Below are 144,179 nucleotides of genomic sequence, written 5' to 3'. Positions count from 1 at the left end.
TGGATCACAACGCGTGTTATACCTTGAAGAAAATGACTGTTCAGAATTATATGACGTTACATAAAAATACTCAGTCATTCATTTGTCAAAAAGTTTACCATATATTCTATTGTCATCTGTCAATTTTTCTACAAAACTCATCTTATAAGTTGTTCTGAAGGTTGACTGGTTGAACTGAAAATAGTTCAATTTAAGTTACTTTAAACAATTATTGTATATTTATTCCATAGTTGGGGCAGAATTGACTAACTACTATTATCCGACCTTTTTTTTCTTCTTTTTAAATGAAAGGTTGCAAAATACAATCAATAAAAGGACGTGTTTTATAACATTCCTCATTACAAAACATTATTATGTTATCTATGAAAAGTAGAACTTATGATTCATTCTAACAAAACTATCCTTGATCCTCATAGGTACAGAGTAAATGCCTTTTACTTTTGTATAATATTATTTTTTCATATTTGATAAAGGAATGAATCTTTTTTTCCTTTCAAGGCACGTACCTATCTAGAAGGTAAATGAAATTATAAAGATGCGTAACCTCTACAGTTATCATGTGCTAAATTTATCACTTAACTTGCAGAAACTAAACACATAAAATAGATCGTAAATATCTTTTTAATCGAAGGATGTCGGGTCTAAACAAAGATAATAATATTTGCAATTATTTCATTGATGGTTATTTCAGCCACAAGAAATTAAATAACCTTGATTTTATGACATAAAATTTAAAAATATAAATTCAAAGAATGGCAGCTCTAATCACCAAATTCTTTGCTAATTTTAGATAAATGCCTCCTTATTTGGGTGGAGTTCTAATCGAATATTTTGGTATAAATAATGTACAAATGCACTTATGATATATATATATTAGTGTTGTATTCTAGTGTTCCTCGAACTCGAAAAAAAACTCAACTTTACCAAAGTCGACAATTTTCTGAAAATGACTCAAACTCGGCCAAAATATTTTTTGGGAGGAATTTTTAACTTTATTTGAACTGAATAATTATAATAACTCGCAACATTTCAGAAATAATGATATAGCAAATTTAATATATCATTCAATAGGACAATAAAAAACTCTACATGAGCATATTTCTTATTAAAAAGAAGAGTAATGTATTAAAAAGGATATCTCTAATTTTTATGAGGAAATTCACAAAAACTCGAACACGACCGAACTTGAAAATAGGGATATTATCCGCATACCAATTGAACTCTAAGTAGATCTAAAAAAATCGAACTTGATCGAACACATAAATCGGTATTTTGGCCGAATACGATTTAAACTCGATACTCAACTAAAAAAATCGAACTTGACCGAACTTAACAATATGTATATTGTCCGAGGCCGAATTGAAATCGATGTAGATCTCAAAAAGTCGAACTCTACCGAACTCAAAAATTGATATAGTATCCTATCACGAATTAAACTCGACACAGAACTCCAAAACTCGAACTTGACCGATTTGAAAATATGTATAGTGTCTGAAAACAAATTGAACTCACTGTAAATCTATAACAGTCCTCTTATCAAGTCCATAATTACAATATATAATCTATAGTTTTTAAGGCTTTTCTTGAGTTCAGTATATACTAACTTTCGAGTCCAAGTCGAGTCGCAAGTATTAGCGTTCGAGTCCAAATTGAGTTGTCTTGAGTCTTTGATTGTGAGGTCAAGTTCAAATCCCAGCCTATGCTAACGAATTGGAAAATTAATACTAGTATGTAGACATCATCGATCTACATATGATAATTAAAGAAAAAGTGATCACCCATTAAATTGCTTTACTTTAATGTTATTTTTTAGCAATGCACAATTTAAATATTATCAATTAAGTAGAATAGTTTAAATGGTGCAAAAACATTAGCGTCTTTTGTACCAAAAGATTTATAATATCTCTTGCTTATAACTTTCCTTGAGGATTTAGGAAAGGTTTTGTATGTATATAGATAGTTATAGTAATACATAATATGTGATGCGCCGAGTTGTCCTTGGGACCATCTCTTCTCCATCATGTTCCCCCCTTCTCTTGCTCCCCAGGACCTTCATAGTAAATATTTATGAAGATTCTATGTAGGTACTACGTTTTGTTTACGAATCAACAAATATGTGCAAGAGGAGCCAAAGAAGGAACGAACATGTTGGTTGTACCAAGAAAGAAGCCCTGATTCAATGCATGGGTTAAAGATAAGAAACGCTTTTTGTTTAATTTTTTTTTTCTTTTTTTTTTAAAGGAGTAATTCTCAATGTCAAGGATTTTTTATGTTAAATCTTCAAAAGGGAACGTACGTACAATGTACATATCTACAATTTACATTCTAAGTTCATATGCACATTAGGGGTGGGGGGGTCTGGTGCCCAACAAATTTCTTGATTGTTGACGGATATCACTGTTTAGAGCCATGATGAACATCTTTGTACAATTTTGGAACAAGTGACAAACAACTATAAAAATTACGGTTTTGGTATTTTAATGTATCTTATATTTTTTCAACTAATTAGGTTTGATTATGTAAGACTAAAAATTTTGAAATAGAGATGAACATGTTTAATAAACACCAATAAAAATAGTGATTTATGAAGTGAAGAAATAGAAAATAATTGTATTATAAAGAAGACACCACTACGAGGTGTCTGATTTCGGCCCAGCCCATGGGATTTCGGCCAAAATATGATAATCTATACAATAAAAATAATCCAATATATATTCATGAGTGCTAAATATATATAAACCATCAGCATTTACTATTAACTCATTTATGAAGCTTATTTTAATGTGTTTATGACTTTTCAATCTTACAAACACGTTTATTTTTCAGTTTCTAATATTGGAGGCTGGATGATTAGATATTTTAGGTTTTTAATGTACGTCGATACGAAATCAACCATAACTAGAATGGGCACTCAGTTGAGCGAAAAACCTCCACTTAAAATAAAATTGAGTTATATATCTAAATTTATTCCAATGTCGTAGTTGATTATGTATTTTTACGTTTTGTGTAACCTTGACCTCTCAAAATTTAATGGTTTCTTACTGAGATCATATATAATCTTCGTACCCAGTTAAATCAAAATTGATTGGTAACTTTTGGCGTAATCTTGATGATTAACTAAAACAAAAAGAGGAGAAACATAACCTCCACTCCACATTGTTATAATGTTTGTGTCATTTTATGTCTTCAGAATGTTTCTAGAGGAGAGCAATGATTTTTATCATTCATATTTATAAGTGTATCACTTACAAATATTAAGTAACGTCATCGTCAGCTTATTTTTCATAAGGGTTCAAATTGAGGTCATTGATTAGTTGTAGAAGAATTATTTTACTACGAAATATATGTGGGGCTGGAAGGTTTGGGTCGTAGGCTTTTCAGGTTTGGTATAATGGGCTTTCGGTATCGGACCGAATCCACCTCTAATATTATATACAGCAAATAAAGAAAATATTGACATTTTTTGAAACTCTCTTTTGTTTTTTAGGTAACAATTTTTAATTTTCCAAGAAAATAATATTAATATTTACAGGACAAAAAAAAGGTTAAGCATGTTAAAACATGTTGGGACACCATCCTCACCCCAATGTACATACAGAAACCAAATGTGTAGCCCATGAAATATATAAATACTTAGAAACATACGGTGCGTGTTGATGATAAATATTAAAAATGCAATGGGTATGAGGTATCTACAAAAACCCATAGTAGGATCACCCACGGAATAGGATTACCACCAACATAAATATGTGAGAATGAATTGCTTAGTGGAATATTCAAGGATTTTATGGAATAATTATAAATATATATATATATATGATGAATTAAAACTAAAACAATCTTGAAGAAAAAAAAAAAAAAATCAGAGGTGGACTGGAGGACTTCAGTTTCATTTAGGACATGAGTACATAGTTTGAAAACTGGCGACTCGTCTTATACTCACAATCAAAGACTCGATACTTAACTTGTACTCAATTATAGCTAATACTCACGACTCGATTTGTACTCGAAAGATATTTTATACTTTACTCAAGAAAAGCCAAATCACGATGGATCTCCATATTATAACAGGGGTGTCCGTAGGATTATATATACATATTAAAAACTTTCGGATAAAAAATTTCTAAATTTACATTTATTTAAAACAAATTAGTTTTTTGGAAAAAAATTCAATAATCCACAGCTGTTAACAAAAAATTAAATTTTTTGAAAAAAAAATTCAAAAGTTTATAGCTATTCACATAAAAATTTAATTTTTTTTGAAAAAAATTCAAATAAATAATAATAATAAAAATCATAGTTATTCACAGAAAATTAATTTTTTAATTTTTTTATGCGACTTAATTTATCCTCAATATAGCCTTTCAAATCAAATCTATAAACTTATATAATTATGTATTTGTGAGGATGCGTTTTTGCTACTTTAAATGCAGCTTGCGACATTTACAAAGGTATCACCAGAATAATTTGTTAATCGAAATTGACGATAATTATTTGTCAAAGAACAATCAAACTTATTCCAGACTCCATTTTAATAAAAATTATTCTAGCTTGCTTCTGCGTAGATATATTGTGGTCATATGTACTCTACGTGTAAAAACTCATAATATTTACACTCCTGATAAGCTGCATGTTTTATCTGCCGTGGTGGCAAAGAGTGATTGATTTATTAATTATTATTTATTTATGTATGTACATAAATTGGCAATAACCTTCAAAGTCGGACCTTGATTCTTTATCAATTCATATAGATTACAGCGAATTCCTGTTTTGTTATTTAAAAATGTATATCAAAATATTCACAGGATCTTTAGTAAAATGAAACATTGTTCCTCCTTCTCAGGAATATCTACTTGCAATGGTTGAAAAAAATGTATGAAAATCCAGTTTAGAATGGGCATGTTAAAAAAAGAAATCGAAAATCGACCTCCAATTCTACTCCGAGTCCGACAAATACTTACAATTATAACTCCGCAACAAATCCTCAGGGTTACACCCCGACTTTTATGAGAACACACGAACCTTCAAACCGGTTTGGAATATAATTGAATAGTGTACAAGTTGCGTCTTATAATGGATTATTTAATTACAACATCAGTCATTTTTATCACCAACTATTAATGAATACTATCGTTTCATTCTGATCTATTAAAATTACTTATTTATTATCTATTTAAGAGTATAAAACTGTGAGCACTTGAATGGTGTAATGTGCCACAAAATACCAGAAGTAACAACTTGGACCCAATACTTGCGACTGAAAGTGGACTTCAGTCCATATTTTGAATACATAACTTGATCACACAAAGACCTGACTTAGACTCAAAACATAAAAAGATTCGATAGTCAATTACGACTTATAAGCCCTTTACATTTTATAAGGACTTGAACTGGACTATATAAAAATGGTAAGAACTTGGAATTCCCTTGTAGTATGTGGACTTTTTTCCATCTCTGTATTTTAATTAGCAGTCATAAATTGATGTTCCCACTTTGTTTTGATCTGTCGAAATTAAGCGTTTATTATGTATTCTTAATTTTATAATTATGGGCCTTTGAACTGTATAATGTCGTTTTCAATAAAAAGTCAAAAATTACAACATTATTACGCATCAAATTTGTATAAAATATTCGATTAAAACATAAGTTCATTACAATTAATATAAATGCTTCATATCCTTTTTTTAGTTGCAACTTGAACACTCCCCTAATATAAGTAGCAACTTGAACACAAGATATACATAATTCAATTTACTGTTGCTTCTTGGTTTTTTCTCATAATTGTGTCAACTTAATTACAGTCACGTCTTGTACCGTTGTTGTTATTTGTTTGTATGTATTTTTTAAGTGTTTACCGGTATTATAACATATATATTATGTAATTACAACAACAACTTAATTGTTATTATAGTCATAATAAAAATAAAGGAAATAATTGTATTTGAATATTTATGAGTACTACGTCCCAAAGATATGGAGTTGTCAACCATTGACTCTTTTTACTCACGTGGTTTTTGCCACATTCCTTACATATTCTTGTAAATATAGAGGTATATAGAGCGTTTTGCAATTGAAAATTAATTGATATTCACAAAAAAAAATTATTTTATTCTTAAGAATTAAATTTTTTGGAAAAAAATTTGTAATTTTACATTTTTTTTGGAAAATAAATTTCAAAAATTTAATTTTTTGCAAAAAAAATCCTTATTAAATTTGTTGCAAATTGCATAATTTGGTCGAAGGATAAAACTTTTTAATAAAAGGCAAAAATTCCTTGCTTTGGGGGAGTGGAATACAGTTCCTCCAGCCGAAGCCCCCTGACATCTCTGAATATTTCTTGAAAATATCCTATTCCATTGTGATACAACCTTATTTCCTTATTGAACCAATAAGTTAACTATTAAAAAGAAAAGAATAAGGTATTTTCTTTAATTAATTATCCTACTTTTCTCGTCCATAATCAATCCAAAAAAAAAAAAATGTATAAATCTAGGGATTTTTAGTACACAGTACTTTGATTTCATACGAATATCACTCTTTATAATTGTATTAAATAGTACTCTATCAAAGTTAGTCACCCTTTTTTTATTCTTCAAGGCCATTTAATGAAGTTTAATCAAAAATGATTTGACATTTTTCCATTTTATATCATCAACGTGCTCAGCATTAGAGTCAACTATAATCTTTTTTTTTACATTCTTTTGGAGTGCCCGGTCATTTTTTTAAGTTTATTAAATGGTGCAAAAAAAAATCAATAATACTTTAGATTGATTCAATAGCTTTTCTCTTGGTATCTTATATTACTTGTGATTTCACGGGGGTTTTAAACCTACGGGAAGTTTCCGGGAAATATTGAATTTAATCATATTTATATAATCCACCAAAAATTAGCTATTTAAGCACTTTTTTTCATAGTTTTTTTATTAAAGATTGTATCAGATTACGGAATTACAAAAAACAGGACCATCGGTCTATAAAAAACAACCTGCACACTATTGATGATAATAAAAAAAAACATGAGAAATGATGAGAGATTGGGGAAAAAGTAATTTTGTATTTTTCCATTTATTTCAAACTAATTTTCACATTCCTCTTTGAAGCCAAATTTGTAATCAAAGCGTGATGGCCACAGACAGTAACAGGTGGTAGTCACTTGATGTCAGGTCTGGACTTTTGGGAGGCTGTATAAGAGCTTCCCATCATCAAAGATAAATGCGGCCTGGCGTTGTCTTGATGAATCAAGATTCCTCTTCTATTCACCAATGCTGACCGCTTCCATTCGATTGCCTGCTTCAAACGGTCTAGTTATTTACAGTAGATGGCAAACTTGAGCATTTGTCCATAGGGGAGTAGCTTATAGCAGATGATTCCCTGCCAATCCAACCAAAAGTACTGCAACACCTTCTTGGCAGTAAATCTTGGATTTTCTATGGTCTGGACCGCTTCTTTGGCTTTCGAATACGATCTCTATCGCTTGACATTTACGTAAGTGTTCCATTTTTCATCTACAGTCACAACCCGCTTCAAAAATGAGATATTTACTACCTGAAAGGTAGTAAATATGTAAAACTTAACGAATTTTTTCCTTTAAGACCTTCACACTCGACACACGATAATTCACCACCGAAATAGTCAAGCGCAATACTGCCCAAAAATAATTTGTAGTATACACGCGCACCTTTACAAAGTTTAATTGTATATCCGATGTGCCCAATAATTAACGGAATATATATTTAGTTTTAAAAAAATTAGAAGAAAAAAGGACAGAAAATACGAAATTAGTTTTTCCCAACCTAATATATGAGTAGGACTAGCTAAAATTGAATGATTTATTCTTAAAATATAAAAAGAAATAGTTAAACTTCACAATACTTACTACTTAATGACAGGGTCCCAATATTTCCTAGGATACCGTAATTTAAAAAAAAAAATGAGAACTCATATGGATACATAGCTTGCCGTACAACTTTTTGTAATTTACCACAAATATAATAATGACAAAAAGAAGGCAGAAAATATCCCAAGTTTTCTTGGTGCAAACAAATATTTAATTATTTCATAATATAAGTTTCTTTATGTAACTCATTCAATGAAAGGTTTTAATATATATTATTGAAGATTCACTTGAGCTACAGTTTCTAAGTTGAATCATATTTAGAATAACATTCTATAATTTACTAGGATCTCCCTAAAGAAAAATTTATTGAGGAATGTAAAACACTAGTAGTATTCTTCCTTATATTTGTGAATTTCAAAATATTAACTCCTTCGCCCCTAGGACAAGTGTCCTTTTTTATGGAAATCAAAATATGGTCACCCTATGTTGTATACATACAATATGTTTTTGTACCCCTTCCTCTCCAAGTCATGAAAGACCTTCAGTAGATTTATATTCATAGCTTCACGTCACACGTAATCTGAGTTATCCTCTTCTGCTTACTCCTCCTTCTAATCGTTGTTAATGACATGTTTACGTTTTTTTCAAATGTACTCGAATTGTGTGTATGTATGTATGTATATAGAACCTTTCTTCAATCAATTTTCATGACTAAAAGCGTTGAACGTTGGATTGACCTTGAGTTAATTTATTTTTTAATCAGATGCATCATGCATTTGGTTCAAAGGCGGCTGTGGGTTTGACCTTAGAAAAGCATTTTCTTTTCATGAGTTAAATTTTTGTTTGACGAGCTTTTTACAACTTCACTAGGAATGTTTCCGTGTAATACTCGTACCCGGACACATAAATCTAGAAAATACTATCATAAACTTAAAGTATTTGTATCTTTCTTTATTGGTGGGTAACCGTTTTTACTCGGGTATCAGTCATATACCTATCAAAACTATTGTGGGTAATTTCGAATTTTAAACTTTTTGTATGAGTACTTGTGTAAAAGAGGGATAGCTGAGCAAACAAAGTACCTCATAGTTTATGTGACGTCATCATCTTTTTTGAAAACTCATCAAGAAATGCTTAGGATTATGAAGGATTATCATATCAATATCCTACAACTGTTCATTAATAACTTAGTTGTATTGGAACATTTTTTTGTACTTCAATACTTTATAGTTACTAATTACTTTTGAGTATTAAAATATCTGATTCTACTCAAGTTCAAAGTTCAATTACCCATGTCTACCCGGTTCCGAACCAAATAGCACTCAAAACTCGTCCTTAAATAGCACATATTATCTAGATTAATATTTATAGGTATCCATTAAGAGACTGCATGCTTAATGACAAGAAGGAAGGGATTAATCAATACTATAGTATAACGTCATCAATAAATAATGCCTAACCATAAAAAACCAGTTTTTATTATATTCTTGAGGATTTTAGCATCAATTATAAGGATTCCTAAGAAATAAAATAGAAATAAAACCAATCAATAAGTAACATTTTCCAATGTGGAAAAAGAGTTCAGTACGATCAGGAATCTAATCAATCTAATAGTCCTTTTTTTGCCATCTTATATTAATAAGTAAAAATAATTCAATATTGCTTCATGTATTTTTCTAGAGTGCTTTGTCTCTACTTAAAAAAGACACGTATTTACTATATACGACTATATTCATTTAGGAAGGGTGTGACCATAAATAGGTAATTTAGGAACTAAATCATGCCTATAATTAGAACGGTTGTCTCCATATTTAATTTCCCGATCCACTACAAATGCAATTTTATGACTGTCCTTTATAAATGAAAAGATACAGATGGGTTATGGATAAAAACTATACGTATTCATTACTCGCTACAACCATAGAAGATCTTATCGTATTTCCTTCTTAGATGATTTCATTTATACATCTTTTCATTAGTGCCATTTCTACTTGAGTTATAATGGAACTACACGCATATAACATATACCTATAAATGAATATCTAAAAGGGTTTGATCATAGGTAGGAACACATAATATTGTGTATAGGACGTGAGGAACGTAAGGAAACGTTTTAAGAATGTACAGTATACACCAACACGTCTCACATCCTTTTTAATGAAACCTAATATATTTACTATATCCTATTGTAGATGCTCAGTATCCTGAAAGAGGCTGCTCTATGCAGCCCCAATTCAACATTTGACCTCACCATGTCAGCTGGAAAATTTAATGAAATAAAATGTTTTTTGAAAAAAAAATAATAATAGTCTTACAACGAATTTCAACCTAATTTTTTTAGCGTGTTTAACACCTCCTAAAGGAAACCCTATATACGTCCTTACCCATATGATCTCTTGTTAATTATATGTATGTATCTAACATGTTTACGAACGTCAATGGTTACATAATAAACCTGAAGTGATCCCATATCGGAGGTATAATTAATACACACAATGGACAAATTTAAAAAAAATCATACGGAAATTTCCTCTAACGGCTTTGAAAATGACAAAAACTAAATAGTTGAATGACTTCCATCTAGATGCTAAAGAAAAATAAAGTTAAAAGACATGTACAAAGTATCATTAAACTTAACTCTATTTCGACAAATGTCCCATTTCCCCGATTCCTGATGGACACCTGCATGTAACGAAAGAAGAAGAAGAAGGGTAAATAACAAACTCTAGGTGAGTAAAGTTGACTCCGTTGTCATATATAAAGAGTAACAGCTTCATGAAGGAGGGCATGAAAAGGTGGAGACGCGTCACACACCTCCAACTCATGTTTAAATAGTTCTATTTTTGAAACCCTCGTGTTGAATGCATGCTCTTTCACGTGAAGTAGAGTATACAACATGTACTCACTATAAATGTTCACGATATGTATTCTATTTTTATAAATACAAAACACTCTCAAAGACGAGAAGAGATTTTCCCTTAGTGACTGGAACGATAAATACACCCAGGGTTTGTTTTGATCATCTCTCTCTCTCTCTTTTCTCGTTAGTGATTGATAAAGAGAGACCTCAAGAATTAGCAACAACTTCACTACTCACTCAGGTTCTGAAATCTGAGAGTCTTGTTGTTCTGTTGTGCTCTGACTCTATCAGTTGTACTTATGATCGAATCAATAACAAATAATAGTTATTAAATTGAACTTGTTGTGGAGGGAAGGAACACACCTCTATAGCAACAACAATAAACAAACATGTCCAGGTTCAAGGATTCACACAAGTAATTAAATGAAAACAACGGTGGCACTTATGAAAGGGTTCAATGTTAGTCAGTCTCGTATAAAAAAGAAAGAGACGCGATTTTATTTAAGTTTTTCTTTCTTCAAGGTCCTCAGGCACTCATTTTAAAAGAAGAAGGATTAAGCCCTGGAAAAAATCTCAAGACACAAAAGCAGTAGTCCTGATAAATCTCTGTTTGATATTATTTCTTAATAAAGTATTGTAAATTAGTACAATTTCCATAACAATAGCTCCAATCAATATTTACATTGTTTTATTTAGAAACTATGGAACATATCATATCAAACTTGATGAGTAGGGATGGATTTCGGCCTTTATTTTGGAACTGAGAAAACACGAATAGTTAAACTTCTAACTCGGATAAAGGGGTGTGTTTTAATACTTGCAAGTAATTAGTAGTTATATAGTTACAAAGACTCCCAAAATTGAATGAGAGGCTGTGGTGATGAGTGAGCGCACAGGAAGCAACCCATTAATAATTATATGTGATGTAATCGTAAGCAGTTTCAAGACATATGATATTTCATTTGTTCAATCATCACTTGCCTTGGGTTTAGAATTAGATTGGTTTGTTAAAAATATTTAAAAGCTTGGTCTTGTCTAGTCAGATAAATTGAAAAACTTGGTAAAAGCTTGAGCATTAGACTTGAAAATATCGGCTTGTTTTTGCCATTTATTTTGAATAATTGTATTAGATAGTAGGTTAACAAGAAGTCTCATTTTTAGCAAATGTTTCTGCGGCTGTATGTGGCTACAAAAAATAGCCCAATCTCAGCGAGATAGACGGCCTTATTGATCGCTGATCAGCTCTTTGGTTTAATAATGAAGTCATTCATTGGACAATTTGTTTTAATATTGTTTATTGCCCCAAGCTAGTTCTGCTCTAACTATCTTTGTTCCGATTTGACCCCATGAAGGAAGTAGTAGTATGTTAGGGGTTCTTTAAATAAAAGATCCTATATTAAGGAAGATTTGTGGATTGATTTGTGACGTATCCAATTATCTTGTTAATTTTTTCCTGCTCATCCTCATTAGAATATTATCCTCATTGGGAAGCATTCGAGTCTTTAAACGTGTAACTGATTCCAGTATTTTGAGGAGGAACAGTTTCTCTTTCTGTATACAAATGAGCTCATAATATTCAAATAGATTTATTAGTATTGGATTGAGTCTGTCGAGCTATCAAGCCGAAAGCTTGAACTTCTTTGCGCTTAAAAATAAAGACTTTTGATTGTGTAAGCTACGTAAACCCCAGCTTTTTTACATCACTGCTCGCTAGTTCTACATAATTATGAAGTCATATAAGAAGGGAAATTCGAAATTACCCGCCAACAGTAATAGAAGTATGACTCAATACCTGAACAAAAACGACAGATACTTGCCAATAAATATAGATATGAATACTTTTGGTAAGGTTAGCTACTGACGAGCACTTACACGCAAGGTACCCGTTTTTGCGGAAACTAAATGATTACATTGATGTTCCGGATTCGAGTATTAGCAATCCCTACTGATTAAGTAATGCAGTTTACTTTAATATGTATGTGTCTAGTAAATCTAGGTATGACGTACATACATATGTTATAATCACTCACAAGTCTAAGGGAAAGTGAAAACATAAACAACACAACAGAATAGATTCTATGTCAAGCAAGACAATTCAGGTCTTACATGAATATGTTTATTGTTGTACTACGTATATAATATTGTGAAAGTTGATAAGAGTCTATAAAAACTGAAATTTATAGAACTCGGGACACGGACTCTAGTCGCAATAGATTCTTATCCAACTGTAGCTTGAGAAACAACTCAGGATCGAAATAGAAAAGACTTACAAGTCGATTTTGAACTCATGGCTTGAGAGTTGAGAGATCCACAAACACACTCTGTTTTATCAATTATAGTTATCATTTTTGAAGTACCATTTTATTGATGATTATTACTGGATTAGAGTTGAGGAGTTGGATTCGTACTCACGATATGGGTTCAAACCGCACTTACATGAATCTATTATAACTGCAATTTCATATTCGACAGAGATTTGAAGTGAAAAGACTCGCAACTCAATTGTTCTCCAAATTAAAAGATTTAGACTTGAATAAGAAGTGTCAATGCTTAACCCTATAACACATACTAGGTTAATCTGTCGTCCAAATTTTGTGATTATTTGAAATTAGATTCCTTGACCACTAATAATAAAAAAAAACTTAGCAAATCTGTCAATAACCAAAAAAAAAGTTATTTTTCTTTTCTTTAATCAAGATTTGAATGTCTTAACTAGAAATTGAAAATATTTTAAATATTCCTTGTAACTTTTTTTGAAATTAATGATTTTCTCCATGTAACACCTATAACATTTGATTTGTTATTATTCAAAGAACAAATAGTTTTATATCTTTTTAGATGAGCCAATAAGTTTACAACACTGTTAGGTCATTATTTAGAAATTTGCATTTTCCCCCTTTAATGAACTTTTGATTATAACATATGGGTTATTGCATCTATAATGTTCTTAAGCCAAAAAATTATCAAACGGCTCAAATTGAGGATTAAAAAACCCATGCATCATATATGATATGTATGACGATATAAGATTAAGGCTTTCATTTATATCATGTCTATCAGATTTACCGCCATTTACAATTCAGGGTGCACTAAAGGCTCGTTAAAATTGTCCTTTTACAAGTAAAGCTCGAAGTGAAAAGACTTACTACTCAACACACACTTTATACTTGACCTGTGAACCGTATTTTTAGGAATACAGTTACTTTGGGCATTCCGTGAGTAAAAAAAAATATTATTGTTGTTTCAGAATTTCATCCTTATTTTAGTTCATACATAGTTCATATAAAAACAATATTTTTTGTTCAATAGGGATAAAATTCCCCCACCGGAGAAAAACATCAACATTAAATTTTTTTGGAGCATTGACAATAACAAAATGGAGAAGACTTGTTTATTAAAGTATTTGAAAATGCAGTAAATAATATGTAATTGGTGATTCTCTCCATTCATATACTTTGTTTATTTCGCAACATAAGAGTGGCAAAACACTCATTTCCCTATTACTTGAGTGTCCTTGCTAAAAAGAAGGGGTGGGGTACTGGGTGTTGAAAAAGTACTGAGACCTGCTTCCAAGTAGTCATTAAAATATTCATAATTGGCCAGGATGATGTTGTACATAGAAAATTTTCTATCACTATTCAGGTGCTTTGTAGGTATTCTGCTCAATTTGCCTCCTTATGGAATAATCCAGTGGACTCAGATCTTGGGTCTGAGGGAGCCATATGTTTTTGGATCGGAAGTTTATGTTGCTGCCCATCCCCTCTTTTACAATATTAGCAGTATGGGCCAGAGCCCAGTCCTGCTGAAATACTTACGTGGCCTTGTTGGACTTTTCATGGTCTTGATGATCTATGGGACCACATTTTCCTTCAACACCATCAAGTAAGCGTCTGCCCATAATCGGTATCTAACATGAAACCAAATTGGAGGTATTTTTTCCCCAGTTGATGCCACAACCCCCATAATCATCACAAAGGTCGTATGTTAGGTCTTGGTGACTGTCCAGATGGTGTTGTCAGCCTTACCTAGGCATACCACCCGACCATTTTACCTATTGTAGACGGGGTAAACGGTAAAGGTGTTTTCATTACATTGCCTATGGTGGCTCTTCTTGCCTCCATCGCGACGTATACCGAATATTGGTTACAACATGTACATCAATCAAAGGCTTAGAATCTAAGCTATTCAAAAATAATCGGAACTTTAAGATTTCATCAACAACATCTATTCAAAACTGTATTTTTAGAAGGACTCATTACTTTTTCTACGTCCGGTATACTAGTGGTCTTCGATATACCGATACTACATCGGTACCGGTCTACCATTTAAAACAGTTATATACTCAATTATTTTTTTAATCTGTAGTAGCTCCACAATTTAATTAAAAGAATGATCCACCAATGATTTAACCCCTCAAATTTCTGATCCCTCCTCCACCAAAAACAAAATAGACCGTTATACAAACAAAGCAAAAATGAAAACTCTCTTATATAAAAAAGGCATCAAAATTTATGAGCTGGACTATCTAGGAAGAAATATCGACACAGTCTAAAAATAGGGACCCAATAAAGACTTGACCTTTTTCAAAAAAAAAAAAAATTACATTATAAACATAACAATCGATTAAAAATGAACCTAATAATTAAAGAATAAAAGCCTTTTATTATATCCAGGGAAAAAATCAGTCGGAAAATTTGAAAAAAATATTAAAACCTCCCTCCCACAAAGAAAAATTCTAGCACAGGCCCAGGCTAGCCTCAGCAACAAATAAAAATTTGGCGAACGCTCCGGGATGTGCATTTTTATTGCCATTAACGATTTTAAAAAAAATATTTAAGGTTCGAATGTACCGAAATACTCCAACCTATATTGGTACCGAAACACTAGGGTGTATTGGATAAATAGTCATAAAAATGAACATATGTTTATTATTAGAATAAGGTCTGCACAAACTTTTGTAAGTACATAATATATATGCATATAGGACCTTGACATTCAAATTTAGAGGTGTATAATGTACATAAGCAAACAACCAATTTCCTTGCATACAATTACAAACGCCTTATTGATGTTGTCATTGAGGAACACGTTGGAATGATGGTGAAGTACTATCATATTTGTACAATTCATGAACTTATCAAAAGTATATCTATATCACTATGGAATCTATATTCCATAGCTCTCAACCTTTCCTCCTCCAAAATGAAAGAATAGATCCCCCAAACCAGTTGGTAGTTAGACAATTATATGCACTTATTGTTGTATTATTTTCATTTGATGGTATAAATTTGCTCACGAAAAGTAAAAGCTATTTAAAATTCAGCCAATAAATGCTTCGAGCAATAACAAGAGACAAAATTAGCGGAAAAAATCGATATCTGGCAATAGAAAAAAAAATATATATAAAATTAGTTTCTAAATATTATAGGAAGGGGCTTGGACTCAAGACTTGCGACTTGAATTGATCTCGTAATCAAAGACTCGAGACTTTCCTTTGAATCGATATCCAACACTCTTGACTTGACTTGAACTCGAAAGCTATTTTATACTAAACTCAAGAAAAACATTACCACGATTAATCTTTATATTGTATTCATTCATTTGAAATGAACTTAAAATAAAATTGAGGATTCAAACTGGAGTCTATGAAAATATTTAAGGTCTTGGACTTATGAGCAAAGACTTGAGATTCGACTTGGACTCACAGTATATTTTTTTCCACCGACAATGGAATTATTATTTAAGAAGTGTTGATACTTTTTCACAGCAGCTTCACAAGAACTAATTCTAATTCAAACAATCAACACTCAGAAAAACATTGAGACAATGAAACTAAACAGAAAATCGGAAGTGTAGGTGATGTTTTGTAGCATAGCAACAGCAAACGTGCAAATGATGTGGAAAATCAACAGATGGCAAAAAAAAATTGATAAGAGTCGTTAATATTCTGGATATACCATTGCGTTACGCAAAAACGTCCTTGTCTGATGTACAATGAACATAGGAAAAAAGCGACCTGAAAATAGTGTTTTTCCAGCCCCAAATTATTCGTTCCTGTACAGTCTTAGGAACGCTCTATTATGACTTTCAGTCCTTGAGCCCGGTCATTAACTGTAGGGGCTTGAATTTTTCCTATATATGTCTATGATTTATTCAGCCTAATAAGAGATATCAAATATGTTTTAAGAACATTACTGATATCATGCAAAAATATTCCTGTTTTCATAATGCAATATGACTAGAGTTTATTATATTTGTAATCAACTATATAATTTATTCTATAATATAAAATTTAATTAATAAAAAAGGAAACCCATCCCAAATGACGTCATGACCTCATGACGTCAGGACTGTTAAGTGAAACTTGACTACACCACTGGTCATACTTCTAGATAAGGAACGATACAATACTGCCTGAAAGTATGTCCATACTAGCGTTGAGACTGTGTCTGAGACCGATTTTTTTTCGACTCAACTTTAAGTGATTTTTTCTCGACTGATTTGGAGTCCCAACTTGGACCAAAAAGAATTTTCGTCTCACTCTATGCACGTATTTTCTCCCTATCATAGTTATATTTGTTGTACACAATATATGAAACACTTTTAACGCCTTGTGATGTCATAGTCCCTGATGATTACCATTTGGAAATACACATGATGTCATCAACAATTAATCTGTAAAATTAATCTAGACTAAAATTTTCTATGTGATTGGTTCAGACTGAACTTGTTAAATAGACTAAATTGAAACGATATCGGTATCAGACCGTTCATGAATTTCCAGGAATAACCCTAACGTATTTTAATATGGCCAAATGTCTTTGAAAGGAAAGATGAATACAATTTCTTTTTTTATGTATATCGTATAGTTGGGTGGATATGTACCCTTATCAGAGATGATATTCAAATTGCCAATCCGCTAAAAATATAAATTCTTTTATATATACAAATAAAAGATGACCTTGTCTCTCAAAAAGGATTTTCATTACAGATAAATATTTCCTCTAATCAAGGATCAAAATAAAAGTAAAATATTGTACAAATGACTCAAGATTTTGACAAAGAAAATTTGTGTTTTTAGTTTTTTTAGTTTCTAGGGAGTTATGGTATTGGCAATAGATAAAAGTACTTTGAATATTCTACTTTGTGCATTTATTCAAGTGCCCATTAACGGAATGATTACTAATATACATATGTACATAGTCATTAGGTACGTATTAGAGGTTGGATTCGAGTTATAACAATCGAGTTCGAGTAATTGAAAATTGAGTTGAGTCGAGTTTGAGTTTTGAATCCAGTCAGTTCGAATAAATCCATAGAGGCAAAAAAATATTAATTGAATTGATAAAATATAAAACCCCGTCCACATGTTCTTTTATTGATAATGTAATTATTTTACTTGGGTTAAAAAAGTTTTGCATCTACACCAAAGAAATATATATAAAACTAGAAGAACAATGCGGATAGTTCAGATGAATCATCATCATTTTTTTATTGTGCGTTAAATAGCTGAAATACAGGTCAACATCTAATTATAAAGTATTAAAAAATATCTATTTTTATGTAAATAATTTATTCTTTTTTCTGTTGTTCGTTCCTTTCAATCAGCTGATCTTTCTATATTTTATTTGGTCCACACGCGGAAAAAATCTGCTTAAACCTAGCTGTTTAATAATGTTGATGTATTTAATGGGAATTTTATTATTAGAGAAGAAAAAGTGAGCACATTCGGCTTGTAAAAATTTCCTCCTTCTCTTAATTGGCTTATACACGTTACAACAGATTGTACCTTTTCAAAAATATTTAAATGAAGTTCAACTGAACGCCGGCCTCCTCTATATGCAAACCCAAAACGGATATATCTATATATTTTTTCAAATGTTTCCATGTGAACGGACCCTAAGTCAGTTTGACTACCTCAGTAAAATATAACAGTGAAATGTATAAGGAACTATTCAATAAACTTAATGTAAAAACAGCTAGATATGAGATTTATCAATACTCGAATATTTTGATTGTTGATCATTCAAGTCTGGGTTCAATTAAGTTTGTCAAATAATATTTCGAGCAAGTTGAAGTAATTTTCAGAAAATTGTTGACTTTAGTTGTAAAGTCAAGTTTTTTCGATTTCGATTAGTACTCGAATCCAACACTAGTACCTATATTACAATCTAGACAAATTGTTTTATGCACAATACGCATATGATTATATTTTTACTATCTTTTTGCACGTTTTTGCTCAAATTCTATTCGTAGGTCTAATAATGTTTTTACCCGCAAATAAGTAGATGTACATAATTTCATCAATTTGTATGTAGATTCAATTGGTTTGATGAGTTGTACATACGTTCATCTTAAAATATTTCTCATTACAATTGATTTATTGTGTACAATGGTTCTAAAACTGTGTAATTTATGAGCCTCCCTCTATTGGAGGAACGTCTTAAATAGGTTAAACATAACCTATTATATATGAAGGACTCTTGATTCTAGTTTGCTGGTTTTAGTTGTTGTATCTGATATTATCTTTTATTTATACTGTGTACCTTTTAAAAAATAATATAGTAAGAGTTTCAACTTAATTCATCCGTGCAAGTTCTTCATATGCTCAGTTTTGTCATACCTAATGGTTGTACTCGGAGATCTTGATATATTTATTAGCTATTAAAAAAATGTTTGAGAACCACTGATCTATTAGAGAAGTACTTAATAAAAAGTATTCTTAACCAGATTACAATATTTGCAGACACGGTGTACCGTTATTGAATGTATGTGGGAAGGCCAATAGCTTTAAATAAATATAAGTGTAAACTCTCAATAAGTGGGCTGATCATGACCTGGTGATTCCTAATTTAGAAGCCCATCATGTATAAATGAATAATTTTAAAGCTATTCTCAAATGGATGGGTAATTCTTTCGTTGAATAAACATAGTTTTAAGGCTTAAGGGATTATAGAAAAACATGGCGTGTATGGGGAGGTATAGGAAGATGGATCTTGGAAAAATTTGGCTTCCCTATTATGAGTCCTTTAGATTTCTGAAAATAGCTGCTTCAAAATTGTGTAAATATATATTAGGCAAAAGATAATTTAACATACATATGTAATACGTCAATATAAAAACAATCTTGAACAAAAATTATGAAAAGATGAAAATCCCAGTTTATTTTTCACTTATATATACGTAAAACCCAATATTTCATAGACACATTTGAGTCGATTATAAGCTTTGTACTCAAATTTCTTGGAATTAATTAATATATCTAAGAATTTTGATATAGTTTAGAGCCTTTATTTGATTTAGGAGGCTTATATTGGCTTGATATTGTCCTTTATGGTGAACATCAATTGTGCAATTTGCGGCGCCTCAAAAAGGGTTGTAAAAATAATTTGTTGATCGAAATGAACGATAAATTGGAGAAGAATGCAAATACAATCCAGACTCAATTTTGAGGAAAATCATTTTTGCTGGTTTTTGTGTTGACGGGCCACATATTTCAAAATAGGTTCTATCTTAATAATATTTACAAGACTAAAAATTTAGAAAGGCAAATTGTATTGCTGTAGTGGTATTTATACAAAGTCATATGTTAAAAAAAAAGGGTGTATATCTTCAATATTGAAAAATATAATCACAATCGACCTTAACGATGCAAATTCCAAAATAAATTGAAAAGTATTATATTAAGGTTATATCATTATATTAATTTATTTCAACCATACCATTTCATGATAAATTTTTGCTCATTATTTTTTCCATTTTATTAACGTAATGGTTAATTTTTTAACTTTTTTTAGTGTAAGGTTCTCAACAAAAAATACTATGGATAATTCTAAATACATTTCAGAAAATACATATTTTACAATTTGTAGAATTTTGAAACCAAGAAATATTTTATTTCAGTTATATTAATACTCAAATATAGTCCCTGAAGCTATGGAACTAGGTTGAGCAAATGCTCACTCACCTTTAAAGATATGTTTACGAAATATGTTATGAAGAATATTAATTGGGCTCCTTTTATATTTGCCCTCCCCCCTCCTTATACTTGTGCCCCTGGATCCAAATAGTGATATTTTTATACAGCTGAGTTCATTTAAAGTTTTTCGGCGTTGGGATGATTATTTTACTTATTTTGTATCATAGCTAACTTTTCACAATTGATCTTAGATTAGATTGGAGATACAATTTCAATCATGCCTAGATACAATATTGAGTTAAAAATATAATCACGATTACATTCAAAAAATCCAAATAAATTTTAACTTGAAAATGACATAATAGAGTCCACACTACATATTAACCAGATGCCCCAACAAAAAATTTAATTAAATTTTTGACAATTCAGGCCCCCAAATGTGTTTTGGTTTTTTTTTTTCATTTATATTTTATTGTAAAAAGAAAGGGATTGTCCGTATGACCTTAAATATGACATTTTTATTGTTCAAATGTGTGAAAATGCCCTTTTACTGCCAGTCCAATTTTAGGGTGAAGTCTTTACTCACAAGACCAAGTTCTTAAATATTTTCATCGAGTCCACTTTGCGTCCACAGAAAAGAAAAGATATTTTCATGACTACTTTTTATATACAGTAAAAAAATTCAAAAAAAAAAGTCCAATTCGAATCGCAAGTTTTAAAAATATATACATCTTTATTCTTAAGCTTAATCTTATACGTTATTCACGACTTAAATATTGAAATTGATTATTTTGCTATTTATAAATAATATGCATAAGATATCCTATGTTTATTATAATTATAATTATAGCCACTAGATTTTTACGTGGACATAACTTTCTGATTTTTTGAAATTAAATTCCATGTCTATTTCTGAGAACAAAAATGAAGAGTTTTTTATTTTTTTGAAAATCGGTCAAAATAGTAGATTTTTGAATTTTCCGTTGGAAATTGAGAATTTTTTTATTCAAAGTAACTTACTATTTTGATGATTCCTATAAAAAATGAATGATCTTCTCCATATAATACCTATCAAATTAGATTTGTAATTTTTCGGAAGAAGTAAACGTGGTTGTAGCACTTTTTCGATTATAACTTACGTGTATGCAAATACATCTTTCCAGATGTGGACAAGTTATTAGTAAGAAATTTGAATTTTTTTTTCTGTTAAGTGCTAAGTGCATGCAAAAGTTTTTGATCCAAATACTGTTAACTATTTTTTAAAGACTTGATATGATTTTTGAATTGAACAACTTTTAATTTAGTTGAATGATATGTAATGTTGAATTAATGTAAATAAGAGAAAAACATATTTTTCCCCGAAAATGGACGTCCTTTCAACAAAAAAGGCGCTGAGTTCATTTGATCAATCTTGGCAGATCTTAATACATTTGTAACATATTTCCAACAATTTCTCAATCTTCAACCCTGTGAACAAAAAATGTACTTATCAAAAAACCACAATAAAAGAGTATTCCAATTGAATTACAGATAATTCAGTTAACATTTTTAGCTCAAAGATTTTCTAATGGCTCAAATCGATGATTGAAAAACTGATATATCAAATATAATGCGTAAGACATTATAGGTAGAGTTAAACTACTCAAATAACATTCGAATTTACTTCTAAATAAGCTACATTATTTAACAAATAAAACAGATAATTTTTTCAAAGAAAACAATCGAAATAATTAACATATAAATATTTCATTCCTTAAAGTCTGTAAATACTTATACATATATATTTAAACATTTGAACATAACAAAAACATGATTGTATGTTATTTTTTCTTCAAGTTAAAAGTGTTATGTAGAAAAAGAAAAAAAAATTATCTACTTATGTAAATAAATTTGTAAACGATTTTTTTTTCTTTTGAGTATATAAAGAAACAACTTTCAAATGATCAATACGATACAATTTAAAGCCTTCGTCACATCAACATCCTAAAAAGAGCTAGTCAAAAACTCAAAAAATACAACATCATGTATGCTGAGGGAATGTACATCAATGTAAGTACATAATTAATTTGCATGCTTTGACAAAATAATTAATTTATTATTATCATAATCATCTGGTACAAAATAGTATAACAAAGCAAACTCCGTCTGTGGATCTCGACTCAAATACAGACATGAGTACTCCTCATCCCTATCTCTAGCCTCGACCTCATCTTCTTCATCCTCCAAGGAGATCAGCTCCAGAAACGATCAACGGAGAGCTAGCTATGGAAGTACGACAAAGAAATCGATGTGATAATGAAAATCACTAATCGATTATTCTCTCTCCACTGAGTGTATTCTCTCCTAAAAAGTACAAAAATAAGACATTAATATGTCTTGCTATTTTATGAAGTTATAATATGTTTTTAATGTTTGTTATATTAATGATCAATAAAGTAAAAATACTCAATCTAAGTTTTTTCTTATTTGCAAGGTGGATAATGGTCATTGAGCAAAATAATGAGAGGCCAAATAGACTATATATAGTGGTTACTTTACTCAAATTTACACTGTCGATTGGCTGTCGATTTTTATACTTCTTTTCCCTCCCATATCAGTTTTATTCTGAACTTTGATTTTTATTGTATTCGAACTCTCTCTATTTAAGCTTCTATAAATAATTCACAACAATTATTTAATGATAATTCAGTAGTGTGGAAGAATTGGCTATCTACTACCAAATGATTTTGGACCTTTTATCTGTTTCTTTTATAAAAAGGAAAGGTTGCAATATTTAACCAATATAAGGACGCGCCTACAACTCACATAGTATACCAAAAATACTGGAGTAAACTTGTATTTGTTGTACAATGAGAAGTAAAAATGATCAAGACAAATACCATGAAAAGGACTTGAAATCAATGAGGTAGGATTTTTAGAATTTGTGAATTATATAAATCCCACAGTTTTAAATCAAGATTTCATTTTGGTGTTACATAAGTCAAGGATCGGATACATTTGTTATGTTATTTCTTCAAGTTGAAAATGGGAATCTATGGTGTATATTTCTTCATTGATTACATGATATTAGAATAAAAGCACTCTGGACATCAGGGAGTAGAGGAGACGATGTTAAAACTTCCTTTCTGGAATATTGGTTTTGATGATACACTTTGTCAGTAATGGGGAAACTGCATTCGTTGTTTTGAAAAGAACATAAATGGTACATACAGAAAGATTTTGGATATTGTGAAGTAAGTATTTTTTTAAATTTATGGCCAGTTCCCAATAAAACTCTATGTATTAAAAAAATTAATCTAACTTTCTGACGTAACCACTTAAAACATTTGAGATTGAGTCGATGTAGATATTATTGGATGCCCAAATAAGAAGTATATAAAAAAGTCGAGATACTCGGACAAGCCAGAGACAGTACAAAACCACTAATTTGCGATTATCAAGTATTTACCACACAGTTACGATTAACTGATGTTGAGCTACAAGTCGAAAATCAAATGAAGATTTTGGTAAATTAAGTTTCTACGAGGTTATCAAATGTAGAAATCGAATCCACTCATCTGCTTACTTACAATAGTGAAAGAAATACATAGAGGCAAAAAGATTTGCAAATGATTGAGAAAAGATTTCAGCTCACAAAAGGGGTATATGGAGTCACATTTGTGTGTTATTCTTACATTGACAGGTTAGAAACTTCATTAATATAATAATTTGCAATTCAAAATAGGAATGGATGTTCAACTATGACTGACTTTGATGATTGATTGAAATGTTAACCTTTCAGCTTCTTTCCTTTAGCTGATGTTGAAACATTTATACTTTTTATATAGCTGTTGTTCATTGTAAGAGAATGAAGATTTTTATCTATTTCAGCCTTATGGAAATCTCATTATGGGTTCCAAAGTTAAAAAAAAACAAATTGAGGAAACTCACCTATTAGCTAAAGCAGATTCTTTATCCTATTTGTATCATTTGTCCCACTCACTTTATCATTTTCTGTCATTCTCCTGCATGAAATATGCCATTTTTTATTTTTTATTTCAAAGAATTCACCATGTTAATTAAGTTGAAGGAGTGAATTCATGGATAAAGTTATAATTATTATTAAAGTGTACTCTACGCCCCTATGGAACAAAAATATATTTGGAAAAAAATGTCATCAAATGGCTCTTTTTTTGCTACTTGGTCTATAACTTTGGTTGTCTCTATTTTATAAACATTACGTCATACGCTACTTCCTTTAAAATTTCATAATTTTATAACTTATTAATTTTCCCTTATACACATTTATACGAAAATGTCGAACATTAACTCTTGCGGGTTTTTATGGCAATGGTCAAAAACTGTTCGATATCAATTTATTAATAGCCTTTGAATTGTGAGGAATCTACATGGATAATAAAAAACAAGATTGCATCATTTAGACAATAATATAATATTGGATCCATTAGAAATATTGCAAATATGTAAGTAATGTTTTATTATTTTACTGTTACTCAGGTATTTATATCACTGGACAGATAATATTGAATTATTATTATATATTTTGGAATAGCTAATTACTAACTATCATTTAAATAATGTAGAACCGTCGATTGTTTAATTTATAGTCTCCATTGAAGGATATATCCATTTACCTAGAATATTGACGGATAAACAAAATAAACATACAATCCAAAGCAAAGAATATTTTACAAATGGCCACATAAAAAATCTTCCACAAAGGTATTGGGGGAAACCTCTAAATTTTATATTAAGTAACCACTATTGACATTCTTTCTAACCGTTGGAAGATTCTCTATTTGATATTATGCACTTAGAGACATTCAGAACTTAGCAAGAAATTATTTAATTTCATCAAATTAAAGTTCATAATACTAATACGAAACAGGAATATACAAATTGATGAATAATGGAGTTGTTGATCACGATGTTACCTCATGCATGAATTTTTGTTCAGTTGTCGTTGTTTTTGCGTTTTAATCCTTACCAGTGTTCTGAAATTTGATTGGTCGAATCATTTTAAGGTGTTGTGAATAATTTACAACAACTATTGTATAATAGTTCTATAGTTAGTATGAATTGGCTAAATACTACCAATTTATTTTGGGACGGGAGGAATGGTTGAGAGTTTGATTAAAAGCACTGACGTGTCTCTATTTTATATTGTGTACCTCCTTAGAGATCTTCATAGATTTCCAAAAAGTAATTTAAGTTAAGCAAATTAAGGTGCATAACGGGCAAAGAGAGCAAAAATAGACGAATGGACAGCTGGGGAAAAAAAATAATTCAATGGAGTTGGTGACATATTTCAATTTTTGCCGAAATAAACATAGCCATAGAACATGAAAATGAGCATTAAAATCTTTTAACTCAATAGGTTTGGCTTTTAAAGCCTTTTTTTAAATAACATTTTTTTAGTCTAGTTACATGTCAGAGCTTTATTCGACGTCAAAAAACTATATAGATGAAAAATAAAGATAGTAACAATTCATAAAAAACGTTTCAATAACTTAATAAGTAAACAATAAAAAGGATACGTGAAAAGTTATACAATGAAATGTAAATAAATTGACTAAATTACTTAATGTGTATTAAATACTACTAAAATACATTGAATGTGAAAAATATTCGAATTAGAGTTAATCAATGGCTGATTACAATTAGTCAAATAATCTACTTAATTGTATTAAAGTTTACGACCCCTTCTCATACAGCATCACATTGCGTATCTATTATATATTTAATAAAAAGATTAATAATTAAACTGAAATACCCAACCAAAATCGAACTTTTTGTGACAGCAAATATATTCCATTTGTAATTTAAGGTTATTTTTAATTATAATATAATATAAAGAAATTGAAAAAAAAACTATGCAAAAAATATTAACTTCCAATAAAATCCTTTATTTCACTTCAGTTTTGTTTGATTAGATAAATTTTGCATGAAATACATTCAAGATAAGAAAGTGAATAATTTATCTTCCGAATGCTGTTTTTTATAAATACCTTTAATTTTCATCTACATTTATAGTTATTTCACTTCGAAATAGGGCTCTAAATTAAAAAGTATTTAAAGAGCAAATCTGTTGGAATTGAAAACTTGAATGATCATTTTTGTGTTTTATGACTTAAATAACAATAATAAGTGTGGGTTTTAGTGGGTGGGCAAAAGTTATGTTGTATCGAGATGATCATAAGTAGTTCAGTACAAATTTTGTACTATGATTATTTTTTATTAAATGTATCCTAGTACTGACCTTTTACCTTTTTTGATGACTTTTTTATAAAAAGACCATTTTTTTTTACATATTAATACCTCTAATCTATCTTGCAACCTTTCCTTCTTCAATAAGAAACAGATAAAAGACCATAATCATTCGTAGTAGTTAGCCAATTCTTTCTAACTATATAATTACTAGTTGTTGGGAAATGTTCAGTGTAGCTCAAGAAGAAAAAATTCAATTCAACCAAGTAGGTTCAGAACAACACTGATAAGAAGAAAATGAGTAGAAAAATTTACGGCTGACAATAAATTTTTATGTTTGTGAGGTAACGCCGTGATAGGAGATTGATTGTAGCATCGCAACAGATAATTTGTGTGCAACCAATCAACATTCAGACCACTAATAAGAAGTGAAAGAAGTCAACTATCTTCCCCTATCGCCACAGATAGGGTTGTTGATGTTTTGATGATGATCATGTGACCGGCATTCTCATTGTCTCTGCAAAAAAAAGAAAAGAAAAGAAAAAAGATGATATCTAATATTCCTAAATGAATGCCCTTTCATTCAACGACCTTCTCCTTTCCGAGTCCAAATATGTAATGGATATAATTAAGATAATTAATTTTGCCTGCATTATTTTACAATACTTTGAGTACTATAGTTCTTTTCATAAATAATACATATATATATGTATTTTGAAACAGATTTTGAGTCCTTACACATATTAATTAGGCTGTCCCGTGTTCGTGATAATGTTCCTCACTTTTCTTTAACCACTATCTCTTGATATAGAGCAAAATGATTCTTTATAGCTTCTCTTTATATTTAAAAAAACAAGGAAACCGCAAATCATTAAGCACATGATACTGATTAATCAGTAATCAAAAAAATTCTGCAAATTATTTTTTTTTATTATTCAGCTACTACTGGCTTAAGACATTTGCAGCATATGCCGTGACATGTATCCTCCTCTTCTAACAGCTGGAAAGTAACTAAGTGAGAAACTGTGCAAAGCTATGTTATAAATATTTATGCTATATACTGGCCTTATTTTTATTGTATTTTATTTTTTACTATAAAATTAATTAATAATTGGCCGATTAATATGTAATCGGGCAAATTGTTGATTGATGTATCCCTATAATACTAGTAGACCCATTAAATGATTAAAAACAATGTACCAAATATTTTTTACACATAAACCAAATCTATTAAAAAATAGAAGGAGTACAGTTTTTGACTCATAGCATCACATTTGAAGGAGTACAAGTGGCTTAAAACGTGCAAATATATATCCAAAAATTACTTTTTTTAAAGTTAAAATGGTCTGTTTCACCCCAAAAATTACTTTTTTTAAAGTTAAAATGGTCTGTTTCACCCCAAAAATTACTTGTAAGGCCTACAATTTTTTAGAAAAAAAATTGAAATTTTTGGAATTTTTTTTTTAAATTATAAAATCTAAAAAAAATATTTATATATAATTCTACGGGCGCCCCTGTTTCAGTACTATTATTCCTAGTAGTATGGAGTAAAATGGGGCCAAATTAGATGTATTGAAGTATGGGCTAGATTGTCTATGTTTGATAATGCTTATGTATGTTTTCCGTATATAGTATTTTAGATAAATGCAAAGAATCATAAATCAATGCATCAAAGTAAGAGCTCAATTGGGAAGAAGAAGAAAAAATGAGTTTGCAAATTATATTTATTTTAATAGTTACAAAATGTGCTTAGTATGTCTGCCTTTATTTATACCTTGTCATGCCTTTGACATGTTAATATCAATTATGAGATAATGTGTGTGTGCGTAGGGGGTAAGAGTCCCCCTTTTTTATAATTATACTTCTTGCTCCTTAGTTCAACGCCCTTTCGACCCTTAAAATGACTTTTTTTTTTCTTCATTTAAGCTCATACTATAATTTATTTTCTAAATGTAAAGAAGAAGAATATTTATATATAAATAAAAGAGTTATTTTATGTATATACCGTGCGTCCAAGGTAAACGTCAAAAAGCAAGGACATTTATGTGCACAGATAATATAAATTAGAAAATGAATGTCACTCGGATTCAAATTAATATAAACAACACACCATCATGATGAAAGATAGGAGTTTGTTTTGTATCATTCTCCCAACCTTCAATATGGAAAATACAAAAATGTCCAAAATCAGTTGGTATTTCATATTGTAAGGCTTATACCAGAATAGTGTTTCCTGTTTTTGGAAAATTATGTTATTGTTTTTTTGTTTTTTTTTTATTTTAATAATGAGATGATGGAAATTGAGACATCTTTGAATTCAATATAATTGATGATCTTTATAAAGAAATGAATTATTCTCTTTATAAAACACCTCTGGCACTTTTCGATGAGGCAATATGTTTGTAACACTGGAAGTTCTTAAATAAGAAATTAGCATTTGTTTTTGTTTAATAATCCACCAATCGTATATTTGTAACAGTTCCAAAATATTATTGAGGTAAAAAAATCAGTCAAGTTGCTCAAATTGAGGCTTCAGAAACTCATTTATACAATTAAGGATGTTCAGTATAATGGTACTACAGTGGACTAAAGTATTGAGACATTTAAAATGGCACTATACCAAATTGAAATGGGAAATTGCAGCAATGTTAGTCAGCAACGATTTTCGAAAAACAGAAATATAATTTTTAATTAATAATGAATTAATCAATAAAGCAAATTTAAATTATTACCTTTTTATTTTGTATTACATTTACCCAAATAAATGCCGTCAATGACGTCATTATAAAGTGAAAGAGAGTGCTGTATTTCCCCTATGATTTTATTATGCATAACCATTTCCATTTAAAAAATATTGTTCCGCCGATAACGTAATCCCTCCCCATAACAAGGTTTTTCTATATAATATTATTCATCAAATTTCTGAAATTACCATCCCCCCCACCCCAACAAAAAATCCTGCGAGCACTCTTGCAAGTGCGTGTGAATTGATTTGAACAACATTTTAGTCGAAATAATTAGTCGAAAAGTATCAAAATACCAATTTTGGTAACATAACTAATACGAAAGTATTGGTATCGAGCCAAAACAATATATGAAGTATGATAAATATAGAGTTATTGAGTTAACCATCTCTTCCTATAAAATCGATAGGAAGAAAAGACTATATAGGAATTGTTGATGTTTGAGAGATACCATTGGGATTCCATATTTCATGAGTTATAGGTATCACAATGATGATATCTTACAACGAAGTGATCTTACTGTATCTCTCAATCTTTCCTCTTCCAAGAAAATATATAGAAAAAAAAGATCCGAAATCAGTTGGTACATGGACAGCAATTCTTCATTTAATAGTAAAAATTGTTCAATACTTAACAAGTGCTATTTATGGCTAAACAAATCTAAATTCATAACACTAATAAATGCTTTAAAAAAATGACGTCTCACAAAATAATACAGTTTAAATATTTTTATACTAAGAGTGGAATAACACCACGTCATGTATTATTTTTATTTGTAATAAGGTGCAAATCATATATATTTATACCGAGTGTAAATTAAATTCAGACAACTTTTCTTTAATAATTTTTTAAAAGGTATGATGAACCGAAATTGTAAGTCCTTGTGGAGCTCCGGTATAGTTAAGGATCAACAACGGAGTAATTCTTACAGATGGTTTTTCTATATATCGAGTGGGATTTGTATTTATTATCTTCATCTCCTAGCTACAATCATCTAATCTAATGAAACATCTTGACATTTAAGCTGTTCTTCTCAACAGACCTCTTCAAATTGTCAGGATTACCATGCTGATTTTTGGTTTCCTTTTTTAGCGCACCGCCAGTTCATATTTTCTACAACTCTAGTAAAAATACTGTTAATGTTACAACTACAAAAAGCCCTACAAAAGATTTATGTCATATTTTTTACAACTTTATACACTAATTTTTCGGAACGCCCGATAATCCCTTCGCAATGTTTGAATTACATCATTCTGTTTAGGTATGCATTTCAATGCATTCATTGGATTTAAAAAAAAAATCAAATGGTCAAAACATTTGCTATTATTCCTGTTCATTTCTTTTTCTTTTTTGAAAGCCCTTGACTATTGACTAAGGTTATCACAAGCTTTATTTATTTACTATTATTATTATCAATTAAATAACCTTTAATTCGATATTGAATTTATACAGGGAAAAAAACATGATAAAATATATAAATATAAACATATTCATGTAGAAAATAATGTGTACAGGGTGGCACATATTACTTCATTAAAGTTATGATCTTATGGATATTTATGAAAATTATAAAGAAGCCATTGATATTCTCAATTTTATAACATATCGTTACTCAAATGTTAGACCATATGTTCCTTTTTAAAAAAGAAACCGATAAAAATATTACAAAAATAACATATAGTTTATTAAATTGTATTGTAACGGTTAAATAGGGAGATTGCTGACACGGTCAAAGTAAATATCCGAACAGTCCAGGGGATCGAGAAACGTATGGAAACAGTTACAAAGAGGTTTTTAATCTTTCTAAGTAACTAGTAGACCAGTGACAACAGAACATGGGGACCAAAGGGTAATTGCATCCCCTCCCCCACGATAATAGAATAAAAAATGTTCGTCTGGTCTAAAAAATTATAAATGTCATAATTTTGAGAAAAAGTTATATTTGTCTTTTACAAAAATGTTATTCATTCAAATTTGGAATTTTAAAAAATCAGTCGAAAAAGAAAAGAAAAAAAGAAGACCCTCCCCTAAAAAAAATATAAAAACGCCCCTGATATCTCCACCATTTATAATTACCCTCCCCAACTTACAAATACATTCCGCCGCCGGTGTGGTAGACTTAATTCCGATGTCCAGAGGCAATCAAAGGGGATCCAACGATGCCCAAAATAACAATGTTTTGAGAACAACTATTACTCGACGGTTCTAGATGCATGGATTGAGACAATCAATGTTTACCATCAATCTTATAGAGAAATAGACACCCCAATGCAAGGAGATCGTTAACTGTTTTTCAGGATACGGGTCAATAATTTTTACTATTGATTAAGTTTATATCACTTGTCATGACAGGTACCTGGCATCATCCTCGGACGATATTACTGGTGTGTATCGGACAAAACAATCCCGCTCAACTTATGGTTTTGGGGGTTATTGCTTCCTGACAAAAAATAAATTTATTATCCGTTATCTTTATTGTGTCTGCATTAATATTTGTACTCTAACTGAAACATGTGTTAAATCATTTGAAAGCTGAGTACTTTATATCCCTTAAAAAAAACTAATTTTAGTCCAAGTCGAATCACAATACTTAGTTTTGCGGTAAAGATCAACTATCGAGTATTGCATTGTGTAACTAAGTCGAGTTGCAAGTTTAGAAAATATGGACTCGATTCCAAGTCAAGTCCCATGTCTCGAGTCCAACTTCCCACCTTTGTTAATGATAATAACTGTTTTTCTTAGAAATTTTTTGTAAATAAGTATAACATTTAAACTTTCAATAAGTGACAATAAATTTTTGACACTCTGTACATTAGTGTACGATTAGAAGGATATTTTGTGGATAGAAGAATTAAAACACACTGTGATCCTTTCTTCATGCTATTAAAAATATTCACTTTACAACACGCCCTTTTCATAATTTATGGACATTGAATTATTTTTATAAAAGTTTTTTTTTTCTCAATGATCCTTAACACTAAGTCTCACACGACTTTCAAAGCAATTGCAGCTACTCTAATAGACTTGAGTCCCTGCCAAAATAAAAAAAATGAATTACAATGAATAAAATCATGGGTCATGAGAGGAAAAACAGATTGATGTGATGTGGTGGATGATGGACATAAGTTGAAGAATTTAAGGGACACAGCTTTTATTCTGAGTGGTTTTGTAACCTCCCAAAAGTAAACGTTGTACATATGTGAAGAGGAGTGAAATTCCCAATATTAGAGTATTTGGTTTAATTTAACCGAAAATATATATTATTTCATTCGTGATCCTCTTTTAATCTCCAACTATTTCTTTGTTCTTTGGATTCGCCTATTTCTCTGCTCACAACACATTAGAAAAGAACATATTTCCCCTTTTTTTATATGTTGCTCCAATCAAAGTCATAAAAAATTGCCATAAAAAAAACTTTTAGATATTGTCACTTTATTTTAGTAATATCCCCAACTTTTTCCAAAATGCACCTTGTTAATTTAGTTAACAGAGTGAATTCTTGGAGTTTGTATAGTAAGTTAGCTATAAAGTAGAATTAAAGTTTACACGTTCCCCTAGCGGACAAAAAAGTTATCGCATATTTGGCCCAATATTGATCCTCAGTTATAAGTTTGAGGTCTTTCAATTTCCATTTCAGGTATTCTTTCACTTCAAACACTAATATAAGTACTAAATACTTTACCGATCAACAGTATTTAACTATTAAATTGATAATAAATAAATTATATTTTACTGAATATAAATGGCTTAAGAATTTAAGATAATATTTAAATTTTGGAAGGGAGTCTGCCTATAAACATTTACACTCCTGTCGGAGAAACTGGCCACTTTTCTTGTATTCCAGTTTAGAGTTTTGAATGGTAATAATAATTAATGAAAAAAGTATAGCCTGTCCTTCCTTTCTAAGGGTGTATCTTTTTTTTATTAGAACTTATATATAAAATTTCAAAACCTCTGCTTACTACCCTTATTGATGAGGTGCCGTTAAAGGTGGTCCGGATTTACCTGAACGACCTGTACTAATAGAGGGATATTCTATAAAAGTGCTGCAACACCACTCCTAGAAACTGACTACACAATAGAAGTGTGTCAACTTACACAAGTTTCAACTCTCTCTCTCTCCCTACCTACCTACCTATAATAAGGATCACTGACACCCTCAAAAATCATGTAAATAACATAATAACCATTAATAGGTTAATGACTTAGGATTGTGACTAAAATATATAATGTAGGTATTTTATATGCCCATTATTCCAAATATTTAAAAGTGCTTCTTCTTCTCTACTTATGTATTGGTGTGGATTTTATGAATATAAAAATAATCTTAACATTATCTATTTATTAGACTGTCCCGTTTTTGGGTTAATAGTTTTTTTTTTTTTGCCTCTGCACATACACTTTTTCTGTTTGCAACAATCCAAAACTTACATTGGCAAGGTTGTAGACCTCTTAGGCCATTTTGGGCGTGTAACAGGATATTTTAGTCCGAAAAATAGTACATGAGAGGTCAAAGTTGGGACTTTGTAGGGCTGTTGTACCTTAAAATATGAAACTATGAGTAATAAGTTGTAATTTGTAATATTTTTAGCATTCAGCTCATCAGTTTAACATATTGTACACCTTGTTTTTAATCATTTCAGGGCTCTAAGATGTGCTTCATTATTTGCAATTTTCCACGTTTTATCAAACATAACATAATGTTTCACCTTTCTTTTCATCAACTATCATCTTAAGTATGATTAAATTTTGATATGTTTGGCGTGATAAAATAGGGAAACCGCACATGAAACACAACGTAGTCCCTCTAAGTTATGAAAAACGATAAAATATAATAAGTAAAAATTTTTCCAACCTAAAATAGCCAGCACAGCGCCAAAAACGCCATGAAATGTATCGCACTATAACAAAGTCAATTTTTTTATTGTCATCAGCAGAAAAAGTATTTGTGTAGTGAAGAAAAACAATAACCCAAAAACGGAGCATTCTACTACTTATGTACTTAGGTAAGTAAAGGGATAGGAACGTCGTTTAACCTTGTTCTCAGAGTGTTTTCTGTTTTTAAGTAGGTGTATGTATTGTATATGTGTATTTGCAGGAGATAATCAAATACCTCATCTTCTTTGTGCCTATTTCCATATTCTAGTTACAGTTTAAACATAAAAAACTATTTTCACTGCACAGTGGTCTTGAATTCGTGTATTACTCGAACTCCAGAAAAAAAATCAACTTTACTACTAAAGCTGACAATTTCTGAAAATTAAACAAACTTGCCCGAAATATTATTTGTAAAATTCGACTCTACTTGAATAGTCCCACCATTGTATGTATATCCTATAATTGAAGTGGGCATATTTACATATAAATTTTTTAGTGATAGATTCGATGATTATTCGAACTCGGAAAAAACTCGACTTTTCAACTAAAGTCAACAATTTACTGAAAATTACGTCAACTTGCCGGAAATAGATATTAATTGAAATACACAACTAAACTCGAACAATTTAAATATATAATTTGATCGCATCTCAAGTTGTTTCTATGTAAAGTTTATTGCGTATTCCTGCTTCGTTAATTTGAAAACAAAAACATTGCTCTCATTTTTAGCTTTTATAATATGCTGTTGTATATATTAGGGTCTCCAAACTACGACACTTTGGCCATAGGTGTTCAATTTGACCAACAAAAGCTTATAAAATTAACCTTACGATGGAAAAATCTATCAGTTTTGGAACTTGGAACATACTGGAGTCATAAGAATAGATTTTTTTAATTCAATGGGTATGGGCAAAATTTTGCCATAACTTCAACTCGAATATACTCAATATTCAATTACTCAAAATTGCCTAAGCTGGATCGTTATAGACTGAATCCAAAACTAATACATACTAGGAGTTCTTTAACGGGATCTCATTTCCTCTGGGTTTTACAACTACGGAGATTTTCAGGATTTCCCGATTATAATTATTACATTATATATATAAGCATAATTTAATTATATATAGTTATTTCATTATACTTATATCTTAATACGAAATTAAATACAAATTGAATGAAGAATCACTCTATCACTCTGTTAAAAGTTTTTTATGACTTATGCCAATCAAAGTTATGCGATATATCCATACATGATTGGTTGTTCATTCGTCACCATTTAAGTTGTTTTTTTTGTTGCAAGTTGGATCGATTATAGAATTTAATTAAATAACACCTGAAGGCTCTAAAAAACAACCCACAACTTTAACGATAAAAATTAGAATAAAGATGATATGGTAAGACTAGCTTAAAATGTATTTTTCCTTCTTTAAGTATTAAAGTAACAACTAAAGTTTCACAGTATTTATTGTTTACTAAGAATCTTAGTATTTCTCGGATAGATCCTTAGAATGAAAATTTAACTGTCAAGCTTAACATAATTACAAAACTTAATCAAAAGGACATTATTCCGTTCATAAATACCTATTTATGTAATATATAGACGTATTAAAAACATGTAGTTCTACAGATATATTATGGAGTTTTGCTAATGAATGAGGATGTGAAAGTGATAAAAATAGCATTTACAATATACTTATGTAGTTACATGTGGTAGGGGTGTGCTTAATTTGCATAATCATTTATGTAGGTAGAATTGAGTTTCAAGAGTTAACAAAGAAACAATTTGCCGCAAAAATCAAAAAAATGAGAAATGCCAAATAATGTCTTTTTTACAACATATATTCTTCATATTTCAGTCAATTATAGGCTTTGAATTCAAACTTCTGTGATGAGTTGAGAATACTGTAATATACCATACATTTAAAAACTTTTTTTTTTTTTTTAATACTTAATTTGGCCCAAAAAAACACTATCAAATAAATTTAATAATTTCTAGATTTTTTTTTGTGACGATGAATTTTGTTAGTTGAAGTGCAATATGCAACTCCTCCAAGGGATTAAATCAGATTAATTTGTAGATATAAACTGATTATAATTTATTAAAAAGTACAAATGTAATTCAGGCACTAAATTACACTAAGATTAGGATAAATTTATAGGCATATTTACATAAATTGATATATTTGTTTTTTGTCTGTGCCAAATTTAGTCCCATAAATTTAATGAAGGCTATAAACTATAATTGGCATTCTTGAGTAGATCACCATATCACAGAGATTTGGATTCAAAACCTATAATTGATCAATATAAGTTCAGATATGAAGTATATATGTAGTGATGTAAATTGTGTGTATTTTTTAGCTGGTCCACTTTTTTTGGAATTGGTAATTTGGAAAAGGAATTTTATTTTCATCAGCTGTTGTCATTATTATTTAACTCCTGAGTATCCAGCTTTTCTAATGCATTCAATTATATTCAAAACCTGCTTGAACATTCGTGTGGCTTTATAAAAGACGGATAGAAACCTTGAGGATTTATTGTGAAGCTATTATTGTAAGTCCTTGTTGGACTCTGAATAGAATTGAGGATCGACATCGGAGTAGTTCTTCTCTCTTGTCACAGCTGATTGTAGCTGATCTAATTAATTGCCAAAACAGTTTTCAAATTTTCAGGGTTACCATGTTAATTTTCGGTTTCTTTTTTTGTAACATGTCCACAATACACAAGGTTCTCATCACTCTATATATAATATAAAAATAAATTGGTCATATTTTCACCTTTTCTTGATTTTTGTTCAAGACTGTTTTTGCGTTAACTCACCTCTTATTATGTAGTTGCTAACTTATGTACATATTATGTAAATGCTCCTTCTAAATAGTATGTAATGTAATTTTGTATAGGTATATACTATAATTCATTGTCTTCCCGTCTTCTGCCACATATTACTCGTACATACACACAGAGGTAAGATAATACCCCGTTTTGTTATTTTTAATTAAATTTCTTTCGAAATACTTTTGTATGTTTGTAAGGTCAAGGCAGGATTTGATGATGATATATATATTGTTACGAGTAGGTATAACCTTAATTTCATCCCCCTCAACTCAAACAAATACTCATTTTGATGATAACTATTGCAGAGGTTAACATTCACCGTAATATGTTCTAATTTATAACAACAAATTATCTAATATAATGAATACAGTTGTAAGTTCTAAGCACTTTCTGTAGATTTATAAAATAAATTAATCCAAAAAACAACATGGTAACCCTGACAATTTGAAGAATCTTTGAGACAGCTTAGCTGTCGTGACATTTAATCACATAAAAGTTATAAACAAAGTTGCGAAACGAAAACCCCGTGATCTATATTTTACAGACATATAAAAACACACAACAAATAAGCGCTTCTGCAAAAAAAAAAAAAAAAAAAAAAAAAAAAAAAAGGACACCTCTTTAATAGAAAGTGCCATAATAGCACAACATGCTAAAGAAGTTGTTTATTTGGTGAATGTGTTTATGTTTAGAATATTATATATATAATATTAATTTTTATTAGATCTTTTTTTGTTGCTGTAGTCATCCTGATATACCTTCATTTTATCACGTTCATTCAAATTGCTCACCTTTTCAGTTTAGATCTTAATATCAAAAAACATCTGAGCCCTCCTATTACAGAGGAGCTGCATGACGGTCATTAACCACCTCCAAAGTTAAACATACCTATACATAGCCCACTAAGTATAATACTCACAAAAGTTCAATCCCTTGAGTTGTGAGAATAATGAAGGTTCTTGATGCTCAATGAAGTGGTGGCGGTGACTAATGAACCACTTTTTCAACCAGCCGTTCACTTGAACAACCCATGGGCTGGAATGTATTATAGGATATCAAAAGGGTTCTTTGATGCTCAGCGAAGCGGTGGTGGTACTTAATGATCCGCCTTTTGAACCAGTAGTTTACTTGCACAACCTGTGGATGTGGGTGTATCATAGGATATCAAAAGAGGTCCTGGATACTCTATATAGCGGCAGTGATAGGTTTTGATACACCTTGTGGACAAGCAGTTCACTTGTGTAACACGTGGGTGGGGTCTATTATAGGATATCAAAAGGGGTCATTGATACTCTATATAGCGGCAGTGATAGGTTTTGATACACCTTGTGAACAAGTAGTTCACTTGCGTAACCCGTGGATAGGGTGTATTATAGGATATCAAAAGGGGTCATTCATACTCAGGGAAGTGGTGGCGGTGGATATGAACCACCTTTTGGACCAGTGGTTCACTTGCACAACCTGTGGGTCAGGGTGTATCATAGGATGTCAGTAGGGGCCCTTGATACTTGGGATAATGGAGACGATAAGTTTTGATCCCCGTAAGGGACCAGCTGTTGTCCTGCACAATCTGTAGCCCAAGGTATATTTTGCAAAATAGAATTGGGTCTCTCTTGACAATTTTTTTTTCATAAAAGATGTTGTCTAGAGAAAAACTTCTTTTGAATGTGTCGAAAAACATGTGGCCACCCAGTTCCCCGATCTTAATCCTTTGGATTTAAGCAAAGATCGAGGGAACTGTTTGTGACAAGCATAACGGGTCTGTAAGATCCTTGGAGTTATCCAACAAGGCCGCATTTGATTATTGGTCAAAAGAATACATCAGTAAGGTTTATGAAGCTTTCAAAAAAGAGTGGAGGCTGTCATTGAGGCTGAGGGGAGCCATATCGAATTATTAAAGTCGATTTCAATTATAATTTACTGTAAATAAAAGTGTAGATTTTGTTAATACAATATAAATTCAATGAAAATATACTACAGTATCATTTTGTTTGCAATATAATCAAATCTTTAATAAAAATTTACTTAGTATTTGATAATTTCATTAGTCACAATAATTTCACCCTAATATATAAATGAAATTAAAATGACCATTGATCAATCCATTGGGAATTTTATGGATTTCCTGGGCATTTTGCACAATTTCCTGCTCTAACAGGCATTTTCCACATTGCCCAGACATTTTGCAAAATGCCCGATTTTCCACATTGCCCTATACCATATACACAATTGAATTTATTTATGAGTGACAACTGAATCGATGCTCAAGGGAACCTTTAAAACTTTTGTTGAAATCTTTAGTATGACTATTTTATTTAATTTTTTACTAAAAATATTTAAAATATGAAATGTTTTTCGAAAAAAAAATTCAAAAATCCTCAACTATTTACAAAAAATAAAAATTGAAAAATTATATTTCAAGTATAATTTTTTTTATTATTTTTTTTTCAGAAATAGCCCCTCCAACCCACCTATTGCGAACGCCCCTGGTCAGAGAAAGTATATCAAAGCTAGTCTTGGTTATTGGTCAGATAAATACTACACCTGTCTGAGAGTATTATGACTTTTGAAGGGCCAAACCAATTTGGTATCGATTCAGTCTTGATCAACTCCATAGATGAATAGTTGATGACGTCATATGAAGTAAGATTAGTTCTAAAAATCATACTTATACAAAACATTATATATGGGGGAGAAAATTGAGCTATATATTGAGACCATAAATCGGTTTACAATTTGAATACGATTAAATTTGGATTTATTGTCTCAGATCGAGGTCTGGGCCGAAATATCGGCACAAATCTGTCCAGAAAAAATCACTTAACCTTTTTACGCCATTAATTAAGTTTTAAATGACATTTTAAAAATTATTACTTTAAACATGAATATAAGAATGTGGATAGAATATATTTTTGTTTAAAAAAAAATTGAAAAATCCATTCTTATTCACAAGAAATTCAAATATAAAACTTTTTGGAAAAAAAAATCCAAAATCTATAGCTATTCAAAAAAAAAATGAATTTTCGAAAAAAAAATTTAAAAAATCAAAATATTTTAAATTATAAAATTTTTCGGTAAAATTTAAATAACTCAGCTATTCACAATTAAAAAAAAAATTCCATCACACACCTTGCAGACGCCGCTCCTGATTGTTAATAGGAAACGAACCATCACAGAACATAAATACATCATTATTTGTTCAATTAGAGACTCAAGGAGAGCAACTCAATAACAACATCAAAGACTTTTGTATGTATGAGGTACTTCTAATGCATATTACATAATAATATCGGGTGTTACATAACATTTATCACATTTAAAAAAAATCTGAGACTGATGTTCGAGGCAACAACAGACTTTGTTTTTATTCAAGGGTAGATGTATTGGAGAGAGACAATCCAGTTAAACTTGAAGAACTCCTCAACATGTCCACAACATTAAGAAGATCGCAGAAAATGAGAAATCATATTGAGAGAAGGTCTATGAGCAGAAGCGTGTGTAGGAAGAGAGCTGGAGGGGCTGTAGCCTCCTCCCCCCCCCCAAAAAAAAAAAAATAAGGAATTGAATTTTTGATTATTCCTAGAAAATTCAATATTAAAAATTTGATTAAATTTTTCAATTTTTTTTTTCAAAAAGTTTGTTCTCCGGAAAATTGATTAATTTAAATTTTCTTTCCAAAAAATTAATTTTTTTTAAATAGCTCTAGATTTTTGATATTTTTATCTAAAAAATTTCTTTTTTGGAGAATGGCTTTGGATTTTTGAAATTTTTCTCCAAACAATTTAAGATTTTTTTTTTTTTTTCAAAAAATGTCTTTTTTGTCAACAATTCTGGTTTTTATTCACAAAAAATTTCATTTTTTGGGAGAAACAATTTCAGATTTGAAATTTAATTTTATAATTTTTGTCTAAAAACTTTCATTTCTTGTTAACAGCTCTAGATTTTTTGAATATTTGAAATATTTCTAAAAAACTCGTCACTTGTACACAACATTTATATAAAATAAACATATTTATAAAAGTAATTAATAATCATATAACAATGTTGATAGCTTTTATGGGTGTAATTTTTGACTAAACACCCCCCAGAGTTATATACTCCCCCCTTTCCATCGAAAAACACATGAAAGCTTAAAAGCTACTAGTGATTAATCTTGGGATTGTTGCCTGCAATGGCCAGAAGATGCCTGCAAATCTGGGTTAAGCAAAGATATCGACTCATTGCAGCTGGTTATATTGACAGAACAAGTCAAATTTGTTATCACGGCTCTAGAACGTCTTCCTTTACAATAAAGTTGTCCTCAGCAGGATGGTTTGCCAGCCCACACACACCTCCAATATAAACCAACACTCTCTTCAAAACCACATTTTCTTGGGTTAAAAATGTAATCTCCATTAGTGATGTGACAGTTAATTGGAATCGGAGGATCGGGTGTTTCTTCTGGATTCGGAATTGGGATTGGGAAAATAATGTTTAATTTGAGATTTAGAAAATTTAATTTATTTTTTGAAGTTTTTTTACAAAAAGATTAATTTCTTGTGAATAATTATTAATTCTTTTGAGAACAGCTGGAGATTTTAGAAAATTTGCACTAAAAATTAAATACTTCAATTTTTTTTAATTTTTGTAAACAGTTGTTGATTTTGGAAATTTTTCAAAGCATTCCAAAAACCAAGCCCTCGAGATCCCAATTATTATTTATTTTAATAGTTAATACATAATATATATTATACATGTTTATATAATAAACTTTGAGAGTTAGGGGGTCTGCAACACTAGACCTTTCTGCAAACTCCGCTTAAGATTCAATGGGCGCACATACATCGTCTTACAAGACACGTATTCCTAACATAAAAGCTCTGAAGGTTTTGTTAATGTGGCAAATTATGGGTGTACATTCATTACTAGGGCATGAACTACATTCATTCAGCCTCAGGATGGAGACAGACCCATCGCTAAGATTTTTCTTTTGGGAGTTTTTTTTACGGTTTCCCCTACTCAAATAATCCATGCAAATATTTTTCTTCCTCATGACATTGAGAAATGTTTCCTGATAAAATTTAAGCGTTGTGATCGAACAAAAGTTATATGACACCCGATATATGTCTAATTATAAATTAACATTTGATCATAATAATTATATATACATATATATAATTGTACAATGTATATATCATATAATATGTTGTTATTATGAGAGAGACAATCACCAAGGCAAACGAGTAAAAATTCCTTCAACTCTATGATTTAAATTGAATAATAACATAAATATTAAAGTTCGTCCTGTTTCATCATTTTCTTAACATTAAACGCTCTTATATTTTTAGAAACTGTTATTTTCATACATACATATCTAGTTATATAATGATTAAGATCATCAGCAGAACCTTTCTTCATTAACCTTCACGCCGTTTCACAAGTATGTAAAGTATATAGGGATATCATTCTCAAAACACACATAATAATTGTACACAATATGTAGTTACAATTATCGTAAAACTTTTTATCTGAGAGAGAGAAAAATAAAAGACATGACACTTTTAATGACATATGTACATTAGACTGTCCCGTTTTCGGGTTTATATATTTTTATCCCCTGTATAAATACTCTTTCTGCTTGGAACCATTTAAAAACTGACTTTGGCAAAATATGAGGTTTTCAGAATATATTAATTTGAAAAAAAGGGATTTTTTTTGTCAAAGATGACTTCTTGAACCGCTTCAAAAGTGAGTTAAAAATGGTACTTATATATTTTTTAGTATTTGTTTTATAAGTGAATGCGCACAATCTTTTTAATCATTTTGGGGCTCTAAGATCAAACAAAAAACATAGTAAAATTTAACCCTAGTTAAAGTGACAATTATTAAACAATAAACAGGGAAATCAAAAATCTTTTAGAACATCTTAAACCCCTTAAATATTATAAAACACAAAATGCAACATATTTTACTTATAAACAAAATATTAAAAAGTACAATTTTGTCTAATAGTATAATTATATTTGAGAAGGTACTAAAAATAGTTAATTGTGGCAAAAAAATCCCTGTATCATATCAAAAATGATCTGAGAAACCCACACTTTTCCAAATTTAATTGTTTTATTGTCCCCAGCAGAAAATGTCTTTGTGCAGGTGTAACGAAGATTAACCCTAAAACAGCACAGTCTAATGTACATTAATAGAGGCAATTAATTTAATCAATTATGTACATATTAGGTCAGTAGGTTTAACATAATTCTTACAAAACCATGCATGATAATAATTACAGCTTTCATATTATGGTAATGAAATACATACTCAGATTTGTGACCTCCATTTTGTATAGTTTTTGAAATACATAATTAAACTTGTCATTAGGGGGATTATTACTTACTTGTATGTACGTTTTTCAATATATGTAATAATATGAGCTCCACATGATGGTATCTCTTCATTTCTGTATCAAAGGTAGGGACTCGAACTGGAGTGTACTTATAAATATTTTGTGAATGTATTCATATTGCCTTTACTTGTAAATCCATCATTAAAATTCAGTATCTATTAAAAACCTTCACTCAAACTACATATTTGTTATTTAATGATATAAAGCCCAAATATTTCTTGCATTTTTACAATTAAATTGCTAATTAACAACATTCAGTTTCATTTAAAGATTTTTCTGTAACCATATGTCAATAAATATAAGAAATATGAATGATTCAAGAATGCTGAAATATCATATCTATTAGATTGGGGAAAAAATAATTTGGTATTTTTCGCTTTTTTTTTTTTTTTTTTTTTTCAATGCTTTTTAAGAAGTGTTACAATCATAAGATTTAAGCCAAGTATCCCCCGTTCTGTTTGATAACTTGTTGCCAACAAGAATTCAACTTCATAATGCCCTTCTTGTATAAGCCATGTCCCTATATAGATAAAATAACTAAGAAAACCAATTATCACAGGCCTCTTTTGAGGCCAAATTTGTAATTGTATTTGTAATTTGCGCGTTAGGTCATAGAGAGGGACAGGTAGTAGTCACTTGGTGCCATATCCAGACTGTAGCTTGGATGCATAAGAACTTCCGAACCGAGCTCCCGGAGCTTCTGGGGTGTTATCAAAGATGTTGTCCTGATAAAACACGGTTCATCTCCTATTTGTGTTTCATTTTGTATACAGCCTTCTGATAATGGTTCAAAATGGGTTTATGATCAATTTTCAACTCCTGAGCGATGCTCCGACTGCTAACATGACAGTTTATATATATTTTCATAATTTTATCGTATATAATACATGTGCATTGTACATATATCAAATGTTATCCTTGCAAAAGTTGCAATTAAATCATAGTATAATAGCACTTTTAAGTGATCTGTATTTAAACTATGCACTTTAGTCGAACTAAACGTCAGACTCGACTTGTATTGGATGTAAATTGAGCCTCACAACTTAATTGAACTTGAAGTTAAAGGATTTGCGACTTTATTCGAATTCGTAATAAATGACTTTGAAACAGCTTACTATTATTTGACCTTTAGAGTATTATTTTTATGTATGTATTGTATATAGTTATGGCTGAATATGCATATCATTAATAGATGCATGACTTGTATGCATATTATACATGTACAATGGCATCTTGTAAACCTTTGAATTAGTTGTTGCCAGAAATAGAAGTATACAGAAATCAACATTTCATAGATGTTGAGAGCTTTTTGGGATCCTATACAAGTTGTAACTTGCATAAACAGATTCTACCAGCTATGATTTCTACATCTCAGTCACTTAAATTAATAACTATACATTGATGTTATCAAAAAAATTTGTGTTTATTTAAAGAAATATTACTCTACAAATATGAACATTATAATGTGCCAATTAATATGTTCATATCAATGAGTAAATATTAATAAAAAATTACATAATCAGTACATTGGTTATCCATGGAATACTTTAAAAACTTTTCATTTAGCGTTATAACGCCCAGTAGGTTCATGTGTGGTCCGAATTTTAGGATTTTTTTTTTAAATTGAATTATTTTTCCACGCTGACGTTTTTTTTTATTTGTCAAAATTGAAGATAGTTGATATCTTTTAAATCAAGACATGGAGTTTTTGGTTAGAAAATTTGAATTTTTTTATCTAAAGCAACTAATTGACTGTTCATATTGATGTTTATATACTCAAAAATAAATGATTTGCTCAATATAACACCTCTAATATTAAATTAGTAATGTTTCAAAAAACAAGTTGTTTTATCACTTTTCCGGAGGAGGCAAAACTATGTGTAACATTGGAAGGTCATAAGTAAGAAATTAGCATTTTTTCTGATTAACGATTTATTGATTCCATTACATCCATAAATTTTTTGAGACAAAGATTTCATAACTCATGTATAATATATGATAGCAAGAATGATGTCCTCGAACAGCTCTATACCAATATTTTCGCACCGGTTCTAGTACCAAAATATGTATCGGTATTTCGGTAATTTTTGATGCTTTTCTATACCTTTTTTACTTAAAAGAAAGGTCAATTTACGTCACTTACAGGAGTGTCTGTACGTTTGTTTGTTTTTTGGGTAGTGAAAGGGTGGTTACCTCAAAAATTAAGAGTATTTTTTAATTGAAATAAAATAGATAACTTTCCTTATTGTAATTTCTTAAAAAGAACATTATAATTTAGTATTTGATATTTCAGAAATTTGGGAGATACGTCATCGCTGACCCATATTTTTAAGTATCACAATAATGTCCTTGTCTAGCAAAACAATGCATCCGACTTCAATCAAAATTCAACAGGAGAACCAAAAATGTAGGTATAAAAATTATAACATATCTTTTATTTGAGTGGGTTAAAGGTCAAATTGTATTTGTTGTTATATCGAAGGGGTGTGGGGGTGGCTCAGGTAATGTTCCATAAAATAGGGGTTACAATTTTAGGGGTGATTTAAAAACTAATGGTGAGATTAATATTTAGTTGCATTGTTTACCTAAACAAATAAATCATTATCCAATTATTTTTTTGGTAAATATTTTTCAAAAATGATATTTCTCCCCCAGTACAGGGTGTCCATGATAAATTGGAACTATCTTAAAATGCAACCTGATTGATAAAAATGGAATTTAGAGTGTATTTGTTAATATGAAAAAGTTAGACATGATATTAAACAATAAATTTATTCAACATGTCCTGCCTCAGCAGCCACCATCTTCTCCATCCTGCCCCAAAAGGATTTGCATGCCCTGATGACTTCCGCGGAATCGACAGCATTCCACTCCCTCGTAATGGAGCCGAGAACTTTGTGGTGTAGACTGCAGGGACCTCTTCCCTCTCCTTGGCAAGCCACCTGTCATTCTGGGCGTTGTAGCTTCTGTCGACAGTCCAGTTCTTCTCGTCGGAGAAGAGGATGATTCTTCCTCCATGGCTCTTCAGGTCATTGAGGAGACGCTTACCGTTGGTGAGCCTGGTGTCCTTCAAAGGATGGCGTGAGGATGTCTTGTTTGGGCATTCGGCATGAACTGTACCCGAGGTCCTCATTCACAGCCTTGGAGACCAGCTGCTTGCTCACTCCACGGTTCTTGGCCAACCTGGACAAGGAAGTCCCTGGCGAAGCCTTGATGGACTTCCGGAGGCCTCCAAGGAAGCGGGAAGTGTGGATTCGGCCACTTCTCATGTTGTGGGCATTGCGGCAGACCTTCTTCTCAACCTCCCAGGCATTGAAGACCCGGTACACCGTGGTCTTGGGTAATTAAGAAGCTTGTAGATAGCAGAGGGCTTGTGTCCCGCGCGAGCCAATTCGAGGATGGTGTCTTTCCTCGCTTGTTCCATAATGACTATTGTTTGTTGTCAAAACAATTGTGGTGGAAGTTATAGTGTATTGTTCACGCAACCTTTTATATTAGTATGATTTAACCCCAAATATCCACATTATGGATCTGGATGAAGTTTATCGTAGTTCCAATTTATCGTGGATACCCTGTATAGGTTATTAATGCCAAAAATATATATTGTCTTGAAAGACATGGGAAGTATATTATCGATATACGGAACAACACAATTAAGTACATAGTATATCAATTAAGCAATTGGATCTGGAGGGTAATGCCTTACCCACAATTATGCATCATTCGAAGCCTATGTATTTTGACCCATTATTATTAGGTTGATGGTAAAGTGTGGGATTGGTTGAGAATTAAATAATAATAAAATGGGGGAGGGAAAGTCATGATAGTGGTAGATAGTAATAATATATATAATAAAGGAAGAATAAACTTCTCTCACCTTCAGGTATCTTAAATAAATCACCTGTGTATGTACATACTTTGGAAAGTTTTTTTTTCTTAAAAAAATAATTAAATGTGTATGTATATGATGTTAAATTCAATATTTGATTTCGTAATTCACGTAACTTTTTTATGTACATATTATAATGATGTTTGATTGTAATTTATAAAATTAAAAATGTATTATGTCGTGTAGAAATTGTGATTTTGTACAAGTTGTGCTTTTTATATATTAAGAAATTGTACAAGTTGCAACACCGAAATAATAATCAATCGTTAGTCATGCGCCAATTTTTTTGTAATACATTACCTCAATATTTCAAGTAAACAAACCCCCAAGAAGGAATACGAAGTATTATTTGTAAGGAAACTATGGACAAAGAACCAATTAAACAATTAAACTATCCAATCTCCCTTCCTTGCTACACTGACTAATAGGGCGGTATTTATTTGATTTTTTAAGTAACGATATGGCGGTTTAAAAGTGTTTTTTATGATGAACAAATATGATTGGTAAAGTGAGAACTATTTTAAAAATATTTAGAGATAGCTCAATTACCCTGAAGTTTTAAAATGTTAAAAATCGTAATTTGGTTTTAATATAATCTTTATCCTATACATTACATCTTTTTATAATTACTCAGTATTTACTTGCTTAAAAAACAATAATACTCTGTTAGCAAAATGTAGCCTTCTGCTTATGGGTCTACTCTTTTTAGTGTATCACAGCCAAACGATTTGACTGATATATTCAAAATGTGCAAGTTCGTTTACTTTTTACTTAAACAAACAAAAAGTGGGATTTTGATTATTTAATCTTCGTGACCTTTTTTTGAGAAAAATTACCTATATAGCATAATTTTATTAAGTATTTTAAAATTTTATGAAAAATAAAAATTAATGAAAATTTAGTAGGACCTAATTTTATATTAAAGTCAAACTTGAGTGCTAAGACAATTTAAATACAAATAGATATTACTAACTATTAATAAGTAATATCATTACGTAGCTTGCGACGTTTTTCTTACCATCTTATAATAAAAATAAAGTATTCATTTTTATTCAAGATCTTTGAATAAGAAATTTAAATTAACTCCAAAGAAATAACAAGGATGTATGTGTGTTCGTAGTAAGAAAAAATAAATGAAGAAAAAAGAAATTTATTATTTTATCTATAGATGGCCTCAGTAATGTGTATCTCTCGTATATGTGTGATCAGTTTAGGCTCGATGGTGTTAAAAGATAAAATTTCGTACTAAAAAAAAATTAGTGACAGTTTTGTGATTGCTTAAATCAGTATTGTTTGAGCTTGCGTCAAAGATAGACACTAACAAAGAGTCTGTAAAAGACATGTTTTTACAGACATGTTTTTACAGACATGTAACATGTTTTACGGTTTTTCTTTGATAAAAGCAAAAAACGCAAGTCCGGCGGCTAAAAATATAAATAGTTTATATAGTAATTATACTGTAAGAGTGAATCAAGCATAATTTTGGTTTCGTCGATTCTGTTTCACTAACTCAGATGTCAAAGATGCTAGGCCAATTGAAGAAAATGTGGATAAAAGAATGAAAATCAAGGAGTCCAATTGCAAAGAAGATAAAGATTAATGAAAAATAGTAGAGTATTTTTACTGCATCTATAAAATAAAATTTTGCCCCAGACGCTACTCCTTACAATGACTTTTATTTAATGAAGTCACTAAAAAACACCCAAAAAATAAAATAGTCGAACTTCAAAATTAGCATCATACAAGTTTTTTAGATATTCATGATACTTATATTACAGACTGTTTGGAATTACATCTTTGATAGTAGATCATAAATATAAAATATCATTATAATATTATACTCAATTTTGCCTTCCAAAAAAATAAATAAAAAGAAAAATTCAGGAAGAAAAAGAAACATAATCTATTGCCAGAACTTGGACTTTGGCTGTCAACGGAACACCACATAGTATGATATACAATGTATGTACAAAAAATCAAAAGACTGAGAAAATTATTATCATTTGTGAGAATCACTGTCATTGCAATATGACTATGATACAATTAACTTTTGAAAAGTATTACTTTTTTGTTTTGTTTTCAAATTACACAACATCATTTCCTTATAGGTTTATACGTAAATTCTATATATTACGTAGACATATGTAATAATATGTAGAAACGAAGAGATACGGAAATGAAACAGGGTCGAGTTGTGACGTTTAATGCATAGATATCATGGACATTACAAAATAGAATATCTATAGATAAATAGAACAATGGTGTTTATGTCTCTCAAAGCAAGATTTCATTCGTATTCTTCGACGAATTATAGAAATTTTGATAAACAGATTTTCCTGAGTGATCCTTTTGTACTCTGTCAATAGTGATTATAATATAATTTATTCTATCGTAATATATTATTTAGAACAAATATGTACATATGTAGCCTGTCAACACGAAAACAATATTAAATATTGCTTTTGAAATTGTGTATGTATTACATTTGTATTCTTAGGCAAATAATTAGCCTCTATTTCTATTAACAAATTAATCTAATAAATCCTTGGGAAGTACTTAAAATTGTACTTTAAGTAGCAAAAATTCCTTGTGACAATGAAATATATAGGGGCCAAATTAAGTCTGGTAAATCAAATGAATGCTTATTATAGCAATATATTAAATCATCCCAGAAATTGGAATACAAAGCCTATAATTATTACAAATATGTCGTACGAAATATAGAAGTGCATATATATATAAGCTGTACAAAAATTAATTGAGCATCCAATGTAGTCCATTCTTAATGTCCCAAGTTAACATATAAGCAAGGCAGAATGGTTTTTCACAAGATGAAGTCTAGTTTAGTTTTTGCATTTATGACCAATTATAATCATTTTCCTGCAACCAATTATTCTGATTAATCCTTTGGAGACACCATAAATTGAAAAAAAAAAAAAAAAAAAAATGTAGGAAAATTCATCGTCACAATTGAAAAAATTTAAAATTGATAGATTGTATGTATTTGAATTGGCCATATCAAGACCTAATTAAATATCATAAATAGAGTTGTAATAATATGGCCTAAAACAAGTGTAATTTTTTCTGTATTTGGTAATTTGACGGAAGAGTGTATTTATATTTTCTTAAGATGTTATCCTTATTTTTTCATTCTTGAAATAAAAATTTTTTAAGTATGAAGTAAAGACGGAATGGCATTGAGTACCAATGAGGATTTGTATTTAGTTATAAGTGGAAAATCTTGTTAGACTCAGAGAATCGACAACAAAATTATTCCTTTACCTAGGGGTGTCCTCAGGAGTTGGCTGTAGTCTACCCCAAATTAAGGAATTTGTTGTTTTTTACTAACAAAATTTTTGTCATTCGAGCAAATTATGCAGAATAGCCAAAAATTTAATATTTAAATTTTTTTGTGAGTGAGTTTTTTATATACCGCCAGCTCATAAAATTTACAACTCGAACCATAAATCAAATTATATAGCTCACACTTTTGTGTATTTCAACTCATCCCATAAATTTTTAATATAATATTTTTGAATTATTGAGCTGTATTTTGGTATAGGGGAAAAAATTAGAAATTTCTCATTTTCATGATTTTTGTGCAAGACTGTTTTTGTGTTAACTCATCATACGTGTCAAATTTGAAGTGAGTTTACTATTATACTTTTGGTGGTTATTGCTTCATATACTTACGAGTACATCACCTTCTTTGTCAAACAATATATGAAAATGAATCAAATAATTACTCACCTGTCAAAAGATAGAGAAGAGCCTTGACTTCCATTTTAATTACAATGATATCTCAAAAGTCATTGAATCATTGCCCCCGAAATGTAATATTGTTACCTGTTTGAATTGAGTATGAATATGATTTGAATATATTAACCTCTATTTTCAATCTTTAAAGGTTGAATTACCATTGCTAATTATGTACGACCATATTTTATTTTTAAAGAATGTAATATTTGCATACGGGATCTTTTTATCTCCAATACTTGTCGTTATTGATATATGTGTTAGTTTAGCACAAAAACAATCTTGAACAAAAAATAAATTTATACAATATATATAATTCATGGACTTATTTGAGCCAATTATATATTTTGCATTTGAATTTATGGAGTGAATTAAGAGGCTCACGAATGTTAACTTTAGTTCAAAACCTGCGTTTGATTTATGGGACTTCATTAGCACCTGATATGTCCCTTCTAAATATTATGACTTTTTGCTCATTTAAGTTCAATTGGCGGACCCTCCAAAAAGTTAATTAGAAGAATTTGTTGATAGAAATTGACGATAATACAATTGTGGTCGTTCAACACAAGAGTATGTTGATATGATTTTTATCAAAAGTGTGTCTGGATTAGTTTTGCATTCTTAATCTAATTATCTTACATTACTATTCATAAATGTTTTTGATAAAGCATTCAGAGGTGGCGTAATTTGTACACAAAGACCGTACAAATTCTCTATCAGTTATAGATTAAAGATAAAATAAATTATATTGAAAGGCCATATTGGAACTAAGCAAATTTTTATATACACAATGAAGACTCCAGAGTATAGATAGAGTTTCAAGGTATCTCAATCTATTCCAGAAATTAGAATAAAAATTCCATAATTGAGCAAAATAAGTCAATGAAGTAGTAATGGGGCAAATCTAATAGTACCGTTAATATTCCCAAATATAGGGTCACTCAGTCATAACCTAGGAGAAACATCTTTCTATTATGGGGCTCGTTTGTAAGAGAGTAAGTTTAAAAATAATTTGAATTTACTTTCGTAGTTTAACAACCAATTGTTTTCCACCGACCATATAAAGAAAAAATGCAATAGGTATCATATTTGACAATTGAGTTTTCGATTCCTTGATTTGAACAGTTTGACAATTTCCTGACTCATACACTATAAGGACGCGATTGCATTTATATATTAAAATCAATCGATCATTAAACAGAATAAAATGGATTTGATAAGTGAACATTAGTAAATTTATCCTATCAGTTATATAGAATTTAAAAAATACACAATTTCTAACCAACTCGAAATAAATAAATAAATCCATTTTATGCCATTTTCAAAAATACAACAAAAATAATTCCCTTTTTTTAAACGGACAATTCTGATCACATTTGAACTTAGTGGGCTATATATTGAGTAGTTCTTTTTTGGTAAAGTTGTCCCTCTAATGGCAGTTCCAAGTATGACAGTATTTTAAGATTCCTAAGCGATGGGATTCTTAATTTTAAAAGTGCAGCAATATTTTTTACCTACATATTATGTACATGTCATTATTATTAAATCAAAATTTTACGTCGGTTTGTTGACGCCCAATAACTCCGAGCAATGCCAGGTACTCCCGCAAATATCCTATAAATAAAAATCAACTAATGTTTAAACTATTCAACTCTTTGTCTCTCTAAAGTCTCTGACTCTATATGGCTCTATATAGAGGACATCGATGTAGAAGGCAAAGGCGCTTAGATTTTTAAAAAAACTATTAGGGGAAGGTGATGTAAGTTGATACACGTTTTGGTTTTTACGTCCTCAAAAAGTTCGGAACCATCTTTTTTGGCTAATATTTTGCAACAAGGTACCCTAAAGGGTTACTACCTAACAAAATGTAAGTATGCATATTTATGATATTTTTTCTTATTTTTTCAATAATATAAAAACTGGCAAATGTATCAACTTACCTCAGGGTAGGGGTAAGTGATACATGTCATGGGGCAAGTTGATACATGTAATTGAATGATTGATTAAGATAGGAAACAATTAAGAAAAATCAATATATTGATAGCATGAAAATTATCAAGTCTATTGAAATTTATTCCATAATTAGGTATACATCACACCCTGGTCAATAAATTCACTGTCATAGTTTTATGAAGACAATAATAATTTTATTCATATTACTTCCCAAATACACAAATATTTCACTTAGCTATAATTTAAATAATCCTTTTTATTCACATTTTGGTGGTGCTTTTGTGAGAATATAACATGATATCTCGCAACGTCTATTTTTGGATGGTCTTTGTTGGGCCATAGGTAGTGGGCATAATACTTTAGGAGATACTTCACTTATTCTTGATGATTTACCATTTTGTATTGAGCTACTAGAATTTTCTTAAAAGATCGACGGAAAAGGGTCCTTTGTTGGCATTTCACATTCATTAATTTCAGAAGCTACCTAATCCGATTCTTCGAAAATATAATAGTTTAAGGGGAATATACCCGTGTTTATAAAGCCTGATACAATGTTTTTTTAATTTTCCCATCGACCAACTTGCATATATTCAAATGCTATGTTACCTCACCTTCCCCTACTGTTCGTGCATGCAGTAGAAGAGCATGTTAAATGTTGATACATGTATCAACTTGCCCCTTAAAAGTTATCTCAACTTGCTCCAACCCTATTTCCTTCAGTTCCAAAGTCATCAAGAAGTAAACGAAAAAAATATGCTCGAATTTATTATTCAAATCATTCATTAATGTCTAATGAACAATTATAACATGTGAAAATTAATAACATAACCATTTAAGACATAGATATGAACCAAAAACTTTAATAACATCAAATATATAAATTTTGATCCTTAAATCTTGTCCATTTTACTGAATCTCCTTCTAAAATTTAATGGGAAGTTAAAATAGTATCCCGGTCAATATCTTAAAAGTAAACAACTCTGAATATTATTAAGTTCTCTCATATTTAGTATTGTATCAACTTACCCGGGGGTAGTGACTTGCCCCACCTTCCCCTAATATTTATGGTAAACTCGAACAAGTAGAAGAATTGGTTATATTGAAAAATGGATCAACCTTCTTTTTTTTTCTTTTTTTTGGCAAAATATTATTTTTTTAAATATGTTCTTTTTTTATAAGAAACGTAATTTGATAAATATTCTACTAAAAAAGGCCGGTTAAAAAAAATATATCAAGAAAATGTTTTGAAAAGAATACTAATCCAAAGAAGTTATACTGCCTTATGCATGGAGGTACATCTTCCCCGCTATTTATGTCACTTGTAGGCATTGTATATAGAAAAATAACAACATGAATCCAAATTGTCCTTTATAAAGAAAAATAAATCAAAACTGTTACTTAGGAACCGACTTGCTGCCAAAAAAAAACAAGAGGTATTTGAAAATAATCAAGCAATTACATTGTGAAGATAATGTAAATTTATAATACTAAATTTTTTTGAGTCTTTATGTATGTATATTGTCTATTGGTCTTACTATGACGAAGCAATAATTATTTACCATTTTCCTTAAATCAAAAAGGAGACATGATGTTTATTAGGGTTGCATCGGTCCTTAATATGGGACTAAAGAAATAGATCCCGTCTTACATCTCTTCTTATCTTGTCTCGTTTCTTATTGTTCCTTGAAAAACATTCCATATTTTAAAACGCCCTTTGCACGGCATCATTACAACAAATAATGTTTAAGTCAGTTTACAAAAGGAATTTGTTCAGTAAAGCCTCTAGTATTTTTAATAGTTTAATATTTTTTCACTTTCTTAATTAAATGATTTATCATTCTTATGAGCATTGGATGTTTGATTACTCCAAGATTAAACAGAGGTAGATTGAGTATGACGTGACTAGCTCCTATCTATGATGAATTCATTTAGCAAAGGCTATTCCATGGAAATTGGCGTCCGAATAGGATGCAAAAAAATATTTAAGGCCGGAAATCTAAATTTTAGGAACTGATATATGCCTACTTTTTATCCTTAATTTTTCTTTCTTTTTTCCTCCTCTCAGATGGCCGACTTTCATAAAGATCACGTTATATAAAAAGGTTATGAAGGTTTCTGAGTAAGTTGCTGATCTTATTATTTCCGTTGTAAGGACATGAAAAAACAAGGAATTCAAATATTACGTAGAAAGATATAGTGATTAGTTGGACTTCATATCTTTTATCCACATATAACGACGAACTGGCATTGAAAATAGAGAGAAAAGTGTCTTTGACTAACTGACTTGATATATGCATGAAAAAAATGAAAATGTAATCAAAAATATTAAAAATAAATTTCCGTGAAATCTTGATAAAACTCCACCATTGGCTTTAAGAATAAAAAAGATGTTACACCTCTTTTTAATACAACTTGATGGCAAGGATAAAAAATTAAAAATGAATTAAATCAACGTAGATGGTACTCAAAATCCCTATGAAATGGATAGGTTTTTACAAATAATCTTGTTTTTGTGAAAAATATAACAATTTTACAAAAATATATGAATCCAAGTAAAAGTAAGGAGTATTTAAACACTTCGGGGGAGAACATCATGGGGACCAAGGGACAAAAATTTGAAAAAAATATAAGAAAAATCAACTTCTTTTCTTTTTTAATGGGCGAACAAAATATTTCTAAAAAAAAAAAATTTTATCGATTTAGAACAAGAAAAGTATGACAGTTGGAGAAAAATATCTTATTCTTTCTATTGCAATAGTTAATTCGTATCTACAATATTGAAATAAGATTGTAAAAAGATGTAATAAAAAAATTTTATAAAATAAAAAAACGGTGTATTATTTTTATAGAACATGGCCCACATCAACAATGCTGACGTCACATGATTTTTTTTTTCCCCCGACCTTATTGTTTTTAACTCATTCATCATAAATGACGTCTGAAAATAATTACCTAATGGTTTAGGAGGAGTCTGACTCAATTTTGTTGTTTTTTTAAGATTATTTTATTATTAAGGGGAAATGAAGAAGGTTAACAAATCCTAAGGACTAATATGTTTTTAAAAAAATACAGTTATAATACATACCTTTGTTAAGAACTTCTTCTGAAACCGTATTACAATGTAAAATGAACAACAAATGACCATCAGGAAGACGACACCGTTTGTATTCTTGAACCATTGCCATCATCGCTTCTCTTTTTAGTCTTGCCATCCTTATTGACTTTATAAAAGATGGAATATTTATATACAGAGTGCGGCGAGTAATTTTTTATTTGATTCTAGTATAATCTAAAGGATAAAACAAAAACAAAATACAATCAGCTGACAAAATATCTTTTTTTACTACTTTATTTAGATTTTTTGGAATCAGATGAAAAATAAGTGCAGAGAAAGTGTTCCTTATCTTGTGGGCACTGAAACTTTCTCGAGCATGGACTAACCTATAGCTGTGGACCAGATCATAAACCACTGAAAAGACAGTTTGTTTGTTAGATCATCCAAAAAGGTCCAGGAAACTTTCAGAACAAACCATTCAGCTTATCAGGTCATGAGTTTTTCCATGGTACTGTCTGATGACTAGAAATTTCATCCATAAATATTCAAGCACAGGATAAAAGTTGATGCCATCCTCATCTGATCTCAATCCGCTGGACTGTTGGGTATTGAGCGTTTTGGAGAACAAGGTTGTTAAGACTTCTCATTGTAATTTTTACAAGTTTAATGACGGCGAAATGGAGCACGTAATATGCAAGGAATATATTCAGAATACCAGCGCCGGGTTCGTTTTCGTGTTAAGAATGTGATTGTTTCCAAGGGTGGTTACATTGAGTGATGATGCTCTTCATTTTTTGTCAAAAGTGTTTTTGAATAAAAAGTACTACTAATTACTAAGTGTACACTGTTTCTATAATTATTAAAATTGCACAATTTTGCTCCCGCACAGTGTATTTAATATTTAAACTGGTTATGGTAATAATGATAAAATTGTACTTTTAGTTGAAGGACTTTTTATTTAGTTGTATTTCGTCGTGGAAGGAACATCAATAACGAGTTATGCAGATTATAATATGTATTAATACGACCAAAAACATCTTAGGACTTCTGACATTCTTCTATTATATCTTCTTCTTCTTTTTTTTCTCTATAGACTCAAGCCATGTATATATGTACCTCCATGACCTTTACAAAGCATTAAATTATACTCTTACTCCTCCAATGTACATAAGTATTTAGCAACAAAAGCATAAAGTCTTTTAATAATAACAATAAAAAAAAATGAAGGGGAGACGAGAACAGTTGCATCAAGGCCTACAAAACAAGTAGAGTTGAATAAAATATGATTTACTGCAGGGGCGTCCACTGGGGGAGGGCTGGAGCATTTTTTTTTTATTTTTCAATATTTTTTCCAAGAAATTTAATTGTCTGCGAATAGCTTTGGATTTTTGAAATTTTTCTACGAAAAATCTAATATTTAATTTTGAAAAAAAAAAATTATATTTTAATTTGATTTTAGAAAAAAAAATTTCCTTTTTTGTGAACATCTCTGAATTTTTGAAATTGTTTCCCAAAAAAATTAATTTTTTGTTAATAGTTGTGGATTTTTGAATTTTTTTTCCAAACATGACAATTTTAAAACCAAGCCCCCTGAGGACAGGGGTATCTGCAGGAGGTTGGTATATAAAAATAAAAGCAACCGAAATATGTAATCGTAAAAAAAATTGAAAAATATTTGGGAGAAGAGCAGCTAAGCTGTCATGACGTTTTATTAGATTGGCTAGAAACAGTTATAAGGAAAGGAAATACACACAGATCCCACTCTCTATCTACATAGTAAGGGCATATGCAGGAATGTCTCTGAGCACACGCAACAGTGATTATTTTATACTTGAATATCCTCTCTTTAAGAATTAAGGGCATAATGATAGCAGCTTTTAAAAATAAAAACCCTTTTGAGATTGCCAATAATAAAAAAGTTTTGACACGCGTTGAGGTAATATTTTATACAAATTTAATAACAAGGTCTCAACAATGGAAAATTAAAAAGTATATTTAAAAACGTCACTAAGGCATGAAGTTGGGAATATATTTTTAATGAACTCGTGCTAAATATGATAAATAATGCATGAAGCCAAATATTATTTTGTTGATATAAATACATTTAAGACAATTTGTATCCTAATAATACTAAAAATTAAAAATATATTCCCAGCTTCATACACCGGTGACGTCATTATATAGTAATAGGTCTAGAAATTGCAGTTCTCTTTTCTACCGTGCAGAACTTATTGTATATAGACTATAGACCTTCATTGCAACAGGCCTTTTTTCTCATATATCAAAAAAGCTATAGCCACAAAATAAACATCTTAACTGTATGATATAATGCATATTAGTGTAGCTAAAATCAATATTTTTGTCAAATTTGCTTCGAAATATTGAATGAACGCTCTATTTGATGGATAAAAGTAGTTTTTTTAAGGATAATTATTTTGTAATAATTCAAGTCAGTTTTTGTTGTAAGGGATATCATTTGAATTATAGTAATACCTTGAGATACGAGTGGCCCAGCATATGAGTTTTTTGAGATACGAGCTGGATTTTGAGATAAATTGCTAATAACATTTCTTAAATACGAGAGTTGGTGACGAGTCACAAGGGCTGCTTCATGCGCATCTTTTTAAAGTTTTTTCTATTAGAATAAATTGCTTTGAATTACGAGCTCCGTCCAGAAACGAATTAAATTTGTATGTCTGGGTATGTCAATCGACATTTTTTATTTTTTGATCAGTTGATATAATTTTGTTGAGACTCAATCATTGTCAGTGTGGAAAAAATTGATATAAGCGTAATCAACTTTGAATATTTGAGCTAAAAGCTAAAAGTGTTGCAACTATTCACGGTCTCCCCCTATATTTATATGTATATAAAGGATCGTGTCCTCTCTTGTTTCTTCTCCTTTCTTTATCTCTTATTACTATTAGTTGAATGTTCAATGTCAAAATAAGTTATAAATATAAGCAGCACGCATCCAATTTTTTTCTTTTTTTTTTAAATTAATGACTTAAGAATGACTTTTGTTACAATATTGTACATATTTAAATTAATTCGTTACCTATGATGGCATTCGCGGAAACTTTGTAGTATGGCATTACTAATTACTGTTCGGCACGGGTTTTAATTTATGCCCGCATAACAACACCAATCACCTCCAAGATGATTCGGTAGTTATTTTTCATGGGCCTCCCTATGAATGTATGACGTACTTACCTCCCTTTTATTCATTCTATTTAAAGAAGGCCACGTTTTGATTGCCAAAAAAGAGGACTCTCGGCCTGATCGATATCACTTTTAGGTGAAAAGGGATTATTATTTTGAAATTCATCAATTTTTGGATCTTATTTTGTATTAACCAAGTGAATTTTTTTCTTTGGTGTCGTGTACAAACTATATACGCAAATTTTTTGCATTTTTTTTACCTATCTTTGTGTTTAATTTTAATTTTATTTATCCTTTTAACGCCCACTAGGTCAATGTGTTGTACGATCTTTTTAATTTTTTCAAGTTAGAATCTTTGTGCTTTTCTCAGAACAAAAATGTTTATGATCGTTTTTGTTTATAGATCAAAATCGAAGATATTGGGTTTGGTTTGAAATTGAGTAATTGAATGACTCTTCATGCTGATGTATGGTCTTATGTATGATCTTATAAGGTTAAAGTCGATTTTCATCATACGCTTTTTGTGACTAAAAAAGCTCCTGACAGAATGTCAAAAAATACATGTTTTTCAATCTTACTTTACTTGAAGTGTTTCGAACTAATATTTGATTTCTTTCGCAAATACATACATAGTGGATTTTATTATTTAAAGGGTCATAAAATGAAATATCGAACCATAATAAATCCTAGATTAATTGAATTTGGACTAAGCAGGATATTGTTGTACTTATATTTGTTTGATAGATATTTCAAGGACAACATGACATATATATATGGCTAGCAAATTTAATTATATTTTACGTACTACATACAACCCAGTCACTTCATTTCCACAGCTAACTTCACCATCATATCGAAGGTCTTGATATAAGTTAAAGATGTGTAATAGTATTATTTTGCGATATTGGTGATTGAAGTATTCTAAATAAACGTATTCATAACTATGTACATTACATTTATGTTCTATGGTTTTGATAAGAAGTATTGAATATTTAATTACATCATTTGTCAAATATAGATAATTATTTACTATTATGTTCCAAATTATAGGCAAAAAGGAAAGTGATTTTTAAATATTTTTGAGTGTTAAAGGTCTTGTAAATATTTTGAAGCAAAAAAAATGGATTTAGACGGTGTTATGTTGTGCTGAAGGTTAAAGATCATTCCAAAGGACCCCAACCTTGAGGGACTTCTTTAAGGGGTCCTTGTGCTCCCACAAGCATAAAGTTGGTATATAGTGTTTTTTTAACGGACCCTTTCAGCACTAAAAAACACCCAACTAAAAATGATCATAATAAGATATGATGATTCAATAAATTTCTAAAAAGTGTGTACACTTCATAGTTATTCAGTGTGAGCTAGAAATATCATTATTAACAAAGATTGACTTGTTATACTTTTTCCCCTGGGTCCAAAATATGTACCTACAATGTACATAATATGTAAATGATCCAGTCATTTATTTAGTGTCCTAAGTATACATTGTTCGAAATGCATGCAGAGCACAGTAATTTTTAACGTTCACAGCAATTATGCACTTCAGTACACTCGATTTCATTGTGACATAGTTATCAAATAACAAAAACATAATTTGTACTTAGTATTGTACATTCATACATTGTACAAACGTAAAAAACATAAATAGTTATTAATCACGTGATTAATGTGTTGTTAAAGTCAACGAATGGATAACATAAAGAAACAAGGAAAAGGGACCTAACTGATAGTTAACCGACACCGTGATTATTTTCCCCTGTTGGACTTTATTAATTAAAAATAGTAGGGATATTTGCACTGTTTTTAACAAGAGCTAATTCAAACTTAACCAGTTCAGAAATCAGAACACCAATCAAAATGAAATTTCATCTCTTAATCTTTCCTCCCAAAATGATAAAGAAAACAAAAATGAAAAATCATTTGGTATTAAGGCAAATTCTTATCAACCTTGAAATAATTATTCCTTAAATAGTTTAATAGGAATTGTTCACAGCTTAGCAAAAACCAAAGCTATAAACCAAGCGGAAAAAACGATCAATCAATTTTTTCAAATTAAGATACTATGGGAGTATGTTTTTGTTTAATAGTTGCAATGAGAGTGCCATGAATATTATTCTATGGCTAACAACACAGTTTCCATGAACTCACCTTTTTAATTGAATGGAACATGAGCGTTGTTTACTTATAATATTCGTTTGTAAACAAAACAACATAGACTGGTGCCATTTTGAAGCAAAATAATGAAACTCTCTGGAACATAATATTATTTAATAAAAAATGACATATACGTATGATTTTTGCATAGAGGGCGCTGTCAAAAAATTTCTGACCAATCGTAATTTTTAAACAACAAGCTCCACACTGTCACACAACATCGGGGATAATATATATTTTTTCTTTTGCTCATGTTTTATTAAGAAGTGGAATTTTACAAGGGGGAAAAATGGCATAGGCGTTACGTAGGGAAATGATAGAGTAACTTCATCTATTGTATCTCAAATAAAGAGACACCTAACGTTGAAAAAAAAATTCAACGTGGACAAAAAAATCTTTTCAAGACCATAGGAGCGTTATAGCTTTCACAAGAACTAATTCGAGATCAACCAATCAACATCAATAACACGAATCAGAGTACTAGAAAAATTGAGAGTTGACTTAATATATATATATATAGGAGATTTTGATGCCTTATTGTGCAAACTGAAGCAAAAAAAAATATTCTTTTTCATAAATGATACAAAATTTGGTATTATTTTTTAAAGCAATAGCGTCCTATTGCATGAGCAATGCGTCAGTAATATAGTTAAGTGTCTGTAATGACTCCCATTTTACAGTAATATCTTTACTTTTACAATCATTGTAATATTGAAGATGACATAGGGGGAAGAAAGGGAAAATCATTGAAGGGAGGTGAATAAATCACAAAAAAAGGTTTTATACCACTACATACAAAGATATGCTATTGTATTATTACATTTTTGTGGTGATGGTATTATCTAGAGGTCATTAAGCGGATCTTGACCCATGTGTGTACAATGTATCTGTTAAGCTTTATATATCTACATTAGACTGTTTCAAAACTACATTCCCAATGAGATTTTAAATGAAGAACGGAATTTTCTCATTATTTGGGTCAAACCTAGGTAATGTTTGTAGATAAATACTATTTATTTAATTTTGATATCAAACAGAGCGGATTGGATTTAAAGATTTTAACATTGTGAGATATGAAGAAGACATTGAGATGTTCTTGAGTCAATCATATTTATTTTATTTGCTGACCGATTATTATTAAAATGGAAAATCTTGTAAAAGATTTAACTAAAAATGTATTATTCATATTTTATAGATATCTGAATAGAATTTCACATAGAATTCAGTGGTCGGTAAACGTCCAACGTTATTGCACGAGCTGTCCCTTGTTTTATTTATTTGTTAACTGATAAAGAAAATTTTAAATTGAATAAAAGCTCTAGTTGAAACTGGATAGTTGTAATTTTATAACATATATAGGATATATACAGGCTTGTAAGTATTCTTCTATTTTAGTGTCCCGTTTAATTTTATTTCTTCATTCAGTGTTGATCGTTATGATATTTTTTCTGTTCCGTTCCGTTCCAGATTCTCATCATAAGGTAGTAGTACCATATACACTGTATGACAAAAATCGCAACTTTCATTTGGATAGTGTCAGTGAGGCTGTATTTGAGAACTAATTTTCAAGATTTTATGACACAATAATTCGATGAATATTAGCCTTGAAATGGGCCACAAATGACAAAAATTTGTTAATTCATTGTCGGGATGAAAGCCAAAAGACAAGGTATAGCCAATTGGATTTGCGTCCAACACAGCAAAAAGACAGGAAAAACTGGACCGTGTACAAGTCGAGAACCCCCTGGAATGGCCACTACTTCGCCATGGGGTCAATGAAGTTCTGACAGTTAACGAAACTAAGTTCCGAGTCTCTGCTACTATGCTGGAAATCGTGAACCAATAAAGAGGTATCCTCTTCCCGTCTGATGCCCCCGTATTGGTTCCTGAAAGGCCTGAAAATTGGGTTCAAGTAATACCAAGACATCGTCAAGGAGGTGGTTTTCCCCTGGGCGAAGTCCAACTATCCAGAAGGAAACTATGTATTCCAGTAGAACAATAATGCGACAGAGCAGAATTTATCATTTTTAGTTGCCCATTTACTTACACTAACGGCCAAATTAGGAGCCTCAGCCCAATGATGGAGAATTATTGAATTGGTCAAGTTCATATGTTCTAGTTTAAGGTTCAGCACCACTAGAAACCTTCATATTCGATAAGCTCCTTCAAAAAGTGCCCTCTCAGCCCCCCCCCCTGAGCCACTGTCACTAAATAGGTCTTCCAAGCGTTCGTCTTTGCCTTATCAGTTTTTTAAATACGATCTTAATAATGTTAAAAAAAATATAAACTTTGATTTCTCGAATTTTTTCTAAGTACTATTGGAACAGAACGCTTAAATCTCATTTTCAGAGTTCAACGTTAAAAAAAAAATCCGTTCCGTTCATAAGCCGGGATATATGAATGGTTCAAAAACACTAGTGTTGTACTTATTTAGAACTGAAGACTGCAGTCCCACTCAGTTTATCCTCGGTCCGGTGCAGTTTAGGCCTGTACATAAGTCCTAAAACTGATCAAGTCCGGTCCTTGATGATGTCACTCGACTTTATTTCTTCTATTTGAATCCGTTTTAGACAGAAAGTCTGATGGACTGAAACTGGCTCCAAGGACTGATAGTATTTGGATGGTACCAAATAAATAAGAATAACACTAAAGAACACATATGTAAATATTGGTTTCATATCTCCCAATTCAAAATCTTGAATCGAATGCACTCTGTCCATATCAACTTCTTATAAATATTACTTATCTACCTTAGCTTAAATTTACCCAAATAATGAGTAAATGTTGTCCTTCATCTTAAATTTGATTGTCATTGCAATTCTGAAACAGGCTAATGTATACATAGAGATAAATATATTATGTAGATATATGAATTGAATGGTTCATGGGTTACATTGTATGTTTCCTTTTGGCTTAATCCCTAATAATGAGTAAGTATATTCATTATACTGATAATTACCTCGTATTAAATTTCACATTTTAAAAAAAAAAAAAAATTATAAAATGTACTGGCAAAAAAATAATAGTAATTTATAATAATATCAAATGCTTTAACCTTCTATTGTTTATGACGTGGATTTTGAAAGTGTACAATACTAGGAGTTTGTTTTTAGACACGATTATATATATTCACATAATAATAACAATATGAACAATGTTTATTTTCTCGATGATTGTTGAAGCGTCCTTGGCATTCGTGTACAAAAAATCTATGTTGCACACGAATTAGCATCGACTATGAATATATGTAGGCTACAAATCCCCTTATCTACATAATTGAAATAGGGATTGTCATATTAGACAATTTTTTTTTTTGATCTCGGGATCGTGGGAGAATTTCGGTAAATCATGTCTACTTTAATGAAAGGTTGTTTTTTCGTATCAATAAATATAATAATAGATTAATAAACGATGTTAATAGCTTGTCACATAAGCATTCAGTCTTACATAAGTAGATAATATAGACAAATAAAATATTATATATATATCATACTAATTTTGAATAAAATATAATTTTTGCTTAAACATAAATATGTTAATTCTACTATATATTGTTGAAAAACAATCTTATAGACAGTATTAAGTATACCATATCCTATTTACACATGAAATAGGCCCATAAAAGCTTAAACAATCAACATTTGTATCTCTTAAATTAGTTCTAAGTATCAAGACAAATAAACCAAAAAAAAAATTATGACCCCAGAGATCAATAATTAATCAACGGCTTGTTGTTTTTCTATTTCGTGAATTTGCAAGTTACACTTCAGTTTTTTTTTTATTAAAAACAAAAAAGATTAATGCATCAATCATGTCAGAGCACAATCAAATAGGGTAGAAACACTTATAAAACATAGTTGTTATAAAAAATATGACGGATGTTGTATATATATGTATTAAACTATCCCCTTTCTGGGTTAATATTTTTTTAAACTTACATCTATTCTGCTAAAAACAATCAAATAACTGACTGACAAATTTTAGTGTATCTCAGGTCATTTTTGGATTGGTCTTATTAGATCTCTTGTACCTTCTCAAATATCATGCTATAAGTCAAAAATGGTATATAGCTTGTTTTTAATATTTTAAGAGCTCTTAGATGTGCTTCATGATTTGCAATCTCCCTGTGTCATCAAATAGAACATAGCAAAATTTAACCCTAGTTAAAGTGATAGTTTTTAAATAAAAAACGAAGGAATATAATTATTTTGTATACAACATAAAAACTACAAATCTTTGAGCAGATCTTATAAACCTTAAATTATAAAAGAAAGGTGCATATATTTTTGTATGATAAAACAAAAATATAGAGAACAATTTTTGAGCTCACAAAATCATAACTGGGGCATAACAAGAGGTCTAACAATAAGCAATTTTGACCTTGAAATATCATTTCTATAAATATTAAAATGCTTTAAACTACGCCAGAAATAACCTGAGTTACCTTGAAATTTGCCAAAGTAAGTTATTTTATTACATCTCGGGACACCTTTCTTTTTAGTCATAGTTAACTTGAATGATCCAACGTAAGGTACAAATGTAAGCCAAATAATAATATGTAGTTATTTGAAATAAACCAGTTTTTGCTCACATAATATATTAACGATTGAAATATCAAGTTATGTAACACTGACATTTAATATAATAATTATAATCTATCCATCTTTATAATGTCAGAGCTTTTAATAAATTGTGGTAAGCTATAACATAAAAGTAATCTGGGGAGTATATTTGCGAAAGTATAAATGTAACCAGTGAAGAAAATTGATCAACAAAATTTTTACATTACTATTGATTTTCCTTAAATATACAAAAATATTTCAACTTTGTAGCAATACATCTTTAACACAATGGGCTCAAGTTAGATTCACATTCGTTTCTAGAAATGAAAATATACATTATTACAATTCCTAGTTCAAATGGAGTAATTTTAATACTCTAATGTTGACTTATACCAATAATATGAAAGCAACATTCAAACTACTTCATTGGGTGAAGGAGGAAGAATTGAAATGATTCTTTTTATTTATTAATGTTCCTTTTATTCGTCAGATGGAGTTGATATGATTAAGTATAAGTAAATATATAGTATTACAATTACTCCATCTGACCTAGGATTCTTCTTAGAAGTTCATAAACATTTACATTAGGTATGTATGTATTATCCTTCTCTAAGAACGACTGGGGTGCAAACCTACGCACAATAAGTTCAAAAGAATAAATTCTCCCGAGCAGATTCTCCGTTGAACTATATCGTTCCATAAATGATTTAGTACTTTTTTGTGAAAAGTGTTCGTTAGATAAACTTTAGTAATCAAATTAATTACTTCTAAGACAATCAGAATGGTTTGGATTGATTTTTTCCGCGGAACATACGGATTAATGGATCTGAGTCCATTTATAATTCCATTGAATTAATATATTTTATGACATTGAGATATCCAAGATGCTCAGGGATCTCATCTCTTAAGATAAGGTTCCTGTGCCTTTCTCGAATGATGTCATCTCATTTAATGCAAGTGTAAGTCATTGTGCAGATTTCCTTTAACGTCCAAATCTGTTACTTCATCATCCATTGGTTCGACGCTCTAGATCTTTTATGGAATCATTGTATACTTCATAAGAACTTAAGATTAATCATACTGGAATAAAATGGACATTGAGCAACAAAGAGACTTGCCATCTTTCATACACAGCTCTTCTTTTAAAACCCCTTTCCTAATTCTACTCTATTTCTTGTTTTAATATTCTTACAAAAATCTTTAATTGATTTGAGTCCTTAAGTGTCATTGATGCACATAACAAACAAACAACTCATATCTATGGTACTGAATCCATTTATAAGCCTGTACTGTAATTCTAGTGACCATTATTTGGAATCTTTTCTGTCATTGAAAAAAGTAGAAGACGATCCTGGAACATGAATTTAATGTGATCCTCTTTTGTAGATATCTTTATCAGCAATGCCACAAAATATATTCAACTCTCTTATTACCTAAGAATATAGAATATACATAAATAGTTCATGGGAACTCTTACGTGATAAATATGCTAATTAATTAGCAGTGATCTTATAACTTTAGTAGACTTATATTGGAAAATATGAATTTTGTTTAATATATTTCAAAAGGTAGTGAGTCGGGAATCCTTTTCTGAATTAGAAAATCACTTGTCATGATATTTAAATATAATTCTCGTGAAGATTTAGAATCTCAAGGGCGTCCACATAATCATTATTATATAGAAGAAAAAAATTAGACCCCCAAAATCAATCTAAGGATCTTTTTTTTTCTTTTTTTTTTAAGGTTCATTAAGTAATTTTATCATTTATTTTATTCAAAAAAAAGGTCATTGGTCAAAAATATAATTTTGCGGATTCCCCTGAATCTTAACATCAATATTCAATAAATAAATTACGAATTACATTAAATACTTACGACTGGAAGAAACTGTATATTAGAAAAATTATTTCAGCATTCATTGAAGCTTAATAATATATCCTTGACAATTGTAAAGCATATTTAATGACATTAACAATTAAAATTATTTTTTATTGATCAATTGTAAATAATGGTGTAATGCAAATATGTATTTATTTATGTGCTTCATTGATTGAATTTTATATTTTTATTTAATCTTAATTGTTTAGCATGATAATATATTTGATAATTGATTAATTTACTACAATTTACACTTATTACAATTAAATACTTATAAATATATAAGTATGTAGTAAAGACGTAAGATTTTTGTTGACTACTCTCACTGTCCAAAGATCTATTCATTAGTGTATTTACATTGAAATCCATCGATATGGTCTTTAATTCTTCATTCCAGAATTCTGAAATAGTTATAAAGCATCAAAGTCTTAAAAAACTCAGTTTAGTGCTTACTTTTCTTTGTGTGTACGTTATGTTATTCAATATTTCCATAAATTAAAAATTATTCAAGAAAATCTTGGGAATCTTGTCCAATATGAATAGTCCATCGTGTCTAATGATATTGTAAATAATAACGAATAATTAAGTGATTAGCACTCCTTCCATTGGAACCAACGTCATGTTTGCTAATTTTTCTTTTTTCTTATTATATCTTATATAGGTGATAGATATTATATCAGTTTAAAAGAATCTTGCCATTTTTCCCCGACCTTATAAAAAATATAATATTTGCGTGATGTAATCTAGGACCAAACTTTAATGGGTTTAGGACTGAAATGGAACAGATTGAGACTGAACTGGACAAGACAGCAATATTCAGTCTTAAATAAGGACCGACACAACACTATTCATTATTATTGTATAAATTATAAAAATAAGAAGAAACATTTTTTTCATATTTTCTTCGATAGATTGGTTTTATGTTGTAGTACCGCATATATAAATGAAACGACTCTGAAAGTTTCTCTCTGTATATTTTTTCTTTTCTTATAAAATAAGGCAAAAAAATGTATTTATGGCAAATTAAAATAAGGAAATAACATATATACTCACATATGGGGGTATATATACTCGTAGATAGATATAGACGATTTGTGACATGGAAATGATGAACGATGTTTTCAATTTTTTTTTTTTTTTTTTTTTTTTTTTTTTTTTTTTGTAAAATTACAAAAGGACATTTCTAACTTATATATTGAAATAATATACAAGATTTCAATATTTTTTTTGAATTCACATACAAACACTTTTTTTATACTATGAAAAGAAAAAAAGATTATGGATAATAAAAAAAAAATGAAACAATGCAAATAATTTTTTTGTTTTCTTGCTTGTCAAAGTCATACACACTCACAGAAATATCACAGTATTTTAATATTTTTTTATCATTTTTATTATATATATATTTATAAATATATATAAAAATTTCTTCCTGAATGAAATATTGTTTTGTTTCTCTATTAATCAATTAATTATATGAATATTACTTCTTTTAAGACTTTTTTTACTTAAAAGAGTTAAACGTTAGAGTTCTTTTTATCCTTTTATGAAAACATTTGAGACAGAGCTCGTTTGAGAATGGAATGTAGTCCTTCTGAACTTGGATCTTGACCTAAGCGTGGTGAAACGTGTGTTGATGATAGCCCTCCTGAGTTTGGATTTCGTTTATCTCTAACTCCTCCGTTCACAGGAACAAAACCTCCAAACTCTGCCTCAGGAAACTCAAATTGGGAATCCCTTTCTGTACGAAAGGATCTACCACTACCTTCCCTTCGAAAGCCAATATTGGGTTCATCCGCTAAAAACGTAAAAAATCCTTGATTTGTTGTTTCAGAAGGAAAAGGACCAAAGGAACGGGGTTGTTCCACAGGACTAGGTCTTGTTTGGAATCGGGGATTTGAGGAGAAGCCTCTAGGAGGTTGATCTAAGGGCGGTGAATGTTGAAATTGAGGTCGTTGAATGTTGAAAAATGATGTGGACTGTGAATTTGGATCATGGACAACTGTGCTGCTCACGTCAAAGCCTTGATGCTTTCCTGTGTGTAAGAGTTGGGGTTGTTGAACATTATTGGGTCTGTTTACTGTTACATCTACTGGTAAATGTGGAATTGCTGTAAAAGCTGAAGGAGCAGATTGGAAGGATTGAAAGTTACGCTTTGGAGGGATTTCCCGAGGATGTTCTTCCTCTACTCTTGAAAATTGAGCAAAGTTTCGATGAGGGGCAGAAGGATGGGGTACTTCCTTCTCTGTTTCATCCCCCGAGAATTGAGCAAAATTCTGTGTAGGAGCAGACGACAGAGGAAGTACTTCCTGGTTGTGCTCATCTCTTGAGAATTGAGCAAAGTTTCGTTCAGGAGCATCTGACGGAGGAGGTACTTCCTGGTTGTGCTCTTCTCTTGAGAATTGAGCAAAGTTTCGTTCAGGAGTAGATAACGGAGTATGTATTTCCTGGTTGTGCTCATCTCTTGAAAATTGAGCAAAGTTCTGTTGAGGAGCAAATGGTTGAGGTACTTCCAGAGTTTGCTCATCTCTTGAAAATTGACCAAAGTTCCGTTGAGAAACAGATGACGGTGAAGGTACTTCCTGCTTGTGCTCATCTCTTGAGAAATGAGCAAAGTTCCGTTGAAAAGGAGGTTGGGAAGGTACTTCATCGGTGGGCTCATTTTTTACAAATTGAGCAAAGTTCCTTTGCGGAGCAGATTCAGGAGGTACTTCTTGGATATGCCCATCTCTTGAGAATTGAGCAAAATTCCGATGAGGGGGAGGTGAAACCTCCTTTTTATCCCCTCTCGGGAACTGAGGAAAGTTTCTAAAGGCTGTAAAAGGTGTCATCCTGGAAGATTGAGGAGGAAGTGTGGGCTTAACAAATTTTGGAACTTCTTCACGGACCTCTTCAACTACAGGTCTTGGAGAAGTTGATTCAATGCGTGGTGGTCTCTGCTGTGGTGTTGTTCGACTTGGTTGTCCTACTTCTTCTTGATTTTTTTCTTCTGTCCTATCTGCTCCTCCTCTGAATCGATGACGTGATCGTAGTCTTTTTGGAGAAGTGGTGCTTAAAGTTTGTGATGGTCTTTCATGAACAACCCTTTGCCGTAAGTTTTTCTCTCTTGGGGCTTCTACAGACTCTTGATCTCTTATCCGTTGGCGATGATAAGTCTGTCTATGTCGAAGTTGAGGATTCTCATTTGATGTCTTCTGATGAGAAAACCTTGATCTCGTTGTTTGAAATGAGGGTGCTTTTGTTCTGTGAGAGAAACGAGATCTTGTGGGTGGAGGACTGCTCGATAGTGTAGGAGCAGCACTTGGAGGTATACTAAGAGTTGTGGTTGTAGTTCTAGGGACTCGTGAAGTTATTCTTGTTGTGGTCGTGGTAATGGGAATGGAAGTTGTTACTATTGTTGTAGGTCGTTGAAATGATGCTGGAGTAGTTGTTTCCACACTAGGTTCAAAATTAGGAAAGCGAGTTTTCGATGTAGTTGTTCTTGGTCGAAGAGGAGGTCGAATGGTTTTTGGTGGTAAAGGTATGTTAGGACGAGCTGTTGGCTTGGATGATCTATTTGGAACTGAAATTGTTTGAGGAGCTGTAGTGGTTCTTGTTGTTGTAGCTTCAAAAACAATGGCAGGAGGAGGAATACGACCACGATTTGGAATGTTCTTTGAAGATTCATCATCATCAACATACTCGTACTCATAGTAATAAACATACTCAAATGGACCTTCGTCGTTTTCTGCACCAGGAGGAATTCTTATTTCAGTTTCAATAGGGGACGTCGAGAATTAGAAGGGGAATGAGGTACTGCTGGTTGAGCAATAAATCTAGGTGTCTCAGGAGTATTTTCTGTTGGTCTGGGTTTATGTGTTGGTGATAAAAAGTTTTGAATTGGTGGTCTTTGTGGACGAGTAGAAAAGAACCGACGAGGAGTTGTTGATGTTCTTGTAGTTGTAGTTGTAGTTGTCGTCGTTGTTGTGGTGGTGGTAGTCGTGGTTGCTGTGGTAGTAGTAGTCGTCGTTGTCGTGGTAGTAGCAGTAGTCGTTGTTGTGATAGTGGTTGTTCTTGTAGTGGTGGGTGGAGGCTTAGGAAATCCCCGGGGTCTTCCACGAGATCTTAATCTTTTTTTTCCTTCATTAGTTTTACGATTTGTGAACTGTTTGATGAAGTCGTCAAAGTCACTTTTAAACTCTTCACTCTCTTCTTCAGATAAAAGATCACTCAAATCAGGCTGTTTGCTTCCCCTTCTTCCACTAGAGAAGGATGACGAAGCTTTGGAGGCAAGGAGACTCTTTATCATCTCTTCTCCAAGCTCTTCTAAATGACGATCATTATCATCATCTTGAAATGATCTAGGAAAAGATGAAAAACTAGGATTTGTTGAAGTTTTATGAGACGTGATCTCAGGTATTTCAGTTGTACTTTTAGTAGGTCTAAATTTTGAGCGTCTTGATCCTGGACGCCTATTTCTAAATTTGAAACGACGATTTCCGGATCTATCTGAGGGCCCATTAGCCTTAGTCGTTGCTCTTGTCGTTGTTTGTGGATGAGGTGCCTCCGTAATCTCTTCAATAATAATATTCTCCTGCACATCTCCGTCTTTCTCCAATATTTTAGGATTAATATGCTCAAAAGCAACCGGACTAATGTTTTCCAAATTACCTACAGGGATAACTCGAGGAATAAAACGAGATGTATACTTGTTTCGTCGGTGAGAAGGGATTTCACGGAAATTCGATTGTAATCTTTCTTCTTCTTCTTGAGGTAAATTTTCTTCTTCTTCTTGTGGCGCATTTTCTTCTTCCTCGGGATAAGAGGGTCTAGAGGACTTTCCATTAGGCCTCTTGTTACGTCGACCTTTATTTGGACGAGAAGGCAGACCACCTTCTGTAATAATCCCAAGCGCATCAGCAAATTCTGGTTTCAATATACTTTGCACCTTGGGATTAGTGAGGAGTTCAATGAACTTGGCGAATTGTTGAACGTCGATATCTCCATTATCTTCTCCTCTTCCACCTCTATTTCCACCCCTTCCATTCTGTGAAGATCTTAATGGACTGTTTCTATTTATTTGAGGAGGGGGTTGTGAATTTCTCTTGGGTTTGTAAGTATCCTCACAGCCAGGAACATTTTCAGGCTTATCACATTTAGCTGTTTCACTATTAAAAACGAGACCTGATACACAACCAGCCTCATTGGGTTTAATTCCATTGAGACAAACGTAGTAAAGCCTACAGGATGTAGGATGCGGAAGAGCTGGGTGAATTCCTAATTTTCCTCCAGGGCAACTGAAACCGTTCGAAAGAGACTCTCCTTTCCTACTATCATTAGAATCTGTGGGTTGATGATTTTTCCTTCGTTGCTGATGCTTAGGTTCAGCAGGACTATTCTCAGAGGAACAACCTTTGCGCCCAGACTCTCTTGCCCAGACACAGGTCCCCAAATCAGGATCGAAATGAAGTCCGTTAGCGCAGACTTGAAGGGATCCCACTCCCTTGAGACAAGAATAAAACTTTTCACACTCAGAAGGATTAGGACTCGGGTATACTCCATTCTGCCTTGGACAGTAACCGTCCCCTGGTTTAGGTTTTTGTAATTTAGGCTTTCCTCTACACTTGTGTTTCGTGTTTTGTTTATGATCACAAGGATCCTCGGATGTAACCTTATCTGGATCAAAGACGAGTCCATCCTCGCAGAGTTTCCGAGTTAGGGCCCCATTTCTGCACTTAAAGTACCGATCACATTGTTCAGGATGTTCAAAAATTCCATTAGGCTTAGGACACTCGAAATCTATTTTTTGAGAGAAGGAAATCCCAGAAAAGGATAAAATAATAACCAACAAAATACACTGAAGCACAGTCATTTTTATGAACAAATTTGATTACTAGTTGTTGTTTTTTTTCTTCTTTTTTTCTATTAGAAATAAAAAGATAATTATATGCTCATGGTGCACCACACTAAATTCAACTAAAGAAAACCAATGATTTTTTTCAAGACACTTTTGTGCCCCAAGGCCGTTGGGTGTTGACTGCCTTTAATTCCTTTAAGATGAGAGAGGCAACCATTCCATCATTAAAAAATATTTATAATAAACCAAAGAGCCTTAAAGAAGGAAAAAAACCCGCTAAAGCGCAATTCCCTTTTCCCACACGCCTAACAGACGGAAATATGACCTCGTAAGCACGCCGGTTGAGTCCACGGAGGGAGTGAAAAACCAACTGCACTCACATGCGTCCGTATTATATTTACACTGGCATGATATATATATATAATATTTTTTGAAATACACACGTAAGCCAAAATTAATTTTAAGTTAATTACTAATTAATAACGTCAAATTTACTTTTCAAATATTTGGCAATAAATTTAGAAAGATCTCAAAAGGCTCCTACATTTAATTATCTGGTATATATATGTAAATGATCTTATCGAACGAAATCTCGAAAATACACTCATAGTTTAAAGTAAAACTATATAATCTTCCTTCTAAGGTCTCATGATCTCTTCTTCATTTAAATAAACACTCGGAATTATATTCCCATATTATGTTGTTGTTTTTTTTATGGAAAAAGAACAGAAGTTCCTTTAAAAAACGGTACAACTCTATTCTACGGTTGCTAAGTATAACAAAAAGAGAGTAGAGAAGGTTCAGAGAGTCTTATATACAATGTTCCGATTATATTTTTTTTTTAAATGAAAATTTTTCTTAACCTTATCTTTTTTTATGTTAGGATCCCTAATGACCCATATTTGATTTCAAATTTTAATGGTTTCATAATTATTGACTTAATATTACCATTATAAAAATTATAACAATGGTTAATTGCTTCATTAGTGACCTAACCTGCTATTGACTCCTATATGATGGGAAAATGAAACTAGACAAGTATAATCCAATGACAACTATATATATAGTAATCATTGCATAGTCTTACCTAATCTTTTCAAAGAATGAATAAGAAATAATTTCTTGTTATTTTTTGCAATAGGATTTGCTCCGAGACATAGTACTGCCAATATTATTGGACATAAGAGGGAAATGACAAGGCAATATAGAAATACATGACCCGTTAACGTAATTGGTATTACCAAAAAGTCAACAACAAAAGAAAAGTTAAAGACATTTATGTACACTTTTTATGAAATTTAGGATGAATTAATCAAATATACAAATGAGTTTTTACCCTGTCTTTATTATTATTACTTTTGTCACATATCATAAAGGCACTTGTTGTAATTTCAATAATGAAATTGTGTTTTTTTAAATTAATGAACAGGAATTGAGACTGATATCTCCACTCGTCATTTCTGGCTCAATTTCCAATGGTTTGCTCTCAATAACAATATTCCTCATACATCCTACGTAGTCATGCTGCGTTGAAAGACCTCTTAGTCTTCTCTTCTTGGGATGTCCACCTATATATAAACCGTGGTTAGTGTCCGTAGATGATACTCCAGGAACTCCGATGGCTGCTGGAGAAAATATTCCATCGACAGAGACTGTGACAACGTTTTTCGCTTTTACAGCTAGAAATTTGGTAATGAAATAATTATATTAATTACATAATTAATGCTGAGATTGATATTTGTACCTTGAATACGATGCCACTTTCCATCACAGAGACTGAAAGTTGTTTTGGGTTTAAAGCTACTAAAAATAGGCCCTCTTCCATTATCTGCGGTGAATTGTATTGCTCCGTCAATCATCTGGAGAATGAGATAGTCCTTCCTACCCTGGATAGCTAAGAGTATACCAGAGATATTTCGAGGCTTAATGTCCATGTTAATATCAAAGTCCATTCCAACACGATACCTAGGTTGAACAAGAATATGCCCTCCCTTGGATCCAAAGAAACTTCCTTGCTCAACCATATCAGAGCAAGCAATCACGCCATTACTGTTATTCTTACTCCATTTTCCGATTCGTTTTCGCCTGTGAATAAATTCTCTAAGACATCCCACAAATCCAGTTGTAACCCTCATTAAGTTTCTTTGTACAGGCAACTCTTCTCTGAGTTCTTGTTTGATACCGCCCAGGAAAAGTTCTGGAATTACATCCAAGTTTTGAGTATCTCCCTCTGATATCTTTTCGCCCATCAAAAGACCATTCACATAGAGCTTTCCTCTATTTCCATGACGTTTAAATTCAACATGATGCCATCGACCGTCATTAAACATGTCATTTGTTTGAATGTAAGTTGAACCAGAGCCACAATTAAAACCATACACAATTTTGCCCTTCTTCATAAACAAGGCAATAAAATCAATATTTCGCTCATTGGCAGTATAGAGAATAACTCCATTTTCCTTTGTCGTTCGTAGATCAATTTTAAACTCGGACCGCTTCTTAATCTTAAGTTTACGATTAAACTCCAAGTAGGACTCTTTCTTTGTTCCAAAGCGCATTCCCGATCTAATGGTGAGATTCGTATCTATTGAGGAAGATATAGGCAAAGCACATTCTCCAAAAGTCAGTGGAGGCTCCTCTGGAATAGATTCTTTAAATCCCCAATCCATATCTGAATCCATTCCAGCCTCGTCCTCCTCGTCATCCTCATTTTCATTTAAATCAGCTGTTTAGAAAAATAAAAATTAAACAAGTAACCATGAAAAAGATCTTTACAGTTCCATAATCTATTCTAGCAGTACTTGACACATTGTTCATGAATATGTCATTAGTTTTTTCGAATCAAATATGTTATTCGAGATTTTTTTGATAAGAAAGTTATTTTACACTTTTTATAGGTTTGTGCCAAATTTTTAGTATGAAAAAAATGAGTAATACACATAAAAAAATAAATTATCTTGCAAAATTTAAGGTTGATTTGAAATTATGTCTTTATATTTTATAGGGGATCATCAAATTCCGAGATAATGCCATTTAAAGGTTAAATAGCCACATTACTTAAGAGTTTTGTTTGAAAAGGAACAACTCCGATTTTTCAAATTGTTTTGACACTTAATGAATTTATTTGTAGCGTAAATCATTGTTGTCTCATCTACAAAGAGTATTGGATTTTTTTTTAAATAAAGGTATATTTCAGCAGCAATGTCGATTTAAATAGAGGGTGAAATTTCTTTACGTTCAGTGATGAAATTTTTCAAAACTACTCACTTGATGCATTATCCAATGTTGCTGTTGATTTTTCTTTTATAATCTCGTCCGTCTCAGGTTCAACCTTTTCAGTTTCAACTATTTTACTCGGAGCTAACAGAGAAATAATAAATTCAATCATTCAAAGAATGGATTATCAAAAAAATCATAAAATATAAATCATTACCACTTTCAATAACGCATTCACCAAGTAACATTCCAGTATGGAACTCTAAGTCGTTGAAATGATATAAATTATTATCCATAACGACATCACGGATGCATCCGATAAAGGGAGCATTGTTTGCTATTGATCCCGGCATTGGAGAGGAAGAGTCAGGGATTCCACCGAAGAAAACATTATAGCGTTTGTCAAGTAAAGGAACTTCACTTTCATTTTCAATTGAAATGCTAATAAATGAATAAGAATGTTATTGCGTCTTGTTGGTAGTAGTATGTATATTGTATATATGTGAAAAATAAACATTAACGAAATTATAAACGAATAATTAGAAAAATAGAAATTTAACAGATTTTCTGTCTTTTTTTTTTATTTCATATATTATGTACACTTGTCCTCAAAATTATTCATACCCTGTTAATTTTTGAGATAGAACTAATGCGTTTTTATCAAGTTTTTTTATGAATTATATGTGACCAAGAAGTGATGAATGAAAACTATACACAATTCAAGGAACTTTTGATTTCATGGGCATTTTATTGATGGATAACTAAAAAAATACTATGTTCCTATTTATTCATACCCTATCCCCGTATATGTTTTAATAGTCAATAGACTTTGTTTTTCATTACTGCTTCTAGACGATTTTTGTACGATTCCACAAGCTTCCTGCATGTGTCCAGTGGAATGTTGGCCACTCTTCCATAGCAAAGGCCTTGAGCTGGGTTAGGTTGGTCTGTTTCCTAGACACAACTATTGTTTTCAAGTCTCGATAGGATTCAAGTCTGAACTTTGACTCGACCATACTAAAATGTTGATATTGTTATCTTTGATCCATTTCTTCACCACCTCAGTATTATGTTTTGGATCACTACCCTGCTGGTACGTACTAGTGGTAAAGTTGGAGTTTTTCACTAGACTCCTTCAACTTTTCATCATTGATCTTGATGTAATCCTCCTTCTTCATGATTCCTTGGACTATGACAAGGTTCCCTGTGCCACTGGAAGCAAAGCATTATGCAACCACCACCATGTTTCATAGTGGTGACAGCGTTTTTCGTCGTGTATGCTTCTCCTTTCTTCCTCCAGACATACTGAACATCCACATCTCAAGACGGCAAGAACCCAAAGCTGGGATCTTGCTTCAGATGACCTCTAGCAGAGGCCACGTGAGCGTTTATATGTTTTTTCCTGCACATTGGTGTCTTCCGTGGCATATGTTCATGAAGACCTCATCTGTGCAAGACTCACTCGATGGTACACCGAGACACATTCGTTCCTGCCTAGTCAAATGTTTCGATTAGAGTCTTAACTGTCATCTTGGGGTTCTTTTTAACCTCTCGGCATAATTTTCTGGAAAGTTTGGGGGACACTTTACGCTTCCTTCCATGCCCGCTGATGTATTTAATAGACTTGAACCTCCTGTGCTTGCTAATTAAGCTCTGGACGGTCGCTAAAGGAACATCATACTACTTTGGAATGGCCTTGTAACCTTTGTCTTGACTGTAGGCGTAAACAAGACGCTGAAGCAGGTCCTCACTGAGGTCCTTCATATTGACCATGATGACCAAAAATTGAGTGTGACGATATGAATATCACAATATGTAAACTCTTCTGGAAAGATACGATTTCTTACCTTGTTTAACATTTGGTCATCAGAAGAGGTATTTATTCTATTAAAATATCTTGGAAGATCTTTAAAACAAATATAAACACGTTAGATACATTTTCATTCACATTATTGTCACGGGTATGAATAATTTTGAAGATCACATTTTTTTCCATCAATAAAATATCCATGAAATCAAAAGTTCCTTGAATTGTGTATTGACATCATTCTTTCACTTGTTGGTACATATAATTAATAATTAAACTTGAAAAAAGTGTGATATTTTTCATCACAAAAATGAAAAATAACAAAAATTAAAAGGGGCATGAATAATTTTGAGTAAAAATTTATGTAAATGCTGTATAGAAGTTGTAACTTGTATACAGCATGTATACAAGTTACTGAATTATAATTAATATATTAATAATTTATTATTTGGTTCACCTGCACAACCCATAGGTCGGGCAGGGCCGTTGCCATGGGCGTGTTGGGGACACACACCCCTTGCAGTTTTTTAAGGGTGCTACTCGAAAATATATGATATCAATTGCAACATATGATAAAATTACAACTATATAAATTTTATATATTGATCCAAAATATTCCGAGTAAAATAAACATGACAACTCATTTGCATGTTGTATGTTCTATTACTATTAGGCACTTAACTGCCCAAAAATAAGCAATGAATTAACATCACAACACATCATTCAACTTTTTTTTGCAAGTTCATTTATTTTTCTTATTATTTATTATAAAGTAGAGTCTGGTTTAATATTTTGAAAATTCAGACGGATTAGCGAGTATTTAGAATTATAATATTTTTTTTATATTGATATACAAATGTCATCTATCAAACTTGGCAACATACGAATGTGATTTAGACAATCTTCACATTGCGAATTAATCTAATGGAAACTTTTACAAAATTGTAAATCTTATATCTCGACTTTGTACGACGATGAAACACTTGTTAAAAACAGGCGAGGCAATTTTTCCCCTATATGTCAAGTCAATCCCAGAACGCAATTATAGTAGATGATAGGCATCTTGGTTACTGAGGTACGAAGGATGATTATGAACAAGATTAATGGTGGATGAATTTTCAGAATATCTGCTGACAGAACACTTTATCTATCTCATTATGATCAAATGACTGTTGTTGCAAGATACGTCAAAGATATGACACCCTATGAACGCTTGTTGGCTCTTAAACATGCTAAGAGTAAAACTGGGGAAGATACAGCCAAAGATTTTATTTGAGTAATATCGAACAACCAACTGGATACAAACAAGATAATTTCACGGTCATACAATTTTGCTGCTACAATGTCTGGCCAGTACAACGGAAAACAACAGAAGCTGCAAGAATTGATAAGACGAAATGTGCCATATATTTATGTCATAGCCACCTTAGCAAACAATGTAGTTGAACATGGGTGCAATGTGAGTAAACTAATTACTTTAATGTTTACAATATTAGAGTCTTTATACACATTCTTCGCTGTTAGAACCAAAAGGTAAGCATTAGATTCGTATATGATTATGAAACAATTTTTAAATATTTTCTAATTATATCACCGTATTTATGTATTTGCTGAATAACCTACTTACTTATTTACTATAGTATTGCTCAAAATATTATTGTTATGCTAATTATTGATTATACACATCATGATCAAACAACAATCAATTTACTTTTTTTAGGACGGAAGCGTTTGAAAAAGCAACCAAGGACATCGAAAATTCGTAAAAACTTTATAAATTGTCAAAGAATAGATGGCTTGCTTGTTCTGAATCTATTCGTGATGTATGGATTAGTTTGGAGCCTTTAATTGAAGCATTAAGGTTACTTTCTTGTTCTAATCGTTTCGATACAAAAACGACAAAACTTACAACATCTTTACTTGGTAATTTGCTGAGGGTCGACCTAGTTATTTCACTGATTTTCATGAAAATTATTATGCAGATGATACAACAGATGACTGAAATCTTACGAATGGAGGAACTTAACATCATTGATGCAACTGATGTTATAAAATCAACAGTCAATGGTAAGAGATGATACCAACACTATGAATGAGGAAATTGAAGTAGGTGTAATATTTTTTAAGAAAATCGTTATTGATGATCCTGAATTTAACAAGAAACATCTATGCAAAATACAACCTTCACGATTTAATAGAAACAATTATACCAGATTAAATTTATCAACGACACATTTTTACGGGAAATAATTTACTGAATTTTTGAATGCCCTTATGGTGGAATACTGCGACGGTTTAAAGACAAGTCTTTATGTGTTGAAACCATTTTTCTCAATTCTAAAGCCACCTCTTGTAGTTCCATCAGTTGAAGATATCAACATCCTTCTTAAATTCTTTCCAAAGGAGATTAATATTATCTTTAATAAGAATTTTACAACTTTGTTTCCATGTAGCTTTTCTCTAGAAGGAACATGCAAGTTTGAAAGATGTGGCAACTTTTCTCACGTGAGGAAATCTATATTTCCATTGATTAGACTGTTTCATCATCTTGTCTTGACAATGACAGTAACAATTGCAAAGGAAAAAAGAGTATTTAATAGATTGAAGCTTATAAAAACTCAACTAAGAACTACAATAATTGATAACTGTTTTCAATCCCTAATGCTTTTGTCCTGCGATAAGGATTTGACTGATAAAATAGATTTATTAACGATAGCACTCATGCACCTCTATCAAAACTCATAAAATAAAGTTCCTTTAGGTTTAGTCATCAAATATTGTTTACAAGTTAAGATATGTAAAAAAAAACACAAGTTACAAATTAGACTAAGACATGGTTTGAGATTCGACCCCGGTTTCACTGCCAAAATTGGGAAAATCCAATCAAATTCTTATTATTAATAAATATTTTCTAAACTCTTAACCAAATTTTATGTAGACTCCAAATTTGAAGTAAGAAATACCAAATATGCAATGGTTTTTTTTTTTTTTTTAGATATAATCATTTTTATAAAAGTATGTCTAATCTGACGAAAATAAAAATGTCTCTTCCTACATTTTCATGTTCTACAAATGAATAAATTAGTCAAATACCTGTGGTTTTGAGAGACTGTAGTTGCTCAACTAAGTGGAGCTTGATTGAGTCAATACCCAGTAGCTGCTGGTCATATGATTGCAATATATCACACGTTCGTTAATATGGATATTTTGCTCAAAAATCTAGTTTCTGTTGCTTCGTAAAAAAATTCCAGAAGTATTAAGTAGTTTGACTCAAATTGGGTATCATTTTCATAAAAAAGTAAATGCTGGGGATAATGGATTAAGTTTTCGAGAATATGGCTCATTCCGTATTTTGGTTAAGGCCTCATATAATAAGAAATTTTGCCTAAAATTTTAAATGTGTAAATCGTAAAAGAAATAAAAAAATTGGAAATATTACAGCTGGTAGGAGAAAAATAAAACCATCAGCCTAAAACATACAATTTCAGCTACAAACAATTAAATTTTCAAGTATCTAACACCAAAAGTTTTTATGTAGCATCCATTTTAATGACCAACAGTATATTTTCACATGTCAATAAAATTAGGGAGTAGGTGTAATATTTTTTATTTAATGCTCATGTACAAGAAATAGTTTGAATTTTAGCTTAATTTAAAGCTTATTAAATTTCCAATAAAATGATATGTAAATCAAGTCCTTTCCTATCAGTAGATATGGCTACCTAAAGCCAGGAATTAATCTCAAAGTGTGAATTTTAGATTCCGTTGGTCACTCGAGACATATTTTTTAAACACCCATTGCACAAAAGTTTTGGAAGAAACAACTAACAAACAGTTTTATTTTAAAGTTCTGACCATTATCTATCATTTGAAACTAAATAAAGGTTATTTTAATGTAGATTGTAGATTCTATAGGTATATAAAATTGAGATTTCAAAATTTTTGTCACGCAAAAACGGTAATTTTTGTGGAAATTTTTTCACAAATTCAAATTTCTTGCCTAAACAATACAAAATATTGGATTGAAACTTACAAAATCATAATTTACAGACATTCTTACACTAGAAAATACTTATTAAACAGTTATAAATGTTTATTTTCTATCCTAAATATTTTTTTCACACTTAAAGTAGCGAAACCGGGGTCAAATCTTCAAACCATGTCCTAATCTCATTGGTTATTACTAATTTGCAATATTCGTGCATTTTTGTCCTATTCTTCTATTCTCTTATGTGTATATTGCTAATTAATGTGTTTTTGTTTACCAAAGTTCATACTAGTCGAGGTTTTTTTTTAATTGCACCCCCCCCCCACTACAATATTTTTCGCAATGGCCCTGGGTACCTTGGTCCTTACGGCTTTTGTGGAATTTTTTTTTATCATTAAATAGTTTGCTTGCCCGAATATGATATAGTTGCAATGAAAATGCATTAGATAATGTTGTCTTGCAATGAAATTACTCACAGTGATATTGCTTACAATAATTTTCCTTCCCTATGATATTACCTACAACAATTTTGTCTCACAATGATAAATATACATCCCGATTTAACCAAGCAACGATATTACCCCAACAATTTTTCCCAACCTTTTTAACACAATCATTTTACTGGACACTCTTTTTTGGGGGACAGCCTCGACGCCCCTCCTTTTCTATTTAATACCATCCATAATCGCTATGCTTCAATAAATACATAGCAATTTCAGGAGGGTGGTATTATTCTAAAAGTAGACAGTTTTGGAACAAGCTTGGAGGTAGAAGGGGCGAATTTCCCGAGCCACGAACAGAAGGCCCCAATTTCAATATATTACTAAATATATTTTTTTATTTAAAAAAATCTATAGAATAACACGAGGAGATGGTTTTAAAAACTCACAAGCTTGTTTCATCACTTCAAATTCATATTCAGTGAGGAAGTTCAATTTTGAATAAGTTAAAGTTAGACTTTAGAATATGATAATGCAATTTCAGATGCAATTTTAGACGTTCGTGCTTTTGTAGTACAATCTATTTATCCTAGACTTGATAAATTAATTAAAAAAAGACATTGCATTATTGCTAGATCTGTCCCATAAGTACGTGTATTCAGCAAAACAGGACAAATAATCTCTGAACACAGAAATTGTTTAAGCCCAACTAAAGTCAGCCAGCTTGAATTACTTAATAATAATTTGGATTCAATGCAGTTCTATCCGAATGAATACTGTAATTCTAGTAATCAATAATCAACAATATCTATGTATGTTACAAAATACCGATTTACAGAGAGAAAAAACTTGCAGGATGCGTGCTTTGAAGGTTATGATTATTTTGGGGATCCCCATGAAATGCTGGATTTTCATTACTTAAATGGGGCAAATCAATTTCACGTCAATTGAGTTGAATTTTTAATCTTTTACCCAGTCAAAAAAAAATCTATTAGTTTCTTTTTTTAATCGCACCATTTGCTAGAAAATAAGTCATCTCAAGAATAGCCTTCAAAATCACGGTTAAGGTTTTATGGATGTCAACACATTTATTTATCTAGTATTTTGTAAAGTTTCTAATCAATCCTTTTATTCGAAGTACCTAAATTTCAATCGTGCATTAGTAACTTCAATTTTTATTACTTAGCTATTTGAAAGTAACTTGTCTTAATTTTGAACCTCTCTCTTTTTTTTAGATAATTATCATTTATTGTCTAGAGAGCCTAGGAAGATATTTATATACTCGAATTTCATATACATCCATTTAAATGCAGGTATTTAAAAGTATCAACTTTTGCACAATGTTTTATTCTGTAATTCCTGTAAATTCAATTTTCTTGATGTTTAAGAAAGCTGTGTCGTTTTAATAAAATATCCAATTTTATTAGATCACAGATTTTGATGTAGGTTATAACATAAACAGTACGAAAAAATGGATTGAGATTTTGATAATAAATTCGTCAGAACTTCTTTAATATTGAAGCTAAAGATATGACTTTGTTATCTAAACGCCTTTTTTACCGTTATGTATTAGATAAAAAAGGTTTAAAAGGAAAAACATAGAATTTTAAATTTTTTGTAACACACCTACAATATTTTTTAAATGTATATTTTATATAGGTATAATAAATAAATTTATATCTAATCATTTACAATTTTTTAGTTACAATTTAATCTTTACAAATTTTGCTATATTGATTCAATACAGCTTCCAAAATTTTTGACGTTTAAAGATTATAACATGGAAAGTCCTTAAAAATACATTATCCAAACTTATAGACATATATTTACAAAATCTCGATAATTGTGGTTACGTGTCTTTAGCTGCATATCATAATCTTTAAAACTCAACAACTATACCTTTCAAAATAAAGAAGTTATGTGATTTATTATGTTTTTTGTTAGGGGGAGAGAAAAGATCACGTTAGTAATTTTTGTGCTTCCAAAATTTAATTTATCATATCATGTTTACTCCTACAAACAATATGCTATTTAAATCAAAAAACCTCTTCCATTTTTATAGAAAGAGTTGTTGAAGATTATAGCACAGAGCATATACATGTAACATATGTATATTGTATATGCTCTATGATTATAGTATGCTAAGTTTTTTAGAAATAAGTTGTGCATAGAAGTATACGTGTACCCTTTACATGCATGATATTCATAGATGTGGTAATCTGCCTTAAGTCTATAAACATTTTTGTTTGCATGTATTATTCTTTATTTATTAACTTGTGAGGGCGTTTGAATGACGTCATATAGTAAAATAAAAAACAAACGTCAAACTGATTTCAAAAATTGAAACTGAAAAGCCCTGTTAATGTTTCTAATAAGAGTTGAAGAGCATTAGTTGAAGAGTAAGGGATCGTAGGAAACTCCATTTTGATAAATTATAACGTTTCAGATATTTGTTCCTCACTAATTATGTAGATATAAAAATTACTTACTTAAAGACCTCATAATCGTCGATATGCATGATAATTCCAGTTTTCATGACAGAGATGTAAACAGTATGCCATTCGTTATCATCATATGAAATCGGCTTCCTGGAGCCCTTGTCTGATGTTTCAATTTCGAATCTTGGGAATACACGAAGAGACAAAGCTCCCTCTGAGAAGGAAAGACTAACGTAATAAAACATATCAACATCTTGCATGTAAAGTAGGAGTCCTTTCGCTTGATTTGTTCTGAACATGAAGCTAACATGAATCCGATCCTGTAGGGTCATCTCTTTTAGTTGCATGTAGCCAGGATTGGAGGAGAGAAAAGAAGCCACTTCGAGTTTCTAAAGCATGCAAATAAATAATAAAGATAAAAAATATTTCAATATTTGAACTGACCTCTTCTGTGCATCCTGGTTTAACATTATACTTCTCTGGAGATGATGCTAAATCAGCACGATCAACGCCTATAAATACGTCCTTAATACATCCAGTAAAGTTCGTAGTCATTACAGCTGAGAAGGGAATATATCCTGGAAAGCCTCCCAAATAAATGAAATCATCAATTGACAATTGATTTGAGGCTCCTGGGGATTGGATATCTCCAATAGCCTCTCCATTAATTGATAATGTTCCTACATTTCCATTTCTAGCGAGGATTGCACTATGCCAAACTTCGAGATCATATTTTTCTGGACTTATTGTCTTGTCAACACCATCCCCTAAATTAAAGCTATATACAATATTTCCATTCATAACTTCAAGACAAACAAAATCTCCGTCAGATACACTTCCCATTAAGAGTATAATTCCATTGGAAGATGATAACTTGAAGGAGAGTGTAATGTCAAACTCAGAGTCTAATGAAACAAAGTCATATTTGCTTATGGCTACATAACTATTCCCTTCAAACTTAAGCCCTTGGCTTGGCTTTATTTTGAATCGATTTCGTTGGCGAGCCCCTCGTATATTTCGAGCATCTACATAATTCCAGAGTCCAATATCTTGGTTTCCTATTTTAAGGTTCTCTATTTGCCCCTCCATGAATGTTTCACGTACTGCATCTTGTATTCCTGCATGATTAGGAAATCCACCAACAAATATTTTAGAATACTTTGGGTGGAGATTAAATACTGAACCAAATGGTCTTTTAAATTTATCAACGAGGGGAAGTGAACTCCTAATAATATCTTCATCTATCGCTCCACTCCTATCCTTCTTTAGAGTCATTGTTATAGTGTGCTCCAGACGCTCTAATTCCAAATGATGCCATTCACCATAATCAATTGTACTAGCAGATAATATTTCAATTTCCCCGGCACCCATATCAATAGTTGTTTTGATCGCTCCTCCATTCACAACCTCCACTGCCATAAAGTCATCTGTGGTTGCTCGAGGCATTTTAGTATGAGTATCGATTACATTTCCCATGTAGAAAATAAACGCTCTTTCATCTCCATCACTTCTCTTTGTCACATTAAAGTATAAACTGACTTTTGTGTTCAATGCCTCAGAATTTATGTTTTCTGGGGTCTTCAGTTCAAGATATGAACTTTGTTGAAAGGTCACTCCTGGTCGTCCAATCCTTAGAAAAGAAGAAAAGATTTTCATTTATTATAAATTAGGTGCAAATTAAATTTCATAATTCTTCACTTTTTCAAATTAAATCGAACGTTTTTCACCCTATCTTTAAGAGACTTCAGCATTCCTGAAGCGTTTACAGTTAGACTACTAATCCTATTTCCAGCCTCAATAAGCTTTTCAATCCTTGACACAACATTACCACCGTCATTATCTGCATCACGCCTAGAGCGGCGTTTTTCCAAATCCTCTAAGACTTTCTTCGTTGCATCGAGACTATATTTCATTTCTGAGTAGTCACGATGAAGGTTTTTGGCATTTGCCATGTCCTGACTAATTTCATCTGCTCGAGCATGAATAGAAGCCAAGGCATCATTTGAATGAGTTTCTGCTTCATTTGCATCTGAAGCTGAGCGTTCTAATTGATCTGTTAGGCTTGGTAAAATATCCAGGGCCCTATTTAAATATAATGATGGACATAGTTATAATTACACTAAAGTTATTTGGAAGTGAATTTGCGATTCTTCGACGTACCTAGATGCAGATTCCAAGATTTGTTTAGTTGCTTTTGTCTTTTCATTTGCCTCCTCCACTGTCTTTTTTGAATGTTCAAGCCATGGGGATAATTCCTCTGATATTACTGACTCTGATTCTTTCGCAGAGTTGTACAATTCCTGAGTGCGATCTTTAGATTGCGCAGCTTTTTTCCCAACTCCTTTAGACTGGGATCATAAAGAGAGAATGATAAATGAAAACCCTTAAAAAAATAACGTTTAGGAAATTTTACCATTCTAGCTGCATCATTGGCATCAGTTGAGGCCGTTTCCGACTTCTCTGTTGCAACTTTAACAGACTCAACAATTTTTTCGTAGGCATTTGTGGCTTCCAGTGTTCGATTTCCTGGGGTTTTTACCTTATCAATGATATTTTGTAGTCCGTTTGCTTGATTTTGTAGGTTATAGGCATGTTGCTCAGCATTTCTAATGGCATTCATATTATTGTCTTCAATTACGTTTCGAGCTTGTTCCAAATTTGAAGAAAGTTCTATGTGCATGTCCTGTAGTTTGGTATTCTCTTGGGGGAGTGTGTCGATCAAATTATCTCTTGCCTTTGCCAAAAATAGATCCGACTCCTTAATTAAGTCTGAGCCCATTTCGTTCATAGATTTAGCGTTTTCCTCTAATTTCAATATTGTTAATCTCTTATTTGAAGCTGGAGGATCAGAATTCCGGAAATTCAATTGCTCTGCTTTCTTAAGCTTTTGAATAATAAAAAGTAATTTAAATATTTTACTGAAGTTATTTTTTAAATCTTAAATAGATATTAATCAATACCTTGTCAGATGCGTTAATAGAATTATTTTTCAGGTCTTCCAGTTTGTACCATAGATTTTGAATCGATGACTTTGTTGCATTAACATCCATTTTTAACTGTTTCAAGGGTGCAATAAAATTGTTGACCTCCTTCACTAAATCTCTAGCAACTATTTGTTCCTCTATTGCCATTTGTCTTTCGTTTGAAAAGTTTAGTAATTTCATGGAATCCACCCATTGCATTGCTATTAAAACAGCTGATTCAAGTTGTTCAGGAGTAACTCCACTTCCTAAGCCTTCAGCTATTTTCTGCATATCCATAGTAACTGTATCTATGTCAATTCTTGTATTATCAATCAGTTCACCAGAATTTAAAGCCAATTTTTCCAATTCATTTGCTTCCTCTTTGAGATTATTCATTATGCTCTCCTTGTAATCAATATTAAGACTTTTAGCCATCGACTCATGATCAGAAAGGGTCTTTTCAAGAGGTTCTAATCTACGTGAGCCTTCGGCTGGATTAAGAAGTTCTATTTCAGGCTGTAGACGCAACATTTCATCTTGAATATAATTCAATTTCTTATATGCAAAGAAACTGGATTCAACTCCTAGGAACTCTTTCATAGTTGGTGCTAAGCTAGAGTTGAGACTTTCCGTTTGATGGAGAAGATCTGAAATACAGGAGGAACAAGGAAAACATCCTTCTCTATATGTGAATGGTCTCTTCCAATCAGGTATCTCAGTTCGTGTTTCATTTACAATGAGTACCCAATGAGCTGGGCAATGATCACAATTTTGTCCGATCACACCTTCCAAGCATTCACATTGCCCTGTTTCCTGATCACAGGTTCCTCCTACTGCAAACTCAGTATTACAGCCACAATTTTCGCAACCCTCAGACCCTAAATTCCAATAACCATGTTGACATCTATCACATTTTTGACCAGTAACACCTGGTTTGCATTTACATTGCCCTGTCTCTTCCTCACATTGACTTTCATAAGAGGCATCACTGCAGTCACAAGCAAGACATCCCTGGGAGTTTATAATGATAAAAATGAATGAATACTTTCCTGATAGTTATTATTTTTGAACCTTACCATGTGATTGGCAGATTTAAATCCCCAGTGCTCCGACATACACTCATCGCATAAAACTCCTTCAACACCGGGAAGACACTTACATTCACCATTCTTATCATCGCATCGCTCTGTTCCTTGTTTATTACATTCACAACTTGCGCAATTTTTTACGTCAACTGCATCACCAAAGAACCATGGCTCACAAATGGAACAGTCGTCACCATAGGAGTGATTTAAACATTTTTGACAGATACCACTAAATCGGTCACATGCATCCGGATCATTTGCATCAATGTTTTCATTACATTGACAAAGCTTACAGTAATCACCTTGGACTTCAGGCTCTCCATAATATCCAGGCCCACAAAATTGGCATCTTTCACCAACATAATTCGGTTTGCAAACACAGTAATTTGAGTCTTGAGGATTATTTAGAATACCATCACATGATATTGCAAAACTGAAATATTTGTTTAAAATTATTTAAAGTTATTTCATATATTTTATACATTAAATATTTCTTAATTTTAAATCCTACTTATTGTCTTGAAGTGGACAAGGACAAGGTTGACAGTCATGGTGACTTCCTCTTCTTGCATCTCCGAAGTATCCCACATCACACTCTTCGCAATTCTTTCCTCTTGTATTATGAAGACAAGTCTTATTGTTTTAAAGTTTCATAGATATGAAAGGAAATAATTTTTGAATGAAATCTTATATGGACACTACTACCTCGTTGGATACCCTACATAAATCGGGTTGAAAATGGCAGATATGAGGAAGAGCTTCTAATGCCTGTGCCTCATGAGATTCTTCTGGAGTTAAATTGACACATTCACCAGTGACAGGATGACAGGTATCAGCATGTCCATGACAATTACATGGAACACAAATGGGTCCAAATGGTCCCTCTGACACTCTGTAGTATCCAACATCACAGTCTTCACATGAGTCTCCGAAATATCCTTCCGGACATTCACATTTCTCAATGCCTGTAACCATATTTCCCTCTTCAATGGTTTCAGAGCTTTCTTCTGCACTATCCAGGGTTATATTTTTAACACGAATTTGTCCATCGATAGTAGAGCCATAGCTTCCTTTAATATATATAGCTTGAACGTCCTTCAATGCTGCCATTAGCATGGATCGTTCGGAGGGAATTCCTTTTGGTAAGTCCCAAAATCTCGGTTCAATCGGTATTTCCATCTTAGTTGGCTCATTGGGAGATATTTTAACACCGGAGTAATGTACTAAATAAAAATCTTTTCCCTGTATGATTGCATCAGGTGATCTAGGAACATCATCAAAGTCATAGCCAGAATAGGTGATAGAATATCTTAACTTCCCAGAGTAGGATTTGATTTGATTTCCTGAAAAGGAAAGCGGAGATTTGAAGTACAGCGTACTCGTCTTTAAGTCAATGCCATAATCTATCAGTGAGTCAACAATCAATTCATTTCCATAATTAGTGAGGTAATCATCATTGCTTAATTCACTTTCCTCAATAGTTTCCTTTCCAATTATAACAGAGGAAGGAAGCCAATTATTCATTATGCTAATCACTTTGCGCTTCATATTTGGCTTGCTCGAGCAAAAGCTTGCTTTACCAAAGCAAAAGCATTCAGTACACCCATCAGGATTGAGTTCATCAAGATTAAAGCTTCCTGGTTTGCAGGTATCACAAAGATTTCCCTCAATGTTTGTTTTACATAGACATGTAGAGGTTTGCTAATTTGTTGAGATTAGTTGTAATTTGGAAATAGTTGGGTATATAAATATTAAAATACCTGATTGCAAATATCCTGGGTTGTGCCTGGTAAATAGCACGGACATTGATCACAGTAGGGATAACCATAATAACCTGGAGTACAATGGTCACAAGTACGACCTTCAATATTTTCCTTACAACTATATATTTAAAAAACTATGTTACAATAGTTCCTGTCACTTTAATAGCGAATAACATACAAACAATTTCCTGTTTCTAAACTGCATGACATATTTCCATTATTGGTTCCAGTATATTGACACATACAGTCTTGACAGCCCGTTATTGGATCATAACCAAAAGTGTTTTCCTCGCACTGAGAACAAGGATTTTCTGGAGTCCCCGTTACTCTTGGAGCACAGATACATTCACCTGTTTCTTCATTACATTGTGCAGTAGGAGGACATTTACACTGTTTACATTCTGGAAATCCAAAAAATCCGGGTTTACATCGTGTACATTGTCGTCCAATCACGTTATCTTTACAGGGACACTGTCCTCCAATTTTATTGCAAACTGTATGATAACTGCCCTGACTATTGCAATTGCAATCAAGAGCTCCACCATTAAATTCAGATGATGCAGAAATGATGGCACTTCTGCAAAAACCCTCTTCTTCTGGAGCTATGTAGAAATTATTCGAACCACATTCCTTAGCAAACTGAATACTTTTATCCACTTTGGTTGGTTTCAAAAAGGCCTCGTCGTAGTTGTAAGAAGGAATGGCCATTACATTTTCTAACCATATCTTTTTCCCTTCAGGATTCTAATTCAATATGTCTTGGTTTTAGAAATGTCCGTCTCAAGTATTAACATAAGAGCCACTTACCTTAAACATGATATTGAATTGACCTGGAATATTGAAAATATTATCTCCTGTGTCTTTATTTATTAAAGCAGCTCGGCATCCAGTATTTGAGGGACAATTCTTAATAGGTAGAACGGACTCATGGAATTTTCCGTTTCTTAAAAGAGTTTCTGGATCTGTTCGATTAAAATTTAATTCATAAATTAATTAGTCAATGAACTAAAATAAATAATTAAGCTTTATTCAACATACCTTCATTCTCGTATCCAACAGAAACATTGGCGTTCATATTTGTACCTACATAAATCAAAGACTTATAAAAAAGTTACAAAGGAAAACATAAATTCTTACTAGGATAGTCAGGTTGACTATACTGAGCTACAAGAACATATGGACCAGGCTGTGATACTTGTCCACTTAATGTATGTATGGATACGTTGCCATCCACGTAAAATAACGGCTTTGTCACATCATAGGCATGCCTAGGTGGGTTAAAATCGTCTCTTTCTACAAAATTGACCAATTCTGTCCCATCTGGGGGATCAGTATAAAGAAACGGGATACACACTCCGTTTTTCTTTATACATTGAGGAGAGGGCGTAACATAGTCTAAACTCCATTCAGTGATTGGAATAGCCGTCATGGAATCTATAGCTAGCTCCTCTTCAAGATCCTCCAACTGATCAAAATTAATTATTTTAGAAAATGTTGTCAATGTGTCTTAGATATTAGTTAATTTTCTTACCTTGAGATCAAGATGTACGTAGTCGGAATCAATATTGAATTCAGCAATGGTTCCATTTTCATTAATAACAACTTGACGGCAAAGATGACTGTAGGTACAATTATAAATGTTGATGATGCCTCGTTGTGGTAAATCTATGAATGGGATTAAATTCATGAAATGAGTTGCGATTAAAATTATATTTAAGCAATATAGTAAAGCTAAAAAAGTGTATTACTATTTTTCTCGATGTCCTGAGCATCAACCAAGACTCTTGTACCATTTGTTCCTTTAGGAGTGAAGAATGAGAGCAAAAAAACGTTCTTTTGGTCTCTATTGACAGGTAAATTCATTATTACATTGGGCTGCCATTTGGCCATGGTAGCCAACTTGTCTACTCCCAGCTCCTGCAAAACCTCGGGATTATCTGACCATGCATATATGTCATTTCCTCCTCCAGGACGCATAATATCTGATGCTTTTTGCGTGTTTAAGCCTTCAAGAGATGGATACGAGTAAAATCTGCAATACTCGGACTCCACTCCTGCTAAACAAGGATTGTGAATGTCTTCTTTTAAAATTATAGGTTCATAATATTCATTTGGAAGAAGTACAAAGTAATCCTAGCGAAAATAACGTTCCATTTTAATTATTTAAATCTAATTATTATATTCATATTTTTGGACAATCTAAAAGAGTAATCTAATCTCTTACCACTAAAATTTCCTCTTGATTTTGGTCACCATTATTTATTTTGACAGCCGTTGTCCATGATCCAGGTTCCAAATCGAACGGTGATGCGTAATTGTTTCTGTCTCCTGACACAGTAACAAACGCAGGCAATCCATTAGTGGGCTCTAAAAGAACTTTGTGACTTTGTGTATCCCCTGTTGGTTCTTCTCTATGTGAGCTACTAGAGCCAGGGAACATGGTGACTTCTCCAATGACGGGTTCAGGATTGTTATTGATATAACGTAGAACCATTCTATAAATGGATCTACTTGTGACTGGTACATCCAAAAGAACTTCGTCTTGCAATGGAGAAAAAGAGCCATAACCTCTCCATGAATAATTCGGAAAATGGGTTTCATTATATCCAATTCTAACTGGACTCCTATCAGCTCTATGACCATCTTCAATTTCATATTGAAACTGGTGAAGTGTTGGAACGTAGTAAGTCTCTTGCACTTCATTACATCTTCTTCCGACTAAGCCTGTCCTACACATACACTGACCCGTGCCCTTATCACAAATAGCATCCTCCCCTCTATTGACCAAAGTTCCACCAACATCACATTCACAAAATGAGCAGCCCATTGGGTCGTTTGCATTCAATCCAAAGTAACCATCATGACATTTGTCACACTTCCGAGTCCCTCCAACATTAGGCTTGCAGGAACATTGCCCATCAATATTGTCACAATGTCCTAGGGAGCCGATGGTTCCGTCCGTTATACACTCACAGTCTTGAAAAATCCGAATATAAGTATCATCACAATATAAGTTCCTATTTTTAGTTTAGAAGTCTTACCTTCACATCCAAGCGGATTCCACATTTGCAAATTCCAGTATAAAGGCACACATGTGTCACAAATCCTTCCAGAAACTCGTTCCTTGCATCTACATAATGTTCCTGCAGGCGCTGATTCACATCCACCCATTGCAAAAAAATCTTGAGTTACTCCATCCGGATTACAGTTACATTCTTCACAAAGTGGATAGTTGTATCTTTCAGGAGAGCATTTATCACATTTGTTCCCAATAAAATTGGATGAACAAGAGCATACTCCGTTACCATCGCAGGATATTCCACGAGTACCCAGACTATCACATTGGCAGTCTAAATTTAAAAAGGTAAATGTTATTCTTTTTTTTTACAAATATGAGGGAAACATTTTTACCATCACAGTTGGGATAGTTGAACGAACCAGCTGAACAATGATCACACTGTTGACCTCCGTAATTACTTAAACAGGGACATTGTCCACTCTTAACATCACAAACCATAGAGTTGGAGCCAAGATTGGAGCAAAGGCACTCTTGACAATTCGGATAACCATGCCATCCTGGGAGACACTCTCCACATCTATCACCTCCAAATCCTTCTTTACACATACATACTCCATTTTCCTTGTCGCAAATATCTTCCACGGTTCCTTGAATATCACAATTACATTCCATACATTCTGGATACGCATAATAACCATGATGACATTGATCACATTTCCTTGAGCCATAATTTGATTGACAAGAACATTGTCCTCTCTCTTTGTTACAGACTTGATCCAAAGTACCCATTGAATTACATTCACATGCTAGAGAAAATATTTATCAGAACTCTTCAGAAGTTAGACATAAAGGTTTTTATTAAATTACGTATGCATTCCGGAAAATTATAATAACCATCTGCACAGGTATCACAAAATTCACCAGCAAAGTTCTCTAAACAGGGACATTTCAGCACCCCTTCTGCAACACAGTATGGTAATCCTGTTTCCATTAATCTAAGATAAAATTTATTTTAACTGTCATCCATAAAATTCAAAAGACAAACTATTTTTATGTATATGCAGGAGTTTAGATAGTAGGATTGATGAGGGCCAAGCCTCTTAACTCTCAAGATTTAATATATACCTAGCATGAGCTTAGTCTGAGGGGTGGATGGGACATGTTCTCTAGATTTTGAATGTCTTATTACATAGTATCTGAAAATTTGAAAATAGACATTATCCACCTCACTCCCTCTCTGATTTTTAGGTTTTTAATATACAATGGGTATAAAGAAACGACATATTTAAAAAAAAAGTAAAAATAAACATATTTATTTTCTAAAAAAAAAGTAATCTGTAATTATTTAAAAAAAATAAAATAATATAGATCCCCTCCCCCTCCCCAGTTAAAAAAATTTATCGCCGCCTCTGGTACCTTGGTAATTTAAAAAAAAATAGGCCCCTTATTGCAAATTTCAAGCTCTGCTAGTTGGAAAGAGGAGGAAGATTTATGGAGAGTATGCTGTATAGAATTAATTATCTTTTCATCCTACTTCAGGCTTTAGAGATACAAAGCCAAAAGTTACTTGAATTTATTATATACTAACGAGAGTACACGGCAATACTCAGAGTTGTAATAATTATAATAATAATTAGTTGTATACTAATATAGCCAAATGAATAAGCAAAAAGTATTCTAGCTATTCGTACATAAATGTCATCTTTATGAGTTGTTGCTTGCTGAGGTGTAAACAATATCTCATCTAAAGTCATCATACTTATTTTATGCACTTTTTTTTTCATGTGTAAAATCAAGTGCTGAGCTACACACGCTTGTTGCCACATTGTTATTTCTTGGATCAAGTAGTCACGTACTTCTAAGATTTTTAGAGCACATTCAAAAATATAGCTTCAACAGACAGACGGACAAACTTTGTTATATTAATATATAGAAGCGATCTAGGAAAGCTCGCTTTAGGAAAATTTGCGTTGGAAATGTTTACCCTGGAATTACTCACCTTGTGAAAAACACTTTTCTTGGGAAATTTTGCATTGAAAAAAGTTATTATTTAATTTAAAGAATAAGGTATTAAAAAAAATATTATTCAGTATTTCGAGATCATTTTACTACATCATTTGATCTAAACATCTATATCCTGATATGATCATGCTGATCTGAGGGGATTATTTAGAGTGCATTAATAGGGTAATACTTGTATACAAATTTGTTCGAACTCATTATATAAGTAAAGACGTGTAAAGAAAAAACTAAGTATAGCGATTAGAAAAGTAAAAACCGTGCTCCTTTTCTTTTTTATTTATTATGTAATGGGTCGTGGTATGTTAACACCTCCCTCTAAAAGGAGAATTATCTCCTATTTTTGGTGTAAATTGATTTAAAAATGCTTAACATAATAAATATGTATGAATTTAAATGTAATTAGATTATTTTTACTGCAATAATGTTATTTTAAATGTAGAAGGTTTTCCTCTTTATAGCAGTAATTCATTTTCACCCTTCAAAATCCTACTACAGGCAGCTGATATTGACAAGTGTCTTAATTCAGGTGTACCATATCTCTCGCTCCCACCTTCTCCTTGCGCTCTTACAAAAACCCCATTTCTATTTTTACGTAAAATTTCGATAGTATTAAATATAACTAATATATATTTTTATAAATATCATCGGGATTTATGGGAAATATTTCTTATTAGTATCCTTGACATAATATAAAGACAAGACTTTCAGTAATATTCATATGTGGAGATACATATTTCAATAAAATACAAAAACTTTAAAAATAACTTATAACTTATGTATTCATATGAGATTGTGAGAGCCTTTGAATATAAAAATATTTTGTTTGTTACATTGGCCAGAAGAGTATTAGAAACTCAGTTATAAACCGATTTTTATGTTGAAACTAACATTTGGCAAATTATATTTAAATAAGAGATTAAATAGAAGCTTAATTCTTTGATTCTATAAGATGCTCCAGGATGGTCTCTTAGGTCAATGCATGATTTTCTTTCATGGCTGTAGGAAAACATTTCATAAATTTTTATACAAGTACACCTATTAATACACTCTAAATAATCCACTTAGAACAGCAGCATCATATCAAGATATATATTCGGATCAAATTATTTAGTAAAATGATCTAGATATGCGCAATAATATGTTTTTAAAACCTCATTATTTACCTATATTAATAAAGCAAAGTGTGTCTGTATCAATACATCCAAACTAGTTACTGGGGTTGCCGATTTCAAACGTGGTCGTACGGATACGATGTTGCTGAACGGCGACAATTCCGGAAAACATTGAAAAAACCCTGAAAATCATTATGGGCAATCTTAAAAGTGAAGTTGCAAGAGATAGTTAACACTCTGAAGTTATCAAAGGGTAGTGTTTATACGATCATTCACAAACATTTAGGCATGAAAAAGCTGTTTTCCAAATGGGTGCCGTGTTTGCTCACACCAGAGCAAAAGCAACAACGAGCAGAGATTCAAAGAGCTACTTGGAGATGTTTACGTGTAATAAGAAGGAGTTTTTCCGTCGGTACATCACAATTGATGAAACATGGATTTACCACTTCACTCTAAAATCAAAACGGCAGTCTGCTAAGTGGTGTGCAGGCGGAGAAAGCCGTCCAAAGACTCAAACATTGGCGGGGTAGGTCATTGCCCCTGTATTTTGGGATTCAGATGGAATTTTATTCATTGACTACTAAGAATATGGAAAAACAATCAACAGCGACTATTATATAAGTTTGTTGGATTGTACCCAGAACATACCTCATTTGAAGAAGAAAAATGTGCTTTTTGACCAGGACAATACACTGTGTCACAAGTCAATAAAGACAGCACCAAAATTGGTCGAATTTAGTTTCGAATTGCTACTGCACCCACCGTATTCTCCAGATCTAGCCCCCAGCAACTACTGGCTCTTCGCAGAACTCAAAAAGATGCTCCGTGGAAAGAGATTTGGCACAGATGAGGAACTGATTGCCGAAACTAAAGCGTATTTTGAAGGTATCGATAAATTGTTCTATACCAGTGGTATCTAAAAGCTAGACAAACGTTGGAATGATTTTATCGTTCTAAAAGGAGATTATATTGATGAATATAAGTTAATTTTGGCAAAAAAAAATGTTGTTTTCCTATCTAGGTCCGGCACTTATTGACCGATGTGTTACCTAATAGTTAAAAAAAACTATTCAGAGGCTATTTCCATGGGGCTCTGGAGGTCAGACTCAGCAGGGGGGCTGACAAAAAAATTCTATGTTCTAAATGACATAATTAATTTCAGCTCCAAGCTTGACGGTGGCGTGATAAATATTTTAAGAAACTATATTAACATTTTAAATACAATATTTCTTAGGTCTTGAAGGTTTTAATGAATGTTTGTGTGTGTTTTATTTGTTTTTTATTACGCTCTTGTATCATTATGTAATATGTTTCCAGTATTTCAAAATCTTTGAAATAAATTTTGGTTATGAAAAAAAAAAAAATAATAATTTCAGGGGGTCAAAGCTTCAGTACCTTATGGGGTGAAATCTTCCGTGGCAAGCTCTCGGACTATGTATATCATAAACATATTTTCATCTAAGAAATAACAATATAGTCGTATTAATGAAATATTGCAGGCATATGTATGTACAGTGATGAAAATCCTGTATAGAATGGGCATTTGATAAAAAAAAATCGAAACTCAACATAGTAACCCTTACAATTTGAAGAATGTTTTAGATAAGATCAACTACCATCAGCTGTGACAAGGGAAGAGGGGGAGAAGGAAATAAACAAGAAGATTGTACTCATCAGTTGTAAACATATTAAATTTTATAACAAACACATATGAATTGATATTATAATTATTGTGAGTGAGCTCGAGAAAAACGGAGAGTAAGACTGAGGATTTCTCGGGAAGTTATCTTCCATATTATTAAATCAAAATTTGCCTTTTAGTCGATGCCTAATTACTCCGGGTAGTACCGCTAGAATTAAATATAAGAAGGCAAGTTTTCCCCACGACACACTTTCTTCAAGACAAGTTTTCAAATCCCAAGGCAAATATTCCGAGGACGAGCTTTCCTGACACCATATACAAAGAAGATACCCATATTACTACGATTTGATCAATGCTCAATCAAGGAGTACGTTATTTATAACGTACTCCTTTGTTCAATCTATGATTCTTAATATAATCCTTACATAGAAATTCATATTTCATTCATTTTTTCAGCGAACTTATGGGGAGGAGAGGGGCTTGCAATTTATTAATACATGTTCCAGTTTAGAAGATTGTAAATTTTGCATCAAGTTGAATGTACCTAAAAATATGAGTGAGGAGTAGGTGGTCCTGATGCTTCTTTAAAAAATATAAATAAAATTACGACGGTATGCTATTACAATATATTTTTCTAGTTGTCTATTTGTCTTTCTCTTTTTGCCTTATCAGTGTTATTTTGAACATCGATTAGTTGAATTCAAATTAGCTCTTGTTATCCTGTGAACAGTTTCTTATTAATATTAACTGGTGTTATTATCTGGCATTGCCCAGGATAATTCTGCGTCGGGTAAAAGACAAATTTTTCTATAATGAAACTCCCAAGAAATCATTAGTATTACTTTGTGTCTTTCATGTACACACACACATAAATACTCATTACAATAACTATAATTATATCAATTTATATGTGTTTGTATTAAAATTTAATATATTGACATGAGTGATGAGTACTTAAGTCTTTTGAGGGTTCACTTATAAAAACAATAAAATAAATTTTAATATACCAGCGTTATATTAATTCAAATCTTAACATATCCTGTAGGTGCATATGAGTTATAACATATATAAAAGACCAATAACAAAAACAAATAGAAATAGTGTAGCCTGTATATACTTCCAATGATATATGTACACGTCTGTAATATTTCATTAATACGCGACTACATTTTTATTTCTTAGATAAAAATATATTAACGATATACATCATGGAGCACTTATACAGTACACCCGGTGACTAGTTGTCATATATGAATACTGACAAAAAAAAAGACAAACTTTGCTGTATTCTAGACACATGGGCTAAGCATGCATGCAGCTTAGCTTGTCTTTCTTTCTTTTTCCTCATGAAGGAGCTGTAAAAAAGAGATTAACTCATCTTTTTTTTTTCAACCAATTGTTCCTTTTATATTATCCTTATATAGGATGTGTGAGAATTTAATGGATGGACAAACCACTAACTGAATTTGGGCCTTTTTTCATTATTTTTTTAAAGGAAAGGTTGAGCGATACGATAAAAAAATAGCTCACTAAAATAAAAATAAAATACAATTTTTGTGTATGTCAGCTGTCAATTGGTTTGCTATTTTTCTCATTATCAGTGTTATTCTGAATGACTATTAGTTGAGTTCGAATTAGTTCTTGTTAAGTTGTATAAACAGTTTTTTAATAATAGTTGGGATGAATTAGCTAACCAATCGTACTAACTGATTTTGGGTCTTTTTTCTGTATCTTTTTGGAGGAAAGGTTACGAGATAAAATAATGGTTACGACGTGTAATTGATCTGGAGAGTTAATTATCCCCCTTAAAGTAAATAAAGTGGTTATTACCTAGTTCCATTAGCAAAACAGTCACATGGTTTACACTCTGGATAATCATAGTATCCTTCAGCACAAACTGAACAATCTGCAGCTCCTCTAAAAGGGGCTGCACACTCACAAATCCCGCTTTCAGCACCACAATTACCAGTATAACGTCGATCATTGCCACACTGACATGCTATTAAAAAATTATTAGTTTTATACTATAAGCCCATTTGTTGGACTATTTGAATTACTTACGTATACAAGGTTGAAGATCATCAGGTTGAACATTTGGTGGCCTAAAGAACCCAGAAGCACAAGTTTCACAATTAATACCAGCAGTGTCATGCATGCACTCCTCACAAACTCCTCCTCCCTCATAATTTCCATGAATATCCAAAGATTTCCGATTGTAGTCTACATCTTCATCATAATAGCATTTATTGGAGTGTCCATGGCAATTACAAGGCTCACATTTGAATGGGGAATTAGCCGTATTTTCTTGCCATTTCTTTTGAGTAAATCCATCTGCACACTTGTTACAATAAATTCCTGCAGTATTGTGTTGGCACTGACACTCCAACATATCTGGATCATCGAGTGAGGGAGGGCACGTCCATGCATGACCATTACATACACATCGGCCTCCAATTGAAATTTCCTTGATTGAATAATAGTAACGACGAGTGACAGTTTTATCGCCTTGGGCAACGGACATCAAATGCCCCAACATGGTTTTAGTTTGCACCAACCTTTAAATGTCCATTCACACATTAGGAGTTCAAAGAACAACTATTAAGAAAAATTATTACCTGAGACGAATATTGGTGGCTTTAATCCAATTTTTAAGTACATCACTAGAGGAGAGTACTCGGGCGCTTGGTCTACCAGTCGTTAAGGACACAAGAATTTCTCCTCCTTCGATGGGAATGATTTTGGAAAATTCAGTTGAGCAAATTACTTGTTCATCATACGATATTTTCTCATTCGCGTGAATACCAAAAAACTTTTGGCACTCAGCGTCATTTCCTGCGAAATATTGCCATGGATTCCATGATACACCATGATCGACAGATCTCTCAAGAGCCCAAACACCAGGTCGTGGGGAATTAGCCATTGTAATGTAGACGTACGCGACTTGGAAGAGCTAGCATAATAAAATTAGTTATAGCCTAATCGAGTGGTAATTTATTTTGTCTTACCTGCTGCATGTCGATAGATAACGTAATTCGATTATATTTAAGCCCTCTAGAGATAGGAGGGGACTGCCACCAAGTGGATGGATCTCCATCCACCACATTCCTTGCTGGATGTGATTTATCGGTAGTGGTATTCCCAGTCCCTGGATAGCAAAAGTCACATACCTTTTTGTAAAAATTATATATGTTCAATGAAGTGTTTTATAAAGGAATTCAACAAGGATCCACTCTACCTGTCCATCCAAAATATTATATCTTTTATTCAGTCCCTCATTGTAGTGATCAAATCCAACAAGTCGACAATAAACTTCCTTTTGAGACACTCCTTCCCCACAGGTTGCATTGACTGTAACCTTACGATTCATTGCAATGTTAAATGTTGGAGGCTTATAGTCCCTTTGAGCCTCCACTAGAGAAAAGGCTGCAACTACCCATAGGGTAGGCACAAGTCCCTTCATCTTAGAACCTTAGAAAATAAAGTCTTTCTTCAAAAGATGATAATGTTGAAACTTGGAATTTCTATATTTGAATGGAAGAGGAAAAGAACTATAATGAGTGAAGGAACTCAGTGAGAGAAAAAAATCGTCTTCCACATATGGCTTCCATCTGTTTAGAGATATGGAAGATGAGTAGTTGTTTTGCCCTCCAAATAATAATTTCCAGACGATATTGTATACTTGAACTACTTTGTGTATAGGATAAATTCACTCAATTAATATCCGTATTTATTAGTGGGCTCCTTAATTGATTAACTATAATTTTTTATATATAATAAGCTTTGCTAGGCTCACAAACGTAGAATTTACAAACTTTAAAAAATTTACATTTTTCAAAATTGATTAAAAGGCAGTGGTAGATCCATTAGGCTTATTATCCCCCCTTCCTCACTTTTGCAAAAAATTTATCGTGATAATTATATAAAATTATTGTCAGCTCTAAAAAAGGTCAATAGTTCAAAATTAGTCTATAATAAAAATTGTTATCTTGCCGACACCTCTGATGACAACGGCCTTATATAATTTTGCTACCTCAAATACAATCTGGCGCCCCTGTTAAAAAGTTTAACCAAGTTAGCCTATGGGATAACCTCTACTTCAATCCTCATTTTTTATTACAACTTAGATAAAAAAATCTTTTGAAATGACTTTAGTTATTACATTAAACTAACTGTTCATAATTAATTTAATAATTAGTTATCTCCATCGAGGATGTATTGGCTGTTAATCTATAATTCAGTGATATTACATAACAATTTTGCATCAAATTACCATCAGATATTTAAAATATGTTTCATTAAATTTTCTGGGGTCCTGACGTCCTCCAGATTGACTTTAAAGTATTATACAATAATGAATATAAATTATAATATTATATAAGTTAATTAGCAAATTCATTTAAGGTTGCGAGGAAGTTGTTTTTAGAGATTCTTCATATATGTCTAAACAAACATAGTTTATCCTTATAAACAATATTAATCAATTGTAAACTGTACAAATTCATGTATAGGTATTCATGAGCAATAAATGTCTGAATACAATTTAATTCTTCACCTCTGAAGATCCTTCGGTTTTCATTTTGAAGAATAATTTCCATTATATGAAATAACAAGGAAATGAAGTTATGAAAGTCAAGAGATTTTATAATATTTGTATAGTACAGCTCTTGTCTCCCCTATTTACTAAAGAAATACATAATATGTACATTATAGGGAGAAAGTATTTCTTTATATAGATGATTTGGCATCGGCCATTCCAGTTCACTTACAACTTACAAGATTTGTGTGCGTCATTTCTATATCAATGACGTCATTTTAAAACAATACTATAGAAAAGATACTTAATAATGTTTACGTAACTGTATTAAAATCAGTAATCATTCGAGATGGGAACTCTTTTTCGAAATTTTTTTGCTTCTAAAGTAGTTATTAATCGCGTATGTTTGTCAACTCAATCCGAATGTTTTTACGATGAAAGCCATTTAGCCGTTCAAAGGACCATGAACAAAATCATTGAGAAGGAAATAAATCCAAATGTTGATGCTTGGGAAAGTGAAGGTCGCTATCCTGCTCATGAAGTCTTTAAAATACTCGGCTCCGCCGGTTTACTGGGTGTAAATAAACCTGTAGAATATGGAGGCTCTGGATTAGATTTTAAATATGCTGTTGCACTTAATGAAGAGATGGGAAAGATCGCTTGTGGTGGAGTGCCTATGTCTATTGCCGTACAAACGGATATGTCTACTCCTGCTCTATCAAGATTTGGATCTCATCAACTTAAAAAACAATTTCTAGAGCCTTCCATCAAGGCAATTTCATTTCTTTTTAATGATTTACTATTTAGTAGTACAATCAAGTATTCAAATTATCATACTCAACTCTTAAATTTAGTCGGACTCATAATCTGATAACTGAAAAAAAAATATATGGAGGCAAATCAGGATAAAAGCAATTCCTCGACTCCAGTAAAAGATTTGTGTTCGAGAAAAATTTGATTTTCAACTTTTTTTTCTCCCTTATTCGGATTTGACTAATTGTATCCGGGTCACATTTAAACAATAAGTAATACAAATTGATACAATATTTGACATTTACTAATTTCACAATATTAAAGTAGATATTATACAATTAAATACTTTGCCCATATTGTAGTTTATAATTATTCTAGGTATAAAACATTTGTACACAAACTTCAATCCCATAGTAAAAACTGCATGTTTAAGACTTTAGCAATGTAAACTGCTGCAGAAGCCAGAGTTATTGTAGCAAGTCCAAAGAAAATATGATTTGGATAACTTCGAGTTCTCATAAATCTTTGGATTTGAGGATTTCGGAATGTAATATTGGCAAATATTGTGGCATATAGTATTGGCATCAAAATGCCTAAGACTATTTGATAAAATCTCAAGTCTACACTTTGGAATGTTCTATTAAAATAATTCTTTACATTTTCAATGTGATCTTGAATTATATGTGTATCCATGTTGTTATTCTTCAATCTTGAAGATTAAATTTAATGTTACTCACTATAAGATTTCTTATTAATTTCAAAACTAATCTTTTTTTTTACCAATTTTAGAGTTAATATTTTTAGGAAGAATAAATATTATATTTTTCCAGGGAGAATTCGTGTCTTGCTTAGGAGTGAGTGAGCCTGGTGCTGGATCTGATGTTGCTAGTATACGCACAACTGCCCGTCGTTCAGGTGGTGATTTAATCATCAATGGGTCAAAAATGTGGATAACGAATGGGTGTCAAGCGGACTGGATGTGTTTATTGGCAAATACAGAGGATTCTAAAAATCCACATAAAAATAAGTCTCTCATTTGCCTACCGATGGACACTCCTGGAATTACAATAGCAAAGAAGATAGATAAGTTGGGAATGTTATGCTCTGACACAGCCATGATATATCTGGAAGATGTAAAAATACCTGAAAGTTACATTATTGGCGAACCAGGAAAAGGATTCGGGTATCAAATGCTACAATTTCAAGAGGAAAGAATTGCAGCAGCTACACTTTGTCTTGGGCCTATAGAAAAAATGATTCAAGAAACAATTGAGTATACTAAAAGTCGTAAAGCTTTCAATGGATCCATTCTTGACAATCAATATGTACAATTTAAACTAGCTGAACTTGCAACTGAGACTGAACTCTTGAGATCAGGTGTCTACAGAACCACAGACGCATTTTTAAATGGACAAGATGTCACAATGCTAGCGTCGATGCTCAAACTGAAGTGTGGTAGACTCATTAGAGAGACATCGGACACTTGTCTCCAATTTTGGGGTGGTATGGGGTTTACTAGTTCTGTAAACATTAGTAGAGCATTCAGAGACTTCCGACTTATTTCCATTGGAGGGGGCGCTGACGAAGTTATGCTGACTATTATCAGCAAGCTCATGGGCATGTCTAAAAAGTAACAATGCAAATTATTTTACCACATCCGTTAATTTATTATGTTAAGTGTATACAAAATAAACCTGTTATTTTATAATATAAGTTTAAAAAGCTTCAGTTAAGTCATTGATAAATAATAAAGTACACAATAGAAGTCAATCTGGGTTTATCATAACAGAAATACGCAGTCCGGCACTTAAAATTTACTCTAACACGTTTTTTCGCTTCTCTTCTGGGATGACGAACCAATTTGGCGAGGGTTGATCAGGAGTGAGCCAGTTAAAATCTTGAATACCATCCCAATGATTAAGACCTCTATCTAGTCCCGACTTATCCATTAACTCATTTAAGCCTGGAAACTTAACAGCATAAGGCCCAAATCCTACGTTATTACAACCTTCGACGATCCCTTTGGAAGTCACATGGAGATAAACGTAACAGTTTGTACTATTGTGCATACGAAGTTGTTGACAAAAAATATAAAATGTACAATCTTCACACCGCTCAATAAAAACGGACGTCTGGACTGGGCCCAAGATAATAATACAGTTTTTAAGGTCCGTCATGTGCAATGTTGAAGGGACGGACTGAGTCAAACGCACAGTACATTGGTTCAAATTAGTGATAAGTGGATCCATCTCATTTGGAGGGATGGTGAGAGTTTCACCCACTTTATCATTAAAAGTAGCTTGAACATGAGTACCAATGCCTGTTTCCGTCTTGACTTCTCCAAATTGCTTGGATCGAAGGGCGTCAATTTCCTCACGTGTTTTGATGGCGACACGTGATCGAAATGCAAATCTCTTCTTGGGTTGTGAGGCTTGATACAGGGTTTGATATTGATCTTTGACCCCTAAAATGGAGGCTTGAAGTTTCTTGACATCATAAGAAGGAAGGTAAGAGGCTTTTTCGGAGAAGAGTCTTTCAAACTCCTTGATGTTAAGGGAGAGAGTGTTGAGATGATCCAACTCTACTGGTGAGTGAGCCAGCTCTTCCCGGAGAGAGGAAAGAAGGGCTTGAAGTTGTTGTTGGACTTGAGGGGCGGATGTGCTCATGCTCGGTCAGAGGAGCGTTAGATGAGACAGTGAATGAGGGAAGAGGCGTAGTGTGGGAGATAAGTGAATGCGGAGTAGAGTGCAAGAGATCCCAGGGCAAGGAACACGGAGTTGACGATCCGCTTTTCCCAAGGCTCCAATAAATAAACGGCTGTGTTGAGTTCGTATTCTCTGTGTAAGGCTCGAAGTTTCTCCATCATTCTTATCGAGCGTCAAAGACGATTAAACGCTTTGTTCTCTTTTTGTACATGATTCTATAGCCGCATTCCCGGCATCGAATGGCATCTCTCGCGCGGATCTCGTTCTCGACGTGGCACTCTCCACAAATATAGATCATAGGCTGCTTGGGCGCCCCGCTACTGCCTGAGGAATCCTTTATCACGCCAGAGTCCATTTATTACTTAATAGTTCAAGACAAGAAATTAAGGATAGAGTAACACACACCACAACTCAGCCTTGCCTGTTTTTATCGCTAATATTAATCAGGAATGCCCAATTTGAAATTTCAAACTCAACACACTTCTGTAGCAGTAATTGTAATTTCATTCAAGGGAGACAAAACCATAAAGAAAGAAAAATATATATAGGTGACAAGGTATTTGAAAGACTGTTCCATTGTATTCAGCTGTTAAATTGGGTAGGCTTTTCAGAAAAAATTCCGCCGAAACAGCCATAAATTTAAAAAGCCTAATTTTTCCTCCATATTTTAACATAATATATTTTAGTAGACCAAACAGAACAGCTGTACTTTATTTCTCAAGATAAAAATATTTATTCTCCGTGTGCCTTACTTAGCCTTGCCACCAAATAAAAATCTTTGTCACCTCAATATATTTCTTTTTCTAGTTGCTATGGAACAATCATGCACAAGGAGGGAATAAAGAACATAGACAAACAGAGGAAAAGGGAGTGAAAGAGAAGAAAGAAAACGAGAGAAAAATCAAACAGGAAAATTATAACTTTTTCCTGAACAACTCAAAAGAATTCGAACTCTCTAGAAAAAATGTACTATTAATAATTAGTACAAATAAAAGGTCTTTCTTGTCTCAAGTAGAACGTAGTTGTTTATGCTATTGCTCACGACTATTATGTAATCTAAAACAGCATTAGTATACATAATACATGTAATAAAGAAATGATTCCTAATATTACACTGTGTACATTTACTTTTATCCTTTCTTCGACAATAATATATGGTGTTGTAAACAGTATGTTATTACTAATATTTGAGAATTTAAATTACTGCCCCTTTTCATTGTAGCAATGTGCTTTACTCGAACGACTTCATGATGAGTCATCATTCCACATTGATGATTGATAACTGATAAGAAACGCTTCGAAATGAGTAAGCGCAACCTTTATGAGGATAATAATTCTAGTTTATTAATCCACCATTATGTACTGTTTCTAAATGAAAGCTGGTTATTTATAACAAGGAATATTAGTGTCTACTGGAAAGGAAAGAAAAATAAAGGCTATACAAAAGAGGGCCTAAACACGCATAAGATGTAAAAAATTTTATAAAATCATATAGTATACTCTTTCAACAATAATGAAGATATATACTAAAACAAACTCTGAATCTTCTTCCTAATTATTTTTTTTAAAATTCGTATTCAATATACGTTTTCCCTTTTCCGTTTGTATCACATTTCGTTTTTTCGGATTTTTTTTTTTCGGTACATTTTCGAATCTGCAATCCATTTTGTTTTAGGAAAAAAAAAATCAACTTATTCACCAAAAATATCAACTTATTAGCCATAAAACAAACTTCCCCTTCAGAATCTGGTCTCATCAGAATGAAACATACCCCCACTCAAAATTATGAAAAACTTTTATTTTGTGTTTAAAGTCTGTATCTGTCTCTGTTTTTGAAATAAATATCCTATAGTTTTTATCAGCGGACATACAAACATCTACTATAAATTATAATATAATAATTGATATTTGTATGATTGTTTGTTTGTCTGCGGATTAGCAAGTGTGTCTTTGTATGCTTAGTATGTGCACAATAAAATAATTCGTAATAAAATATATAATACGGGTACACCCAAGGTATATATAATATATATATACCTTGGGTACCTCTTAGTATAACTGTAATATTTTAAATATTACATAATTATATACATATATCGTAATAACTTGTTCGAACCAATTCTTTTAACAATTTATTTTTACATTCATTGCCAGATAACTCCAGTCTTATATGATTTACAAGTTGCAGCTAAACAACGTGTTGAAACACTTTAAATAAAGAATTCACCAGAGCCCTGTAAGAAGAGTTACGTCACGAGATTTCAGCGCCCCTTGTAACAGATATCAAATGGCCCAAAAAGAACTTAATACAATAAATGAATACTAAAAAAATAACTTGATTCAGCTTAATTATCATGAAAAATTGTATAATTAATTTAATAATAATTTCTTTAACTTAGTTAATTTTGTATACACATTCTTCGTCGTCCAAAAGTAGAAGAAGTTATTCTATTTTCTTTGATAATCGCAGTTTGCATTTGTATATATGCATTCTTATACTAACACTTAGACACAGTAAAAAATAAAAATTTTATGACATTTATAGACGACTTAATTAATGGAACCGCTACTTAAGTTATTTAGTTCACAATTTTTGCATTTTTTTTTAATTGATTTACAATATTTGAATAAAGCCTCCATTTTTGCAAATTCATCCAAACAGTTTTTGGTTCAATAGATTAATTAGACACATATAGTTCTTCAACGAATCTTAACTGAAGTGAATTCTCAATGGTTTTATTAGACCAAACGCGGATTTTGGAATGTAAAGACTTGCAACTTAAAACATTTATATGGTTTGAATTAAATACCAAAGAGATGCACATTTTTAAAAACTTAAATTTTGATTCTGCGTCCCAAATTTTGACATCTTTCTCCTTCAACTTATTCTTTAATTTTTTCATTGAAGAACATTTACAATGTGAGTATTTAAAATAAATAAAAAAACTATAGTTTCTGACACATGTTTCAAGTTTGAACCCATATGAGGAGATTGGACATTGAAATATAAACATATGAAAAATTATATTTCTTTAAATTCTTAGTAACTGTTAACTTTTAAATATATTTAAGAAGTCTTCCCTTTGGATATCATAAGCTCTCTTGGACTCTGATTCAAGATAAATACTAAAGGTACTTAAATATTTATATTTATGATTTTGTATTATTTCATTTGCTTTTTTTATATGGAATCGAAATGACCGGTTGTTGATTTTTTTTTATCCAATACACTTCATGAACGATATTTCTACGAAGAAATATACAAAACGGAAATATAATTATGTTTCTAGTCATCTTAAAATAAGGACACTCCAAAGAAGAATATATGTATTACATTATTATCACTTTAGATTATGAGCTATGAATTGAAGCACTCATGTCCAATGATGGAATTCATTGATGTTCAATTAAAGCAAATATTTAGTATTCGTATTAACGAATGATAGGATTAAAAAAAAAAAAAATACACACATTTTAAGAATATTTTATAATTAATTCTTAATGTCTCTAGATAATCATCATTCTAATTGTTTAGTGAAATAATAATGTTACTTTTACTACTATATAATTTTTTTATTCAAGTTTATAATTGTCACTTTTTAATTTTCAGAGTTATGCAACAGAGGATTTCAATATTCCAAGTTGATTCCTTCACAGATACAGTTTTCAAGGGGAATCCCGCAGCCGTCTGTCCCTTGATGGAGTGGCTTGATGATAGCACACTTCAAAATATAGCAATTGAAAACAATTTAGCAGAGACTGCCTTTTTTGTTAAAACTGGAACGGGACACTATAAGCTAAGATGGTTCATGCCTCATGGTGAGATAGATTTATGTGGTCATGCAACACTTGCTTCTGCATGGGTTATTTTATTTGAATTACATTCTGAATGGAATAAAGTCACATTCGACTCCCTCAGTGGCCCTTTAGTTGCTTCCAAGTGTAGTAATGGATGTATAGAATTGGACTTTCCCTCTGCCAAGCCAATTCTTCATCAAGATCCGGATGAAATTAAGAAAGTTCTAGCTCAGGCGTTTTCTCTTACTCCAAAAGAAATTTATACTAGCCGGGATTTGATTCTCATATATGAAAAGGAGGAACAAATTCGTAACTTGAAACCAAATTTGGATATTCTCAAAAATCTTCCCTATCTTTGTACTGTGATTTCTGCACCAGGTCAGAATGTGGATTTTGTTTCCAGAGTATTTGATGCTAATGCACCCACAATGCAGGAAGATCCCGTAACTGGCTCTGTACATTGCTCTCTGGCACCGATTTGGAGTCATAAACTAAAGAAGAAAGAATTGACGGCTGTGCAACTATCAGAAAGAACAGGGTATTTGCATTGTGAGATCAAGGGAGATCGAATCTGTTTACGGGGTCACGCTGTCCTTTACTTGAAAGGAGAAATCATTATTTAATTTTGTAGCCATACAGTAATTAATCAGGCCCTAGGAGACTAATCAGCAAAAGGCAAAATGAAATAATTGCATTTTTTGGTTTAGGAAAGTTTATAAAACTATTACATAGCACCCTATGCAAATACATATTAGTAATATTCATTTGACATGATTAACCAATGATTTAATACTAACTTATTATTGGATTAACTTTAACACTCAAGCTTGAGAGAGTATTGTACAAACTTTCCGTTGATTCAAAAATTAAATATATAGTTATTTATGTATCCTAACACTTAATCTCTAGTAATCCTCATAAAGTATATATTGTATACATAATTGTATTAATTTGTAGTTCTAACATTATGTTACTGATAAAACGATTATATTCTTAAAGATTCAAAAGATATCATTTGTATACAATATTGTAAAGATGAACGATATTCCCTTTCAAACAATATCTTTATAGAAGGTATGATACTATTAATAAACTCAATTTTAAAAGAATCTAATAAAATATTATTTTTTCATTTAAGATATATTTTGTTTCATGACCTTTGACTATGCTGAGGTTTGTCAATAAATCCTTGGTACTTTAATTATGCTAGAAAACATAAAAATACTTAAGAAATTATTTAGATTTATTGTATCAAAATTACAAAATAAAGTAAATAAGAAATGTTTTGAGTAAATAAAAAAAACTTTGAACAAAAATCAAGAAAATACTCTTATAATATTTTTTTATATCATCTTCTGTATATAAAATAGAGTTTGTGTGTGTCCTTTATAGGTGCCCACACCGTTGGACCTAGGAGGCTGAAATTTTGCATGTGCCTCTTTTGAACCTGGTCAATCTAAGAAGGGGGGGCTTTTACTACAACCAAAATACAAAAACCGTTCTTTTGGAGGTCAAGGAGACTAGATAGGGGGTCGAGTTATAAATCAAAAAGTTATTGGCGTCTCAAAAAACACCTATACGAATAATAGAAATACATTTCTATTAAACTTGCTGTATACATAAAACCTAATATTTCAGTCAACTGAAGGTTTTGTATTCAAATTTTTGGGATGAGTTGAGATACCCATGAATGCCTACTATGGTTAAGAACCTACTTTTGATCCATGAGACTTAATTTTGGTCCAATGTATCACTTTTCAAATATTATCTATTTATTTATGACGATTAATTTTTGACACTTTAAGTGCTATTTGTGGTGTCTCCAAAGGGTTAATTGTAATTATGTGTTGGTAAAATTAACTATAGTTAGTCAAAGAACCTACTCAATTCAGAAAAATCATTGTAGCTTGCTTTTATATTGACAGACCACTCTTTAATTTAGATAATACATAACAATATAGGTAATCTTTACTATATAATGACATTTAGAAACGGAATATTAGTTAACATGAGAATGCTATTGATCCCTTTTTCCTTTAGATTTGCAGTCAATCTGCAGTGAAATATTGTATAAAACATCGTTTAAAGTGACTTTAAACCCTACATATAAGGTATCATGTATGATTTATCTTGTAGTAGTTTCCAGATATACAAAAAAAAAATACATGTTTTCATCAGAAATTTGTAAGATCATGTCGAAAAAATATATATATATCTATGAAAGTTTTGTAGCAACGATAACAATAAAGTGAAACCATAGACTAAAAAACAATAATGATAGCATAATTATTGATAATTCTTTCAATTTCTTTAGGGAGATTTGTACAATTGAAAGAAGGTACAAAAAACAGAATATAGAAAAAAACGATGCAAAAGTATAATAAAGTTCACAACTGAAAAATTTGATATAAATTAACATGATAAATACTTTTTTTTTTGTAGAACATTGAAAATAAAATCAAAGGTAATATATTTATAAGGTATAACAATTCTTTTGGCTACTCAAGACGAAGGCACCGAAAACATCTCCACATTTTGTTTTTTCCAAAGTTTATGAAACTTAGATATATGGCCTTGAAAACCACTCTTGGTTCTATGGCGTGTTCGGCATTTCGGACACTCGTACACTGTTTTACTATTTGAATGATATGCTTCAAAATGACGACTCAGGTTATAGCTTTGACGTATCACTTTCTTACAGATCTGACAAACAACTCCCCCCACAATCTTCTGTAACCACCTTATTTTGTTTATAATACTCGAAATCCATATCTAAATCTACAAATAAATACAAAATGATCAAGGGTTAGAAAAAGAATCATTATAACGATTGCACCTTCATCATGCTCCGACGAAGTTCCTGGAATGGCTTCGAGTTCATTATGATCTCCTATAACTTCCTCGACTATAATATTAGGTTCCGTATCACAATTAACGTAGCTGTTCTCTTTTTCCTGGGTGTCAAGGTTAATTTTGGCCACAACGTCCATTTTGCTTCTTTTTCTGCGTTTCCTTCTCTCAGAAATGCTCAAGTCCTCTTGAAAATCGTCATCATCATCCCCACTAGCCAAACAACTAGGTACAGCAGATAAGAAATGAGTGGAAGGAATGGGAATGTCCCTGGATCTTTCAGTGGGAGTTTGAGGAAGAGAAGCCTCTTTGAGTGATTTATCTTCGGGGGGAGGCACAGAGAACGACTCTTCTTTCTCATTAATAGGCACCATAGGACTAGTTGACGAGGACGATTCCTTGATTCTAGAGGTTGAATGAGGTTGGATGAGTCCTCTGATTTCGAGTTCGAAGGCAGTGCTAAGGAAATCCTCGAATTCGTCTTCTGTTAAGCTCACTTCTCCATTGTACATAAAATAGAGTAAAGATTCCAAATGCTGAAACTTGATCCCACGTAAATACACCAAAGGATGCTCATGAGGAACTGACTTAATGATGGAACAGAGGAGCGGAGAAAAGGCACTCAAAATCACCTTGTGAGCCTTGATCTGATCCGACCCACAAACCAGGGTTACATCAAAGAAGTCCCCGTTTTGACGTAACACTGAAAACTCATTCTTTATATTCGACTCATACTCATTCCAACGAACATGGAAACGCTCAACAGATCCCATTCTAATTAATAGGAGCCGTTTGCAGTCAGCTCTTTAATAACTTCCCTCTTATTATAGAGATTCAGATGAAGATTGAAACCTCTGAGATTTTTTCTTCTTAAAATAACTATAATTTCTTCCTAATTTTTCAAAGCAAAGAACATCGATGATGATGTCAACAACAACAAAGATGACGTCATTTAGGAATATATCAATCTTAATCGTATTTTGCTAAATAATTTATATTCTCTCCAGCATTGAATCCTTTAATTATATAATGTAAGCTACATTTTCCTCCGAATGATTAATAGTATGAATTCATAGGTACTTATTTTGTAATATTAAAATACATCTATCTTACATACAAAAATATTTCGACTGATCTTTACTAAATGTGTACATAATATGTCATGTTAGTACAAGTTGTAAACTAATAATTAGATAATTGCAATAATTTTAAACGAAAAGTTTGAAGTATTTGTTATAATGATAATGCAAAAATTGAATATTTTATGAATGAACATATAATTTTTGAGGATTTGGAAGAAGTTTACGAATTGATAAGTATTGCCAAGGTATCTTGCATATTATAAAGTTCAAATGCCCAGAGTTATATTACTCGTAAGTCGTAAATACATAATACATAAGTAATTTAAATAGATCCAAATCAAACGATAACATCAATTAATTTTTCAATTTATAGTAAAAAGGTTTTCTAACGATGATGTTCCATTATAACCTTTGAAACTGAGTAGCCAGTTTATGACAATTATATCATAAGCCATTTAAGACATTAGGCCAGAGAGGTCTTAAAATATCTTTTTTTTTTTAAGGTGTCCCCCGGAAGTATGTACACCCAACTGTTGTGTTGTATAAATTCGAAGGAGTGGAAAGTGCAAAAAATTTGCGTACATACTTTGTACATGACGTCCCCAAAGATATTTTAAAATTAATTTTATTAAAAATAAATTTGTATTTTATTTTGTTTGTAATTTTACTTTAGTTTTCAGTCCTTGAGAATTGGTACTAATTGTAACTTGAACTACTAGCAGATTGTATGAGAGAAAACTCCAAAAATCTTAGATAAAAACTTGAAAATATTGACGTCCTGGTTAATATTTTAATACCTGTGTTCAACTAATTGCCCCGTATAAAACTAGAGATTTAATAATTAAAAAAAAATCAGATAAATAAAAGATATAAATTGAGGACATGTGAGTGAGGACGATTGATCACTCTAGTACAGTGGTTCTCTAACTATTCAACCACAGCTTTTCAGGTGCACTTTGTAACATTTATTAAATATTTATTCTATATTCAACAGCATATTTTTGCTGTTGAAGTAAATCTATCATTTCAGCATAATATTGTATTATACAAACCACGTTCGCACAATTAATTATTACAAGTTTGAACTTGTCAAATTTTGTCCTTTTGCCCAAAAGTGACAAAAAGTTTTTAGTTCGCAAACCATTACTACATGCCGGAAAAGGAGTTATTCGCTGTGAATAAAATACTGAGTCTTTAATCTTCTTTGGTCAGTGCTAGTGAACTGACTAATTGTGACACTTTTTAGTGCATTGAATCAGTTTACTAAAAATATTCTCTCTAATAAAAATAATTTCCTACCATTTTTGGGAATGATTCAAACTGATGTTTAAAGAACCTATATTAAATTAATATAGCAAAATTTTTAAAGATTAAATTGTAGCGGAAAAATTATATTGCTCAAGTCATAAAACTTAAAAAAAAGAAGGTAATTACACAACAATTAAAATAGATCAAACATAAATTTTAAATACAAAAATACTTAAACGCAGAAACTAAAAATAACAGAGACCAATGCTTATCAAATAAAAATAAATAATTTAGACACAAAAACTTAACATCTTTTACTCTGTATACTCTTAAATCTTGTAGAAGAAGTATCCATAAACAAATTATGAACAGCTTCAGGGAACTCATAAGAGTTTGATCCTCCACATAAGCCTTTATCATGATATTCCTGCTCCAAATAACGTTACAAAGTTCATCTTTACCCCATGAAGGGACAAAAAAGGAGTTTTCATAGAGCCCAGCGAGCTGTAATTGTCTTCTATACAATCAACCATAGTAAGTATCGTTCGAACTTTGCATGCTTTATTCCATATAAATTTATTTAATATATATAAAATATACATAATAAAATATTATGGGCCATTGATTACTACATTACTGTATTTATTTGGATCGAACTCCATTTAATTAAAATTTAATCCAAATTAGTATTAAGTAATACAAGCTGGCTGACTTCAGTTGGATTTTAAAAAAATCTGCGTTCAGTGATTATTTGTCCTATCTTGCTAAAAAAACGGACAAATGTAGCAAAAATGTATTTTTTTCATCAATTCATCAAGTTTAGGATAAACAATCCGTCGACTTCGCCACCAGACTAAGGGGTCTGAAGTTATTGATAATAAAGATTCTCCTGCAGAAGTAGGAACTTCTAAAACTGCATCTGAAGAGGCGTTATAATACTCTATAATCTAGTTTGAACTAATTCGAAATTGGACGTCTTCACTGAATATTAATTTCTTTATCAATCTGTTTGTTGCGTCTTGACGAGGGAGAGACGCAAGCTTATTTATAATAGGAGAGATCCAGGATGACCGGGAGAGATGAGAGGAAGAAATGGCGTGGAGGAATGAAACTACACTGATTATATGCTCATGTGTATTCTAACTATACTCTAAATATATTTACATAAGACGACACTATTTATAATACATAAAACTCAGTACTTAAATACATAAACGAATATACAGGAAGATAAAAACCAGAAAGGACATATTGAATACATAACACTGTTGCTCTAACTATGGCTGTGAGCATGACAAATTATATTCAGAATGCACTGAAGCCAATGTTAAATCCCCAGAACACAGTTATATTTACCGACTTCCTATTAAATCTGCAGCGGATACAAAGTGGTCAATGATGTTGTAAGCCATGGGAAGAACGAAGAGTTTGCAAAGTACTTGATAATGTCTTCTGTATCCAAGTAAGGTTTTGTCCATGAGTCCTCAAACCAGCACATTTGCCTAATAGAGGCTACTATATGAATAAGTTTACTAAAAGAATATAATTTTGGAAACATGGTCTAAGGTTTCTCTTGGAATGCCGTGAGAAATGACCAAAATAGCCACAGTCAACTGAAGTTAATAATAACAAATCTAAAACTAAGGGGGGGTTTGATCTGGCGAAATATTTTGTTCAGATCAAGGCCATGGCTTCTAAAAGTCATAAAGTTATTGTTCATAAAGCACAAACCCGGCCTACTTTGTTTATAGATGAGCTTATTCGACAATGTTCCTAATTATCTATGTAATGTATTTCATATTTCCTTTCCCCTTGTTCATATCTTCTTGTATTTTCTTTTATGTATTAAAGTACTGCATTTTACATAGTATAAATAGTCTTGTATTTTGTAAATAAATTAGAGTAATTTTTTGTATTAATGAGAACACAGATGTTCCTGTGAAAGTGTTTTACTCCTCCACGCATTCCTTCATCTCATCTCTCCCGGTCATCCTGGATTCATTGGCTTAAACAATTGGAACCTCTTAACCCTCGTCAAGACGCAACAATCTATAATTAAAAGACTGCTTATCCAAATATGATAATGTGCCCGTAAAGAGCCTATTCAATCCTTAAACGTATCTAGAGAAGAATCGGAAGGGGCCAGAGTTATTTTAATTAAATTCAAACAAGAAACCAGGGTTGTAAATGAAATAAAAATCCTTAAGCAAAACTGCTCTTAGTCTTCAAAACGTAAGATTATCCCAGAATCATCTGTCAAGCATCTTCCTATTTTTTAACTGTTGAATTAATTTGTTATTCATTAGTGCCAAAAATTGGGACAAAAAAGTAGCCATATAGGCGGTTATAGTAAGGCTTCTTAGAACCGACTTGTCAAAAATATTTAATGGGAAAATTTTAAATGAGCTTTATTATGGGTATAGTTGATAATATTGTAGAGAAAAACGCGTGCGAGGAGGAGGGGGGGAAAGACATACGGTATCATTGTTTAAAATACTGATGTGATTATCATCTGCCTGTTTTATTATGATTTTTGAGAGTATAACTAATGTATTTATTAGCAAAATGTTTAATGAAGATATACTACGTATAATTGACTTCGATGTTTTTTATCCGTTACAGTAGATTTGAAAACGTCACACTCCATGAAATTGTAATTCATTATGAACCTTATTCTCAGAATAATAGCTAATGAAACGACAAAGTAGAGTATTTGAAATATATTTGAAGCTCAAAGTTTAAAAAAGAAGGCTTAAATTAAATATAACCTAGATACTAAAAAATAAACCACCATACATTTAAGTTATATATACAAAATTAAACAATTAGAATCATATAACTAAAAATAACAATAAATTATAAATACAGAATATTGAAATAATAGATTGATCCAAATAATATTTTCTTGTTCTGACATCGGAATTCTGTTAAATATGTCATAACTTTAGGTTGCAATACACAAGCGAGACGTGGAGTTTAATCAAAAAGATAATCACCCTTCTTCTTCATGTGGAAGTTGCTATATACAATGGTGCACAGGATAGATATATCTCTACCGACGAGATCTAACTAATTATTAATAATAAAGTAAATGTCAAAATCATAAAATTAGACAATAAATATACTAATAAAAATTTTTTATAAATAAATTCATCGTAAAGATTTAGAGCAAAAGCTAATTATGTAGTAATGTCCGGCGATATTACTCCCTATTAAGAGCATCAAAAAAGATTTTTCCCCGTTATTTAGGTATGCTTATATAACAACATACTATTATCATGAAGGATATACACAATTGTCAATTATAATGCAACACCCAATGTAACTACCCTCGTTGTTGTGACCATTTAAACAGTTGTTTTGTCTTTTATGAGTTTTCTGAACACCACTTCTTGGAGCCCATCAACCATAGCTAAGCCTTTAGTGATAAAAAAGTAATATTTATTGACTATGTAATATTGGAAAACCTAATTATCATACCCAAGTCTTAAAGCGAAGTAAGTAGTCTCAGACAAACTAGTTGCAAACCATTCAAAGCTACTACCCCCGTTGTTGTGACCATTTAAGGAGTTGTTTTTGCCCTTTACTGAGTTGTGTATCATAATTCTTGATATGTTTAGCTAAAATAGAATCATATTTTATGGTTAGATTTAAAAAAAATTGAATACTTACTGTGAGATAGTACAAAATTCAGAGTTCCATTTCGATATTCGTAAATACTTTTTACTGATAACTTAATCATCATTTGGTGTGGATGACTCAAAACATTTTTATATGTATTTCTATATATGACATCAGTACCAACATCCTCCATTAATTTAATGATGGCTCCTCGGGAAGGGATATGTTTACCCTTGTATTTCTCCATAAATTTTTTGAACGTAGATGGTTAGCAATGGATAAGGTTATATTACATGCAATAAGCATCGTTGTGAGATCAAAGTTAAAGTCTGACTTGATGTATTCATCGTTAAATTGATTTTATAGATGAATATCCATACTCTTGTTATGAGATGAGGATAATGAGTGGCGTGTAATTCTAGACAGGGGACTAAAGGCACATTTATATCGACAAATCCGACAAACCATCTGTTTCTCATCCGGTAAGTATTTTCCAAATTCATTTTGGGGATTTTATTCAGTTCTCTATCGACTATCACCATCTCATATTATATTAATATTGAATAATAAAGGCAGGAATGATAACGTTCATGATTGATAGAAGAAGATGTATATTATTTAATCAATGATGCCATAAGTAATTCTTCTTTTCTCCTCGCATGCTTTTCTATTCTTACCAAAATTATCACCCTTAGCCATAAGTAATTCTTCTTTTCTCCTCGCACGCTTTTCTATTCTTACCAAAATTATCACCCTTAATTATGGGTAATAATGTACTTTATTGGCATGAACTGGACTTGTGTTTATTTCCTTAATCTCAAAGCTGTTGGTAGCTGCTGTAATGAAACGTCACGATAGGTTAAACATTAAACTCTCTTTTAAACATTCTTCAAATGTTCAGGGGTACCTTGTTAATTTTTGGTTTATTTTTACATTGCTTAACTATGTAGGTGGATTGGTATTTATTATACAATATATGTATGTACATATATATAAAGGTCTTATTATGTAAGCTTTTGATTATAATTCTTCTTAAATATAATATTTTTATTATTCCAGTAGTTTGGTTAGAGGGATCACATTAATCTTTATGAATATAATACTCAATTAAAATGTGCACAAGATTTTATAGGATTTATGCTTAGCTCTGCAATAAGGTAAGTAATTAACCAATATATTCGATTATTTTGCCTCTCAATTGCGGTCAAGTACTTAATTGAGTTTATATATGTATTTATACATGTATGTAGAGGCATATATAATATAAGTAGGCTATAGATACCTCCTACCTATGTAAATTAAATTGAATAAAATATAATATATATATACTTTAAATTCATTCCTCTCATTACTTTATTTACATAATATGAAGACATGTGTCTATTCAATAATATCTTAACAATATATTATTAAGAAGGTTCTCGCAACCTCTCCTCCCTGAAGGACTTAAAGAGTCCTTCAGAAAAGAATAACAAATGCGAATATATAAAAGTTAAACTATAAATTATAATGATTTAACAGTGCATTAAGTTAGAAGCGTGATATCTTAATTTAAAATACAGTGTTTGATTTATTTAAGTCTAGAATCATGACTTAGATATGTATTGCACTAGGGTGCCGTAGTGGTTAGAGAGTAACTAAATCCAAAAGTATCGAAACTGGACCCGGAAACATAATGAAACGAATTTTTCATATGTTTCATAAGGATGAGTCATAAAGAAAACTTTGGATTCAAGCCATATCTCGCCAAAATTAGGAACCTTCAAATTTATTCTGCTCTTCGGGAACTTCATTTGATCTCTTCTGATTATAAACTTGAATCTGAGGATACTAACAAAGTTCGTCGTAAAGACCCTAACATAGTCCGAAAAATATTGAAAAAGGATGCCATTCCATCCCTGAACAACAATTGGACTATTTCATCTAGCACAAGATATGCTAAATTTGGCCAATTAATTCTGATACCATTGACGCTCACTTTGGACTTAACAAGAGAGGATGCGGAACAAATATTGATTTAAGTGGTAGACAATATTTGAAAGTAGAAAATTTTTCATTCCTATGAAAAATATTATAAAATTTGGCGATATCTCACTAAAGGAATTATATTTTATTTTATAAATTTTATTTGGATGAGGAAAAAATTGAAACTGTGTACCTATCTCTCAACTTTTCCTTCGCTAAAAGAAACGGGAAAAAGAACCTAAAATCAATTTGTAGTTAGATGAACTGTTCTTAATAGGTCCTTATTTTTATTCAGGCTTGGAAAAGTAGCATTAAATAGGTGCCATTCATTTTTGAATTCCTAAGCGCCTTAACCGGAAATAAATGAACGGTCATAGGTATATAATTAATTTTCTTTTTCTCACCTGTTGCTATTATTATTTAACTCCTGATTAGGTAACCCTCTTTTCTACTACATTCAATTAGATGCAAAACCTGATTGAATATTCGTGTTTGCTAATGAAAGACGTAGAGATTTGTTGCAGAGTTATAAGTAAAGTCCTTGTGGGACTCAGAGTAGAATTGAGGATGGCATCGGAATAAATCTTTGCCAAGGTCCATGTTTATTTCCTTCTCCTCCTCATCCCTCGTAGCAGCTGATTGTAGCTAAAGTAATAAAAATGTCATAACAGCTTAGCTGCTCTCCTCCAAAATATTCTTCAAATTGTTAGAATTACCATGTTAATTTTATTTTTTTAATATGGCCAAAATACAAACGATTTTTATGAAAAGTTATTTGAAAAAAATGTTTGAACAGCGTTAATTTCTTGGCTCCTTTATAATTGTTCTCTTACGATATTTGATATCTCAGAACCAAAACAAAACAAACTGGCTAAACAACAATCACGTGATCAATTTTATAGCTAGTAGAATACTTTTTCGTTCGCTAGAGAGGGCGGAGGTTATCCTAAGTTACTCTATGAGTTATAACTAACTACGTAACTTCCACTAGCTCTCAAGTTAGATTCCTCAAAGGAAGAAAAACTGCATACATCACCTTGAAAAACCCTAAAGTGACGTCATCTGTAATACCTCAAAAGTGACATCTTGCAAAGGATTTTTTTCCCGTAGCTAAATACAAAATTATAATTATTGATTATGTGGTCGTCATTTCGTTTAAGAAGAAAATGAACGGATGAATGGAGTTTTTTTTAACTAAATCAACAAATCAGCCCCTGAATAGAAATTTTTCATAAAATAACTGATGAAAGGTAAATTGTGGGCCTGATTCTATAGAATATCCCAACATTCAGAACACTGATAATTGAAAAAAAAAAAAAAAAAAAACACCTGTCATTAACAAAATACAGGCTAAGTTTATATATAAGTCCATTGCTTTGATTGACTATATCCTAATTCCAGCTAAATCAATCAACATTCAGAATATTTGATTAGTAGGCGAATTTACAGTTGGAAAAAGAATAAGTGTAAATTTTAACGTTAGGGCGATAGAAAATTACTTCAAAAATATTCAGTTCCTTAATCAATTTGATTATTTATATTAAACAAGTTAATTAATAATTTTAATTTGAACTAATTACTTATATCATACTTTGAAAATGCACTTTTGATACTTTGCCTTTTGTTAAGATGGTGGTAATAGTTGTTTTTGCCTACATACTTGGTAAAATGCACTTTTAATGCATTTAAACATATAATTAAGGGATATGAAGCATATCAACTTAACTTTTTTTTCCAATTAACTCGTGAAATAGTAAAAAAAGAAATAACTATATTATTTAAATTAGAGGGACTCAACTGTTAAATTAGAAAGAAAGATTCCATTTTTATATACAGATATAAATAAATGTTATAATTAGAAGCTGAAAGAGAAAATCTTTTTTTTTAAAAGGTATATATTCATTTATGTAAGAAAATGTATTCCTTAAAATTATTATAAATTTTACAAAACACAGATGTTTACATCACATGGTAACTTTATTGTATCTCTCAACCTTTCCTCCAAAAAGAAAAAAAACCCTTGAAATTCAGTAGTAGTAAGCCAATTTTGTAACTCTTTCCTATGAAGTGTGAGTCTAGGGATGCGTATAGGGACTAAATTGGGTGAGCGTAAATTTAAAAAAAAGGTTTATGTTTGTAAGAGCAAAGTATAACTACTTTTATTCATTAATAGTGGTAGTCCCCGGCATTGCCCTGAGTAATTAGGCGTTAATGAACGGACAAACTTGGCTACAATAATACAAAAGATAATTTACTATGAAATCCTCAGTTCCACAATTGGTTTTTCATGAGCACACTCACATATAGTCACTCAATACTTATATGTATAGTTGATAATATTGTAGAGAAAAACGCGTGCGAGGAGAAGGGGGGAGAAAGACATATGGTATCATTGTTTGAAATACTGATGTGATTTTCACTGCTAATCACATCAGTATTTATCAGTTGCCTTTTTTATTATGATTTTTGAGGGTATAACGAAAGTATTTATTAGCAAAATGTTTAATAAAGATATATTACGTATAATTGACTTAGACGGTAATTCATTATTAACCATATTCTCCGAAAAATAAATAATAAAACGACAAAGTAATAGTATTTCGAAATATATTTGAAGTTCAAAGTTTAAAATAGAAGGCTTAAATTAAATATAACCTAGATACTAAAAAATAAACCACCATACATTTAAGTTATATATACAAAATTAAACAATTAGAATCATATAACTAAAAATAACAATAAATTATAAATACAGAATATTGAAATAATAGATTGATCCAAATAATATTTTCTTACTCTAACATCGGAATTAAGTTCAATATGTCATAACTTTAGGTTGCAAAACACAAGCCAGACGTGGAGTTTAATCAAAAAGATAATCAATCACCTTTTTTTCCTCATGTGCAAGTTGCATATACAATTGTGCACAGGATAGATATATCTCCTATATCTAAATAATAAACTAGATATATCTAAATAAGACTCCTTTATAACTGATAAGACAATTCAGGCAACCATTCTTGACTTAATGTAGTTTTCTAACATGAAATCGTAAAGATTTAGAGCAAAAGCTAGTTGTGTAGTAATGCCCGGCGATATTACTCCATATTAAGAGCATCAAAAAAAGAGTTTCCCCCGGTTATTTATGCTTGTATAACAACATACTATTATCATGAAGAATACACTCAATTGCTAATTATAATGCTACACCCAATGCAACTACCCCCGTTGTTGTGACAATTTAAGCCGTTGTTTTTGCCTTTTATGAGTTTTCTGAACACCATTTCTTGGCGCTTATCAACCATAGTTAATCCTTAAGTGACAAAAATGTAATATTTATTGACTATGTAATATTGAAAAACCTAATGATCATACCCAAGTCTTTAAGTGAAGAAACTAGTGTCAGACAAACTAGTTGCGAACCATCCAAAGCTACTACCTCCGTTGTTGTGACCATTTAAGCAGTTGTTTTTGCCTTTTATGAGTTTTCTGAACACCATTTCTTGGAACTTATCAACCATAGCTAAGCCTTAAATGAAGAAACTATTGTCAGACCAACTAGTTGCGAACCATCCAAAGCTACTACTCCCGTTGTTGTGACCATTTCAGCGGTTGTTTTTTTCCATTTAATGAGTTGTGTATCATAATTCTTGATATGTTTAGCTAAAATAAAATCATATTTTATGGTTAGATTTAAAAAAAATTGAATACTTACTGTTAGATATTACAAAATTCAGAGTTCCATTTCGAAATTAGTAAATATTTTATACTTTTTACGGGTAACTTGATCTTAATTTGGTGTAGATGACTCAAGACATGCTGAAAATTATATCGACTTCACAATTTACAATGGGGGTATTTCTATAAATGCCATCATTACCAACATCATCCATTAATTTAATGATGGTTCCTCGGGAATGGACGTGTTTACCCTTGTATTTCTCCATAAATTTTTTGAACGTAGGATGATTAGCAATGGATAAGGGTATATTACATGTAATAAGCATCTTTGTGAGATCAAAGTTAAAGCCTGACTTGATGTATTCATCGCTAACTTGATTTTTTAGATGAATATCCATGCTCTTGATATGAGATGAGGATGATGAGTGGCATGGAGTTATAGACAGGGGACTAAAGGCACATTTATATCAACAAATCCGACAAGTCATCTGTTTCTCATCCGGTAAGTATTTTCCAAATTCCTGGGCCTCCATTTTCATAAATCCAGACAGAAGGCGACGTTAATTTAGGCGTTTTATTCAGTTCTCTATCGACTATCATCATCTAATATAATATTAATATTGAACAATATAGGCGGGAATGATAGCGTTCTTGATACAAGAAGATATATGCCATGTAAACAATGATGCCATACAAATAGTTTTTTTTGGACCTTTTTAATCTTTTTTTTATAGTTTTTGTTTCTACCTGAGGTGGACACATTCAAAACCATAGTAATTTGGTGCATTGCCCATAATTGTCTCTTCTAAACCGGCCATCTTCTTCCAACCTTATAATGTTGTCCGGAATCCTTCCATACCAAATTACCTATCAATTCGATAGACAGTTCGAATATATACACCAACAATAGAGGATATTTTTTTTTGGGTTGCCACGTGAGGTCAAATGCTTCTTATTACTTATTTATTAACACCACATACATAGCAGTTACTTTATGTAATGTCAACTCTCAGTTTGATTAATCTAGTCTCCTTCCAACATTTTCAATGATCATATATCATTGCCTCAAAACAAATCTTGATTTATGGTACATAAACTTGATTAAGTGTATTTTTTCCCTTCGTATAAGAGATAGTAAATTAAAATATACTCTATTATAATTATGTATATTATACTGGTTGTTAAAGCTGTTTTTTTCGAAACCTTGGAGGGACATTTTCCAAAAATCTTTCCTAAAATAAAAATGAAGAAATAAACAATTTGATCGATATTGATCAATATTTAGGGGTTGTGTACGGTCTCTGAAATTGTAAATTTCACAATTTTCTAAAAACAAACACAAAAAAAAAAAACCACAAATTCTTATCTAAAAAATTGTCAATGCAAGTTAAAATAATTTTTTCTTTCAAATCAACAGTTATTTTAAATGAATAAACAATAAATTAAAAGTTGTTTATTCGGTTCAATCCAGTCTTAGGATTGGTCCTATCAGTCCTTGGGATCAGTCCTTCGGACTGTCAGTACTAAAATTGATTTTTACAAGAAGATATAAAGTTCAGTGACGTCATCAATGACCAAACTTTATAAGTTTTAGGACTGAACTGGACTGAGACTGAACTGGAGTGGGGTCTGCAGTCTTAAGTTCTAAATAAGGACCAACACAACACTAGTTGTATAGTGTTCTCCTAAATGATATATTACTTTGGAATGACATTATTGTATTATTTTTTGTAGAAGAGTATTACCCAAGACAATCAGAGTTAGTTCTAAAAAAAATCTATAATTACTTAATATATATCATATCATTATATGACCAATAAGTGTAGGTATATAGAACATCTCCAAAATCTTTTTTTTTGAATTGTTAATTTGACGAATGGATTTTATTTTCCTTCTCAGTTGTCATTATTATTTAATTACTGAGTAGTGAGCATCCTTTCTATAATAGATTTAATTATATTTAAAACCTGATTAAACATTCGTGTGTGTTTATAAAAGACGGAGCGTAACCCTGAGGATTCGTTGCAGAGTTATAATTGTTAGTCCTTGTTCAGGTGCGTCCGCAGGGTTATATATATTAGTATTATTCTTTGGGGAGGGGCTTGGTTTTTTGAATTTTTTTCCTAAATTTGACATTTGTTTTGAAAAATTAAATTTTTCGAATGTTTTTTTTAAATGTTAATTTTTCGTAAAAATTTTTTAAAATTAAACTTCCAATTTTAAATTTTTTTGGAAAAAAAAAATCAAAAAATCACAGCTATTTATAAAAAAATTATTTTCAAGTATGAAATTGTTTAAAAAAAATTCATAGTTATATACAAAAAATTTAATTTTTTCGAAAAAAATCTCAAAATTCACAGTTGTTTATAAAAATTAATTTAATTAAATTTTCGAGTAAAAATAAAAAAATACGATTTTTTTGGGTAGGGTCTACAGCCCCTCCAGCCCACCCCCTGCAGACGCCCCATTTGTTGGACTCTGAGAGGAATTGGGAATCAACGTCAGAGTAATTCTAGCAAATGTCCTTGTATATTTTTTTCTCTCCTTCCTCTCTTGTCACAGCTGATTGTAGCTGATCTAATTAAACGTCATGGGTTTAAAAATTTAAACATTCTTCAATTTGTCAGGGCTACTATGATGATATTCGATTTCTTTTTTTAAACATGCCCATTGTCCACAGGATTTTCATCCCTAACAATAAGTGTTTGCTCGGTTATAGGTTATCAGTATATGTTCTTGTAGAATTGAAGATCGTCTTCGATGTCTTTGCTATATAGAGAGTGGTATTTGTGTTTATTTCCTTCCTCTTACGGCGGCTTGCAGCTGATCTAATGACAGCTAAGCTGCTCTCCTCCCAAACATTCTTCAAATTGTCAGGGTTGTCAATTTTCCGTTTCTTTTATTTTTACATATCGGCGGAAAATATAATATGTATGACTGCCAATAACTATAATATGTGCTACTAATATGATGACAAGAATAGTCCCTAATATCTATTTTACTTTCTTAAAATAAATCAATCTAATGACAATGATAGATTTTGAAATTGTGAACTTTTATCCAGATAGACTGAAAGCTCTTCGTAAATTGTTTGCAATTTCCTTAACGACCAATATAACTAGTGAATCTTCTCTGTATGTAAAAGATGGAAGACATTACTCACAAAATCATATAAATTCTGGATCAAGATTTAATGACTTCCGAAATAGCAATAGTTATCATTTACAGAAATAAGAATATAAGTAGATCAAATTGTTCAGGATTCAGTCATAATTTACAGTCAAAAGAGAGAATACGAACTCAAAAAATAAAAATAATATATATATATATGGTCGGTACACAAATAGTCACACACAAGATATAGTCATAGTTTCAGACAATCAATATATGTAAGATATGTTTTTCAATCGGAGAATGTCCATGTTTAAATAAATTCTTGTTAATTGATTAATATTTGACAGTGAATGTAGTTCAAAGTTGCTGAAAAGAGATGGAAAACAAATATTTTGGATTAGTTAGTAAAACAGAAAAAGAAAGAATTAAATATTGGGAAAACCATTAATGGTTTCAATTTGGCGATGGACTAAAATTTTATTCGGAAGAAAGGGTACAAATGGGTATATGCACTGGCGGAGCAAGGAAGTTTTTATGGATAGCAATTGTTGAAAATTACATACCAATTTTGATGAATATGGGAAGAATTTTTGATAAATTTATAAAAAACAACTTTGCATACAAATGTTGAGATTGGTCTTAAAAAGTGATACCCTAAAAATTTGAGGAAGGTTTTGGAGAAGAACAGCTTAGTTGTCATGACGTTTCATTAAATTAGCTGACTAAGTGTTAAAAGATAAAGAAAAAAAAACAAAAAATCAACAACACTCCGTTCTAGCAATGCAATTCTACTCTGAATTTAACAACGAGCTAGACATATAAATTTGCAACAAATCATCTTTGCTACTTTTTTGCCTTTCAGTTAATAGAGATTACTTTATGTTTATTTTTCTCTCTTCAAGAATAAATTAATAATGATACGCTTTTAATAAAATATTACTAAGTAATATTATATTACAGTATCAAATAAAATAAGATGTAGGATTTTGATATTAAGAATATATATTAATAAGCGTAATCCATTTTTTTAAATCGAGGAGAAATAATATGACAATGAAAGTGAAGTAGTAATTAAGAAATAAATAGCAGTAGGTATTATTGACTTATTTGACAGACTACAAGATGATTTCGGACCTTTTCAAATTTCAAATTGTCGGTTGGTAACACTACAGACAAGGGGGAACTTACTCAACCTCTACCCAGTGGCGACGCGTTGCTTTTTATCAGAAAAAGGCAAAATATGTTATTTAGATTCTAAAAGTTAGATAAAAATAACAAATTATTTTTCTTATTTTGCTGCTTCTAGGAGACCACCTAACTTGCCTATAACAATTGGAACGGACTTGTGTCTACCACTTCCTGGTATTACATAGCTACTATTTTTATATAAAATAGATCAAGAAATAACCGAATTTCCAGCCTGATCAAAGAACTATGTCGGAGCTAAATCAGAGTCTTTAAAATTTAGATGATTTTTCTTTAGAGCAAGAGCCGCATAGGTCCCTTAACTGGAATTGAAGTATATGTTAAATAACTGTTTCAAACTAAGGACAAAAATACTGTTTCTTAGTGCAATTAATTAATAAGACTACATTGCATACCATGGCTGTACTCAGCTGGATCTGGTCCAACTAATTTTTTCAATAGGAGTATTTATCGCAATAATAATTGTGAGTAATATATAGTCACTACAACCTCCCCCCCACCCTGAAATAAAAAATCAAATCTACCAATAACAAAACCGTGATTATGATATTGTGTTATAGAAATAAAAAAAAAAGACGATTTGGGATGAACAAACCGCAACTTAACTTTAATGTGGACACAATCTTAATATAACCGACTAAATAACTTCAACCATGTAATTGATAAATGATTGTTAAAAAATGGCTCTTATAAGAACTAAAGAATAAATAAGGAAAAAAAAAAGAGAAAACTTTCTTCTTCATCAGTTGTCTTTGGAAAAGGAAAAAGTTGTAGACAAAATTAATAATCTAATCGCAGAAAAAAAAAAACTTTTATTATTATATTTTTTTTTCTCTCTTGGAAAAGTTACATTCACCAGAGTCTTAAAAAATATGAATCGTGGTAAATAAGAAAAAGAGGCTTTAATAATTCTTGAGGTTTATAAGATATGTCATAGAAAGCGGGAGTAGCTTTTCCTACTTGGGAATCTGACCAGAGTTTTTTTATTTTCCTATATTGTAATCCTTTTTATTTAATTCCCGAAGACAGAACATGTAAGTATAAAGTAATAACTAGTGAGTGTGCTCATGAAAAGTGGAGAGAAACAATGAAGGATTGCCAAGGAGTTATAAGTATAAGTCTTTGTTGGATTTGGAGTAGAATTGAGGATCGATAGCTAAGTAATTCCTCCCTTTTTCCAAGTTACTAAATACGTATTGAGATTTCTGTTAATTACCTTTCTCTTACGACTTATTGCAGCTGCTCTAATAAAACGTAACGACAGCTTATCTGCTTTCCACCCAAAAATTCTGAAAATTGACAGAATACAACGTTAATTTTCGATTTCTTTTATTTTTATATAACAGCAGGACATATTTTAAGCATAACTAGTGATGAATATCAGATCTATTTTTTAGCTCACCCATTTTTTTGGGAATTGGTAATCTGAACAATGAATTTTTTATTCCTCAGCTGTCTTCATTATTATGTAAGCCCTGAGTACTGGTCTTCATTTTTCTACTACACTCAATTATATTCAAAACCTGATTTAACATTATTCAAATCCGTAGATTTATGATGGAGTTATAGTTGGACTCAGTATAGAATTGAGAATCAACATTGATAAAATTCTTGTCAATGTCCTTCTTCATTTCCTTCTCGCCGTCATCACAGCTGATTATAGCTGATCTGATGAAACTACATGACAGTTAACCCTATATGGATCAGTGTCCTTTCAGAAGCACGGCAACAAAAATCGTTCATATAATTCATATTTATAGTCTAAGTTTAATTTATCTTTGTAAACTTATGTCAAAGATAAAAAAACCAATTAATATAATTTGCTGTAACAATATGGCTTAAAGTATTACTTTTCACGAAAACTCACAATCACATTTATAAATTCAACTCAAGTGAAAAATGAAAACAACAATCAAACAAAACACTGGTCCATGTCAGACTAGGCTGTTCTCCTCCATAGCATTCTTCAAATTGTCAGGATTACTAAGTTGATTTTCGATTTCTTTTTTTAACATGCCCAAAATACACACAATTTTTATCACTGTTCTTCTTGACATACCCACTGAAAAAAGATCAAACAATTATTATAAACTTTTTTTTTGACTCAAACACATCATCCATTATTCTCTTTGATTCACAAACAGTGAGTTTAATTTTATATATTTTGCTCATATAGCATTGATGTCAGGCTTTTTGCCTAAAATATATTTGTATTTATTTTATTTAGAAATTTATATATGTTCCTTTTATATAAGTGTCCAATTGAGTTACCTCCCTAAAAAACATGTTTTTCTTTATTACAGAGTTAATTTACAATATTTTGTGTAGGATTTTTGAAACTCAGCAAATTTCACATAATTTAAAATTATTTCTAAGATTTAGCCACTTGATAAAGAACACTTTTCAACATAAAAAAACAAAAAAACCCTAGAACAAAATATACTGAACTTAGAAGAGTTTTATTTCTTAACTTCAAAACTGGCCTTAATTTTTTCTATCAGTCTCTGATTCTGATATTTTTAGCTATTTTTAATATTCTATGCTTCTTTAACGTCTTGGGGCTGAAGATAGGACTAAACAATAATAATATATTTCAAAACCTAATGTAAAGAATTCCAAAACTGGTTTTAAAATATACAACTTATTTGTAAAACTTGAGGTATCTTTATTTAAATTTGAAAATGGGTATTTTTTCCCCAGTAGCTCACAGTTCCAAGAAGAAAAGATCAAAAGAGTGTAAAAATGACTGATTTGACACTTCTCAAAAACGTTTTTTGTCAATTTGAGATAAGAACACGACAATATTTTAAGAATATATTTCATTTATGAAATGATTTTATAAGAAAAATCCATTTTTCGATCTTGTACAACAAGAAAAATATCATTTTGTTGAATAATGTAATTATTCTGACATTATTTGGTGTGTCAACACAAAAGTAATCAAAAAATCAAGGAGTGTGAAATCCCTAAGTTATTGGATATATAAAAACAGACTAATTTTTCATAGACGTGACAAATAATTTTTGCTATTTGAAGTTTCTCCAAAGGATTACCTGGAATAGTTTATTCATTGAAATCTTGAGAAAAAGATCAAACTTGTCTTAATAGGCTACAAATATTCAACAAAATATGTTCATATACACATTTGCAAATAACTAAAACCAATAGTATTTGGTCATCCCTACGTTTAGGACACTTTCAACCGCAAAAAACACATTCTTTGGTGGTTGGACCTTTTTTAATTTAATTACTCTTATTCCTAGCGTACATGGCAGCCTCTAACCTCTTGTTTACTTCTTTGCACAATTTGCAGATTACTTTTTCGAATTTAGTCAAAAACTACTAATTTTTGTTGGACCAAACTAATTTGGTCCTTTAAAGAAGTTTGGTTTGGAATGGTCATATACAATCAACAATCTGGTCTAGAAAAGTCTCAAAGTAAATATAAGTCTTTATTGATCTCATGAAAAATTGGTATAGGCCGAGTTCATAGATTGCATAAAATATGTCCTACAAAGCGGGAACGGTCTTTTGTAGTTGACAGTCTGAACAGGTTTTTTTATTTATCCAAGCTGTTATCATTATTTTTTAATGTTCGAGGAGGACGAATCTAAGTATTAAGTAATAACTACTGCGTTGCTCATGAAATATGGAGTGTAACAATATGATATTTTTCTCGGGAGTTATAGGAGTAAGTCCTTGTTGGACTCGGAGTAGAATAGAGGATCGACATCATAGTAATTCCTGCCTTTTTCCTTGTTAGCAGAAACGGAGTGGGATTCGGGTTTATTACATTCATATCACGGCTGCTTGCAGATAATCTAATAAAACGTCATGACAGCTAAGCTGCTCTCCTCTCTAACATTCTTCAAATTGTCAGGGTTACCGCATCCATTTTTGTTTATTTTATATGTATATACCGGCAGGATATGCTTTATGCAACACTGTGAATGACTGAGGACATCATGTGTGCTTCCAAACTATAATAATGCCATATTTAATTTAAAGTGTTTCATATTTGTTTAACTCGTATAACTGTATAGGGGTAAAAATAAGTCCAAAGCGTGGGATCCAAAATTAATTGTTTTATTTTGTGGCACGGTTTGAGAACGATAAATTAAGGGTCCAAATCTTTCTAGATATACCACTTTTTAAGACCAAACCAGTAAAAAATTGGCCTTGGACCAACACCACTACTCATATTATGGGGCTACCTCACCAACACAAAAATTTAGACTGTATTTTGTTGTCGGATGCCCAAGTTTCTGCTTTCCCCCCCTCTTATCTGTGTTTTGCAGCACGTTAATTAGTTGAATTCAAATAGTTTATTGTTAACTGCGAACAAATAAAACAATTATTGAATAATTATTCCATAGATTGGAAGAATTAGCTCGGAATTTGCTCCATAAAATTAAATTCAAATCAATATTAATGCGGAAAAGGTTTTCGTTTTATTTTTAAGATTGTTTTGTTTAAAAAAAATAAAAAATGTTTCTATAGTTAAAAAAACGAAACAAAAAAAAACTTATACGCGATATATGTGTGATCTGTAAAAACTTATTTAAATTAACATATTTTGTCTGTATTTAACTTTTTAGGAAATATATCTTTATATTCGAAAAAAACAAACAAACTAGATGTTTGAGCTGCAATAAGCGAAATACTTATAAAATTAAGACTCTAGTACTGCATTATTATTAAATAATCTTAAAGTTTCTATATTTATGAATAAAAAGATGTATTTTCTGGGTTAAAATAAAGTGTTTTTGAAATATAATTTAGATAATTAATTTTTTTGAAGAAAAAAAAATAGACCTACATTTAATGTGTTATAAATATTATTTATGTTATCCTTCTAAAATTGTTCATTTTTATCCAATAAAAAATGACATTGTAAAAAAAGAAAAAAAAATATTGCTTCGGAAAAGGTTCTTTTAGAACCAAATACTCTTTTGTAAATAAAATCCAAATCATTCATGCTTGTGATAAGTTCCTTTTGGCGTAATAAAATATTATTCCTCTTTCTAAGAAAACTCTTAAAATATCACATTTTTGTGATATTGAAATTTAAACACATTTTGTCCGGGATCTCACTTATTGACCATTTCCCGGGAAATGAGAAAACCTAGTACCTACCTGCATAATTCATTTACTTACATGCTTTTATGCATAGAAGCCTCTCCTCTCAATATATTTAGTATTTAAATTCACACCAACATGAACACCATGGAAATTTGAAAGTAATTCAATGTAATATTTAAATGAAATTAAGGATTAAATTTATATTTGCATATGTTTTTAATTTCTTGAAGGGAGAAGAAGAAAAACTAAAATACAAGTACGTACCTACTTATTATTTGAAATTAAATTAAAATATCTTTAAATAATTGACAAACATATTTTTTATTTACGGGAAATGAAGATATTGTTGAGAGTCTTATCTTTAATTGAAAGGACGGAAAGTCCCATTCAAAAAACTACTCAACAAAAATTTCAACCTGCCCTTGCAATAAAATTGTGTGCTTCTGATTGATTTTACCTTGAGAAGCATGAAACATTTATAACCCTATATTTTTAGTTTTGTAATCTACAAAGTGTTTCAAAAAAGTATTTTTTACAGTACCTACATGAGCTTTAATCTCTTTTTTGCCTTTGAAGATCTAAATAACCCAAAAAAACAACAACATAAAATATAGTTTGTAGATTAAGGCGCCAATTAAAGTACTTTTTGTGAAAAAATATAAAATTGAGGGTTCAAATCCATTCCTTTTGATAAAAAAAATCAATTCACAAAGTTTGAACAATTTCTATGAATAATTAGAGGCAGTTCAATGACCCTAAAGTTTTGAAATTTTGCATATTTTTGTAAAAAAACGTTATTTTGTTTTAAAATCATCCGTTACTACACATTACAGCTTGTTAGTAAAATTAACAAGTTTAGTGAAGTTAACCTTCTATCAAAAGTTATTTGTAAACGCTTAAGATAAATCACTTATGTCTAAAAGAACGATAAAAATATTTAAATGAAATGTAGCGTTTTTGCCTACCTGTCTGTTCATCTGCATATTACAGCCAATAAGCGGTTATTGATATCTACAAAAATTGGCAAATTCATTTTTTTACTTAGATTCTCAAAAAAAAGTGCAAATTTGGATTACCTTAACCTTGAAGACCTTTTTGAGGAAAAACACCTATATGGCCTTTTTTATTGTGTAATATATAAATATGGCAATGAAAATTTAGTAGGAGCCAATTTTACAAAAAAAAAAAAAATGACCACCAATGTCATTTGAGGCCGAGAACAAAGACTGGGGTAACAACGCAAATATATAAATTTAAGTTAATTTGTAATATTGCAATGTAGCTTGTTTCTTGCTTGAAAAATTTATTTGAAAAAACTCTTTCCAGTTGCATGTAGTCACCATATCATGGAATTTATTATTGTGACTGTTTACCAGGAGCATTTCTCCCGAAATTCCATTATTTAAAAGATTTAAAAAATATTGGCAATCGATCAATAAAAAGAAAGTTTGAAAATGGCTAGGCTTGTTGAAGAGAAGGCAACATTGACTTTGGCAACGAACATCTCGAAATATAAATTTCCTAGCGACAATAATAGACAATTCTTATAGCTAGTTATAATATTTCTTGGTGCTCCTCCTAAGTAAGGAGTTAAATATAACATTTCCCATGCCTGTTGGCAATCAAAAGTCTTATATAGTCTTAAAATCTGGATGTTTAAATCTGAATTTAAATTAACTCCCAGAAAAGTACAAGGATTGCGAGATACAGGTATGTGTTTTTATAGTAAGAACATATACATATACATTCTCAGACGCTCCTTACAAAGACCTTAATTTTATGAAGTTATTAATAAAATACTCAACTATAAATCCTCAAATTTCCCAATCAACATCATGCAAACATTTTTTATGCATTGTAAATAAATTGATGCTCTCTGTAGACCACAAAAACATACTTTTTTATTTGTAAATGCTATTTTGATGTTTCTTGAGGTAAAATCAATCAAAACCACACTATTTCAATCAACGAGTGAGTTTTTTTTACAAGTGTAGTAAAAGCTACTTTCTTAGAAAGCGATGTTATTATTTGATTAAGTAATTACAATGGAGACGCTGCTTTATAAGTTACAAAAAAAAAAAAAAAAAAAAAAAAAAAAAAAAGAAAGAACCTAAATTTTATTAGTTGATAAAAAAATGACAAAATCTATAAAACAAAGTGGCAAAGTGTTTTAGTTAGCTTGAGTAGATTCTTCATCATCTTTTTCCTTTTCAAGATGTCACTTTTTATGATACCACAAATGACTTTACTTTATCATTTTTCCTCATATTATATGCAACTTTTAATTCCCTTTTCAGAATATTCCCCTTGCGTAAAATATTATATTAAAATACGTGACGCCACACTAAAAAATAATTTAGATGGTAATTTCAGTTTGAGTGAAAAGGTGTATGGACAACTTTATAAAATACCTTTCTAAATTTTAATTCAATACATTGAATTAATGTGTATTCAATAAGTATGAAGAGCAAGAAATATGTAATGTATTATGTAATTTAAATTTAATGTTGCAGTTCAGAGCAAGATTATAGAATTCAAAAGATGCAGGACCTACGGGCTGAAAAACCAATCCTTGTATAATTAAATATACGAATTTTATTGCGACTAATAATTCGGTAAACTGACGTTCTATTGATGGAAAAATCTCCGTTGATATCCATTCGTGATTTCACACGGGAGAATATTTCAACCGCAAGCTTTATTTTTGCTTCCATTTCTGCCATGTTGTCTATAAAAAAATATATTTAATTAAAAACTACCGTCAAGGTACATCATGATTACACTACCCATGAATGAAAAAACTTGCTTCCACGTAATTCACTATTTAACTTTAAATATGGAACATGTATTGTGTATACAGGTTTGGAAATGAAAACGAAGGATTAAGTGGTTGAATTTTTGAGATATTTGGTTTCCCCTCTCCATAGTGTCCCACACAGAAAAGGCCAGCAGGTTCAAATCTGGCGAGGCAGGGGGGCTACATCTCTTTGCCTCCTTGCCTTTATGACCTCTACCAGAAGGGGGTGAGGGGTTCTAGTGTTTGAGGACAATCCCAAGCCTCTTTCCATGGCCCTCGTGGTGGTCTTAGCAAGTATTTGGTGAGACATTTCATCGATTTGTTGGGGTCTTCCTTGATCTTTTTCACCAAGCTGAACAGGAACTCCAGATTCCTGTTTAAATTGTGTCACTTCCTTCTTTCTTGGGGGAGATCTTATCCATCATTCTTCATCTTGACCACCTTGAAAACCAGGGTCGTGGAGCACTTCAAAATGTCCATAAGCCTCACTAACTTAAATTCAGCATTTAGTTTATCTATGATACGTTGCTTTTTGGTTTTTTTCTCACTCATGATGATAAGATGACGAAATGTTTGTCATAGTTTGTTTATACACAAAGGATGACTTAGCCTAGCCAGAATGTCAAAGATAATAACTAAACCTTTCTATATTAATGAGAAACATTATATTTTTTGTTTTGCTACCCAACACTGTGTAAATTCTATGGAAAGGTATTGATTTTTAAAGATTCTATAAAGATTTTTATCTTCTTCTGCGGTAAAAATAATAAATTTAGCGTAATGAGTAAGAATATTGTATAAGAAAGGTAACTTTACATAATGTAAAGCTTTATAATTTATAAAATAATAGAGTTAATTAATTTATAGATTTTCTTTTGTTATAGTTACCTTTAAAAAATGTGAGGTTTTTTTTTTCTTCAATATACACGTTTATGTACTTATAAACTTCTTTGCAAAGTATGAAAATATTGCAGTTTTATCCCAAAATGCATTTTTTAAATAGTTTATCTTTTACCCTCCTTTGGGCAATTCTATAGTAAGTACATTTTTTTAGGTCTACATATTTCATTATCCTCATCTTCAAACATAGATTTATTCAATATTTCCCTCCTTTAAATCAATGGCAGCGTCTTAATTCAAGCATATTCGTCAAAAAAAACTTTTTTGAGGTTTGTTATGACATTAGAAAAAATGACATAATAAATTATGGAAAAGCCACTCTCTACTCTATTTTTTATATAATTTTTTATTACGCCAAAAAATATCATATATTTCATCTTTATTATTTATAAGAATTATATTGTCAGCCAAAACAAGCTAAGTAATATACAACCCTAAAAATATTCTTCCACGTGACTAAAATCCCATTATATTTAAAAAAACTGATAATAAAATTGGTATAAAATATTGAATTGAAATATCGAATGCTTTCATAAAATCTAATGTCCGATGACTATTTTAAAAATGTCCTGAATAAGAATATAATTGTCTTTTCCATGTTATCTTTATGAAGATATCTAGAGACAAAATATATGAAAGTCTCTGTTTTCATGAAAAAAAGATTGAAAAACACGCCCAATTTTGTAACATAAGAAAGTATAAATAATAGAAAAACAAATACACAGAGACGACAAAGGGATTTAGATTGCCAGTTCGACATAGTAATGCTGTAGTAGATTAAAATCTTAAGTCAAAATGAACATCAGCTATATCAAAGTGAAGAAACAGAAATACAGTAATTCTTTAAGATACGAGTGCTACATCATAGGAATTTTTATTAAAATACGAGCTAGTCGAGGGTTGGTGACGGAATGTGAGAGCCTCTTCAGGCTAATTTTTTTTAGTTATTTCTTTTGAACTAAATTGCTTTGACTTACAAACTCTGATTGTGGAACGAATTAAACTCGTATGACAAGGTATTACTTTATATTATTTTATCTCTGTGTATAAAGTGTATTATAATTAAGAAAAACATTTGATTGTTTAACTTTTTTTTTCGACATCAGAGTTGAACATCATTTTTTTAGTTGGAATTGCCGATTATTAATGTAAGAAGAAAACAACAACCAAATGTGATGTTATATTATAACCTTGTTGTCGGTTGATCTCTTTGATCCATCATTCGCGTATCTTGTCATCACCTCTAAAGGGAGCGGGGATCAGATTGTCGCCTACTTTAAACCTTCATAACTTGAAGACGACATTATCAAATAAAAAACCGGTTACCAAATAGGAAAGCTATTCTTGTCAGCTGACGATACGTAGTTCAGTTAGCATCATAAAGTCTTCATATGAGGAGATAAAGAGCCATAAGTGGGACGAGGAGCTTTCGAGGTCCGCCGTAGCCATGGCATTGGTTAATGATGGAGGTGAAATCTCCAATTAAACGATTGCTTCAACCTTAGGAGTGAATTTACGGACTGTTCAGCGTATCCGTAAGAAGCTAGAGGACACCTGGGATGTTAATGCCCCCATAAAGAGGGCACCCAAGGAGGAGGGCGCCGACAGGAAGGTCAGGGACACCGACTTTGTCGACAAGGTGAAGAAGATGGTTGAGGATGACCCTACCAGGTCCATGAAGGCCATGGCGAGGGATCTGGGCCGGAGACAGGCCTGGGTGTGGCAACAGGACTCAGCACCCTGCCATGTGTCCAAAATCTCAATGCAGTGGTAAACCGAGAACTGTTATGAAGTCGTAACCAAGGATTTGTGGCCTATTGACTCTCCCGACATTAATTTTTTGGTCTATTTTGTCTGGGGCTATATCGAAAGACATCCCCATAGCACCAAGGCCAGCCTGATGGACTCCATCAAGGAGGTATTCGGCAACATGGACAATGAGATGGTCAGAAGAGCCTGCGGCCGGTTCAGAGGCTGTTATTGATGTCAACGGTGATTATATCTAATGAATGGCTACTCTATACCTATATGCTCGTCATAGTTTTGATTTTCAATAAAAAAGTTAAAAAATGTATATTTTGTGTTGTTTTTTGTAGAAAAATATTTTCACAACAATTTGATCCCCACTCCCTGTATATTATAAACCTTACAAATATAATAGAAGGACTATATATTGCCCGCAAGACGAGAGAGGGATGAGCACAGATAAAGTTTATCTTCCTTAAGTCAAATCTACCTGGCGTGGTATAAAAAATGATATACCTTGTCTAAAAGTTTTGTCATTTGCCTTATCTATCTAATCGTAGAGTCAATTTTGATCTTATTCCGTACCCTTATAAAACACACATACAAATTTATTGTCTAGCTTCATAATTAATGATAGTCCTTATTGTAGTTACAATAAGTAAACTCAATCGTTCTTTTTATTTGCAGATGAACCATAAGCCTCTCATGAGAAACCTGTCAAAAACACCAGATCGTTTTTTTGTAAAAATACACTGAACATTTCTAGAGTGTTAGAAAGAACACTATATTTCAGTAGAGCTTAAATATGAGATTAGAAGATTTTTCATTCGGATTATTGCTATACTTGAACCAAGGCACTTGCTCTGATTCTTAGTTATTTACTCTCGGATGTTATTCATGGAAAACCATTTATTCCAATTATATTCTAAACAATTTTCACCTCCCACTCATTTAATTTAACAAATCGGTATATATTTATCAATTTAATGATTGTGATGGTTTTAGTATTTATGTGTTCTGCCACTTTTTTTTTTGGACTTTCATAATCTAAGGTTGATTTTCTGATCAATAAAAAAAAATGGTTTCTGTAATGATTCAACAAACTTTTATGTAATATATTTCTTTGTAAAATTAGTTTAGAGAACTAATACTAATACTTGATCCTTCAAGTATACAATTTCAGTATTGTTAAAAAAAACTTCTTTCCTTAAAAAGTAGTAAGATAGGTACCTTTATCTACTCTAAAATTATTTTTTCCTCTTGTTGTAAATACGAAAATATAAGTTTATCTACATAAGTATTGGTTTTGTATTTAGTAAATTTATTTTTTTCATTTTTGAACTCTTTTTTAACGATATTCTATACATAATTTCCAGAAAAATATATTTGATAGATATAGAAGAGAGAGAAAGGAAATTTGAAAACCTTATTAGAAAAAAAAAACCACAATAATTTAGTAGCAGAAAATAAATTAATTCATTAACTTTTCTTGTCCAAGCAAAGGAAATGTGGGAAAAAAATATATTAATTTGCATAGAAGTTCATGAGATATAGAATATAAAATGAGCTGATGGGTCTGTCAACATATATGCAATCTAGTTCAATTTATGTCAACTCATTAAATTAAAAAAAAAAAAAAACCATAATATCAATACAATATCACACAATTTAATAATAATGATTGATAAGTTTATATTTTTATAAAATCGAACGTGTGGGTGACTCTATATAAATAATGAGGAAAGTTGTAATTATTTTTGGGGATGTTTAAAACGAAAAAGAAGCATTATATTAACATGATATCCCTGACAATTTGAAGAATGTTTTGAAGGAGAGTAGCTTAGCTGCCGTGAAGTCATATGAGATCAACTACAAGCAGCAGTAACGAGAGAGGAGGGGGAGAGGTAAATATACAAGGACATTGGCAAAAATGACCCCAATGTCGATCCTCAGTTCTACTCTGAGTCCCACAAGGATTTACAATTATAACTCTGTAACAAAACGAATTTTCCATCAGTTTTTGAATATAATTGAATGTCGTAGACAAGTAAGTTCACTACTCAGTAGTTGATTAATAGTGACAACAGCTGAGCAAAATTCATTCATCAAATTACCATTTCAAAAAAAAAAAAAAAAAAAAAAAACCGGTCAAGCTAAAAAATAAACCGGATTTTCATCACAACATATACATTTGGTAAATATTTGACACGTATAACCTCAGATTTGGAGGATTGCAAAATTTTAAAATGAAATTTCGAGTCCTTCCAATTGTTCGGGGTTTGATTATTGTTCTAGTTTACAAATTTTTATCCTTTCGTCATAACCTTTTTTTAAGAAGACATAGTTAGCTGTATATTTTTTGAACTAATAAATCAATCTAGTTGAAGAGTTAAACATAAGTATATTTTGAATTATTCATTTATAAATCATAGACTATTTCTATCCAAAAGTATGCTTCAATTTACACAAGGTTTTAAAATTTTACAAATCAGCTTATCATATATGAATAAATATTTTAAACAAAATTGGTCAAAATCTGAGAGAATAGGTGTAAAAAAGTAATTTTTTTCTCCTCTTTCATATATAGAATGGTTATGATAGTATTCTTTAAATTTTAGATTGCTCAAATTGGCTGTTCATGGGTACGGATACTTTATTCAAGTCCTCCTCAGTCGTAAAATTCTCTTTATTGTGAAATATTTTTACTGAGAATTCTCCCTACATATTTCTTATTATTTTATAACCATTGACTATAAATGCTTGTAACTAACTATTTGAAAAGTTAATAAATCTGTCAATTCAATCAAAAAATTTCATTTTTTCTTATTTAAAAAATGAACTGTAAATAGGTATATTTATACTTTTTTTTTGGTCAATTGATTAATTTTTTTATAACCGATCAAAATTTACCAATGTACAATATAAATTATATCAACACATATTGCTATACATAGTGATTATTTTTTGGGTTTTTAAAGCAGTGTCCTTTTTGCTCGAAGTTAAAACTCTTTCCGTATGATTCTTTCTCAAAAATGTGTCTGGATTAATTTTGTATTCTTCAATTAATTAATTATCTGTAATGTATATTAATAACAGTTTATAAGAAATAAAACAAAATCTATGAGACGTCCTCCGAATACGAATCATAAAATTGCGTATACGAATACCGTGCAGCTATTACTGAGTTTGTTGGTTTGAGTGATTGACTTTAGTACAGATTCAAAGAGTAAAAAATTTGGGAATTACTGACTGAATTTTGGGAAATAAATCGTGATATACATTTTCCTTATATTTTCTGGATTTGAATTCTGCAGTTCTTATACTGTATAATTTCTTCATGGGGTATAGAAAAAAAAAAAGAATGAACAGCAAAAATGAGCATATAAACACACTAAATAAATCATAAAATTTTTATTCAAAATTAAGATTTTTTGAAAACATTTGAGAAATAAAATCAATACTAAGGTTCATAATGATTTGTAACAAACAAAAGAATATAAATGAAAAAACTGGAAATACAATACAGGTCTGCGCGTCTAAAACTGAACACTCCTTTAAATTTTACACCATGCACATATTCGTGATTTTATTGAGTTGAAACCGAGTTATACTTCGAGGCAAGGGTCTTGACTAGTTATTAACAAAACTCCAGCAAAATCTAAATAGCAACAGTGAAACAACTGCCAATAATATGGAGA

General features: G+C 31.3%; 6 protein-coding genes and 3 long non-coding RNA genes across 11 annotated transcripts; 4 read left to right on the top strand and 5 right to left on the bottom strand.

Moving 5' to 3' along the window:
* Positions 1–10,732: 10,732 nt before the first annotated feature.
* Positions 10,733–11,361, top strand: LOC121118765 (uncharacterized). The gene is made up of 2 exons (XR_005864560.2): positions 10,733–11,156; positions 11,220–11,361. It is a non-coding gene; the product is annotated as an uncharacterized lncRNA (long non-coding RNA).
* Positions 11,362–22,572: 11,211 nt separating this feature from the next.
* On the top strand, positions 22,573–23,065 carry LOC121118350 (uncharacterized). The gene is made up of 2 exons (XR_005864408.1): positions 22,573–22,665; positions 22,742–23,065. It is a non-coding gene; the product is annotated as an uncharacterized lncRNA (long non-coding RNA).
* A 48,358-nt stretch (positions 23,066–71,423) lies between these two features.
* LOC121119135 (uncharacterized) lies at positions 71,424–73,919 on the bottom strand. Its single transcript, XM_040713771.2, has one exon. The coding sequence runs from the start codon at positions 73,917–73,919 to the stop codon at positions 71,814–71,816; it is 2,106 nt and encodes a 701-aa protein (XP_040569705.1). The 3' UTR covers positions 71,424–71,813.
* Positions 73,920–75,229: 1,310 nt separating this feature from the next.
* LanA (laminin subunit alpha) lies at positions 75,230–103,338 on the bottom strand. The gene is made up of 29 exons (XM_040712710.2): positions 102,635–103,338; positions 102,405–102,566; positions 102,015–102,349; positions 101,461–101,954; positions 101,230–101,398; positions 95,491–95,618; positions 95,016–95,429; positions 94,646–94,954; positions 93,829–94,580; positions 93,353–93,737; positions 93,136–93,269; positions 92,742–93,069; positions 92,643–92,687; positions 92,412–92,566; positions 91,783–92,348; positions 91,602–91,722; positions 90,547–91,542; positions 90,353–90,474; positions 89,833–90,274; positions 88,754–89,767; positions 88,207–88,677; positions 87,954–88,141; positions 87,492–87,875; positions 86,238–87,423; positions 85,845–86,182; positions 77,338–77,561; positions 77,172–77,264; positions 75,649–76,629; positions 75,230–75,583 (listed from the first exon to the last, which is right to left on the bottom strand). Exons 1-29 carry the CDS (start codon positions 102,857–102,859, stop codon positions 75,318–75,320), a joined length of 11,427 nt encoding a protein of 3,808 aa, XP_040568644.1. The 5' UTR covers positions 102,860–103,338; the 3' UTR covers positions 75,230–75,317.
* Positions 103,339–104,159: 821 nt separating this feature from the next.
* LOC121117063 (probable acyl-CoA dehydrogenase 6) lies at positions 104,160–106,456 on the top strand. Its single transcript, XM_040711362.2, has 2 exons — positions 104,160–104,705; positions 105,517–106,456. Exons 1-2 carry the CDS (start codon positions 104,283–104,285, stop codon positions 106,318–106,320), a joined length of 1,227 nt encoding a protein of 408 aa, XP_040567296.1. The 5' UTR covers positions 104,160–104,282; the 3' UTR covers positions 106,321–106,456.
* Tbcc (Tubulin-binding cofactor C) lies at positions 106,330–107,352 on the bottom strand. Its single transcript, XM_040711363.2, has one exon. The coding sequence runs from the start codon at positions 107,350–107,352 to the stop codon at positions 106,501–106,503; it is 852 nt and encodes a 283-aa protein (XP_040567297.1). The 3' UTR covers positions 106,330–106,500.
* A 1,020-nt stretch (positions 107,353–108,372) lies between these two features.
* Positions 108,373–112,505, top strand: LOC121117065 (uncharacterized isomerase PA2770). 3 transcript variants are annotated; one of them, XM_040711365.2, is made up of 3 exons: positions 108,373–108,560; positions 108,614–108,697; positions 111,002–112,505. In XM_040711365.2, exon 3 carries the CDS (start codon positions 111,006–111,008, stop codon positions 111,810–111,812), a length of 807 nt encoding a protein of 268 aa, XP_040567299.1. In that variant the 5' UTR covers positions 108,373–108,560; positions 108,614–108,697; positions 111,002–111,005; the 3' UTR covers positions 111,813–112,505. The 3 variants fall into 3 exon arrangements, with proteins under 3 accessions (XP_040567299.1, XP_071744785.1, XP_040567298.1); XM_071888684.1 differs by lacking the exons at positions 108,373–108,560; positions 108,614–108,697 and adding an exon at positions 110,176–110,311; XM_040711364.2 differs by lacking the exons at positions 108,373–108,560; positions 108,614–108,697 and adding an exon at positions 110,375–110,523.
* Positions 112,506–113,100: 595 nt separating this feature from the next.
* On the bottom strand, positions 113,101–114,983 carry LOC121118307 (uncharacterized). Its single transcript, XM_040712883.2, has 2 exons — positions 114,026–114,983; positions 113,101–113,967 (listed from the first exon to the last, which is right to left on the bottom strand). Exons 1-2 carry the CDS (start codon positions 114,810–114,812, stop codon positions 113,885–113,887), a joined length of 870 nt encoding a protein of 289 aa, XP_040568817.1. The 5' UTR covers positions 114,813–114,983; the 3' UTR covers positions 113,101–113,884.
* Positions 114,984–119,219: 4,236 nt separating this feature from the next.
* Positions 119,220–120,487, bottom strand: LOC139905585 (uncharacterized). Its single transcript, XR_011780463.1, has 3 exons — positions 120,042–120,487; positions 119,850–119,989; positions 119,220–119,787 (listed from the first exon to the last, which is right to left on the bottom strand). It is a non-coding gene; the product is annotated as an uncharacterized lncRNA (long non-coding RNA).
* Positions 120,488–144,179: the final 23,692 nt, after the last annotated feature.

Source organism: Lepeophtheirus salmonis, chromosome 5 (assembly GCF_016086655.4).
Source record: "Lepeophtheirus salmonis chromosome 5, UVic_Lsal_1.4, whole genome shotgun sequence".
NCBI lineage: Eukaryota > Metazoa > Arthropoda > Copepoda > Siphonostomatoida > Caligidae > Lepeophtheirus > Lepeophtheirus salmonis.
Note: the sequence above shows the minus strand (reverse complement) of the source record. Positions and strands in the feature narration are given on the sequence as shown.

Coding starts and splice junctions, on each gene's coding strand:
- LanA (XM_040712710.2), bottom strand. CDS start 102,859: ATGAAGGGACTTGTGCCTACCCTATGGGTAGTTGCAGCCTTTTCTCTA. Junction 102,567..102,634: donor ATAATATTTTGGATGGACAG/GTAGAGTGGATC, acceptor TTTTACAAAAAG/GTATGTGACTTTTGCTATCC. Junction 75,584..75,648: donor AAAGTGGCATCGTATTCAAG/GTACAAATATCA, acceptor CCAAATTTCTAG/CTGTAAAAGCGAAAAACGTT.
- LOC121119135 (XM_040713771.2), bottom strand. CDS start 73,919: ATGACTGTGCTTCAGTGTATTTTGTTGGTTATTATTTTATCCTTTTCT.
- LOC121117063 (XM_040711362.2), top strand. CDS start 104,283: ATGGGAACTCTTTTTCGAAATTTTTTTGCTTCTAAAGTAGTTATTAAT. Junction 104,706..105,516: donor TTCTAGAGCCTTCCATCAAG/GCAATTTCATTT, acceptor ATATTTTTCCAG/GGAGAATTCGTGTCTTGCTT.
- LOC121118307 (XM_040712883.2), bottom strand. CDS start 114,812: ATGGGATCTGTTGAGCGTTTCCATGTTCGTTGGAATGAGTATGAGTCG. Junction 113,968..114,025: donor TTCGTCGGAGCATGATGAAG/GTGCAATCGTTA, acceptor ATTTATTTGTAG/ATTTAGATATGGATTTCGAG.
- LOC121117065 (XM_040711365.2), top strand. CDS start 111,006: ATGCAACAGAGGATTTCAATATTCCAAGTTGATTCCTTCACAGATACA.
- Tbcc (XM_040711363.2), bottom strand. CDS start 107,352: ATGAGCACATCCGCCCCTCAAGTCCAACAACAACTTCAAGCCCTTCTT.